General features: G+C 38.4%; 1 protein-coding gene across 4 annotated transcripts; it reads right to left on the reverse strand.

Annotated features, from left to right (window-relative positions):
- Positions 1–20,149: 20,149 nt before the first annotated feature.
- On the reverse strand, positions 20,150–91,522 carry dnajc24 (DnaJ (Hsp40) homolog, subfamily C, member 24). 4 transcript variants are annotated; one of them, XM_051692506.1, is made up of 6 exons: positions 91,393–91,522; positions 90,944–91,055; positions 85,117–85,255; positions 77,551–77,619; positions 77,335–77,459; positions 20,150–20,212 (listed from the first exon to the last, which is right to left on the reverse strand). In XM_051692506.1, the coding sequence occupies exons 2-6, from the start codon at positions 91,049–91,051 to the stop codon at positions 20,186–20,188; spliced, it is 468 nt and encodes a 155-aa protein (XP_051548466.1). In that variant the 5' UTR covers positions 91,052–91,055; positions 91,393–91,522; the 3' UTR covers positions 20,150–20,185. The 4 variants fall into 4 exon arrangements, with proteins under 4 accessions (XP_051548466.1, XP_051548463.1, XP_051548465.1 ...); XM_051692503.1 differs by lacking the exon at positions 20,150–20,212 and adding an exon at positions 48,716–49,660; XM_051692505.1 differs by lacking the exon at positions 20,150–20,212 and adding an exon at positions 66,096–67,066.
- Positions 91,523–144,179: the final 52,657 nt, after the last annotated feature.

The following is a 144,179-nucleotide window of genomic DNA, read 5'->3' on the forward strand; positions in this document are numbered from 1 at the left end:
TAAGCTAATGGGGGCATTGCAGTTTTGTTTCCTTAAACGTCATCTTCTGAATATCGGGGAATGGAATGCATTTATGGTCGGAGATATCAAGTAGGAATATCCCACATCCAACTTGAATGGAACGTAGCTTAACCGTGTACCCTGACGAAACGAAATTTATTGTAAGCAACATTTAAATCACAAATATTATTAGATAGATTTTTCCAGGTATTATAGACCTCCTTGGTAGATTCATATGAAAATGAATGATTTCTGAATGTCTGTTCGGGAGACGTTCATTTCATAAAACAGTCATGCTGCAGTTAAAATTAGGCTTGCTTGAGCATTAAGTGTCGTTTCAAGTTCTGGCTTTCGTGCGTGGACGTGTTTTTAAAATGTCAATTGGTATTACTTGTTAGCTGCGACATAATGTATGAAGCCCAAAGGCATAGGGTGTCTTATTCATTGTGAAACTGTGTTTTCATAATGGCATGAATCACACTGAAGACCTAGACTTAAAATGCACGGCCTGCTAATGCATTTCACCCCACGCTTCCTGTAGCACTTGCCATAGATGTGGCTGTCTTGTTGTGCACTTCTCACGCACCTTACAGTCTAGCTGATCCTACGAAAACTCAATGGGATTAAGATCCATAACACTCTTTTCCAATTATCTGTTGTCCAATGTCTGTGTTTCTTTGCCCACTCTAACCTTTTCTTTTTGTTTTCTGTTTCAAAAGTGGCTTTTTCTTTGCAATGCTTCCCATAAGGCCTGCATCCCCGAGTCTACTCTTTACTGCTGAACATGAAACTGGTGTTGAGCGGGTAGAATTCAACGAAGCTGTCAGCTGAGGACATGTGAGGCATCTATTTCTCAAACTAAAGACTCTGATGTACATCTGGCCTTCCACATCTCTTTCTGTCCTTGTTAGAGCCAGTTGTCCTTTGTCTTTGAAGACTGTAGTGTATACTTTTATATTAAATCTTCAGTTTTTTGGCAATTTCAAGCATTGTATAGCCTTCATTCCTCAAAACAATGATTGACTGACGAGTTTCTAGAGAAAGCCATTTCTTTTTTTGCCATTTTTGACCTAATATTGACCTTAAAACATGCCAGTCTATTGCATACTGTGGCAACTCAAACACAAAGACAATGTTAAGCTTCATTTAATGAACCAAATAGCTTTCAACTGTGTTTGATATAATGGCAAGTGATTTTCTAGTACCAAATTAGCAATTTAGCATGATTACTCAAGGATAAGGTGTTGGAGTGATGGCTGCTGGAAATGTGGCCTGTCTAGATTTGATCAAAAATTACTTTTTTCAAATAGACTATCCTGACTATACTTTGTGATCAGTTGAATGCCACTGTGGTGAATTAAAGTACCAATTTCCTTCTGAAACAGCAAAATATGTACATTATTCCAAATTTTTTGCCACCAGTGTGTGTGTATATATATACAGGTGCATCTCAATAAATTAGAATGTCGTGGAAAAGTTCATTTATTTCTGTAATTCAACTCAAATTGTGAAACTCGTGTATTAGATAAATTCAGTGCACACAGACTGAAGTAGTTTAAGTCTTTGGTTCTTTTAATTGTGATGATTTTGGCTCACATTTAACAAAAACCCACCAATTCACTATCTCAAAAAATTAGAATACATCATAAGACCAATAAAAAAAACATTTTTAGTGAATTGTTGGCCTTCTGGAAAGTATGTTCATTTACTGTATATGTACTCAATACTTGCTAGGGGCTCCTTTTTGCTTTAATTACTGCCTCAATTCGGCGTGGCATGGAGGTGATCAGTTTGTGGCAAGGCTGAGGTGGTATGGAAGCCCAGGTTTCTTTGACAGTGGCCTTCAGCTCATCTGCATTTTTTGGTCTCTTGTTTCTCTTTTTCCTCTTGACAATACCCCATAGATTCTCTATGGGGTTCAGGTCTGGTGAGTTTGCTGGCCAGTCAAGCACACCAACACCATGGTCATTTAACCAACTTTCGGTGCTTTTGGCAGTGTGGGCAGGTGCCAAATCCTGCTGGAAAATGAAATCAGCATCTTTAAAAAGCTGGTCAGCAGAAGGAAGCATGAAGTGCTCCAAAATTTCTTGGTAAACAGATGCAGTGACTTTGGTTTTCAAAAAACACAATGGACCAACACCAGCAGATGACATTGCACCCCAAATCATCACAGACTGTGGAAACTTAACACTGGACTTCAAGCAACTTGGGCTATGAGCTTCTCCACCCTTCCTCCAGACTCTAGGACCTTGGTTTCCAAATGAAATACAAAACTTGCTCTCATCTGAAAAGAGGACTTTGGACCACTGGGCAACAGTCCAGTTCTTCTTCTCCTTAGCCCAGGTAAGACACCTCTGACGTTGTCTGTGGTTCAGGAGTGGCTTAACAAGAGGAATACGACAACTGTAGCCAAATTCCTTGACACGTCTGTGTGTGGTGGCTCTTGATGCCTTGACCCCAGCCTCAGTCCATTCCTTGTGAAGTTCACCCAAATTCTTGAATCGATTTTGCTTGACAATCCTCATAAGACAGTTCTCTCAGTTGGTTGTGCATCTTTTTCTTCCACACTTTTTCCTTCCACTCAACTTTCTGTTAACATGCTTGGATACAGCACTCTGTGAACAGCCAGCTTCTTTGGCAATGAATGTTTGTGGCTTACCCTCCTTGTGAAGGGTGTCAATGATTGTCTTCTGGACAACTTTCAGATCAGCAGTCTTCCCCATGATTGTGTAGCCTAGTGAACCAAACTGAGAGACCATTTTGAAGGCTCAGGAAACCTTTGCAGGTGTTTTGAGTTGATTAGCCGATTGGCATGTCACCATATTCTAATTTTTTGAGATAGTGAATTGGTGGGTTTTTGTTAAATGTGAGCCAAAATCATCACAGTTAAAAGAACCAAAGACTTAAACTACTTCAGTCTGTGTGCATTGAATTTATTTAATACACGAGTTTCACAATTTGAGTTGAATTACTGAAATAAATGAACTTTTCCATGACATTCTAATTTATTGAGATGCACCTGTATATATATATATATATATATATATATATATATATATATATATAGATCAGCAGTTACAGAAATACTCAAACCAGCCCATCTAGCACCAACAATCATCCGACTGAATCATGCGATTATCTAATCAGCCAATCGTGTGGCAGCAGTGCAGTGCATAAAATCATGGAGATATGGGTCAGGAGCTTCAGTTAATGTTCACATCAACCATCAGAATGGGGAAAAAATGTGATCTCGGTGATTTCGACAGTGGCATGATTGTTGGTGCCAGATGGGCTGGTTTGAGTATTTCTGTAACTGCTGATCTCCTGGTATTTTCACACACAACAGTCTCTAGAATTTACTCTGAATGGTGCCAAAAACAAAAAACATCCAGTGAGTGACAGTTCTGTGGATGGAAATACCTTGTTGATGAGAAAGTTCAACAGAGAATGGCCAGACTGGTTCAAACTGATAAAGTCTACGGTTACTCAGATAACCTCTCTGTACAATTGTGGTGAGAAGAATAAATCATACGTCAATACATGAAGTCAAAAGTTTAATTATCACAGCCTTACGTCAGAGAAGCATTTGAGTTAAACTAACGGATGATTGTCTTATTACATTTGAGTCACACACCAAAGGGGCTCCCGCACCCCCCTGAGCAAAAGCCCAAAGCTTCCATCCAACAAAACAGCCTGGACTGCACCATCAGCCCAGCTTTGGATGAGACACAAACTGTGGGAAAGTTATTTTTAAGTCAAATGCCAGCGGACACAAAGCAGAAATTGCTCCTGGCTATGACACGCTATGGCCTGGATCAAAATTCCACCTTTGGACTTCCCCCTCTGAATACAGACAAGAGGATGACGGATGATGTTGATAACAATAAATTCAGTCAGGGCCGCTGTCACATGCCCACCAAACTAACACTATTAGCTATCTTTACGCAACTCTTGAATTGAAACGCACACGTATTCAAGGTTAGAAAATAAGGACTCAGCATCTGTTTTTGCTGTTTGTAATGCTAATAGCTATAGTCACTGGATAAACAAAATTAAGTGTTTGATGATCCCTTCAAAGTCTCTGTGATCCTCTTAAGTGACTAATTATTTTGGTATATGTGAGTGTTGGTGACATGTTTACTCACTGGTAAAAACACCTGTTACACAGGACAAAGAGGAAAAGAATTGTGCGACTGAACTTTTGCAAAGATAATTTTTCTATGCTGAAGAGTTGCAGCAAGGAAAACTGTGCAAAAATGAGAAAATGACAACTGCAGATTTTCAAGAACATTGTCATTTTTTCTTCTTCTTACATGATAATTTTAAAGTTTGCTTCAAAATGAATCAGTTTTGGTTCAGTTTGAAAGCTATCCACTTTGCAAGAAAAGCAAACATACAGTAATTAATCTTACTTTAAATTTTCCAATGTCACCAAACTCCCTTTCACTCTGGTGCAGAGTAACAGAGCTACTTGAAATAAAGCCTTTGCATTATGAATGATTATTTGACATATGTCCTAAACAATTTTATTTGCATAGCCTGCCCAACATGATCATTTGGGAAGTCTGGATCGGTCATTTTTGCATCGGCTCCAGAGTGTTTACCTTCCCCTGCGGCACGACAGGAAGCATGTTGTGTCAGCAGTGTGGGAGATCTGGATTCAGATCCTGTGTTGAAATGTGTTTAATCACATTTGCATAATCAGTGACGGGCGTGATTTGGAGATGGCATTTTACCCTTTAATATTATATTTTTACTCGACTGATGGTATGGTTTAGGTTTGGGGTTTGCGTTGGGGGTTCAGTTTATAAAATATGCATTCCTCTTCACTGTATTACATTCTGTACAGCTGAAAATTATTTGCCTCTCAACTCGCTTTTGGTGTCCCTCCGTGGACATAACACGTGGAAAATGGAGCTCACATTTACGCCCAACAACACCTACCGCTTTGACCACTGGGGGCAGTGTTTCGCATTACGGTAAGCAAAGACCGATTTTAGCTGAAGAGATCAGTCTGGCATAGCATACAGTGTGGAGTCTGTTTGCATGAAATGGGATGACATTACTGCAGGAAATTAACTTTCCTCTGAAATGCACCGAGGTCATAATTTCCAATTAATGTTATGCAATTTTTTTTATAGCGGATATTAGTTAAAGGCCTCGAAGAAACTTTAGATTGGTGGGGAGGTAACACCTGAAGTATAGAATACTTCATATTATAGGAGAGTTGGGATCAAACACCCTTGAATGACAAAGTGATACATTGACTCTAAAACCATTTGATCTAGCTTAGAAGGTCATAAGAGATGCTTGAGACAACATTAAGATCTCATGTAAAACACTTTTAGAAGTTTTTCCATGCTCCCATGAAATATTACACCCACACAAGCACTTGCTTCTTTCTTGACGTTTGTCAACCGAGAACTTAATTGGAAAGAACAAGTAGTTTAAGAGCATAATGCATTGAGAAAAACACTTTCTAACCTGTTCACGCTGTTCCAAATGTGCCTGCTCTTTAATTTGAATCAACCTATATTCATATTAGCAGCCATCTTGCCTTTACCTCTCAAAATAGCTCCTTGCATAACATGGCAAAAAAGTCACCATGTATTCGTTCAACAGCATACATGAGCATGGGAATGTAAGATAGAATGTAAGCTCTGAAATCAGACTCACAAATAAATAAAAATATATAATAAAAACTCTGCCCAGTCCTCAAGGCATTTCTTGTACTTATTCATTTTCTCATCTTTTTCCATTTCCATTCCTCCATCTCTTTCTACTCCAATCTTCCTCCTTCCTCCTCACCCTCATCTGCAGTATGTCTCTCTCTCCTTGCTGTACTGCTGGCAGGCTGATGCCAACATGTTTCAGGTTAGATTTCAGCCAATAGGTGCGTGGATGTCATGACAGCATCTGACAAAACAGCTCTGGAAAGAGCACGATTCCAGATGACAAGGACCTGAACTGGTGACCTAGACTCCAGCAGCTCGGCTTGTAGCTGGAGCTTCCAACAACAGAAACTGCTTCAATTTTAGTAACACAAACACAAAATACTCCATGAACCTTTTATATTACTAAGCATCATATTATGTACAAATAATGTACGACATCATAGCCATCATATTTTGTATTTTAGCACATCTATAATGCTACATTGATCAATCAGCATCCAGGACCTGAACTATCTGTTTAGCCAGATCTGTAAAGCCAGATATAATCCTGAAGATTTTTCAAAATAACAGTCACAAGCATCACAACAATGATACCTCTAAGGAACGCAACACTTGCACACAGCAAATTCCAAACCAAACTGAGTTGATCTCATTTAAAACCAATTGTGGTGTCAGAATTCTCACCACATCAGTGATGAAGCTCTCATTAGCCTCAATCTCCAACTGCTTAAGAACAGTTTTATTATGTGGCTGTTTCACATTCTTAGCCGAGCCTCAGCCCACAGTATGAAAGACAGAGAAGAGAGTAATCCAACGTAGCTCACCTGTCCTGATGAAAGCTTAAGTTAATGCTAGCCTCAGGCTAACGTCCATACATGACTAGTCTGTATGAAAACCTACACCTGCACTGCTTAAATGTGTCTGGGTTGCAGTATTACACAAGGTAAGCATGTAAAGTTTGATAACTTGTAGTGATAAAGTCTAATCTTTGGAGTGTTTACAGCAAATGCATACCTGCATATCGCACTATTTTTCAATTATTTTCCATGTAAACGTGTGCTAGACAGACATCTTTGACCAATGCGATGCATCTCGCTGTTTTTTCAGCGTCTTGTGCAGGAGTGCAACATTTTTTAAATGCGGTGTAAATTAAAAATGAAGTTTAAGTGTTAAAAATGTGTCTCGAAACACCTGTGTTCTGTTCTATTTTTTAAGTTGAATCTAACCTTTTATTTATTTTTTTCTCCCCTTTTCTCCCCAATTTTGTAATGCCCAATTCCCATTACTTAGTAGGTCCTCTTGGTGGCGCAGTTACTCACCTCAATCCAGGTAGTGGAGGACAAGTCTCAGTTGCCTCCGCTTCTGAGAGTCAATCCGTGCATCTTATCATGTGGCTTATTGTGCATGACACCGCGGAGACTCCCAGCATGTGGAGGCTCATGCTACTCTCTGCGATCCACGCACAACTTACCACGCGCCCAACTGAGAGCGAGAACCACTAATCGTGACCACGAGGAGTTTACCCCATGTGACTCTACCCTCCCTAGCAACCGGGCCAATTTGTTTGCTTAGGAGACCTGGCTGGAGTCACTCAGCACACCTTGGATTCGAACTCGCGACTCCAGGGGTGGTAGTGAATCTAACCTTTTTAGCGCAAGAACCATTTTTAGACAGCGAGTCAAATGAAAAAGAACTTGAACTTGTAAAAACGCATCTTGAAGACACCTGCTATATTCTATATTCGCCTAGCTTTTTTAGCACAAAAACATATTTTTTAGATGGAATATCAAATTAAAAGAACTTAAACTTTTAAAAGCACATCTCGAATACATCTGCATTCTGTTCTATTCATTGCATCTATTTTTTATTTTTTTTTTTTGCAAAAGAAATTTTTTTTCAGCCTGGTCTCATGAACATACGTGACCACGCTAACATTTTTGCAAAAAATAACGTAATTTATTACACGTTTGGCTGCAGTTTCCGAGTGAAATGTCCAGCGGGGGCACCAAAGGCGAGTGATTGTAATCAGACAAGGTTTTTAAGGTGAACATTAGATGGAGGTTTTAATGACTACAAAGTACCTCCCTAACCTAAAACTTTAGTCAAAACCTAACCAATGTGATCTAAAATCAAATGAGAGGTAGACACAAAACAGACATCCTTATCCTTAATCAACACCTAAACCTAACTGATAGTATCCAAAACAAAATGAGTAATGAAAAGCAAATTTTTTGAAGCAAACTCATCTCATATCGCTTCTAAGACACTCTCATGTCATGTGTCAGCTTGCATTCTTTACAAATCTTGAACCGTAGTCCAAAGTCCAAAGTCCAACACTCCATCATGTTAGCTACTGCAGAAGCTAATCGCGAATAAGTGTGTAAATGTAGGTGAGTCTGTAATACAAGCATTAAAATGTCTACATGTTCAAATGATAGGTTATAATAAAAGTGTTTTAAAAGTGTGAAAAGTAAGTGTTTATAAAGTCATAATCAGCCGTGGTAGTCATGATTTGTATGAAAGTGAATAAAACGCACAGTTCTTGTAAAGCCTCTAGTGTTAATTTCACCAGGACACTGCGACAAAACAGAATTTGGCGCATAAAAGTCAGTTTGCAAAAATTTTGTTATAGTAACATTTATTCTATAAGATTACGTTGCATTTTTTAGGCAGCCTGTTAAAATAAAAAGAACTTCAACTTTTAAAAACATGCCTCAAAGACATCTGCTTTCTGTTCAATATTTGTATTCTAAATTGTAGCTTTTTTAACGCAAGAACAGGTTTGGCCTGAAAAGACCCTTAATGAGTAGGAAGGTTTTCAGAATATTTTGATGAGCTAGCAAACTCTGTTGCTGTATTTTTGTCAGCATTTTGTGAATTTTTGTGGCAGCCACATGAGCTAGAAGACAGATATGTGCCCTGAGCGTACACTTCTTTGCATTTTGCACTTACAGTATTGATTAGCTTAAAGGTTAACTACAATACTCATGCACCAAAACTCAAAGGAAACACTAAAATGATCAAGAGGAAATTTTTCCCATGACTGGTAAACCCACTCCGAATCACAACCAATTATGTTTCTTGAGACACCTGGCCTAGGCATGGTATACCTGAAATCAGAGATTAAGATTGCAGCCATGGGATGTGAGAACAGATTTGTGCAAATGGATTTTGTTTCCTGCAAACATTGAACATGTTAAGGTTCTTTTTTTATAGATCTCATTGAAATGGCAAATTAATTAATTAATTCAGAAGATCTGTTTACCTACAACCCTTGACCAGGCTCCATTTATGAAGCTTTTTGAGCCATAGCACAAGGGCAATCTTACATATAAGGATCCCACTTCATTCTGCTGGTCAGGGTGCTTCAAGAATTCAACGATTAGCAGTTGTGTTGCATAGCTTTCTTCAGTTGTAATCAGCCATAACCTGAACTCTCTCCTACGTAAGACCTGTCAATCAAGTGTCAGGTTACACACTAATGCTAACACTAATTCTACAGGCAGAAACTAAAATCAGCTAAACCTGTAGTAAAGACTGTAAAGAGAAGGACCAAAGAAGCAGAGCTGGAACTACAAGCCTGCTTTGAATGCACTGATTGGAGTGTGTTTGAGGCTGCAGACACCAATCTGGACGAGCTCACAGATAATGTGACATAATATATCTGGAGTGGTGGTGGCGTAGTGGGCTAAAGTGGGGTAATCAGAAGGTTGCTGGTTCAATCCCCACAGCCATCACCATTGTGTCCTTGAGCAAGGCACTTAACTCCAGGTTGCACCAGTGGGATTGTCCCTGTAATAAGTGGCTTTGGACAAAAGCATCTGCCAAATGCATAAAATGTTAAAAAAATAAATAAATATCAGTTTCTGTGAGGACATGTGCATTCCTACTAGGACTTATTTAACATATAACAATGAGAAACCATGGTTTACAGTAAAACTCAGGCAGCTTCGTCAGGCAAAAGAGGATGCTTACAGAAGTGGGGATAAAATCTTGTACAATCAGGCCAGGAACACACTGAATAAGGAAATCAGAGTGGCTAAAAGAAGCTACTCTGATAAGCTGAAAAACAAGTTTTCAGCTAATGACCCTGCATCAGTTTGGAGTGGCCTGAAAGAATTTACTAACTTCAAGACACCATCCCCCAACACTGTAGGGAACCAACAACTGGCTGAAGACTTGTATATGTTTAACTGTAGATTTGAAAGGCCCAGTCTCACACCCCACACCCGCACTGACCTTTACTTCACACAAGCATCACCTCCTGCAACCCCCCTCCATCCCCCTCCTGCTACTCAACCTGCACTTAAGATCTGTGAAGAGGAGGTGTGCCGTATCTTCCGGAAACAAAAGACAAGGAAAGCACAGGGCCCAGATGGTGTTTCACCCACTTGTCTAAAATCCTGTGCTAACCAGCTGGCCCTCATCTTCACACTGATCTTCAATAGATCATTGGAGCAGTGTGAAGTTCCATGCTGCTTCAAATGCTCCATCATCATTCCTGTCCCAAAGAAACCCAAAATCACAGGACTTAATGACTACAGACCCATCGCTCTGACGTCTGTGGTCATGAAATCATTTGAGAGACTGGTGTTGGCCCACCTGAAGGACATTACTGGACCCTTTCTAGATCCCCTGCAATTTGCTTATCAAGCAAACAGGTCTGTGGACGATGCAGTCAACATGGAATTGCAACATATCCTGTAACATCTGGACAGACCAGGGACATATGCAAGGGTCCTTTTTGTGGACTTCAGTTCGGCTTTCAACACCATCATCCCAGCTATTCTCCGGACTAAATTACACCAACTCTCTGTTCCCACATCTATCTGTCAGCAGCAACTAGTGAGACAGGGGAAATTCACTTCCAGCACATGTACAATCAGCACTGGTGCCCCCCAGGGATGTGCGCTTGACCCCTCTGTCAAGCTCCTGAAGTTTGCAGATGACACTACTGTCAGTATACAGGAGGGAGGTTGAATGGCTGGCTCACTGGTGCAGTCAAAACAACTGTTCTGAGCTGAACACGCTCAAAACAGTGAGATGATTGTGGAATTTAGGAGGAACACACCAACACTGACCCCGCTCACCATTCTAAAAAGCACTGTGTTAGCAGTGGAGTCATTCAGGTTCCTGCACTACCATCTCACAGGGCCTGAAGTGGGAGACCCACATTGACTCCATTGTGAAAAAGGCCCAGCAGAGGTTGTACTTCCTTCGCCAGCTGAGGAAGTTCAACCTGCCACAGGCGCTACTGATACAATTCTACTCAGCGGTCATTGAATCTGTCCTCTGCACTTCAGTAACTGTCTGGTTTGATGCAGCTATGAAATTGGACATCAGAAGTCTATAAAGGACAGTTTGGACTGCTGAGAGGACTATTGGTTGCCCCCTGCCCTACCTTCAAGAACTGTACACTTCCAGAGTTAGGAAAGGGGCTGTAAAAATCACTCTGGACCCCACTCACCCAGCCCACTACTTTTTGAACTGTTGCCTTGTGGACGGTGCTACAGAGCATTGAGCACCAGAACCGTCAGGCACAGGAACAGTTTTTTCCCTCAGGCTATCCTGCCCCATTGAGCAATAATTATGTGCAATACACAGCTTAGTCTATTTATATTTATCCAGCATACCATACCTCTTCAGCCATACATTCCCTTGCATCTGTATATAACAGATTTGTATTTGTATATTATAAATATATATTGTCTTAATGTGTATTTCTATATATACATTTTTTTTTAAATTATTATTATTCTATTTTTTAGAATGTCTAAAAAAAAATTTGTCTTGTTGCTGTATTGTTTGTGCACTGGAATCTTCTTTCACCAAGAAAAAATCCTTGTATGTGTAAGCATACTTGGCAATAAAGCTAACTCTGATTCTGATGAGTTCAAAACTTGAAATTGAGTGATCTAGAATCAAGGACTAACTAATATGACTAATTACACATATTTTGTGGAACTGGTCTGAATTAAAAATAAAACTACCATCAAACCAGGAATACAAATGATTTGCAATTTTTGCAAAAAAAAAATATATATATTTTTTTGCATATATTTGTGGTGGATATCAAGAAAAGTAGTTCTAATCCAAAGTATTTTGTGATCATACAATGTACAAAGAGTTCAGATTTAAATGTAAATGTTAGATGTTTTAGTGGTGAAAATGTATTCACCCCTGCACTTGCCCATATAATCATAGGCATGTCTTAAAAACATATGAAAAGACGTGTGACCATCCTTTTGGTCAGACGATCAAAAAATCAAAGGCAATTGGCATGACTCAAGACCAGCCTTAATACCTCCTGATTGTACAACTGTAAGCTGGTTTTGTGTGAGTACTGGGGAGCACTGTGGCTTTAGCTGCAGGGAGATTAGCGGGCCGGCCAAAATTGGCCTCCTATCCTTTGCACTGCTGATGCCTGGAGGCTCTTTGAAGTAGACTCATCATACCTGGCATTGCAGCAGTGATAACTAGACTGGTGTCAGCTCTAATCAGTTAGCTTGTCTATGGATAGTGAACCCAGGCTTGCACTAATTGGCCCAACTGAGGATTAAACCTTTTTGCTGGAGATTCAGAACAATCATTTAGTCAAATGGAGCTTTTTCCTCTGAATTATTAGGATGCCTTCATCTTTTTCTTTTAACCCTCATGTTGTGTTCTGGTCATTTTGACTCGAAGAGGATTTTCTGTTGCCTGAAAATGCTAGTTAATGTTAGACAAAAACTTGGACTAAAACTTACTGACTTTGCTCACACAGGGTATCACAACTTCCCAATTTTTTTTTGAGAATTCTATTAATTTGGGGCAGGGGTTCACCTTGTTACACTGTGTTCCCAGTCAAAAATGACCGGTCTATAAAAATTGCTTATAAACCTCTCATTATGCTATATTATCACCAAAGATTGGATTAGATCTTTTTGCCAAATTGATTTCTTTCAATTAGCACAGGTTTTGTATTTCTTTTTGGAACTTATTGATCGTAGGCCTCACTGACCTGAGCTTAAGCACCTCCATTTTTGAGTGAAAAAAGCATTATTTGTGGATAATTTTGGCAATATTAAATAAAACAGTCTCACAATATACAATTTATACAAAATATACAATATATTTATTTGATCATAATATGCATAACTATATACTATTTATTAAAAACAGTCTTACATAAAAGAACAGGCTTTTGTGTTGATAAAGAATAAAAAAAATATATACATTATCAGTCCAATATTATATAACAAAGAGAGATAAGCTACTATTCTTCTTTTAAATGGCTTACTCCAAGTAATACTGGATTTAGAGGGTGACAAAGCAGCAGACCCAAAAGGGCAACTATGGCAAATATACAAGGGGACTACATATAAGGCACTTGAAGACCCATAAAAGCATGTGACTTCAAAATACATTGAAATGTCTGAAAAACAATAGAAAATAATCAGATGGCTTCCAGACTCACTAAGATTTCACAATATTATTGTTTTTACTGTATTTTGGATCAAATCGATGCAGGCTTGGTGAGCAGAAGAGACTTTTGAACTTTTGAACAGTAGTGTACATCCAACAGAATAATTCTAGCATTATTTACCAATGTAGTATTTACTACCCTAAAAACAACTGGATGATTGATGTGACACTTTGTGATAATAATGTTTGTGCCAAAAGACTTGTTTAAATGCATGAAACTAGTTTATTAGATATTAAAAATATAAATTGTGACAAGACAGGCTGTCAGTCTGTGTGTTAGTGTTGGTGGGGATTTTTCAACTATTTCAGTGCAGTTACATTGTTACGTCAGTAGGTGGCGGCAAGGGACTGTTATGAGTGAGTCAGTCAGCAGACTATTCAGCCATTTCAGTCAAAAAGGCTGCTTTATTCAGGAACAAACAATGCTATGGTTACCATTATGTCAATCATTGCAATTTCAAGATTGAATCCCGCATTTATATGCGGATGTAATTCCCGAAAATTTGCAGCGTGTACGTGGCCGTTGGTCCTCCTCTTAGCAGCATGAAAAACAAGTTTTATACAAATTCTGAATGGATTATATATATAGCATAGAAAGTGCACAATGAGCGCTCCCTTTATAATCACTAAAAAGCTGTCACTCATCTTCATCATGATCTCTAGCACACCTGTAGAACCAGGCCTATTAATAATGAAAAATGAGTAAGCCTAAATGTTTCCAATTTATGCAAGGAATACAAAAGCCCCGACATGGAGTGGATAGATATAGTAGAAAGATATCGAGAGAGAGAAAATTACCCCTCAAAAAAGTCAGTAAGAAGCTTTCTCTTCCCGACTGCGAGTGGAAGTTTAATATTCTTCATTTTTTAGCTAAAGTTAGCTTCACCGGAGTGGCGCCAAGCAAGCAGTCATGTCAACAATATCATGCGCTTAGCGGTCTTTAGATGTGGGGCGGGGTGTTTACATTTTAAAGAGACGTGACAACTAGCCTATAAACAAACGTAATATAAATTATTGTAAATAATTAATTCACGCAATTTACCGTATCCACTGCATGAATTTAATCAGATTTGTTATTATTATTTTTACTAAAATATAAGTATCTTGGGGACCCCCCTAAGTCTATTTTTTACTTCTTATGGGGGGTCCCTAATGCCTTATGGGGGGTCCCAGATCCCCCCAGCCCCCCCTCAATTCAAGCACTGCATATTAGCAAACTATAGTTTTTGGCAAGTCATTTAGGACATCTACTTTGTGCATGACATGAGTAATTTTTCCAACAATTGTTTACAGACAGATTGTTTCAGTTTTAATTGACTATTTCACAATTCCAGTGAGTCAGAAGTGTACATACACTAAGTTAACTGTGCCATTAAGTAGCTTGGAAAACTCCAGAAAATGTCAAGCCTTTAGACAATTAGCCAATTAGCTTCTGATAGGAGGTGTATTGAATTGGAGGTGTACCTGTGGATGTATTTTAAGGCCTACCGTCAAACTCAGTGCCTCTTTGCTGGACATCATGGGAAAATCAAAAGAAATCAGCCAAGACCTTAAAAAAAACAATTGTGGACCTCCACAAGTCTGGTTCATCCTCGGGAGCAATTTCCAAACACCTGAAGGTACCACATTCATCTTTACAAACAATAGTACGCAAGTTTAAACACCATGGGACCACGCAGCCATCATACCGCTCAGGAAGAAGACACATTCTGTCTTCTAGAGATGAATGTAATTTGGTGCAAAAAGTGCAAATCAATCCCAGAACAAAAGCAAAGGTCCTGGTGAAGATACTGGAGGAAACAGGTGGACAAGTATTTATATCCACAGTAAAATGAGTCCTATATTGACATAACCTGAAAGGCTGCTCAGTAAGGAAGAAGCCACTGCTCCAAAACAACCATAAAAAAGCCAGACTACAGTCTGCAAGTGCACATGAGGACAAAGATCTTACTTTTTGGAGAAACGTCCTCTGGTCTGATGAAACAAAAATCAAACTGTTTGGCCATAATGACCATCGTTATGTTTGGCCATAATGACCATCGTTATGAGGCTTGTAAGCTGAAGAACACAATCCCAACCGTGAAGCATGGGGGTGGCAGCATCATGTTGTGGGGGTGCTGTGCTGCAGGAGTGACTGGTGCAATTCACAAAATAGATGGCATCATGAGGAAGGAAAATTATGTGGATATATTGAAGCAGCATCTCAAGACATCATCCAAGAAGTTAAAGTTTGGTCGCAAATGGGCCTTCCAAATGGACAATGACACCAAGCATACCTCCAAAGTTGTGGAAAAATGACTTAAGGACAGCAAAGTTAAGGTATTGGAGTGGCCATCACAAAGCCCTGACCTCAATCCGATAGACAATTTGTAGGCAGAACTGAAAAAGCATGTGCGAGCAAGGAGGCCTACAAACCTAACCCAGTTACACCAGTTCTGTCTGTAGGAATGGGCCAAAATTCCTGCAACTTATTGTGAGAAGCTTGTGGAAGGCTACCCAAAAGTTTTGACCCAAGTACAAACAATTTAAAGGCAATGCTACCAAATACTAACAAAGGGTATTTAAAATTCTGACCCACTGGGAATGTGATGAAAGAAATAAAAGCTGAAATAAATCATTCTCTCTACTATTATTCTGACATTTCACATTCTTAAAATAAAGTAGTGATCCTAATTGACCTAAGACAGGGAATGTTTTCTACGATTAAATGTCTGGAATTGTGAAAAACTGAGTTTAAATGTATTTGGCTAAGGTGTATGTAAACTTCTGACTTCAACTGTACATGTTCGTGTTCACACATGTGGATGTGTGCTTGCAAACATAAAGACCTCGGATCTGTGCACTTGGTCATACACACACACATGCACACTAACACACACAAACGGTGATGACACGACGGTGGTAGGTCTGATCACTGACAATGATGAAACAGCCTACAGAGAGGAGGTGCACACTCTGACACACTGGCGTCAGGAGCACAACCTCTCCCTCAACGTCAGTAAGACAAAGGAGCTTGTGGTGGACTTCAGAAAAAAGACAGAGAACACAGTCCCATCACCATCAGTGGAGCACCAGTGGAGAGAGTCAGCAACTTCAAGTTCCTGGGTGTCCACATCACTGAGGAACTCACATGGTCCATCCACACTGAAGTTGTTGTGAAGAAGGCTCATCAGCGCCTCTTCTTCCTGAGACGGCTGAGGAAGTTTGGAATGAACCGCCACATCCTCACATGGTTCTACACCTGCACTGTAGAGAGCATCCTGACTGGCTTCATCTCCACCTGGTACGGCAATAGCACAGCCCACAACCGCAAAGCACTGCAAAGGGTGGTGCGAACTGCCAGACACATCATCGGAGGTTAGCTTCCCTCCCTCCAGGACATATATACCAGGCGGTGTGTGAAAAAAGCTCGGAGGATCATCAGAGACTCCAGCCACCCGAGCCATGGGCTGTTCTCACTGCTACCATCAGGCAGGCGGTATCGCAGCATCAGGACCCGCACCAGCCGACTCCATGATAGCTTCTTCCCCCAAGCAATCAGACTTTTGAACTCTTGATCTCCCACGATCAAAATACATCAGCACTGTACTTTATTACTCTTACTCTTATATCTCACACTGGACTGTCATAAATTATATTATTATATTATTATATTCTCTCTTAACAACTTACTATCAACCGACAGCCTGAATGTCAATAAAGTACAATACTGTACATTCTATATATACTACTATATATACTTTTTATTTTTTTATTTTTATTGAATAATGTGTATCTATATTGTGTGTATTGTATACTGTACAGTGTATGTTATTATTTGTATATTGTTGTGTGTAATTATGTGTATATTAGACTTTAAATTGTGCTGTGTTAATTTGATGTTATTGTAAATTGGTATATGTCTCATCACTGTCACGACTGCTATGTTGATCGGAACTGCACCCAAGAATTTCACACACCATTGCACTTGTGTATATGGCTGTGTGACAATAAAAGTGATTTGATTTGATTTGATTTGAAATATGTGCACACATGAACACACACATACTCATGTACATGAACAAACTCTTTGAATATGACATGCTTTCTTACATGTTCGTGTTCACATATGTGCATGTGTGCTTGCAAACAAAGGCCTCGGATCTGTGCAAGCACACATACACACACACACACACACACACACACACACATGTTGGTGCAGCTATCATTATGAGGACTCTCCATAGACATAATGATTTATATACTGTAAGAAATATAGATTCTATCCCCTAACCCTACCCCTAAACCTAACCCTCACAAAAAACTTTTTATTTCTTTCTGCATTTTTACATTTTCAATAAAACATTGTTTAGTATGTTTTTTTAAGCGATTTGAATTATGGGGACACTAGAAATGTCCTCATAAACCACATTTATAGCATAAGACCCTTGTAATTACCAGTTTGTAACCTAAAAAAAAGTCCTAGTAAACCACCTAAAGCCGCCCACATATGCACACACACACACACACACACACACACACACACACATACACATACACACACCAGAACTGTCTTTGCCCAATAGTGACCCCTCTCCAATAGGATCAATAGAATTGTGGTGTTCCCGGGTCAAAGATGACTGGCTATTGAAATGAATGGGGCATATTACAGAAACAGGACTTTTATTTTGAAATGCTTTTATTTTGAAATGCTTTTATTTTCTGAAAAGGGACATAAAGTAACACTTGTGCTGTTCCCTGTCAAATCTGACCATTGTGACAGAGAAAACTGGCCTAAGTCTATTTACACATTAACACTGTCATATAAAGAACATTTCATGGAACAAAAATACCAAAACTGTTCATATTTCTGTTATATTTTCTAATCAACAACAAACCAAATCAACGAACACCTGGTGGTTTTGTGTCCTCATGCACATGACTGAAAATAGCTTTTTGCATGTGCCTTGCAAATGTGTGCTCTGCATTTGAAACACACAATGCTTGATGAAAGAAAGATTATCAAAGAAAGATTCTATTGGAGAGGGGTTACTGTGGGGCAAAGTTCTGGTTTGTGTGGTAATGTTGGATGGATGAATGGATGTTGGATGCAGTTCAGGGTAGGATAAAGTTCATCTCTGTGAAAAAGAAAACATGCAATAAGGGTTTGTGCTTGTACGTGAGCATGTGTGTGTTTGTGTGTGCGTGCGCATGTGTGTGGGTTTTAGTGCGCAAGAGCGAGGCCTTTATATTTGCAAGCACGCATGCACATATCTGAACATGAACATGATAAACATGGTCCGACCGGGAACACCACAAGTGCTATTTTGTAAAAAAATAAATAAAAGCATTTCAAAACAAACTTCCTGCTTAAACATTAAAGCACACTAGTGTGATAAATAGTACAGAATATTTTCATATTTTATTTTATATTGCCAAAATTATCCACAAATTATGCTTTTTTCACTCAAAAACGGAGGTGCATAAGCTCAGGTCAATGAGGCATACGATCAATAAGTTCCAAAAAGAAATACAAAACCTGTGCTAATTGAAAGAAAACAAGTTGGCAAAAAGATCTAATGCAATATTTGGTGTTAATACAGCATAATGAGAAATTTATAAGCAATTTTTATAGGCTGGTCATTTTTGACCGGGAACACCACAAGTGTGACTTTGTGACATTTTGTACAAAATAAAAGCATTTCAAAACAAACTTCCTGGTTAAACAATAAAGCACACAAGTGTGATAAATAGTACAGAATTTTTTCATATTTTATTTAATATTACCAAAATTATTCACAAATGAAAACGGAGGTGCATAAGCTCAGGTCAATGAGGCATACAATCAATAAGTTCCAAACAGAAATACAAAACCTGTGCTAATTGAAAGAAAACAAGTTGGCAAAAAGATCTAATCCAATATTTGGTGATAATATAGCATAACGAGAGATTTATAAGTAATTTTTAATAGACCAAATAACCCTTTGTACATTAGACTTCTTAAGAGGCATCCATGTGTTGCCTATTTAAGGAAAAGTTCATATAAAAATGAAAATTCTGTCTCACCCTCACTAATGGTGCTCCAAACCTGTATGACTTTCTTTCTTTTGTAGAACACAAAATTAGTCATTTTACTTGCCATATATTTAAAGTGAATCCATCAAGCTCCAAAAAAAAAAAAAAAAAAAAAGCAGCTCCATTGATAATACCAAACCTCACTAATTCTTGCAACATGACGTTTGGTCACGAGATGTGATGAGAACCAGTCAAGTCTGAGGTTATCAACAGATCCACCATATTTTATTTTTAGAGCTTTATTAATGATTTGATTTGATAGTGAATAATGACTTACCCCTTCTGTTATGTTTAAAAATAATAACATCTGTGATGTTCGGGTCAAAAATGACCGTGTATAGTACAATAGGTTTTCAGAAGATTTACAGCACACTCATCTATAAATTATAAACATGAAAACAGGCTTACCTACATGTTTTCACAATGAACACAGGATTACATAGTAGCATTTTAACAGGAAAGAGCGTCACCTATATGTCAGTTGTTGTACTGCTCGTGTGCATTACAGTAAATCCTTAGCTTTACTTTAAGGACTTACAGTACTTAAACTAAGCTGATACTTAGATTACTTACAAATGTGATCTATTTGAACGAAAAACAGAATCATGGTTTATATTTCGCAAAATTACAACTATAGGAATATTGCAAAAAAGAGCATTTTTTTATGGTACAACAAATACATTGTCAGCATTGTACAGTTGAACTAGAAATGACTGACTGTGTGTGTGTGTGTGTGTGTGTGTGTGTGTGTGTGTGTGTGTGTGTGTGTGTGTGTAAGACAATAAGTCATATGGGTTTGGAGTGACATTAGGGTGAATTAATAATGACTGAATTTACATTTGTCAATTTCTTACATTTTTATCTGATCAAACAACAGAGACAAAATTTGACCTTTTGCAATATGTATTTTTGTATTTTAGTAAAAGTATAGATAAACATTACTTACTTTTCTATATGTTTTCTTTAATCATTTTCAGTGCAGGTGTTCAGGGTCACATTGGGCAAAATTCTACATAAATCTGAAAAAAAGAACATGGCAAAAGAAAATGACAGAAGAGTGCATTTTCATATATTAGTCTAAAAAGAGAAGTTCCAGAAGTAATGTTATATATAATATTTTAATAATGACATTGAGGGAGTGTTTTAAGGGGACATCGAGAATTAGTTTCTAGGGTGCTCCCCAGAGCAGAAGCTAAGTAGCTCAAAATGGGGGAGTGGGGGGTGGGGGGTGCAGGTGGTGGTGGAGAGGGCTCGCTAGAAGGTGTGGAGGTTTTAATGCACCTCAGGGAACCTAATGAGACAGACTGGCCTCAACCATGCAAGCAAAGTTGCAAAAGGGAATAACACTAGTTAAGTCCATATGCATAGTAATCATTCATTTTATGAGGGAAAACACTCTTAAAACTCTTTTTTGAAGAAGTTTAATTTTTGTTTTAAGTTTACTTTCTGGTCAAAAATGTAATGGCTAATATTACATGACTTTATGAGGGGCGGCCCATGGAGTCTGTGCACGCAGAATTCCGCAGAAAACAGATTTCCGCAAAATACATCAGGTTCAATACATCACTACCCTTGTTTGTTTAAGAAACATTTTGGCTAGTTTAATTATGCTTTCAGCTATCAATTAGAGTGTAGATACATGTTTAAACCTATTGCACAGAATTCCACAAAATAAATGTCCACAGATTCCATCTGGGTCTGATAATAGACCATTCAATATGGTTGATAAGGTCATATTTTGAAATGTACACACATTCAGAGTTACATTTAAGTGAAAACACTTAACATCTGTAGAAATTTCGATTTTGAACAAGTATATTTATTTGACCATAACTTCAACCAATTGTTTTGAATTGATCAACATGTATAGGTTTAAATGAGTAATGGTATAGCCGCATCAGCAAAGCAAATCAGAAGGTGAAATGCGGCAGTCTGACAGGACGCCCAAGTCTCTTAATCAAGTGGTCAGCTAAAGAGGCCATTGGGTCAACACAGGGGCAGATCGGTCATTTGAGGGTGAAGTCCCAAACACCAAAGCGGTGCCAACCCAATAGAGCAGCCAGCCTCTGAAAAGAGGGGAGGAGGACTATGCTAATTATCGACCGAGTATTCTTATGTGAAACAGGGCCAGGCTTAAGCCCCTTTACGGTCTGGGGAGGATCAAATGGGTCCGGGGTTGTCAGTGCTGCCCACTTGTTTCATGTGCACCCATTATCTTGCTCCCTTGCATTGACTGGGACAGATAACTATCACGTCACTATGGACCCTCCTCTGTTTTCGCACATTTGATCTTTCACGCTCGGCTGGTCGAGGCCAGGGGACTTATTCAGAGAGAGGTATGGCATTCAGACACATTCAGAGGTGGTGGCTTTCCAAGAAGATCTGCAAGACCTAAAGAAGAAGCACCGAAGCTCTTTAGATGCTACCACTGGCCACCCACAAGAGCTTAGAAGCCATTATAGGCCCTTAATACTTCAATAAAAGAGAGATTACTGATTGAGAATGAATACAATTGGACAGAGTTACAGCATGAGAAGACCAAGCAAAGAGCCGAGAGAGTTCTCTCTTGAAACGCTAACTAGACCTTTACGACCAATTTAACATAATATCGCAAACATTACTATTACAAATGTTTGATGGGCATTGGAACTGTTCAAGTGTCCTAATTTAGCACAGACCGTGCATGTAATCAGGTTTTTAAGCAGCATCATTCAATCAGTAATTTGATTAAGGAGCTTCAGTAAGTTACCAGTTAAGTTTCTCTTGCCAACAGAGAATCGATAATATTCCACAAAACTCAATCACTGAATGGCTTACGTGTTGCTTTTTTGATACAGATGTTTTTGATTCATAATATTATTGATACAAATTAATAAATCTTTATAGTCATTTAATTATTTATTGACAGTATTAAAATTACCATATTAAAATGATAAAACAAATGTGGTGATGGGATTTATTTATATTTCAACTCAAAATATTGTATTAATATTCTTACCAAGAATCAACATTTTTTATGACAATTTTCACTGAATATTTTTGCGAATAAAGAAGATCGATCGCCATTCGATGAGCTCTCAATTATTTCTCTTCAACGAAAATTCTAACTCAGAATGAGCTAAAACACAATTGCGCCAAGCACCAATAAGTGAGTGAAACAATGCAATATATATACTGTATATATACATCACATCACATTTTAATAACTATACATTAAACATAAAAAATCATGATATTATCATGCTGTGACCCAGACATCGATGTAAAAATCTATGCACATCTAAAAATCTAAATATTTCTTGTCCAATCTAAAATGTAAACATCTAAAATGTAAAAAATCTAAATATATCCTGCTAAAAAATTCTATCCTGAACAAGGTCAGTGCTGGCTATTACAATCTGATGTGCATAAGTGTGAGTGAATGAATAAATTCAACATGTGTTTGTTTTTACGTCAATGCTTGGTTGCACAGTCTTCCTGGGTCAGCTGGCAGCTTGCTTCTTAGCTTAAAATCACCGGTGAGAGCTTCACACACAATCCAGGTAACTAGGCAGAGGTAGGTGTGTGTGTGTATGTGTGGCATGGAGAGGCCTTGCAGGAGGACAAAGAAAATTAGGGACAAGCGAGTACACTTGCCAACCCAGATGGATAAACTTGACTTGCTGATGAGAGACTCAGCGTAACGCTCCCACTCCGAAAGCACCCCTTTGGACTAGCAACACCTCCACGCATGCTCGCACAAACAAACACACGTGCTTCTTTTGTTTGTGGTGCAGTTTCAACACTTGAGGCAATGAAGCAAAATGTTGTGATTATTCTTATGTAATGAGGCAGAACAAGATAAACAGCCATTCTTGTTGAAAAGCAAACAACTAACTGCTCTAAGGTTCTGTGGTCCTTTAAGACGTCTGGAGTTGGTTGTAACAATCACCTCTGCTTGTTTGAGTGTAAGGCAGTGGAGGGGTTTTTTATGCAATATTTACTGTAAGCAGATCTGGCTATCACCTTGCGCTGTGCCTACAGCATGCTTCAGTCCTCTTTATTTTATTAAATGCACCAGTGGGCAGCGAACAAAACAGGGACAAGTGCATGAACAGAGGCAGACAGAGAGAGAGAGAGAGAGAGAGAGAGAGAGTATAATGCAGAATACAAGTTAAAGTTGAGATGTGTAATTTTTTCAATGTTAAAATACTTTCTCCTATACCAGCTTAGACAAGCCCATTTGTAGGTTGATTTCCCCAAAAGTGTAAACAATATGGCCCTGTGGCACTTCAAAACATTTTGCTGTTAGCTTGAGCATCCAATCCTCATGGCTCAATAAATGGCGTGAGTTTGTGGAGGCCTGTCTGTTTGTTAAATCAATGGAAGACGAGAGGAATGTTTGGGAAACCTATTTTAAACCAATCATAATTTTTGTAGTTCCATCTGGTGATGTTGGTGGTGCATATATTACACTCATTACACATTTTTAAGTTACATTACATTATATTGCATTACAGACTGCACATTAATCTGCACATTAATATGTGTGTAATATTACACACATATTACATACAGCTTTAAGCGCTCAGTGCAAGAACAAAACATTTTCGAATTACATCGTCTTCAGTGTCCAAGTAAAAGCAGCGCACATGATTCCATTTAAAGGATCATTCATATCCGTAGCAGAAACGGTGCAGGACGAGTTACATGCCAAAGTTGAATTCTTAGGGTTAGAGGTTTGGTCAAATCCCTAACCCTAAGTATGAGCAATTGCAATAATACATTAACAGTAATACATTTACAATGGAAGTCTATGGAGCAATCATCGTAAATTTGCCCTATAGAATTCAAATGTGAATGCAAATATGTGCTCCCTCTATGTCTCTCAAAGCTGTTGGAAATAGGACACAGTATTCGAAAAGCAGTGGAAGAGGAAACATGTAAGAACTATTGGACTAATCATATGTGACAGGGACTCTGGCATGTAGAATTCAGTCCGGCACTGCTGCAGTTACAGCACACTGACAGAGGCAGGGATGCACTACATATTCAACTGTATGCAAAAAAAAAAAAAAAAAAAAAAAAAACTGCAATATTTGTAACATACTTTGCCCTTCTGAAGGGCAAATTATGGTAAAACTATTTCCTTAGATGCCTTTTTTATTCAGTCTGTCTGATATTTCAAGGAATAGTTCTACCAAAAATGAAAATTCTGTTTTTATTCATCCACATTGTAGTTCTAAACTGATGTTTGTCTTTCTTCAGTGGAACACAAAATGTTTTTTTTTTTTAATTTTTTTTTTTTTTTTTGCAGAATGTATAGATTGCTCTTTTCCTTTTGAAATAGCACCATTTTAGTGTCGTAGGAGAAGATTTTTCAGTATATAATGACTGTGCTTCACACAAAGCTATCATATGGCTTCTGAAGACTTGGATTATACCACACAAGTTGTATGCACTACTTATATGATACTTTAATGGTGCTTTTTTGGTCCTTTACAGAGCATAATAGCCTCTATCCCCATTCATTTCCATTCTATGGAGAACAGCACCTGGGACATGAGGGCGAGTAAATGGTTAAAATTTTCATTTTTAGGTCAACTAACCCTTTAAGAGTGTGAGCAGAACAATAAAGATGTGGAAAGGGGAACAGTATGTATATATGTATGTGTGTTCCACATCAGACAGTTATGGGATAGGCCAAAAAAAAAAATAATAATCCATGTTGGGAGTCCCTGGCCAGTGATGTAATGGGGTCATTTATTTTAGTAAACAAAACAGTGGAACGAGACCCAGGCCTGCTGGTATTTACAGAGAACACTCTCTCTTTCGCTCTCTCTCTCACTCACTCACACACACACACACACACACACACACACACAGACAAACGCCAATAAAGCTTGTGCCTACAACCCAAACTCTTTCTAAAAATATCAACTCTATTATAAAGGTAATTTTATACAAAGTACTTATGCTTTAATGTGCACACATATATGCTACAACACAGCAATGCTTATAAATGTATTAGCACACAATATTTACAAATGTAATAGGATTTTAAACAGAAAATAAATATTGATTGTGTGATTCTATGAACTGGAAGTCATGAGGGCTGATGGAAGAGAAAAATATATGTGTGTGTGTGTGTGTGTGTGTGTGTGCAAGAGCGAGGGTGAGCGTGGGGATCTCGTATGGCATTCTGCAAAATTCCCCCGAGCCTGTCTGCCGAGCTGAACATCTGATTGAGTCGTGTCACACTAATCTGTCTTGACAACACGCGAGCAGTTGCCATGTACCCCTCCCAGTTCCTAATGCACTTTTTTTTGTGTGTGAGAGAACGAGAGAAACTCATCCACCCCTCTGTTTGGAGAGGATGACGTGGTGTGTGTGTGTGTGGTTGGCAGAATACCTCAGGGTTTATGGTTGGGCATGATTTCTAAAGGGGAAAAAATCAATAGTTGGTCCCTAGATGTCCTCTGCAGTTATGTTATTTTCATATCAGATAAGTACATGTCATAACTATGTCAAATTAAAATTACTTGCATACCTTGATGTCTTGTATAAAGTATGTTTCTATTTATAGGATCATGGGAACGATAATACTACAAAAGCAAAAAAATATCCCTCCTTTCACTCATGCAATTGTAAAATGCATAAAGACCATAATTGAGAACTTAACATTTTACAATTAGGTTCTATTTGTTAACATTAATGAATTAGGTTTCATGAACTAACACTGAACAATTTTTTACAGTATTACTTATTCTTGGTTTATGTTAATTTATCACAACAATACTGTTCATTGTTAGTTTATATTAGTTCAACATTAAGCAAGATTAATAAATGCTGTACAATTATTGTCCATCATTTGTTCATATTAACTATTGTGTTAACTGATGTCAATCGTTTGTTCATATTAAAGGTGCAGTATGTACCCATTTTCATGTAATATTTGCCTTTTTCTTTTTGCCAATGTGTGAACGGCTTGTAATGCAACTTAAAAAATGAGTCCTTCCCGGACTTCCTAGGTTGCCTAATAAAGTCTGTAGACTGATTTTCATGCGAAGGGAGCGGGTCGGTTTTGCCGGAAAAATCCAAAGGATGTGACGTTTATGCGCGCTCCCGAGAGCCTTGCCTCAGTGCTTCTCTTCCGCTATTCAACAGCGACAACAAACTGCAACACTAGGTAACGTTATCTTAGAGATGGAATCAAGCAAACGTCCGGCTCCCAGCACAACACCGACTCCTACACAAACTCCGAGTAAGCCAAAAAAAAAAACAACAAAAAAAACATTTATCTACTGGATCCCGTCTGACTAAGCGGGAATGTGATCATGGTCGAGCAACATCATACATTTGATTCCTGGAGGGACCTTCATTCGTTTTTGGGGATCAAAACCGACCCTGAATTGGCATTCTTCTTATTGGACAGGTAAGCTTCCATAACTGCAAAGCATGTGAAATATAGTGCCTTAAGGATTGATCTGTGTAATTTTAGCTAACTTGATCTTGCCTGCACAGTCATAATCAATCTTAATCTGTAATTATTCAGCAAGGTAAACTACAATAACACATGAAATAAATGCTAGACAATGTTCAAGATAATGCAAAAAGACCCATTCATTAGAGTAACGTAACTTGGTTATACAGAAAATATATTCATTCTATTGTTATAAAACAATAGCACATCGATATATCAAAATGACAGTTGTGATGGAATCACATCAATACTGAATTGTGTCAACATATTTATAATGTACAGTCTATTTTATAAACAGCTACTGTCATCATCCACCAAATTTAGCTAACAGCTATTGATAAAGCTGGCTAGCTAGCTAACGCCCACATAGGCTATCGTATAACTGCAGTCAATATACACTATATTGCCAAAAGTATTCGCTCACCCATCCAAATAATTTAATTCAGGTGTTCCAATCACTTCCATGGCCACAGATGTATAAAATGAAGCACATAGGCATGCAGACTGCTTCTACAAACGTTTGTGAAAGAATGGGCTGCTCTCAGGAGCTCAGTGAATTCCAGCATGGTACTGTGATAGGATACCACCTGTGCAACAAGTCCAGTCGTGAAAATTCCTCGCTACTAAATATACCACAGTCAATTGTCAGTGGTATTATAACAAAGTGGAAGCGATTGGGAATGACAGCAACTCAGCCACGAAGTGGTAGGCCACATAAAATGACAGAGCGGGGTCAGCGGATGCTGAGGCGCATAGTGCGCAGAGGTCGCCAACTTTCTGCAGAGTCAATCGCTACAGACCTCCAAAGTTCATGTGGCCTTCAGATTAGCTCAAGAACAGTGCGTAGAGAGCTTCATGGAATGGGTTTCCATGGCCGAGCAGCTGCATCCAAGCCATACATCACCATGTGCAATACAAAGCGTCGGATGCAGTGGTGTAAAGTACGCCGCCACTGGACTCTAGAGCAGTGGAGATGCGTTCTCTAGAGTGACGAGTCACGCTTCTCCATCTGGCAATCTGTTGGACGAGTCTGGGTTTGGCGGTTGCCAGGAGAACGGTACTTGTCTGACTGCATTGTGCCAAATGTGAAGTTTGGTGGAAGGGGGATTATGGTGTGGGGTTGTTTTTCAGGAGCTGGGCTTGGCCCCTTAGTTCCAGTGAAAGGAACTCTGAATGCTTCAGCATACCAAGAGATTTTGGACAATCCATGCTCCCAACTTTGTGGGAACAGTTGGGGATGGCCCCTTCCTGTTCCAACATGACTGCGCACCAGTGCACAAAGCAAGGTCCATAAAGACATGGATGAGCGAGTTTGGTGTGGAAGAACTTGACTGGCCTGCACAGAGTCCTGACCTCAACCCGATAGAGTACCTTTGGGATGAATTAGAGCGAAGACTGCGAGCCAGGCCTTCTCGTCCAACATAAGTGTCTGACCTCACAAATGCGCTTCTGGAAGAATGGTCAAAAATTCCCATAAACACACTCCTAAACCTTGTGGAAAGCCTTCCCAGTAGAGTTGAAGCTGTTATAGCTGCAAAGGGTGGGCCGACGTCATATTAAACCCTATGGATTAAGAATGGGATATCACTTAAGTTCATATGCGTCTAAAGGCAGATGAGCGAATACTTTTGGCAATATAGTGTATATTGCAAAGAAAAGTGATTACTTCAAATTGCAGTCTCGCATATTCAGACCTATATCCACACTTTGTTTTAGCCCTGTTCCAGCACTGGAGAGTCAAATATAATATACAGTCTCAAAGTTTGTAGTAAAACAATCATAACTGTGTAATTTTAATTATGCTACCGCATCTGTCAGCATGATGTCGGTGAATCACGTTCAGTCTCTTTGTACGTTACGTCATTGTTTTGGTCGATGCTCGTGTCCCTAAGGAGTGTGTGCGTGAGCACGAGCAACAGGTATCTGCCTGCAGTTCACTTAATGGCCACAAGTGTCATTAATAACAAGGGGTTCTGAATATTACATACTGCACCTTTAACTATTGTGTTAACTGATGTCAACAAATAAATCCTTACTGTAAAGTGTTATCAGCTTTAAAATACTTTTATATCAAAACAATTAAAAACTTTTACAAAATCAAGGTTTCTCAAACATGTTTTTAATGATTATTTTAAGTTTCACTACTATGTATATTGTGGATTCATAATAGCATCATATTATATGCCATAGCTTACATTTAGCAGACACTTTTATCCAAAGTGAGGAAGTGAGGAAGCATACAACATAAGTGATTCATCTTAAAAAAGACAGCAACATGAAAAGTGCTGCATTACAACATTTCAATTGCTTTAGAAAAGTACTAGCCAAGACAGATTAGAGTGCAAGAAGATTTTTTTTTCCATAGCTACATTTAAATGCATTATTTAGCAGATACTTTTATCCAAACAGAGATAAAAAATGAGGAAATGCACAAATGCAAGCAATTAATTAAAAGAACAGAAAAAGTAGCAGTACCGCAGTACAAAGCTGTCCAGAACTGGACATTCTAGAACATGGGTTTAAGTGCAAAACTGTGGAAAAAAAGTAGTTTGTGTTGAACTTTTTCAATTGCTACTCTTGCACAATTGTCGGGCCTCGCCTCCATTCTGGAGTGGGGCCTAGTCTAATCCTGTCCTCCTCCAGATGGGGTTCAGGCCAGGAGAGAGGACTGTCACCCTGAAGGTGGGTGGGGGATCACTCCCCTTATGCCTCACCTTCTCCTCCCCCCTCTCCCCAAAATCCTGTTTTTAACACATGACCGGATGCCCTGAATTATTCAAACTTTTCAATATTTCACATGGCCCCCTTTTCCATGTTTGTTGCCCTGGCCTTATACAATTTTCATGGAAAAAAATGTTTTTGTCCTACTTTAACACACAAGTGAGGCTGAGCGAAGGTTCGGTATCATTGGCATGGAGACTGTTTTGTATTAAGACTGAGAGGGGTTTGTGATAAAGACATGCCAAAGTTTCTCATGAATTAGAATAACAGGCTCAAGAACAGCAAATATAACGTCAACAGGGTCAGTTCTTTCTCTATTTTCACATACATTTTCTTTAGACTTCTGCAAGTGTAACTATACAGTGGCCCCAAAACGTATTTGGACATTTAAGCTGCGCTATTAAAATAAAACCAAGTGGCATCTGCAAACAAATTCTGCTAGACCTATTCTCAAAGCTAACTTTGCCAAGTAATTTTTGCAATTACTTTTAAATATCAATCTCAAAGACAAGTTGGTTAAAAGTGTGTTTTCGTGAATTTATGTTGGATTCCCTCAAATTCATATAGGTATCCAAGCAGAGTAACCTCAAATGTAGTTTTTCACTTTAATTTGGACATGTTTCACTAAGTTTGAAAACCACATTTAGAATATTCTATATATCATTTGAAGTCTAGCAAATTTCTTTTTGTGAAATATTGAGCTTGAAATGTATGCTTGTGATATTTTCTTCAAAATAATAATAAAAAATATATATTTGTTCAAAACTTTGTTTTCATTGACAAACTATTCAATAATTAATTCAATGATGTTCAGACATTTTTTATGTGTGGCTTAAAGTGAAAAAGGAAAAATTCTCTCATCATTTACTTGCCCTCGTGCAATCCCAGATGTGTATGACATTCTTTCTTCTGCTAAACACAAACAAAGATTTTTACAAGAATATCTCAGCTCTGTAGGTTCATACAATGTAAGTGTATGGTGATCAGACCTTTGTAGCTCCAAAATTACATAAATGAAACATAGAAGTAATCCGTAAGACTCCAGTGGTTAAATCCATATCTACAGAAGCAATAAAATAGGTGTTTGTGAGAAACAGATCAAAAGTCCTTTTACTTTAAATCTCCACTTTCACTTTTACATCTGAAAGTCACATGTGGTGCCTGTTTTGTTTCACTTTCACATCTGAGAGTTAAAGTGGAGATTTAGAGTTAAAAAGGACTTAAATTTTGATCTGTTTTTCAACCACACCTCTCATAACGCTTCTGAAGATATGGGTAATGATGAAGATAATGAAGTTAAAGTGAATGGTGACTGAGACTAATATTATGTCTTACATCTCTTTTTGTATTCTACTAAAGAAAGAAGTCATATAGATGGTGAGTAAATGATGACAGAATTTTCACTTTAGGATGAACCATCACTAAGTGCCCAACTACTTTTTTGGGGCCACTGTACATTTAAGCAACTAAACCTCAAAAACAAAATTATACTATGTAAACAGAACCACAAAATTGTTTTGTTTTGGATAGCACCCCCTGCCACAGATTTGGAGTGTTTGGAGATGGAAAGGCAAGGAAAGCAAACTGGGCATGTTGGCTGGAGTCCAGCGGGCTCAAGCGTCCCATTCTCCCACTGTTTCCGTCAGGGTCCTGGCTGGCGCTGCTTGCCTTCCCCCCCGACCTTCCATACGGCCCTTGCCCAGGACACCACGCCTGCCCTGCCATGTGGTTGGTTGTCCTCCTCTCTCTCATGGATGGGGGGGGGGGGGGGGGGGGGGGGTCAGTTTTTCTGTACAAATACATAAATTCTAAGGGACGCACTGTAGAAATACATAAATATGAGCAAAGACACAATTTTGTACTAAACACACACACACACATAGTCTGACACACTTGCAGCACCTCATGAGCAAGTTATTATTAAACTTTCAGGACAATTGTGTGATAGAGACTCAGCACAAGGCTTTCAGCAGCATAGTGCAGTTGAACTGATAAAGTATTCATGCTCAGAGAGCCATATTTCTTTTTTCCATTTTCCTTATCTGCCATCTATGTTGGTCCGAGTCAAGAACTCCTAATTCACGAGCACCTCGTACAGCTAATCAGCCTGACATGAACTTACATAAATGCTACATGAAAACTATTGATTGTGAGTTTGCTAAATTGAATACCCCAAAAACACATTTTAAAGTTTATGCAATCATTTAAAGCAGGATGTAGCAGGCTTATATTTATTATTAAAACATTTAGAAAATGTACTAACAAAATGAGTGCTCAAAATGCTTTCAGAAACACTTCTGAAACGAGGTGGATGTTAAAGTGACAGTTCACCTAAAAACGAAAATTCTATTATCATTTACTCACCTTCATGTTGTTCCAAACCTGCATAACGTTCTTTCTTCCATGGAACACAAAATTAGATGTTAGACAGAATGTTAGCCTTAGTCACCATTCAATTTAATTGCATCTTTTGTCCACACAATAAAAGTAAATGGTGACTGAGACTAACATTCCACCTAACATCTTTTGTGTTCCACAGAAGAAATAAAGTCCTTTTGAACATCATGAGGGTGAGTGAATGATGACCAAATTTTCACTTTTGAGTAAACTATCCAACTAATATTGAGTATCATTACCCCTCTGAAACGAAATATTGCCTTTATGTAATAAAGGGCTAAATAAAGGGCTTAATCTTGAAATGGAGCAGTGAACTGTGGACGAAAAAAAACAGGCATCTGGTGGGGGCCACAGTCCCAGGTCCTCAGAGTAAGGCCGGTATAGGGGTTGCCCCTGCCTTCTGCCTATAGAACAAATGTGCCCAAGTTTGGATCCAGGGTTGCCCACAGTCTGCCTGTACCAGCAGCCAAGACGTCCATATGCCCACCCAGCTGACACTGTCTCCAGCACGCTGTGAACCCAATGTACATTAAGGCAGACCAACACTTCCAACACATGCCCAGAAAATATACACAAAGTCAGTGCATCAGGATACATACAGTAAATGCACACGCAAGCATGCACTTTACCCACAAGACTTTCTTTCTTCTGTGGAATGCAAAGGGAGATGTTAGGCGGAATTTTAGGAAATTATGGCTTTATACTGTATATATGACATAGGCTATCTATTAGTCAAAATCAATCATAATGCACGCAACACAGGTACACATCCAGAGATCTACAGAAAACCATTAGTCATCATCGAGTCACTAGGGAAGCTGGGAGGAGTTTATCAGTGATAATACATCTGGCTACTGATTTGTGATTAAAAGTAAAAAAAAATTAAAACTTTTGAAGTGTCAGATTGTAAATCATAAACAAAAAATAATTAGGAAAAAAATAATTTCTCACTCAATATTTTCTTGTTTTCTATATACTGTATGTTAAAAATCTTCATTTTGGGGCGAACTAGCCCTTTAAACACAAATGAGTTTACACAACCAAAATCACAGTAGCACAAGCATTTGGACTGTTGTTATGCAGCCCTAATATCACTGCATCCATTAAAAGTCACAGCAAAAGACAAAAGCTTACTGATGTCCGTGCAGCTCTAACACTAAATTTGCACTGCTTCTGATACATTAACACTTATCAGGGGTTATCCTCTCGGAACAGCCACTGCTGATGGCTCCAGATGCATTAATATTTTAGGAGATTAATATTTAAACACATCAAATGGAATATGGAAAATAGCATATTGAACAGAACCTCATTAGCACACGGGAGAGAAGCTAAGTAAGTTTCATTCAAAGTGCCTTTTTATTGTGTGTGAGAGTAAAAGTGGGGGGGGGGGGGGGGGGTGTCAGACAGAACACACACACACACACACACACACACACACACAGGAGAGAGAATCCTGCCAACAAACTTAAGGGATCATACGAGTTCTATTTCTGCTCTGAGGAAAGTATAAAATGTCCATAGCCATTTGAATTTCCACCAAAATGCATATTTTGCATGTCACATCGGCTGATGAAGTAGTCCAATAATTCTCAATAACAATGCATATTCAATGTGAGGCTTCAGTGATAAGCCTCACATTGCCAATGTAATTCTTTCCATTTGTTTACATAACATTTTATCTGCATTACTTTTAAGAAATCTCACAATACAGTTACACAATAAATTCATGTATTTTTGCTACCCACTGCATCTATTAAAGGTAATCTATATATATTAAAACATGTTCCAGAGCTCTCGATGACATTTGGCAATAGCAATCGTCTGCTGTTTAAGAGTGGCCCAATAAAAGAAGCTCAAAACTAATGCAAAGTAACCAATCAACTGTCTAGACTTGCTTTACAAAAGGCTGGATTGCTTTCAAAAGCTAGTCACAACTTTTTTGGCACATCAAGGTTGGGGTCGTGGAGGAGACGTCATGCACACTGAGGAGGACAGAAGCCAAAAAAATGTCACGCAGCAAGATCACAAGACTGTCTTTGGCTGGAATCACAGGCTGGGCTTTAAAGAGCAGGCGATAGCAAACACTGAAATGTATAATATCTTTACTCGTATAAAATGATACGAAAGCTGTTAACTGTGCTATATGCAGGATGTTCTAACAGACCCAATGACCAATTTTTGCATGCAGGACCCTTTTTATAAGTGCACTAAGTCATTTTTGCAGGTCAATACAGAAATGGTCTTAAACTTTATGGCATTTGATGCAGCATCACACATCACATAAGCAAAGTTTTTACCAAAACAATTGGCCAATTCCCTTTAAATTAAGTTTATTTTTCTGACTTCCTCAGCAAACACCTTTTTTATTGGTTTAAATCTCACAAAATTTTTACTGAATTCTCTGAAAACAAGATTTAACATCTTATGTCATTGTGCTTCTGATATACTGTATATTATATATATATATATTACATACTGTATACACATACAGTATATAGAAAACAAGAAAATACTGAGTGAGAAAATATATTTTTAGGGCCCGAGCACCAAGGTGCGAGGACCCTATTGTATCTGCTCCATTGATTAGGGCCCGAGCACCGATGGTGCGATGACCCTATTGTTTTTCTAGGCGTTTATAATTTTTTTCCCAAATGAATTGCATTTTTGAGGGCCTAAACATACTTGAAAACTCATGAAACTTTGCACACGCATCATAAGTGGCGAACATTTACATCTGATATGGGTTTCAGAATTAGGTGCAGCAAAATGGCTCGATAGCGCCACCTACAAACTTTCAACGATGTGCGCTCAACGCTAAGTTTCACCTACACATACGAAAATCGGTACACTTGTGTAACATGCCAATACCAAAAAGTCTCTTGGACCCATGCCCTAAACTCAACAGGAAGTCAGCCATTTTTATTTTTCTCTTCAATTTTTGCTCAGTTTTTGCCATTTCCAGGTCTCGTACTTTAAGAAACTCCTCCTAGAGATTTCATCAGATCTACTTCATATTTGGTTATTCTAATCTAAAGGCCTTGGCGATGCTAAATTGCGAAGCTTTTGAGTTTTCACTGCACGGCGTGGCCGTGACGGTCTGACAAATTTCGATGTTTTGCCATGAAACAGGAAGTTGTTATAACTCATACATACAATGTCCAATCTGCCCCAAACTTCACGTTTGATAATAGTCCCGGCCTGAATACACCTACGTGCCAATATTCAGTTATAGTCATAGCACCACCTACTGGCAACAGCCAATTCCAGGTCTTGTACTTTAACAAACTCCTCCCAGAGATTTAATCAGATCAACATTATATTTAGTTAGTCTTAATCTAAATGCCTTGGTGATGTTAAATTGCGAAGCTTTTCAGTTTTTGTTGAAGGGCGTGTCCGTGGCGCCCTGACAAATTTCGATATGAAACGAGTCACATTTTTGAGGCCTAAACATGCTCGAAAACTCATGAAACTTTGCACACAGCTCAAAAGCGGGGAAAATTTACATCTGATACTGGTTATAGAATTAATTGTGGCAAAATGGCTCGATAGAGCCACTTACAAAATTTCAATGAAACAGCCCTCACTCCAATTTTCACCTACACATAAGAAAACTGGTAGGCATATGTAACATGTCAACACGTACAAAAAAGTCTCTTAGAACCATATCCTAAACCTAACAGGAAGTCAGCCATTGTGATTTTGCTCTTAGATTTTTGCTCAGTTTTTGCCATTTCCGGGCCTCGTACTTTAACTCCTCCTAGAGATTAAATCAGATCAACATCATATTCGGTCAGTCTAATCTAAAGACCTTGGCGATGCTAAATTGCGAAGCTTTTGAGTTTTCTTTGAATGCCGTGTCCGTGGTGGCTTGACAAATTCGATGTTTCGCCATGAAACAGGAAGTTGTTATAACTCAAACATAAAATGTCCAATCTGCTCCAAACTTTACATGTTTTATAAGAGTCCCGGCCTGAACACTTCTATATGCCAATATTCAGTTATAGTCATAGCGCCGCCTACTGGCAACAGGAAATGACATGTTTTACACTGTGATACACTCTTAACAACATTTAAGTGCTAAAAAAATGCTAAAACAATTGGAGTGACATTCCGCTGGCACAGCAGCCCCAATGTGCACCAGGGTGCGAGGGCCCGTTCATCGCTGCTTGCAGCGATAAAAATAAAAAATATTTTTGTTTACAATTTACAATCTGACACTTCAAAAGTTTCTTTTTTTTTAACTTTTACTCTTAATCACAAATTAGTAGCCAGATGTATTATCTCTGTTATATCGAGGCCAAAAAAATTGTCGGAAAGAAAGAAAACTTACCGTAGATGGGAAATGCACTATGTCCTTTAACACATGGCATCAAGCCAGATAATGGTGGAAAAAAAAAAACTTGCACGTTGTCATTTATGACACTCAGCAATACTTGTTTGCCTCTGAGCTGCCTGGAAACAGCTTGCTTGCTGCTGATGATGGCAGACCCTGGAGGCTACCAACTCCCAGAGGTACAGGGAGGAAAACATTAGTAACAAGATAACAGGGGAGGAGAGGGCTCAAAGAGCTTTATCAAGTCTTCTTCAGGTACCCGGGCATGCTCTCAGCTCCTGAACTGTCATCCAAGGTACTGGTGACAACAAGTGCAGGGTGTTAAAACTAAAGGTAGTGGTGCTGGTGGGGGTGGTTATGGTAAGATTTTAATTGTGATGATTAGTCTAATTAATATATTCCATAATTATCATCACTGTCTGCCTTGCTGTCCCTATAATAACACAAAATGTAAACAGATAGTGAATAGTACAGTTATATAGTATAAAGTATGTAAATATTCATTAAGAAAAATGTTTTTATCCAACATGACAATCTCCAAAGTTTTTAACCAAAGGAAATTCCCTTTGGAGTAACCAAGTGTTTTGCTCAAGGGTACAATAGTGATGGCTTCTACGTCGCTACTTGCAGAGTTCAAACCTACAATCTTTCACTTACCAGGCTAGATCTTTTATTTTATTTCTTTTGAGGCCTGTGTCTCTTTTTATTTGGTAGAAACAGAAGATGTTTGGCAAAAGTGAGGGTGAATGGAATCAGGACACAATGCAGGCCAGAATCAAACCAACGCCTCCTGCATGAGCACCACAGCTCAATGTGTTGCGAGCATGTACACTTACCACTGTACGATTTAATATTTTGAAATTTGATCTCCAATTTGGAGCGCAACATCTGTGTTCCGGAAGTAAAAATTCCTTTCACTTTTACATAGGGGGAATTAATTATCAACAATAAGTTACAAACCTTTAAAGATAGACCTACCATGTGCTCCAAAGTTGTTAATCGATGATACAATATATGCCTCTGCTGATGCCATCAGTTTGCATTATTTAAACTTTTTTTTTTTTTTTTAAATCGTGTTTAATTTCAGAATTTATGGTTTGGTTCATGGCTTAGAACTATTTTAAGAAGAACTTTATGAAATCCCCATGGATAAAATGAATGGGAAAAATGCTTCCAGAACCAAGATGGCTGAAAAAGTGGGCGGGCACTGTTGCAATCTATTGTGTGCCTACCACTACAAAAAAGTACTTTAGTGGTAACATGGATCAGTGATGGCATCAGATGGTAATACCATGGTACTGTATGATAACCATATACCACTGTATTTCCATGGCACTTCAGAATAATTAAAGTAAATTTAAATGGTACAAAAATAATAATAATAATACAAAACATTGTAAAACCATTTTAATTGTACAGAAAAACATAGCAATACTATGGTACTTTTGCTACTTTTTTGTTAGTATATATGACATAGGCTATCTAATAGTCAAAATCAATCATAATGCATGCAACACAGGTACACATCCAAAGATCTACGGAAAACCATTGGTCATCATCGAGTCACTAGGGAAGCTGGAAAGAGTTAATCAGCGACTGCCATTCACAGCCTTTGAGAGTCGCTTAACAAGGGGTCAATTCTGCTGAGACTGTGATGGCTTCATTACACTGGCCTCACTTACCGTCTGGAAAAAATTAATGATTTAATGAACAAAGTTAAGAGTTGACACCACCGCAGCACTTCTGTGCTAAATCAGAAATAATGAATGTGCCATTAATGAGGGGCTGGTGTTAAACACCTGATCTACCCCCTTCCCCTCCTCCTCTATCTCTCTATCCCTCCATTTATCTGTCTATCCTTTCCTTTGTGTCTAATAAACAGTCCACAGCTGAATCAGGGCAACTCCTTTGCCTGAGAGACGGGCTGCCTATGCTGAACTGAACCTCTGTCTGTCAAGAAACTCCCACACACACACACACACACACTACGTGACATCTGTTATATGCAGGCATGTGATCGGCTAAGCACAAAAAGCAGAAAAATGTACCGAGCAAAGTGGAGGGCAAATTTAATATTACATGTTCTTAGGAATGTCGACCCCTCTTCATCGTGTGGCTAGTATTATTTCTGGATTGTGCATTTAAATTTTTTGTTTTTACAGAGAATGGTCTGCCAAAAACTCATTTCCATTTTTATTACATCCGTAACCCAAGTTCATTTTCCGATCTAAACAGAGGAAAAATGTGTCTAGACTGAACATTTTCAAATGTCTGCACTGTATCTGCAAGGTTACATGATTATATAGACAAATTGTTCGATAGATCTAAAGATAAATTTCACGATTTCAATGCAAATTTCACGTTAGTAACGCTGGAATTGCAGCTAGCGATTTTTAACCTGTCAGCAACTGTGGCAATGTTTCAAACCTGTTTTATATCCAACCATTTTATTTCTCTTGATGAATTCAAATAAACCTGTCGAAAATAAGGAGCCTCTGTCCCGCACGTTCTCAAGTATGTGCGTGACGTAGAAGCAGCTGTGAAGTTTGAGTGAAGTTGTTCCAAGGGAAGGTTGAATGACACTTTTTTGGATGAAAAATGCTTATCAAGAATGCACCGGATGGGACATTGTCGATAACATGAACCCCCGATTAAATATTAACCCCCCAGCCCCCATTTTATTTATTTTTTTACGCATTCACACAATTCATGTGGGTCACATTTTTAGGTCGGAAAAACTGGAATAACAGATTAATCCAGAAGAATCACATCCCTGAATACTGCACCTCAGTCTGTCACACAACTCCTACGTAGTGTAGTTTATGTACACACTCACATACAGACACCCCTTCACCTTGAAGATGAGCTATCTCTGTTATATTGTCAGTCACAGACAGACCACCCCCAACACACTTGCACTATGTCTCCCGAGAGACAGTCTACCTCTGTCACACCAAACTCCTGTCTATCACACTCATAACCCCAGACACATACATGCACAAGGCACACGGTAAGAGACCACCTGTCAAGAGAAGAATGTTTAATTTGAACAGGCTTGCCATTGTTTGATAAGATAATGACTGGGGTTGGGTGGTATAATCATTTCTCGCTTTCATCTCTTGTATGGAATAACGAAGGTGAGACCAGACAGTTCCCGGGATTCGCTAAACAATCATCAACAAGTTTGGAAGTAAATGTTTTGAAATCAGACAATAAACAAAAACACAACTAAGACGAGAAAGACATTTTGCTTTATCGTGTCAAATAACTGAGAACTATGGAATTATAAGGCACAAGTCTGAATTTGAAAGTAGATTTGACAACCGGTAAATATGTGCTTAAAAATAACGGTTTGTCAATGGTTCTTAGCAGCAGAGAAGGTTCTTAGAGCCCTCTTTTTCACTGTGTTCTAGGGTTGGCTATATCTGGTTCATTAGAGATCTGAAAATGTTGATGCTACAGCAGACCCCGATGGCATCAGTGTGCACAGAACTCTGCAGATTTCTGCAGAATTGCAACATTTGTCATTCACATAAGTTCTCCACATTCCCCACCCCTTGCATGCTTGTTTTATAGTATTTATTTTATAATTCTAATATTTGGGCTAATTTGTACTTTCAGAATCCAATAGTGTGGTTCTCTCAGCTCTGTTTAAAGCATTTTACTAAATCCATTCTAGAATTTTGTTTGCAGAATTTCACTTAAAATCAGTAAAAAAAAAAAAAAGTCTGCTGATTCTTTTAGGGCCTGCTTAGAGGCTATAGGTTCTTTAAATCAGTGTATTAGGCAAAGTCCACACTAATACATTTTCATTTAAAAATGCATTAATTTAGCTATGTCAACACTTATCCACACTAGAACAGTGTTTTCCTTTGAAAACGCTCTCCATTACGCATACCTCGGAAAACAATGACATTATGAAACTAGAAACAAAGTTTTCAAATGAAAACTGATTAGTGTGGAGGTGGCCTTTGTTTCTGGGTGCTTTAAAGCACCAGTAAATTAAGTTTTTTTTTATGTGGAACTTAAACAGGTTATCCTATTCCATAAGACTGTTAAACCAGAGACTATTCATTTATGAGACAAAGGCCACATCTATTAAAATGAATGGGAGAAATTGGAACGTCCAACCAAGGAGCTCTAGTGCCCAACAATCAGCGAATGTAGAAAGGAAGTCCCGCCTTACAGGTAAAAGAGCCAATCACCTTTTAGATACAGACATCGGCTGTCAATCAGCTTGAGAACGCGCATGCACATTAGCTATACAAGTCGGGAAAATTGCACCTTTTAGCGTAATATGAGGAAAAGTAGTACAATTTATGATACGAGTGTTGTCAGATTTTACTGCTGATTTGAAATATGTCCTTTAAATGCAAGCTTGGCAAGCAGTTTTTGAAGTTTTGGTGTTTCCCCATTCAAGTAGATAGGAGCTGCACTGTCATGACTGAAAATTGCCTCCTGGGAGCATTCCAAAGATGGCCGACAGTGGACTGACTTACTAGAAGGACTTTGGTTAAACCCTTTTGGTTCAAATTAAAAAGCTTTTTTCTGAGTGTACGCATATGATATCTACACAACTATATGACATGAATTTTGTGGATTCAAAGCAGGAGATGGACCGGCAGATGACATGTTGAATGTGAAATACATTCCTGAACATATGGGTTGTGGTTTTCCCTGTGGCCTTCATGTTGAGGAACAAATGCAGTAGCATTATCAAATCATGTGAATTTATAGACCTTATTTAAAGTCAATGTGATCTCATGAGAATTCGTATGTATTCTTATGTAAAGTTTGGTTCTAGCAAACGTACATTTTTACGTTTGCATAGACACCGAAACGTACAATATTGACAGCATCTAAACGTCATCATTTTACATATTAACACCTATAGAAATGTACAAATGTTTACATGTACTGTTTGAATTGATTAATATTGAATAATTTATAAAATTAATCAGTTAATTACATTTCATTTATAATCAATGAGATTAGTTAAATCCCATCACATTTAATACAGTCGACTTTATAATATGACATTTTAAATGTGCAATATGTAACAATTTTCATGTAATATTCGCCTTTTTTTGCCAATGTGTGAACGGTTTGTAACACATCTTAAAAATTGAGCCCTTCCCGGACTTCCTAGGTTGCCTATTAAAGTCTGTAGACTGATTTTCATTCGAAGGGAAAATCCAAAGGATGTGACGTTTATGCGTGCATCCCGAGAGCCTTCATTCAGACAATAATAGCTTCTCTTCCGCTATTCAACAGCGACAACAAACTGCAACACTAGGTAACGTTATCTTAGGGGGCTTTCACACTGGGCACGTTTGCTGTGGTCCGATTCCGAGTGCTATTGTTCCCAGTGCCCCCCGCAGCTTTGGTCTGGTTTCACACTCACTTGATTCTATCGAACCCCGGTCCATTTGTGTTCATCTTACGTCATCACAAACACGCATGGAGAACACAACGCGACTCATCATACTTTTTGTTTTTTTGTTATTTTGGTGCCATTATGCACAGCAGAGTGAACGACAACTGCGTATATGTGCGCTTTATGGTGTAACTTATCAGATGTCCAGGGGAAGGTGGCTTGCTGCTGCTCGCAAACTGCGTTTTTTTACATTCACGCGAAGCGCGCTACAGTTCCATTGCAACTGAACTCAGACCACCTCCTACAGGTAGTCTCGGGTTCGGTACCGCGGTGCACTCCCCGGTCCGCATGACAGCTTTCACATTACCAATTTTTCATGCGAACCGTGCTGTGTTTCGAACTAAACTGCCAGTGTGAAAGCACCCTTAGAGATGGAATCCAGCAAATGGCCAGCTCCCAGCACAACACCAACTCCTACACAAACTCTGAGTAAGCAAAAAAAAAAAAACATTTATCTACTGAATCCCATCTGGCTAAGCGGGAACGTGATCGCGGTCGAGCGAAAAATTGAGTGAACATCGGCAGGGCATTTGATTCCTGGAGGGACCTTAGTTCCTACATAACTGCAAAGCATGTGAAATATAGTGCCATAAGGATTGATCTGTGTAATTTTAACTAACTTGATCATGCCTGCTAACGCTGACGAATTGCAAGCTACCTTGCTTCGTAACTTTCAAATAATTTCAACGATCTTCTCTTTATACTAAATGTCAGGTATAAAGGATAAATTTAAGCAAATACGCTGGTTTCTTATTCGTAGTACAACATATGACATACAAAACATACAATAGTGCAACATAACAGTGCAACAGTAAACTGGTACAGTAAACATTGGTAGTATGTAGCTGTATGTGTGTATCAGTATGCTATGTTAGCTGATAAGTAGTTTTAGTTTAATCTCAAAGTTTGTAGTAAAACAATCATAACTGTGTAATTGTAATTATGCTACCTCATCTGACAGCATGATGCCGGTGAATCACATTCAGCCTCTTTGTACGTTACGTCATTGTTTTGGATGCTCCCTCGCTCGCGTCCCTATGGAGTGTGTGTACGAGCGCGAGCATGAGCAACAGTTAGCTGACTGCAGTTCACTTAAAGGCCAAAGGTTTCATTCAGTTCTGTGTGATTTCTGCTGCCCTATACAACATTTTAAAGGATTATATCACTTTAACCAAGATTAAATTTTAAAATGTTAAAATGAATAAAAACTCTATAAAACTGCTATAATCCAAATCTTCAGACTGCTTTCTGTGAAGTACAGACCCATATTCAAGCCTTGTATTCAACGATCTCAGTCTCCATCGCCGCAGCGGTTTTACGGCAGTGATGTCGAATGCTCATTGGCTCTCAAGTGTCTCGTGACCATTTGCGACATGCCGTATTCTGCAATGTATATTTTTGAATGAGATAAGTCAGCGCTCTTCTGGAGTGAATCAGAAGATTTACAGCGAATAATAATTTAAATTCAACTCTTCACTAGGGATGCACAGATGCTCCGATACTTAAGCTTTTAGACGGATCGGGTATCGGTCAGACGAGCCCGATCCAAATCCGATACTGTGTGTTAGTTATGTTCTTTACTGTCAAGCTCCAAAAATGACATAAAAGAACCATAAAAACACCATTAAAGCAGTTCACATGACTCGTGCATTTTATTCAAAGCCACTTGAAGATGTGCGATAGCTCTGTGAATCACAAAAGGCTGTGTTTAGTAAGTAAATATATAGTATGCGCAGCACCAGTGCGTTAGTGAATAGTGCTGCTCTGTTGACACAAACTCATGCCCAGGCTGGTGATGCACTCGCGGCTATTTATTAGCCTTCACAGCAGTGCACAATATTTGAGCGTTACTCAAGAACAACATCTCATATGTAGATGCTCAATAGTTCGGTTCACTTATAATATGCATTTAGAACGGCACCGGAGATGCATTTTACCAGAATTTGAATAAGAAGCTAATTAAACTACTGTGAACTTACAGGACACATACAGGACTACAGACACATACAGGACTTCCTGGAGAGTTTAGGGTTTAAAAAGGTTTAAAAAGTGCACGATTTAAATATATTACTGTTGTATTTAAAATTAAAATTAAAAAAGTCAATAATAATAATATAATAACAATTTATTATTATTGTCATCATTTGTTTACAATCTATAACAATATTTAAGCTGAATGGGTTCCAAAAAATAACTGTGTGAATGAAAATTGGACTGATGTCTTACAACTAAATTAAAAAAAAAAAAAAAAAAAAAAGAGAGAGAGAGATCTGAATCCTTTAAAGTCCAGATGCAAGTTAAAAAAAACAAACAAAAAACAAACAAAAAAAAAAAGGTAAAAAACACTGGTATCTTTTCTACTGAAGATTTGAAGACTGGAATTACTGTTAACTTTGCTGCTACATTATCCAGTATACTAGTTAATAATAAAGTGTTTCTTAATAAGCTATACATTTATATTGAAAAAATGTGTAGTTAGATGTTTGTGTTTCTTTACATATTAAAGAGTACTCCCAATTAGTTCCACACAATAATGTAAAGATATTCTAAACCGATTATGCAAAACAACACTGGTATTGGCATGGGATCGGTGTTGGCAGATACTGAGATTTACGATATCGGAATCGGAAGATAAAAAGTGGTATCGGTGCATCCCTACTCTCCACCTCACACATTGCTATTGTATGCCGTCAGGGAGCAAATTGGATGCAGCGAATCGCTCTTTGGACTACATTTGTACTGAATTTTGCCATTTTTCTGAATAAGTTACTGTGATAAAATGTATCTGCCTGTTACGTGTTTTATATGCTTAATAAATGCTTATAGTTAGGTTTAGGAGTAGGTGTGGGATTAGCAGCTGTAAAATATATATAAATTAGTATATTGTAACAAAACTTATTGCTACTGTACATTAATCTACTTGTTACATGTTTTTATATTGTTGAAATGTGGTTATGTTTAGAGCTTTGGGTAGGGTTAAGGGATCTAAAATATCTATAAAACAGCAAAAATGTACAAATACATTTGTAATCGGTTCATCAATACTTTACGTTTCTAAAGCTGTAAATACGCTAAAAAATGTACGTTTTAGATGCTTTCAAATGTCCATATTGTACGTTTTAGCATCTATCCAACGTACAAACATGTACATTTAAATGTTACAAATATTAACGTACAAATACCTACGTATATTAATGAGATCGGACTGTTAAAGTAGCTCTATGTGTAATTTTTACGGAAATGAAAACGAGACTGTGAGGGATAGACTCACAGTCTCTTCAATGGCATGCACTTACTGTCCTATATCACAGCTAATTTTCACAACTTGTGTTTTCTGGTAGTTTTTTGTTTTGTTTACCAAAACCTTTTTGTAAAGATGCATTTTTCAATGTTTCGTCATCTGAATGATCATTACCAATTTAAACAACAGAACAACCCACTAAACAGACTGTAAAGGCCAAAGTGTACTTTGTTTTTCCACGTATCGGAACGTCTCGCGTACAGTGTGTGACCGCGATGCAAATTTCGTAATACATGTGGTCCGTGCGCAGCCTAGTTTTTCTGGACACAAGGACAATCTTTGTGTTTGTCTTTGTGTTTTGTCAATGCATGTGCATGGCATTGACTGCGCTAAAAAAGTATCACAAAGCAGTCATAGCAGTCAATCAGCATAAACCTCAAATGCACCCATATGGGCTCGCGGTCAAAAGAGAATCCTTTGAAAGGTTGAACGCTCGACAGAAGTTTGCAAGACAGAACGGCACATGGAAAAATCAAGTACCTAGCCTTCAGTCTATCCCTCACAGCCTCATTTTCATTCCCATCAAAAAATAAATATGACACTGGTCTGAATAAGGTCCATTGAGTACTTTTTCGCAGTGATATTCTTACATGTTGGTTATGAGAATTCCTTTTATGATCTTAACCAGGCATATTACACATAAAAAGCACATAATACAAAGGTTAATTTAAGGGCTTTCCATCTTTTCTTGAGCAGACCCATCTATTACGGCAGGCTTTACAATGTGTTCCATTTTGGACACAAATACACCTTTACAATTTAGCATTGGTGGGACCTCTTGGAACCGGCTTTCAAAGGGCTGTCGATGAGGGGCATTTTTAACTTTTGACAAATAAACAATGACACCCTCTGAGCCCGCTGCGCTAAACACCACTAACCAGGCCCAAATTAAATGAGGAGAAAAGTGCTCAGGTCCTTTTCTAATGCACCATGATTTTGAGGAGTGGAAAGCACACATTTCACACAGTTGCCTTAGTGCATAATATATTGAATTATGGCCTTCCTGGTGTGCGTATTTCATATAGATAATGACGAAGGCAATGCGAATATCTACATGAACAAGCGGGTAAGCTAATTAAGATTATAGCTGCCCCAAGAAGTGTCACGGTACAGTTTGCACACAGCAAGGTACTGCCTTCATTGTGGGAAAAGCAGCACCATTTAAACAACAGGTTCCACATCACCTGGAGAGCAATTGATACCAATTATACCATATCATAAAGTAACCCAATTTAATAGTCAGGGAACCAACATGGGGTATCTGGCTAATTTAAAAGAAAACAGAAAAAGGATTCATTTCTAGTCAGTGAGCTGTCATTGTGTCGCAATGATAAAGCCTGCCTAAACTTAAGATTCTGACTGTCACAAATAAGGCAGGAGATGAGAGCAATTAGGCACGACCTGATGCCATAAAAGGGCAGTAATTAAGTGCTTTATTATCTTTAGCCCCACTATTGCTTTTGGGAAAGTATTTTAGTTCAGCTGTAGATGTTTTTGAAAGAAGAACATTTTGGATAATGAATGAATTATCCAAATAAGTAATTTCCAGAAAACAAGCAAATTAAATAATACGCATTCTCATGAAATCTTGTTCATGTTGCATAAAAAATATATATATATATATATATATATATATATATATTTTTTTTTTTTTTACATTTTGCTTTGTGATATTATTAGCAAATTTTATCTTCTAAATTCTCTTTACTGTAATGCATCCGGATGTGATTTTTTTTGTTATTACAGTGAACAGTATTTTTATTTAAAACCATATAAATATAAGCTATTGTGAAAAAGCTATGAAACAAATTAAGCATATTTAAAAGACCATTAATATTATTTTCATGACAATTAAAGGAATAGCTCATTCAAAAATGAAAATTCTCTCATCATTTACTCACCCTCGTGTCATCCCTTTCTTTCATCTGCTGAACACAAACTAAGATTTTTAGAAGAATATTTCAGTTCTGTAGGTCCATACAATGCAAGTGAATGGGTGTCAAAATTTTGAAGTTTCAAAATCCACATAAGAGCAACATAAAGTACTCCAGACAAATGTGGTGGTTAAATCCATATATTCTGACACAAAATGATAGGTGTTGGTGAGAAACAGAACAATATTTAAGTGCTTTTTCAATCACTTTCATCTTCTGTTTATGGTGATTCACATTATTCCTGCATATCACCCCCTACTGGGCAGGAAGGAGAATTTATGATAGAAAATGACTTCAATATTGATCTGTTTCTTGCTCGCACCTATCATTTCGTGTCTGAACACATGGATTTAACCACTGGAGTCATATGGATTGCTATCATGCTTCCTTTATGTGGATTTTGGAGCTTTAAAATTTTGGCACCCATTCACTTGCATTGTGAGGACCTACAAAGCTGAAATATTAGTCTAAAAATCTTCATTTGTGTTCTGCAGAAGAAATTCATACACATCTGGGATGCCAGGAGGGTGAGTAAATCATGAGAGAATTTACATTTTTGGGTGATCTATCCCTTTAAGCTAATTTTACTCCCCAAATTCTTATTACTGTAATGCATCTAGATCAGGGGTCTTCAATCATTTTCAGGCCAAGGACCCCTTGGTATATAGAGAGACGGAGCAGGGACCCCTGTTGCATATTGTCTGAAAATTTAGTGTTGCATTTTATGCCTATAAAAATGTGTATGGCACCATATTATTGTATGTACATATTTGATGATGTTTACATTGCAAAGCCATTCAAATAATCATTAAATTAAGTATAGCAGAGGTCTGCAACCTTTTTGACATGAAGTGCTATTTTTACATTTCCTTTTTAATCACTGTACCACACCCCCTACAAAAAATAAAATAAATTTTACATTTACTCATTTCGCAGACGCTTTTATCCAAAGTGACTTACAAAAGAGGAACACATAAGCGAATCATCTTAAGAAGACAGTGGTACGAAAAAGTGCCATATTACAAAGTTTCACTGGCATCAGAATAGTGGTATTCAAAACAGATTAAAGTGCACAAGAAAGTTTTTTTATTTTTTTTAATGGTTAAGTGCTCATGGAAAAGATGTGATTTTAGATGTTTTTTGAAGACAGAAAGTGAGTCAGCTTCACAGATGGAGTTGGGAAGGACATTCCACCAACGTGGTATGATGAAGCCGAAAGTCCGGGAAAGTGTTTTGGTGCCTCTTTGTGTTGGTACAACAAGGCGACGTTCCTTAGCTGACCGCAGGCTTCTGGTGGGAACGTAGCTCTGCAGAAATGATTTTAGGTATGCTGGAGCAGACCCAGTGACTGTTCTGTATGCCAGCATCAGAGCCTTGAATTTGATACGTGCATCAACCGGCAGCCAGTGGAGAGAGACAAGGAGTGGTGTAACATGTGCTCTCTTTGGTTCATTAAAGACCAGACATGCTGCTGCATTCTGGATCATTTGCAGGGGTCTAATTGCACATGCAGGGAGGCCTGTAATGAGAGCGTTACAGTAGTCCAGTCTAGTTATGACAAGTGACTGAACAAGAAGTTGTGTGGCATGTTCAGAGAGGAAGGGTCTTATCTTCTTATCGAAGAGTGTAAATCTACATGATCTTGTGGTCTTTGAGATGTGGTCTGTGAAATTTAGTTTGTTATCGATGGTTACCCCTAGATTTCTGACCGTTTTGGAAGGTGTTACTGTAGTTGAACCCAGCTGCACGGTGATGTTGTGTTCAACAGCAGGATTGGCTGGAAAGACAAGGAGTTCGGTCTTGGCTGGGTTATGTTGCAGGTGGTATTCCTTAATCCAGGCCGAGATGTCTGCCAAACAGGCAGAGATTCGAGCAGTCACTGTGGTGTCACTGGGCTGGAAAGACAAGTTGAGCTGCGTAAACAGACAGATAAACAGACAGACAAACAGAAAGACAGACTGTCCAAGCAGAATAAAAAAAACTTTTATAAGGTTACTGATAGGCCTATACCTGGAGTCCTCATCTCATGTTAGTGATCGATTTTATACATACGTTTAAAAATTACAGTTAATTTCTGTAGGAGGAAAACATTGTAATGAGGACAAAATTACTGTATGCACCTTTAATTATGTTGATTTGACAGTTACCTTCAGTGTAGCCTATGGCAGCTTAATAATCTCAGTGGTAACTATATATTTGAACATATTACATATACATCGGTCTATACTGTATATTAAGTAAGTATAGGCTATTGTTCTGAAAGCAAAAAGCAACTAATAATACAAGAAACTGTAGGCTGACATTCGCACACCGAAAAAACGCACAGCAGACGCATTTACTTATGCAGCCCTCTACTGCAGCGCCACTTAACATGATATGCAATGCGTTATGAGCGGCTCGTAATGAGAATGGACGATGGGCTAATTTCCTCAAACTTAAACAATGTTCGGCGTTCCATTTAGTTCATAACAAAATAAAACGGGATGCACGAATATGAGGAAGGATTACTGCAAGAGAATGATTTGGCATGCAGGTTCAAGGGGCTTCAGAATGTGTATGGACTAAAATAAATACTCCTCTCTCGGCAGGCACGTGCGAGCGTGAGGATAAAGTGCGAGTGTGAGGCGATCGATTGTGTTCCGCGACTACTACCGGGTCCTTGAATAACGTATAACGTGCGAGTAAGAGCAGCCGGTGAAGTTTCTGGTGCACCCTAGGGAGTTGGTGTCCTACGCAGGCTGTGTAATATGCGTATAAGGAGCGGCGGTACTGCCTTTCACTCGTGTGCAAGTGATTATTACGAGTGCCGATGGTGGATCAAAGAGTAATTTGTGGACCTCCTGCGGCACCACCGCAGACCCCCGTTGAAGACCCTTGATCTAGATGAAATATAAAAAAAAAAAATGGCTTTAATACAGTGCCTAAATCAGCACAACGTAAAAGCATTGGAAGAAATACTATGATATAAAAATGCTCTGCCACTTAACTAATACAGAATACATTTTTCACATTACAATAATGAAGATTGATGAGATTCTTCTAAGCATTCAGGTTAAGGCTTTGTTTAAAATATAATATCTATCTAATAGATAATAGATTATATATAATATAATATACCCAATCCATTATAACACATTTAATGTTTTAGGAATGTTTAAGGAAATACGTGAAACACATAGGAATAAGGAAAATTAAAAAATCAAATGTTTCTTAAAATATTACTGCAGTGTTGCCGTTAGAGAGTTTGAGATGCTGGTAGAAACATGAGGAAATCAATGGGGCTAATTGGGGAACATCACAAAAGAATGGAACCTAAGTTCCAGATTTTTATAATGAAGTATAATGATTTTTTATTATTTTTTTTATTTTAAATCCTAAGGAAAGTTTAGAATAACCTATAAAAACTGAAATATTGAACAAACTTTACTGAATTCTAATAAAACCGGCTTCATTGTGAACGCCATAATCCAGTCTTAAACTAGATTAGGGATTCCAGTGTGTTTTTTTTTTTTTTTTTTACCCCTTTCTTGAGGCAGCAGTTGCCGTTCATCCCTTGCCTTTGTGTACGTGCCGGCCTCCTTAACGTTTTAGCATGGCTTTGACTGACTGAACTTTGATCTGATGTCTTCATTGAGAAGAACTGCAGGTTACCCATTCATGATGCAAATCCTTTACCAGAGCCTATAGGCTGGGGATCTTCTCATAATAAAGCAGTGCAGTATAAAAGCATGCTCTGTGTCAGGGTCTTGTGAATGGGCCTCAATGCAGCCCCATTCCCAGGCCTGGTGGGGAGGCTTGCCAAAGCCTACCTAGGGCCAACTAAGCGTGAGTAATCTGTCCACGCTCAATGGACGGGGTGAGTCCCATTCAACCCTCTAAGAAGTTTAAGAGTTGATCAATTTATTATCTGTGGCGATTAGGGCCGCAAGCCCAGTCACCTTCTTAAAACTGATGGTCCCAGATGAAAAGAATTGAAAGTGTCAGCATAAGCAACGGGTCTCTCGCTTTCTCTCTCTCTTTCTATGTCTAGCCTCCCATGGCCGTGGCCCTCTAATTGCAATACTAATGTGCTTGAAACCTCTCATTTGAAATGAAACAAGGCAGAAAACTGATTTCATGCAGTGACAGTTTATACATTGCCACCGGTAGACAAATGGCCCATTGAATAGGAACTGTACCTTCTAATTTCATTTTCGGGGTAGAAAAAGTAATCGCTTCGTTACATAGGTTGGGAAAATTAGGCATAAAAATCATTCAGTCATTTTTGTATTCTTAAAAGTCTGAGGTGATGTTTTTAAAGGGAAATTCGAATAATTGACTGTTGTTATTATGAGAAAATTGCTTTGTCCCTTTAACGGCTAGTGATGACAACTGAGTTAACAGAACAGTGTGGTGAAATAAACTCGACAAGTCAAACAAGCTTTGTAGGCTAAGAATAACACCCACTCCAACAGCCACAAAGGGTGCGGTGGTTTGGGACAAATCTCAAGTGCTCTCTACACACTTCTTAGCACATGGATAAACAGCTTTATTAGCTCAATTCACAATAGCCATAGTCATCTTTCTTTTTTAATAACGTTAAACGCTTCAAGAAACCAAAAAAACAGAAATGAGTGTTGACTGGGGCGTATAGTTAAGCTATGCCTGATTTCTCAGATCCTCAGATCCAAACCCAATATTCACACCCATTTTTGGCTGCCCAAGAGCAATGACAAGGTAAACAAAGATGGTGAACTTTCAAGCAGGTGTAAAAGTTTTAGGAAAAGGCCAGGCCATAACTTCAGATGCATGGATGCTTAAATGGACAAGGATTAAAAAAAAGATGAAATGAAAGTGAATGGTGAACAAGGAGAAAAATCTGCCCAAGCTCTTTTGTGTTCCACAGAGAAAAGAAAGTTATACAGGTTGGGAGCAATATGATGCTGAATAAATTATGCTGAATTTTTATTTTGGGGGGTAAGTTTCCCATTAACACCAAATGTGTGACCATTTTTCACCTGTGGGGCCCATTTTCATGATCTCTCCTTGGGCCCCACAAACCTACTGTATGCGCCAGCCCTGAGTTTTATCAAGCGAGACATTACTGTTCTCACTTGCAAAGTAGTCAGAGAATGGACCGCCTCGGTTCACGTGCTCCTGCCCCTGTGTTTGACAGAGGTCACTGCCGGCCCAAAACAAGCCACCACCTCATTACCCAAACTAAATATCTTGGTTCTCGCTATTAAAATCATGTGACAAATATGCTACATACTCACATGGACCCTGCGCAAAAGTGAGGCCCTGATGACAGGCCCAGAGCGGAAAGGATATTTCATTGTCATTCTCACAGTCAATTGACTGTGTGTGTTTTGCATGAGTGTGTGTCCTGGAGTCATTATGTGCAATTCAAGCAAGCATGTGGATGGATGTGTGTACAGAGCTTTCAATCATGTATATGAGGGGTGTGTGTGTGTGCGTGTTTGACTCTTAGCGGCTGTTCCCTCTGCAGTCAATTTATCTTAATGTGAATTGAATGTGCTAACAACTCCAGCGCCGTCAGACATCATTTCATATCAATCATCTAGTATCACCCATGCTGATCTAGAATGGCAAGTGCTCAGTGCTTACGACAACAAACAGATTTTCTCGACACTATGGAATTTACATGCGGAATGGCATAGAGGATTGAGGAAAAATACCTTTTTTGAAACAGGACACATATAACATAAAATTACTATTAATTAAGATCAACTTAAATAAATGTACAATCAGCTATTGCACATGGGTGATCAGGACTTTATTTTGCAATAGCTGAATGTACATTATTTGAGCTGAAATTGATTTGATTGAAATTGACAGACAAAGAGACAGGGAAGTGATATGAGAGACATTTAACTAACACAGCTCTGGAGGAAATCGTACGTCAATTGTACCGTTTAGTTAATTGTCATTGTACAAAAATATTTGTCCACAGAATGCTATGATTGACCAATATGAATAAAGTATTCCAGAGAGCTATGTAAGAACTATAAATACTATAATATAAAATACTATTCACAAATTGGGAGTGGCAAATTGCAGTTACAACAAAGTGCTGTAAGGAAGTGCTGTTTTCCAAGATTATAAGTGGCGCATGTGCAGTGATAGGTGTGCAAACATCTGCTATTTTCCAATGACATCAAACGTGTCTCCTTCAATCAGATCTTAGAGTTGGAACTATCCATTTTTTAATTAGTTTTTTAAACAGCAATTAAAGCAATTCATAATGTAATTCCATAAATTACATGATATGCTAAAAGTTTGCCTTAGGTAAATTGGCAAATCATTCCTCGAAAATGAAAAAGATCATAATTCATTGGTCTATACTTTGTAACATGTAGCTCGTTCCTGACTCTCAGTCCCATAATAGGGCATATGTGTGTGAGAAGACGTGTCAAAGCCCCTGGGACAATCACCTTTCTAATGCAATAACAAAACAGGCCATTGTCTCGCAGATAACACCTTAAATTAGCAAAGCCACACTTCTTGACACCAACGCTTTCTAACCTGTGAGAAGCTGGGGGCCAATCAGAGGGTACGACCATGGGGCATTCCTTTGTGACATCATTAAAGTAATTTGTGAGTAAAGGCTGATTTGGAACCCTGGGCTGGTCACTGTTGCAGTTTGCTAGTTAGGAGTGTTTTTTTTTTTTTTCTTTCTGGGTAGGGGAGGTGAGGAAGGTGTGAGTGCTTGTGAGGGGCTGAATTCGCCTGTAGCTTTGGATCCTTTCACAGGCCAAAATCACATTGTTCAGGTCTAATTTGACAAAAGAAAAATTGGGATCCTGCTGTTGAAATGGAGGGCTTTAGTCCATGCAAATATATGCATGCATAAATTACACCTGTAGACAAGCAAAAAAAATAAAATAAAAAATTACCCGTATATTGCCATTCTGTGGTCCATATATACCCCAGTCTTTCTCAAAACCTAAATCATCAAATGGCATTCTTTAGGGTGCACTTGACTGAATTTGATCAAGACAAGTATAATGCAACTTTAGGCCAGAAACATACTTTACACAAATACGTGAACACAATGCAAGTGCTTGACCAAGGCATTGCCGACATGCGGTCCAGTTGAACGTTCTTAACATGCGCTCTTGCATTATTGTGCCTGTGACAGACCTCAGTACTGAAGGGGGCTATAGAGTTACTTTCAAAAGTTTATGCCATAAAACTGAAAATGTTAATATTCAGTTACGTTCCTACTGTATAAAAAACTGACTTTAACTTACTTGCTCCACAATATTCTCTTCAAACTGCTGTTCTGCCATGACAGTAGTTGACTTGAAAGAGAAAACTCCCCATACATGCAGACAGTTCACAGTAATGTCCGCAATCACGTTGTTTTTAATTTCGGTCTAACACATTTTGGAACGCAATTATGCACAAAATCGAACTAGCTTAGCTAGAAGCATTTGCTTTCACCTTAGGGCTGTCAAACATTTAAAAGATTTAATCGCGATTAATTGCAATATCTTTATAAACAAGAGTGGACAAAATATGCTTCATCCAGATGTATTTTTCAGTCATCCACACAAAACCTACCCCACCAACAGAGTTGAATAACAGAAAATGAACACAGCACATCTCGATTCAAATTATGTACAAAATGTGGTAGTCGTAAGTGTATTATGACATGATTTAATTGCTTTTTTTGGAGTTTTGATAGACATGCAAAAAAGTCTGCACTGTCATATACAATTGACAACTCTGTGCAAAATACATCAAAAACTCCTTTTAGACCCCAGTCAGAACTGGAACCGGTGGGATTAAATGGGTTAATGACAGTTTAGATTACCTGCAGTGTTCCAGCAATGTCTCCAACTTCTGCATTGGCTAGTCTAGTGCACTGTCATACAGAGACGCTGTGACAGAACCTTGGAGACAGCAGTAGGGTTTCCGTTAGCCTGTAATCAGTCACGCCGCTCCCTATATGCATATTAAGCAGTCTGTGTAGGGTACCAACTCCCTAGAAACACCAGAAACTCCACCGGCTGCCTTTACTGGGACGTTATACGTTATTCAAGGATCTGGTAGCAGTTGCGGAACACAGATGATCACCTCGTGCTCGCGGTTTCACTTCGAGCTTGCACCACGGCCTGCAACTTTTGCCTCGCACTCGCACCGCGGCTCGCAGTGCGAGGCTGGTGTTCAAATAGCAGCTGTCTTGCTGCTGAAGTGATGTTACAATGTTAGGAGCTCTATCTGTGTTTTGCGGGCACGTTCTACTGCTATGCTACAGTGATCAAATGCTTGGCGCAGGTCTCAGCATAATGTCTCCCACCATCTGTTTTCCTGATGGTAATGCATGTGACATTAGCAGCATTTGCATGAACTGACTCACTTCTCATGAGCTACGGTTTATTCAAAGGGTCATATTACGAGTTAACAGCGTTAAAAAAAATGAGTGCCGTTAAACGAATTTTGCGTTAATGGGTTAATAATTCGTTAACTTCGACAGCACTAGTTCACATACATGTTTTCTGCCTTAATTTAGGCCACGTCCACACTAATATGTTTTCGTTTGAAAATGCATCTTTTTCTCTATGTTTTGGCCTTTCGTCCACACTAAGACAGTGTTTTTGTCAGCGAAAACCGAGCTTTTTGAAAACGCTCTCCGAAGTGGATCAATTTGAAAACGGCATCTTCACGTTGTAGTGTGGTCTGGGAAAACGGATATATCTGAAAACGATATATTTGTTGTTATGTGATGCAGTCGTGTGATCCAGTCAACAAAAACAATCAAGATGGCAGCCCATGTTATAGCAGTGCTGTTGTGTCTGATATTCACTTTGATAGCGTTGTTAAAGATAAATGTTACTCTGTATATCATGCACATTATATTCCTTCAAAGGCGATGGGAATTTGTGTCTGGCGACAGAACACGAGGAAAATTGCACTTCAGACCGTACATGCATAATTTTTCACATGTGCAGTAAGGAGATTTAAGCATTTTCATACGTTTCAGTGTTGACCAGCAATTGTTGGAAAACACTTGAAAACGGCAGTGTGGACGAAAAGCGTTTCAAAAATGAAAAATGTTTCAAACGTATCCGGATTAATGTAGATGTAGCCTTAGACTCAACTACATCAGACTAGCCTACATCAAAGCCTTTCTGATAAGCAGAAGGAGCACTTTACAACAAAAGGTCATGTCAAGATACACAAAATATGTCTACAACATTCTTAAGAGCCTTTAAATCCATGGAAACCTTCACTAAACTTCTCTTCTCCCAGAGTCTCTCCATGCTTGGCATTGCAGCCATGCAAAGGAATGGGAGGCCTATCAAAAACAAGTCAACATCCTGCATAGGATTCCCGCCCTCCCCATTTATATGGAAAATAAAGGTTTACGCCTTGACCCCACCCTCCATCAATCAAAATATTTACAATGGCCTCCCATCTGTCCGCTGAACTGAAGCAGCCCTGGTACTTCTGTTCCCCATCCCATTAATGGAAGGCTTTTCCTGGTGAGTCGTGGGTTTGTATGACCCCCTGGCTGTGGTGAATGCTCAGGGAGGTCATTAAAACCAGCAACATCACCAAGCTCTAATGACAAGCAGAAGATGCACTTCCTCTTTACTGGGACTCACTGACTGGTTGGCAGCTTTTCACAAGACCGACTCTGCATGGCTCAGTAGTTGCACTGTGACTCCAAAGGCTAGACCTGTATTATGCCAATAAAGGGCTCAGGAAATGTTGAAGGACCTTAAAGGTTTAGTTCACCCAAAAATGAAAATTCTCTCATTGTTTACTCACCCTCATGCTATCCCAGGTGTGTATGACTTTCTTTCTTCACCAGAACACATTTGAAGAAAAATAGAAATATCTTTATATTCTTAAAATGCAAGTGGATGGTGCTCCGACTTCTGAAGCTCCAAAAAGAACAGATAGTCAGCATAAACGTCATCCATACGACTCCAGCTGTTAAATAAATGACTTCTAAAGAGACACAATCATTTTTGGTGAAAAAAAGATCAATGTTTATGTACTTTTTAACAGCAGTGGTATGCGCGTGTGACGTAATCGAGTTGGCACATGAGGCACGCAAGACCTGGTGCACATGAGTCACACCTGCAAGAGCAGCACTGTAGATTCAGTGTTCCAAAAGATTATTAAACTTGCACATTTTTTAAATCACCAAACTAGATGCTTTATACATAAGGGGACCATGCCAGCCAGCTGCCAGTGTTTGTTGGATGCATATCCTTGGTGTCACAAAAGTTGCTTAGCAATGAAAACGCAATTCTACGATATGTTTTGTGCTGTATGCGTTAATGACTCTAATACATAACACTGTAAGCCAAACAGACTGGAAATACAGCTATTCCATGTGTACTTCAACATGAAATATGATCAGTTCCACAAGAGCTTGCGTTTTTTGAGAGCAAGCTATTCAAATAACAGAATCGGTTACAAAAAATTATATTTTGATATGCTATGAATGTCTCCTTTCATTTCTAGCTCCAAACCCAATTCAATTCAGCCTAAAAACAAAACACTGTCTGCTGCAACATCACTTTGCCCCCAGATTTGCTGATTGTTCAACTACCTGCCACTCAATGATAAAAGTGCCACCCAAAAGCATGGCTTCCTTGTTTCTCCCTCCATCTCTCCTTTGTCTCCAAAACGGTGAAATTTCAGAGATTGAAGTCTTCGCCGGTGCCTTCATTCCCCTGCTCTGAGAACAATAGGATCCAAGTGCTTTCAGGAATGATGGATAAATTACTAGGTAGTAAAATATTATATCTAAGGTAGGTGATGGGTCCTTTTCTGCAGGGCTTGTCTCCATCAGTCTCATGGCACTGAAGGTAATTATAGTCTTCTGGATTATCTCTCTCTCGGCATGGGAGAAGGCTCTGCTGTTTGTCATGAACTCATCTCGTGAAATGATAGGACAGTAATGTTTTGATTTAACATCTGTTGCCTGGCTGACATTGTGAAAAGCAGTGACGGCTCCACTTTATTAACCTGTTCTGATTATTGACAAAAAAAGCAAACAATTATCTCCCCTACTTCGGGCCAATAACTTAAATTGTTTAATGTTAGTGTAAGACTGTCAGTGAGCTCAGTATGTGGTTTATCGTGCTGTTTCATTGCATTTATTTGGTCATTAAAAGGCATTTGTTAAAACCTGTTATTTGCAGATGGACTGGCAGTATGATGTTGCAGGGTGTTTTTCTAAAGTGAAAACTGTGTGCTTGATGCAACACCTCGTACCAAATCTCAGGTAAAAGAACCACCACGTAAGCAACTTGGCCTTGTGACGACTGAAAAATGACCACAAAGCTAAAGCTTTTCCTCCCCAGTGTGATATTTGATTAATGAACAGTACAGTGGCCAAATATCTTCTGCCTCACCCATAAACTCAAAGCTGAGTAAGGCAAAGACGAGAGATTCCACAGCTCTTCAATTTGTCCTCCCAAGGATTGTCTTTTATTGATGGCTTTCTAGGTCAGCGACCCTCTGTGTTGTTCAAAGGATCTAAGAGGCACCCAGATGGGCCCTCTCAAGATGGAGCCCATTGTAGCCAACTTTCTATAGTGTCTTACAAATGAAATGCATATGAGCCATTAGCCCAGAGTGGATTGTTTTAGTGGGTGGGTGCCCCTCTCATTGGGGGTAATGATGACAGTCTGGGCCACAGATCAGTCACCAAAACAATAGTATTTCTGGGCCTTTTCTTTTGACGAGAGGCTTTCGCTCTACTCTCTCTCATTGCTCTTAACTGAAAATAAACTCCAGATTGGCATGACAATAAAGAGCCGAGAAGTTGTGAGTCAAGAAAGCTGCAATCTGTTGGATTTAAGGGCTGTTCAGATCGAACACATTCTCGTGCAAAAAAAGCTGCACAGTGCAAGGGACAGAACAGAATGCAGGTGTATCGAGCCATGTCGAGGTTATTTTTAACTTGACACAGCATCTAAAAAGGCTTGAGATAATAAAAAGAAGGAAAAAAACAGATGTGGTGCAACGTTCAAAAACATCTATTTACCATATGTTTACATAAAAAAACCTAAAAACATTAAAGACAGAGGCTAGAACACATTCTGTGTGAACAGCCCCTTACAATGTTGGGATCGTGCTTCCAAGTATCAGTTCAAGACAAGTTTGTGCAGCAATGAATGACTGACTTTAGAACTGTTAATACTGTAATAAGACAAAGCAAATATAAAAGAACACTGATAAAACAGGTTAGTTACTTCCCTTAACATGACGAGATTAAATTTTTGCCAGGCCATAACTACAGCAGGTGAGTCATCTACTGTTGTCTTAAGGGACTGGAAAGGCAGGTGTCAGCTTTCTACCTAGCTCAGGCCCGCACCGTTCAAACTCCCAGACACCTTGTGTGATTTCAGCAGATAAGCATTGGCTGACACTGACATCAGCTTATTGAATTAAGCTGTTTGTGCGGGCAGCCACCAGAGCATTCAGCTTCAGCTCTGATTCTCACCTGTTGACAGGTGGAACAGACATGAGATTTACCTCAGAGGAAATTCGACAGGGAATCCAATTTGAATGTCAGCTGTTTTATGCAATAAGAGAGCTCCAATATGCGTTCAATGGAGTTGTCTAACAGGACTTTGGAGAGAAAAGTCAAGCCTGGGGAAGGAAATACTCACAGCTTAAAGAAGAAATGCTTCATGATTTATCAATTAACACTTCATATTTCAGATTAAAACATTTCCTTACTATTCAAATTGATAGTGGTTACTGAAAAAATACTTACATATTTCTAGAGAGCACAAATTAGGTCTCACTGCAAATGGTTCAGCCATTCTTTGCAAGAGAATCCATAATATTTTGGTAATAATGTTGATTGTAAAAATGTGAAGATGTGCATAGAAATCCCAACTGAAAATCTTACAAGAAATCTAATAGAATTTACACTGCATAAAGGGGTAATTCATCCCAAAAATTTACATTCAGTCATCATTCATCACCATCATGTTGTTCAACTAACATTTTGCCTAACATCTCTTTTTGTGTACCATGGAAAATATATGTAAAGTCATATGGGTTGAGTGAATGAATCGAATTTTCATTTTTGAGTGAATTATCCCTTAAAATGGAAGAGAAGTCAAGCAGCTTCTTCACTTTGCAAGGGCTTTCAACCTAAATGTAATAATATACAAAAAGGCAGTCAAACAAAAAGGCCATAATCAACGCTATCACAAAAAAACAAAAACAAAAAAACAAAAAAAAACAAATCAAAATTAGAGTATGCAACCACAGATAACAAGCTAAATTTCACTAAACCCCTGTCATCAAATCCAATTGTGATCGTTTTATTTGATTATCATATCCAATTTGTAAGCTGGGCCGACGGGACCACGGATATCTCTAATCCTCTTTCTCTCTCCCATGCTTTGCTAATTTGTGTCTGTAATGTTTTATGTAGTGACATTGTGTGGTAGTGATTGCTATCAGTGACACAAACCTCCAGGGACGTCTTATCTGACTGGTGGGGCCTTGTAGATTGATCTACAGGCTACATTGATCTAGGCTTATCTTGCTATATTTCCATAAGTGATATGCTGCTTTGATACTGGACAGACAGGTGTCACACAATCTGTGATTGTAGGCTACAATCATGATGGGGGGGTGTTAATATTAACACCATTAACAGATACGTTTTCATTAATCAGCTATAGATCTCTCTAGGGAGGCTCTCTTTTGAGGGATGAACAATGACTGCAAAGCAAATTAAATGCAGTACTATAAACCACTGTCCTTTTTGAAATATGATAGCATATTTAGCCTATTTTAACTGTCCTGAACATTGGTTGGATTTTATTTTAGTCTCAAATAACTTGCCAATCCACAATGGTCCAATTGTTAACATATACAACTTTCCTTTTGTCCAACACTTTGACCCAACACTCAGGTCACTGCTCACAAAATGAAGTGGTCTGTCTGTACTTGATACACTGTGTGTAAGGTATTGTTTAATACTAAAAGGTATGTGTGTCTATTTGGACCCCCCAGCTTTAAGCACTTCCAGTTTCCCAAGTTCCTCACAGTGCCTGACTGCCCAGCACAGCAGACAAGGACTCATACAGTTATATAGGAGAGCAGCGGGTCGATGCTGTGGCCTTGTGCTCATTGATACTATCCAGCCAAAAGGCATGTCCATTTCCCACAGCACGCAGTGGGACAGGAACTAACCTTCCATCAGCTCATAAGCAGTATCAGATTATGCAAGGGATTTTCTCGGAATGCTGCTTTGAAGATGCGGAAATGGGGAGCCATGAATAGCAACATTCTTGTGAGAAATGGAGGAGTCTCTCAGAAGGGGCTGTCACTGTCAAAGTATGGCATCCTAGGTATTCTCTGGACAAAGAAACATTTTTGACCACTTCACACTTCTGTTTCCTTTTTGCATTTTGCTTTTCATCAAGAAGAAATTTATGCTGTAAAGTGGGGAAGATTTATAAAGATCTTCATTGGTCTCATTTACTAACTGTGCATATGCACGTACTTGCACGTAAAACCTGTGTGTGAACGTTTTTATCCAGAAATCATGATATATGAAATATATAAAAAATGTACAATAACATTTAGAACCCACCAAAGCCACACATATGGAAGAAACTCCCTAAACCCTGAAAACATGGAATATGCTAAGCCAAAATGGTTTTATTATGTTTATATTTATTAGAAATAGAATAACAAGCAATCCAACAATAAGCCTTACTTATATTGGAGTAGCAAAATCAAGTGAATCAATATCACAGATTGATCTCAGATTACACTTTTATTTGTAAATGAGAACCCATGTATTTAGTACATGCTTGCAAGCAAGCCATAGAATCAAAACATCCCTGCCAGCTAAAATTTCCTCAGATTTGTAAGATAACACCAGCATGTGTTCCTCATCATACACCTGGGACCAGCGGATACAAATTAGTGTAGAAAGTCCCAGTGGACTGAGACATCTTTGCAGGTCATTGTGGTAATCATACAAAGGACAGCTGATCTAACCTCTCACATTTAAATGTGGGACTATGAGAGATCCAGTAACCGATAACTATGACTGCAAATGGCTAATTCATTTACAATCCAAATCCCATTTGATTTCCAGCAGCTCTCCCAGGCACCTCTCTCCACAAGCTGTACCATCCGCCACTGAACCGGCGATAGACAGCCAGCTTGCCACATATGGATTGTCTCTTGATATCGTTCAGTCAGCGTGTAATCTTATTATGCAAAGTCTTAATCCGCACCTATGTCCCAATACCCAAGGGTGGCAATATTGTGATATCAAGGTTCTAGTAGGTCATGTTGTGTGATCCCTGCTCTATTCTTTGGAGAAGATGAGGGACATAAAAGCCATCCCTGGAGGCCAAAGTAAAGGAGAAAGAGAGCTGGGTCGGGACCAGATGTATGTTTTTTTTTTTTTTTTTCTCTTTTGGAGGACAAGATTGACATGAGGTCTCCAGCTAGGATTAGACTTGATTTGGACCAGTGGGATTTTTTTTCCAGCAGACACATTATTGGACAAGGGAATAAGGGGCCACCAGCATGGCGAAATTGGATCAGGATTGGCATTCGCTGTGAATCAGCAGCAGTAATGGCGACTGCTAAAACAGCAGCTGCCCTGCAGATTTCCCTCCTCCTTTCAGGAAGCCACATTCAGACACTCGGAAAGAGTGCGGATGGAAAGCAAGCAGGGGTGGCTGAGGGAGGGAGACGCAAATAGATACAAAGTTTTGTGGTGGTGGTGTGTGGTGGTGGGGGAGGGGGGTTTGGTAAGATTTAGCACTAGCATAATGGGATTAAGCGAAACACCTTTGTGCCTGGGAAAAAAGCCACCTGGTGCTGTAAAGTGGAGAGAGGGCGAGGGAGAGAGACAGACACAGACAGAGGGAGAGAGGGAGAAGACTAATCTGTTCCCACCTCAGGGATGTCAATCATAAAGCCGAAAGTGATTTTCGCTCTGCTTGGTTCAAGCTAATTCCGTCGCCAGGAGCGGCAGATGACGGGAATAAAGGGGCAGAGCTCATTGTCCCAGCCATGGCCCAAAACATGCAGACATTGCCGTTCCACTTGGAATCTATACCAACTGATGGGCTTCAGGCCTGGAAGTTGTGGAAGAGTAGACAAAGGTGGTCGCACACCGGACGAGAAGTGCCACGCCACGCTGCGGCTAGGATACGGCACAGGTATCAATCACAGGGCACATCGATGCAGTTCACGTGGGCAGACAATACACAAAAAAGTTAGCAAGGTTTTTCCCTTCTTAAAGAATGAACAAGGCTAGAGTAAATAATATATATCCACTGATAATGATTTAGGTCAAATTTAAATGTAAATATTGGAGTTGCACTCCATGGCATGGCAGAAATTTGAGCAGCCTCCGGAGTTGTAGGTGGTGCCGCCGACAGATGCTGCAGCGGTGTGCGTACATTCATAGAAAACAATTGTTTTGAATTATAGAATGCACCATGTCGTCCACCAGACACGTCAGGTGTGCGACCCCGTTGATTGTATAGATCAGGGCGATTCAACTATGGTCAAGGAGGGCCACTGTTCTGCAGAATTTAGTTCCAACACTAATCAAACGCACCTATCTATATTTTTAAAGTAATCCTGAAGAACTTCCTGGTCATGTCTAGAAGGGAACCATCAGGCTGGGAAAGATTTGCGAGAGCTGCATTAGCGGTTTCTAAAGTTAGTTTTAGGTTTAGGGTTAGGTTTACGGGTAGGGATAGGGGTATGCTTTCTGCAGGACTCCAAGAAAACACAAACACAGTGTATGAATATTGCAAGCGACTCTAGCGAGACTTTTCCCAGCTTGATCCCTTCTAGACTCGAATAGCCCTGGAAAAGACTGATCACAGAGCAGCACTTCTGGACATCCTAAAGCAGGGATGAAAAAATAGGCCACTCAAGTGTGGTGGACACTTCATATAACACATATATAGCTACAGTCTGCAACCACCACCTGCTGCCTCTCATTCCAAATTAGCCTCTGTCCCTTGGTGGAGCTAGAAGACCAATAACCAATTAAGAGATTGGCAATGAAGTTGCATCTCCAAACATGCCCTGTACGGCCAAACTAATCCTTGTTTCATATCATATTCAGCTTTCTGTTGTTTCTTAGCAAGCTGTCCTCCTCTGAGACATAGTGTTGCTGTGTCTTAAAGATGGAGCGAGGTCTGCCTTGCTAAACACAGAAAGCATCTGTCTGCCAATCTGTATGACATGCTTTCATTTAAAAACAGGCACATGAATGTGTGTGACTAGCAGCTTGACATACAATAATTATCAGCAAGGGAGGGCAGAGTGTGTCTTTGGGATTATGTGTTAGTGTGTGTGTGTGTGTGTGTGTGTGTGTGTGTGTGTGGGGGGGGGGGGGGTGTTGCTTGATTAACAAGCAGGAGTTATTTTTAAATCCAGGTCCTGACATGTCCAGGCTTGCGATGGTGAGGTGGGGGCACCTTAGGGCCTTGCGGCTTCACGATGCACCCATGCAGTCGCTTGCCGAGTCTACGAGCACATCAGGGACACGATGCCATTGTGACTCCCCTTAACAACTGCTTTCACAACAAATGTGTAAATAGCTTTTGAAAGCAAATCATGACAAAGTCATGACTCAAATACACCAATTCATAAAACTGACTTTAAGCCAGGTACATTCATAATTCAAATGACCTAAAATGGTTCTTTATATGTGATTACTGGATATTTTGGCATACAGGAATGTTCCAGGTACAATACAGGTTAAGCTCAATCGACAGCATTTGTGGTATAATGACGATTGATGATGAAGATAAATACTTTCAACTTGTCACTCTTTTGTTTAAAAAAAATAAAAAATCTAATTTAAAGTTAGGCACTTGAAATGTAAGTGAATAGGGGGCCAGTCCATAAACGTTACAATACGCAACATTTCAAAAGTATAGTCACAAGAAGTAAACATTATGCAGTACGTATACTTTAGAAGAAAGTCCAAGGCATCTTCCGGTCCCAGAAAGTTAAAAAGCCTTCATTCAGATCAAAGTACAAGGTCCTTTCAGCAAGTAGCATTCCAAGAAGCTTTCTTTGATCTAATTATGCAGTACGTTAACAATTTTAGTGCGATACAATCGGCGTTATGGCATTTACCAAATTAAAGGGTCTACTGTTAGGTCTTCATGACAACGAAGTTGTAATATATTGGATATAACTTTACACAGGTATGGTTAACAAGCGATTTTATGATATTTAAATCATGTTAACATGTATAATGTTTACATCTTGTGGCTATAGTTTGGAAACAGTGTGTATTTTAGTGTTCTGGACTGGCCCTATTCACTTCCAATAAAGTGCCTTACTGTTACTGTGATTTTTGCTTTTTGTTTTTAAAGAGCCCATATTATGTTCATTTACAGGTTCATAATTTTATTTTGGGGGTCTACTAGAATAGGTTTACAAGCTTTAATGTTCAAAAAACACATTTTTTTTTTCATACTGTACGTTGCTGCAGCACCTCTTTTCACCCTCTGTCTGAAACTCTCTGTTGTAGCTCCAGCCTCTTTAAAGCCTCCCTTTCCGAAATGCGCAGTCTGCTCTGATTGGTCAACTGGCCCAGTCTGTTCTGACTGGTCAGCTGGCCCAGTCTGTTGTTATTGGTCAACCATTTAAAGCGCGTGTCAGAAATGTAACGCCCCTTACCATAATCGAGTTTCAGCTCCCGAGACTTCCTGAGCAGCGCATTCCTGAGGTGGGCATTATGCAAATGCATTACATAGTGACGTAGCTATATCACGGAAGTAATGGCTGGACTGCAACCAAAAAATGGACTTCCCAAAAGATTTCTGTGGGAGAGAGTAACTCCCTTTGGCGTGGACTTTGTGCTTTGTAACTTTGCAGACCTTTTACATGCACAAACAGCTATATTACACATTAAAGGAAAGGTAAAATCCCAAAAAACAATCTTTAAATAAACTCATTATGCCACAAATGCTCTCATTTGAGTTTAATTTGTATTGAACCCTGGATCATTCCTTTAACTGTCTTTTCTTTTTTTTCTCTCTCTCACACCCTCACACAACCACACAGGTTTAGCATTGCATGAGGGCTGTTAGCATTATTGCCAATTGAATGGATAGGATGATGGGCTAGGCAGTAAACCACTGTCTCTCTAAAAGACTCTGTCAAAAAAAAAAAACAGACAAAGACAACACAAGCATGGAGCCATCAGATCCCAACACACATTCTCAGCTCATTCATCAAAAAAGAGACAAAATAACAGAACCTTAAAGGTGAAGTGTGTGTATTTTTTCAATGTTGACATACTTTCTCCTATCCCAGTTTAATGTGCAGAGGCAAGTAGTAAGCCAAACACAGTTTGACTTCCTGAAGTGTGTAAACTGTGGTGCTTTCAAAAGATTGCTCAAACAGTCCGTTTTTTCAAACTGTTTGTTTGGCTTGAGACTGGGACAGGACTACCTATTTGCACGAACAAAGGAAGACCGAGGTCAGGGCGGAAAGGAGCATTTGGAAAACTTGTTTGGAAAACAATCATTATTTTTTCCATTCCATTTGGCACTTCTTGTGGTTCATAAATTATACATTTCACTATTAAGATACATTGTTGTACTACTTGATGTTACAAATTATCCTCAGTAAAATTGTATGTGAATTATGATTATTGGTGCCACATAATTTGAGAAACTGATATTGGCTGATGGCTCATGATCTTTTCAAAAGTGTTTAAAATATAGTTTCATTGTGATTTGCATTAAGTCATCACATCTATATGAACACAGAATTCTTTGAAATGCCTGCAATAGTAAATGCTGATTGTGACAGGGTGAGCAAAAAGCAGACATAGTGGGTGTGGCATTAGGCTTCAGAGAGGCATTTTTAAAAATAATAAATCAACATAAAATGTTGAAAAATGGGGAAAAGTGTACAAAACGGGGGGGGGGGGTCTGTTAATCTAGCAGTGAATGGGGCTCAGTGTAAGTAAGGGAAGTGTCCAGGATGAGCCGTGGTCCGGTGATCGCACAAGCTCCCCACATAGGTTCCGGGGCGTGAGATGCGGTGGCTTCTGTGGCAGCCTGTCTATCCTGGGGCCACAGTGAGTGTAAGGGGAAGGCGGCCGAGCTTCCTAGTCTGTCAGCCGTAACACATGCTGTCATCCCTGGCGACACATCTAACTTGTGACCGGGGTTCCAGGGGAGCACGTCTGGCGGAGCACCTAATTCAGATGTTACCCTTCCCGCTCAGCTCCTGGACCTGCAAGGATGTCCCGCTTCAGCTTTCCATCTAACCTGCAAACGAGGGGGCGAGTGAAGTTACTGTTGGTGCCCAACTGCACCATCTTCGCTCATAAAAGTGCCCGCATTTTCCACCACTGTAGTGGGGTAAGCAAGAGACAGACACATTTGGTGTGGCGTCAGGCCTCACAGAGTTATTTATTTTAAATAATAACCGGACACCACCCATTATACCAGGACCTTATCTCTCGTCATTCCCCACTTACACATAGCCCTATTCACCATGAGGATCCCCCTTTATTTTGGACACTTTCCTCATGGACACTACATTTTCCCAATTTTTTAAAATTTTATGTTGTTTATTATTTCAAATAAACGGCTCGCCAAGGCCTGACATGGCTGCCACTGTGTCTTTCTCTTGCTCACCTTGCCACATGATGCACATCCATACTGTACATTGGTGGATTTATACAAATTTGCCTTCCAAGGTTTCATCAGATCACAGCCTAACATCTAAGAAAACATAAGAAAAGACGATGTTCTCTACCCTTTAGCTCATGATTTAGATTTACAAAAAGGTAACATGCTGGTCTCTTTGAAAGTTTGGCTGAACAACTTTGAGCTGAGAGGCAAATCCATTGCCTTTCCAAAACAGGGAAGCCATTTTAAAGATTTGAGTTCGGATATAAATCAGGGAGAGGGGTGGGAGTTTTCTCTTTTGTCCAACCAATATTATATCTCAGTTAAAGGAGAGAGTATGAGACGAAAAATGTGATGAAAGTTCATTCAAAGAATTCCTGCTCCTTAGAGTGCAAGCTTCAACTGTGTGTATATTACCACGTGCACCTTTTTTCCACTTGTCAACATCTCGCATTTCGACTGTGTGCATTAATTTCTCCACTGTATTTTACACAGATTATTGCATCAATCTCAAACCTCTGCTGATCAGGAACAACCACAACAACAGCAAAAATTGCATGAGGGATTCACATCGATCTCAAACCCTCGCCGCCCAAGAACAACTATAACAACAACAAAAATAACAGTTGCAGTAAGTAATGGCATCTGTTCATGTTATTGCTTCCTGCATTGCATGCAACATGTTTACTATAGCTTCTCCCATCAGCAGAGAGGGATTTACATGTGATAAATGTAAGGAATTAATCAGGCTGACGGAGAAGGTTAATGAGTTAGAGACATGCATCCAAACGCTAGTGGAGGTCAGTGAGAAAGAGAAGCCGGTAGATACTGTTTCGGATGCGGGTAGAACAACGAGCAACACATACACTTTGTTTCCTGCTGTAGAGCCCCCTGCAGCAGGGCGTTTGGGTGACGTCTCGGCGGCATACTCGCTCAGCAAAGCGACACCACTCTTGGTTCCTTTTAGGGTTTCCAATCGATTCTCCCCACTCAGTGATGCACACACTGAGAATCATGTTGAAAGCGCCCTTGTTATAAGAGATTCTATCGTAAGGAACATAGAAATAGAGACTCCAAGCACTATTGTTAAATGCATTTCAGGGCTTGGGCGTCTGACATCAGATCAATTTTACAACTGCTGGCTAATGCTAAACATAGATTTTCTAAAATTGTTATTCATGTCGGCACTAACGATGTCCGGCTTCGCCAGTCGGAAATCACTAGAGATAATGTTAAAGAGGTGTGTGAACTTGCAAAAATTATGTCAGACACTGTAATATGCTCTGGCCACCTCCCTGCTCGTCATGGTGATGAGGTTTAAAGTAGATTAGTGTCACTGAATGGCTGGATGTCTGAGTGGTGTCCGGAGGATAACATAGGATTTAAAGACAATTGGAGTTTTTGGGGTAGACCTGACCTGCTAAAGAGAGATGGACTTCATTCCTACAGGGAAGATGCCACTCTCCTCTCTAGTAATTTGGCTCATAGTCTTAATAGTGATAGTATTTGATTTAATGGGGCCCAGGTCAGGAAGTAGACAAACTGGTTAATCCAAACGTCTGCTAGCTGCCTTGAGACATCACACAGGTCACGTAAACTACAACACAGAGACTGTATCATCTAGATATCACATAGAGACTGTGTCTGTTCCCAAACTACCAAACACAAACCCCTCACTAAATCATTTAGGAAAAAAAATGTATTACGGTAAAACTTGAAAATCACAAAAACATTTAAGATAAACATCATATTAAAAGTAGGGCTACTAAACATTAGATTTCTTTCAACCAAAGCACTAATTGTACATTTAATTATTACAGATCATAGTTTGGATTCGCTCCGTTTGATTGAAACCTGGCTTAAACCGGATGAATATATTAGTTTAAATTAATCTACTCCCCCAGGTTATTGTTAACATGAGTCGAGGAGGAGGTGTTGCTGCAATTTACAGTGAAGATTTTGGTGTTACTCAGAGGACAAGATATAAGTTTAAGTTTAACTAATAATGCTTAATGTGACACCGTCAGATACAAATAAAAAATCTCTGTCGTCTTTTGCCCTTGCTTCAGTATATAGATCACCCGGGCTGTATTCTGATTTCCTTTTAGCAAAATCAGATCTAATAGTTACTGTGGATAGAGATTTAATTGTTGGTGACTTCATTCACATAGATAATGAAAATGACACATTGGTATTAGCATTTAACGATATTCTCAACTCTCTTGGAATCAGACAAAATGCGACAGGACCAACTCATCACCATAAATCACTAGATTTAATACTGTCGTATGGAGTTGATACTATAGAAATTCTGCCACAGAGCGATGACATCTCAGATCATTACCTCATCTCGTGTATGCTGCAATCAGCTAATGTTACTCAATCTTCACCATGCTATCATTCAGGTAGAACTATTCTTTCAACCACTAAAGATAACTTCACTTGTAATCTTGCAGATTTATCTCATATATTCAGTAAGAACTTGATGTAATAACAGAAAATATAAATACAGTCTTCTCTAGCACTCATGATAGTGTCGCCCCCCTTTTTAAATTAAAATTAAACAAAAAAGCCAGAGTACAATGATCACATTCATGCTCTCAAGAGAGCAGCTCAGAAAAAAATATTAGAGGTATTTCGCAGTGCATGGAAGGATAGTGTCTCTAACTATCCTTAGGACATGTCCCAAGAAACTTTAAAATGGCAGTTATCAAACCGCTTATTAAGAAGTCACAACTTTGGCTGATAATTTGGAGAACTGGCTGGATAATAGACCGATTTCAAATCTCCCATTTATATCGAAAATACTAGAAAAGGTAGTGTCTTCTCAACTATGTTCATTTCTACAGAGAAATAGTATATATGAACAATTTCAGTCAGGATTTAGGCCCCATCACAGTAAAAAGACTGCACTTATCAGAGTTACAAATGACTTGTTCTTATCATCTGATCGCGGCTGCATTTCTCTTCTAGTGCTTTTAGATCTTAGTGCTGCCTTTGACACCATAGATCACGACATTCTCTTGAATAGGCTTGAGAATTATGTTGCCATTTGTGGACTTACATTAGCATGGTTTAGGTCCTATTTAGCAGACCGCTACCACTTTGTCTGTGTAAACGAGGAATTGTAAAATAAAAACAAAGGTATGGAGTTCCACAGGGATCAGTTTTAGGACCTTATAAATGCTTCACCGGGAGATATTATCAGTAATCATGGAACAAGTTTCCACTGTTATGCCGACGATACCCAACTTTACATTTCTTTGAAACCCAACGAAATTTCACAATTCTCCAAATTAGCAGTGTATCAATGAAATCAAAGATTGGATGGCCAAAAATTACCTCCTACTCAATTCCAACAAAACAGAGGTATTAATTATTGTACAAAAAAACCTAAAAAAATAAGCCGCTAAAATATAATTTAACTCTCAATGGATGTACTGTTACATCGTCTTCTACATTGAAGAACTTAGGTGTTATATTTGATACCAATCTGTCCTTTGAAAATAAAATTTCCAATGTTTGTAGAACAGCATTCATCCACCTCAGAAATATTTCTAAGTTACGACACATGCTCTCTGTTGCCGATGCCGAAAAACGAATTAATGCGTTCATGACCTCAAGACTAGATTATTGTAATGCATTACTGGGAGGACGTCCTACAAGTTCAATAAATAAACTTCAATTGGTTCAATATGCAGCATCCAGAGTGCTGACTAGAACCTCTGAATGGTCTAGCTCCGCAATACTTAAGTGACCTTCTACCACACTATATTCCATCACGTTCATTACGATCGCAAAATGCTGGCCTGTTAATAGTTCCTAGATTATCAAAATTCACAAAAGGAGGTAGATAATTTTCCTATTTGGCTCCTAAACTATGGAATAGTCTCCCCAACACTGTTCGAGATGCAGACACACTCAGTTTAAGTCTAGACTAAGGACTCCTCTTTTCAGTGAGGCATACACAATTTATCCATCAACTCACAATTAGGCTGCTTTATTTAGGTCCGCCAGAACCAGAAACATTTATCATAATGTATAACTCTGCAAAATATTTATGGCATCTACACTAATATTTTTCTATTTGTTTCCCTGCCTCAATCTCGGGATTCATATCCCGAGCTTACCAGAGCCAAAAGCTACATTCCTGCTTGGTGTCGAACTCCACTGCTACGTGTCTCTTGAGTGATGACGACTAAATGCAGCCGGTGCCAGCCAGACATCACTCTCTATTACGATGAATATCAGAGGATGAACTGATGCCAGCTCCAACCATAAGACATGGGATACTTCATATGCCACTGCCTGAACCTTGGACTTAGGATAGACCTCACCAAAATGACCTCCTAGTTGAACTGCAATGCACCTCACTGATCTCTGCCTGCATCACCTTGGTCTAATGATGGACTACACTCGTAAAATGGAATACATAGACAACGGCTGCTCGATTATGGCAAACATCTGGTCAATATAATCACGATTATTTAACATGATTACTCATTGACTTTGAAAACATCATGCATTTACTGAACTTTAAAAAATAAACTTGTCTTTTTAGCTAGGTAGGGGAGGAGGCTATTGTCATATGATAATTATTTTATGTCACATATGGTAGTCAAATAAAGGAAAGCCTCCAATGCCATCATTTACAGCAGGGGTGCTCACACTTCTATGGAATGAGACCTACTATTTCATCATGTTATTGCAGCAATATCTACCACGTACAATAAAGGCTATACGTTATCACCAGGGTTGGGGAGTAATGGAATACATGTAACAGGATTATGTATTTCAAATACAAAATATAAGTAACTGTATTCCACTACAGTTACAATTTAAATAATTGGTATTTAGAATACAGTTACATTCAAAAAGTATTTTGATTACTGAAGAGATTACTTTGCATTTTATTGTCATTTGTTTCATTTAATATTTAGTCCTTTCAGATGGAAAAATGTACACATATAAATGATGCGATCCAAAGTGCATTTGAACAGCGGTGAAACACTTTCTTATGATGTGTTACATTCATACGAGCAGACAGAGAAGTTTGAAGTAAGTTTGGAGCAGAAGAAACAGAAATAAACCTTGTGTAAATTGTCAGCTTTACGCTAAGCTAAAATGCTATTTCTAGCCATTTTACATGCACGTTACCAGGCACGATCATATTTTGTTATCAAGAAAATTCACGTTGGATCATAATTTATTTTTTTCTAGTAAGACCTTTGATATTAGGTCAAAAATCAATTTGATCTATCTTGTTTTAGAAACAACACTGCATAAGATACTTTGGTTTTTCAGAGAATGTATTTTTAACATGTATTTTGTCTTACTGTACTGGCAGAGTTTTTATAGTCAAAACAAGTGAAAAAATCTACAAGTGTTGGAAGTAGTAATCCAAAGTACTTCGAATACATTACAAATTACATTTTACAGCATGTATTCTGTAATCTGTACTGGAATACATTTCAAAAGTAACCCTCCCAGCCCTGATTATCACAATACCAACATTTCAGTAGTGAAATTTGATGATTCTCAACACCAGCTTCAAAACCACAACAAATAATAACACTAACTAATATGTTAATTATGGAAGAATAGTTTCAAGTTCTTAAGTACAGTAAATAACTAATATTGGCATTATATTCATGCTGGTTAGCCAGAGGGGAACTGGCCCCACAGTAATCCTGGTTTCTCCATTAACCAACATTTTATTGAGTTTTGTGTTCCTTACCGCAGTCGCCTTCGGCTTACTCACTGTGGTTCTAAATACAATTATTTATTTATTTATTTTTATACACAATTTACAATCATATTTAATCAAACTACACAATGATGACTAAGACTTTATAGACATTACAGTTTAATTTTCTTTTAGTGCATGATTTTCTGTAAAGCTGCTTTGAAACAATGTGTGTTGTGAAAAGTGCTATACAAATAAAAATGACTTGACTATTCAAAGCTACCTGTGAACTAAGACTGAGATCAGAGAAAGTCCTACTTAGTTTGACAGAGGTTTCAGGTTACTTACTATTCACACAGATGTAAACACAACACAATGGGAGCTTCACACCTTCAATAATGGGAGTATAGTCACCAAACAGTGGAGAGTCATGGGTCTGCTTAACTAGTGTGCTATGATTCCATTTCACCCCCTAAGAAAGACCTGTCAGAATCTAAAAATAGAATATGATCCCTTTGTATTGATGGTGAGGTGCCATCAAAATTAGGAATCTTTGAAAGAAATGTTACATATTTGAAAAAGTATTGCATTACCCAATAAAATTGTGTTTCATAAAATTATGTAAAAATAAAAGTAAATGGTTCCTCCATAAGTTTGAGCCTAAAAATGAATACAATAACTTCTGTAAATATTTCTGCCAAAAATAGTTCCAATAATTCTGTTGTTGACTGTCAATGCCAAGGACTGGTCATCAACATACAAATGTCAATTCACTGTCAGTAGTCACAAAACCTTTTACCACGAAACTGTCAAGAAAATGTTCTGGTCGTATTTAAACATTTTGCATAAAGAAAATGAAAATTTTCTAATAAATTCTTATATTCCGATATTACTATTCCCATTGTTTTATATGATTTTAATTACCACAACCATACTTTTTTGTGTTTTTTTATTAAAATCAACAAAAAAGAAAGGCTGTACCAAGGGAATAATAATATGACTTATAAATCCTTTACAATTAAATATTTATTTTTATTTCACATTGCTGTAATGACAATATCATAATGACCATCTTTTTTCGCATTATGGTAATGAAAACTAGGGAAAATATAAACAATCAAAATGGTCCAAGAAAATAACCTTCATTTTCTTCTAATTTTTTCTAAAATCTAATTTCTTAATAGTTTCTTTTGGTTTTGCAGTAAAATACGACCAGGACATTTCATTACCCTAATATCCTAGTAATCAAGCTAATAAAGATGAAAGAAAATACAACATTACCATGCAAAGTATTATGAATTACTGTGATTGGTCCATCGTCATTAACACTCATAGAAGGACACTGATTCAAACTAAGACAGAGGCTCAACTGACTGGCCAAGCCAACAAGTGCACACTAGGTTAAAAGTTAGATCCTCTCAAAAAATAGAATGATGATGTCCATCATTGCACTATAATGTGTTGTTGATCCTGTCTGCACATATAGCGGGAACCGAGGACTTAATTAGAGCTTTGACAAGCCAACTCTCCAAAAGTGATGAGATTATCCGTAATTGATGTCACAATCGATTACAGTCGGTTCATTGCAGGTCCACTGGCAGGTCTAGCCTCAGTTCAGACCTCAGGACATTGATGAAAAGTGCAGTTTTGCCCCGTTCAAGCCGTTTCTACTGTGGGACGACAGATTTTAGCAAACAGCCTAATGATTGTTTGAAGTTTAATAAAGCCATGACCCTATTTCAATGCTGCAGCCTTGCAGATCCCCCCAAAATTGAGTGGACTGGAGAACAATAAGGCAAAGAAAAGCTCATCATTAACCAGAGGGCCTTTTTGACCGGTGATGTTTGGAGGCAGTTTGTGAATTCATTGTCGGAGGAGGAAAAAATGCATTTATTTACATGCAAACATAGTTAATAAGAACTAAGATTACTGAGCCACTTTGTCCACACAAACACAGGGGAGTAGATGAAGGGGGCTGGGTAAGCAGCATGTTTTTTTTTTTTTTTTATCTTTTGGTAAACGTCTGGTCTGTAAAAGAGCACGTCTAGCTCTGAGCAAACAAGCAAAGGGCTTTCTGAGAAACTAAGAGGAGTGTCTGGTGTGACCCAATTCTAGAAACAGTTATTTGGTGATGCGCTTGCTGTAAGGTACATGTGAGTGAAATGAAATAGGTTTTGTCCTGTGTATCCCTTTTGAAAAAAAAGGATAATGGGAAGGTATTTCTGCCATGGCAACATCTTTCATTTTGAGAATCTAAGTGTCTATTCATTAAATATAACATCAAAGAAGCAATGGTTAAAGCACATCTCTGTAATTATTATTTCTTTATGAATAAATATTTAATTTAAAAATGTTTTAATTAAAAGGTATGTTCCGGGTTCAATACAAGATCAGCTCAATCGACAACTTTTGTACCATGATTACCACAAAATACATTTAGACTCATCCCACATTTATATAAAATATAAATAAAGAAAAAAGTAAAGTAAAATTAGGCATTTAAAAATGGAAGTGAATGGGGCCAGTCTGTAAATGCTAAAATACACAGTGTTTCATATGTATAGCCACAAGACATAAACATTATAAGTTAACATGATTTTAGTGTGATAAAATTATGTGTGTTAAGTTATATCCAATGTTACGATGTGTGTTATGATGACTTTTACTGGGTTTACCAGCGTATCTGGTAAATAACATAACAGCAATTTTTTCACACTATAATTATATGAACACGTATAATGTTTATGTCTTTGTAGCTATATTTTTGAAACAGTGTGTATTTTCATGTTTATAGACGTGCCCCATTCGCTTCCATTATAAGTGCCTTATTGTAACCTCGATTTTTACTTTTTAAAATAAACGAGGGATGAGTTGAAATTATGATTTATGATTCTGCCACAAATGCTATTGATTGAGTTTAACTTGTACTGAACCTGGAATATTCCTTTAAACAATAAAGTACAAGAGGCTATGCTTAATTGTGAATATAGTCACAACTAAAAGTTGTTAGGCATGACATGCAACCCCTTCAACCATGACTACATTCAAGTGCTTAATTGCTTTTATAAACAGTCCCTTCATAATAAAAATATTAAATGGCACAAAGGTTCATTAAAAACGTACTGTATTTTACAAAGCAAATTCATTAAGCAAAATCCCTCCACTAGAAGACATTTGTATAGTCCCTGACACATAGGCAATAACAGAATGTGTCCTCTATAGGTTCTGTGCAGAATGCAAAATATGCAATATGCATATACACTACTGGTCAAAAGTTTTGAAACACTTACTCATTCTTTATTATAATTTTTTTTTTTCTTCACATTTTAGAATAATAGTAAAGTCATCAAAACTATGGAATAACATAAATGGAACTATGGAAATTATGTTAATAAATCAAAACTGTGTTATATTTTAGCATCTTCATAGTCACCCTTTGCCTAGAATTTGCAGAAATGTACTCTTGACATTTTCTCAACCAACTTCTTGAGGTATCACCCTGGGATGGTTTTTAAACAGTATTGAAGGAGTTCCCATCTATATGCTGGGCAATTATTGGCTGCTTTTCTTTATTATTTGGTCCAAGTCATCAATTTCAAAAACTATTTTTTTTTATTTTTTATTAAATTTTTGTTTTATAATGAAATAAATTAATATGGTGGCACAATTATATTTTTGTCTACAAAACTAATTTCATACATTTAAGCATACGCCTTCAGATCAAAAGATTTTTAAGATCATGAGAAACATTTCAGTCATGTTTCAAAAGTTTTGACTGGTAGTGTAGGTGATCATGTGTTTCACACCGGGCTGTTACTATATCGTGTATAGTGTGTCTGGAATCCGTTGTTGACCAATCAGCAACCAGGAACTGAATAATCGAATTTATAAAATCTTTAATATTTGATATCTCGAATTTATTGTATACTTTGAAGTTTGAATTTTTGTAATTACAAATTAGGACAATTCCTTATTCCATGCAGAAATGTTTTCGAGGACAACCGCTTAATTCGACATAACATCATCATTGCTCATAGATGCCAGTCTCTTATTCGGTTATGAAATGAATACAAGATTTTGAGGTTGAGGATGGTTTCTTCCTTTTAAAATCTACTATATGTTTTGTCCATAGAAAATCTCCCATTTTAGAATATGCAAGAGTTCAATAATAGTCCAATAAGAACTTTGAAGTAATTATCCAAAAGTATCAAGTAACCTTCTGAACTTCAATGCTGAGAGAACAGGAATCGCAGCACACAACTGTCTCGGCTTCCTGCATCTCTTCCTTATCTAGGATGAATTCTCCACCACAGCGACAGCTGTATGTATAACATTCAGCGTCTGAAAAAGAGAGGAGATGCCTTATATTTAGAATCCAGGGATTCCAATTTACAACCAGTAAACTTAAGGACTAAACGGAGCATTGACTAACCACTGTCCCAGTTCATGTCATTCAGTGTTATATGAGCATCCACTGGCCAGCTCTGTTTCAGTTCACGTGCTGCAAAGAGAGACACAAATTCTGATGTTAATCAAGCACAATCGAAATGGCAGGAATGAGCTAGAACATGTTTTGTTTTGTGGAGACAGAAAAATAGAAAACAATTGCATTTTGATCATGTTGAATGGCAGAAAGCTAATGCAGAATGACAGCCAGAGTCGCTATTAACATTTACTGCATTTTTTCCAAATAATGAAAGTGAAAGGTGACTGAGGCTGATATTCCAAAGAAGGTTTGGAACAAATGACAGAATTTTCATTTTTGTGTGAATTATTCCTTTAACAAAGTACTAAACAGACACCAATATGTACTGTATTACCTTGTATAGACAATACATTACGAGCATTTCCAACAGTAACACTTGCTTTGTCAAGCACCACTTATGTGAAGAAATATGTATCTAAATGTTATCTGAGAGTGATTTATTTCTTGCAGAAATAAAGGTTTCAATTATCACTTTGAATTTCTGTAAAAAAAAACAAAAAACAGGCCGCAACCTCTGAGCTTTGGCAAGATAAAAGAGCGAGTGTGGTATACTCAAATCACCAATAAGAAATTTCCAAAGCAATCCTTACTCATTTAAATATTTAAGCAATAATCATGAAGGAGAGGTGGGCTGCTGTTTCACTTAAGAGATTTAAACTGTTAGAAAAAGGGAATCTGCAAAGTCTTTTGAGGTCATTCAGAGTGTCCTTGCAAAGCCTTAATTTCCCTTCCTGCTGCTATGAATACACGCAAATGAGTAGTCCTAAACTATTCATTGAATATTGAAGCAGGGAATACTTTATCTCAAAAAGGTTTGCTTTAAAAGCTGCTAATAAATGAATTTGAAACTAAAAACAAGCGTGAAAAAGCGCAATATGACAATTAATTGTCAAGAGGCAGAGAATGAAATTAGTTCAATGAATTCAAAATCTGAGATGTAACACTTCCATGTAACGTTTCTTGCCCCTTTCTGGTAGCCTGTCGGAGATCCTGGCAATTAACAGGTTTGAGTGCCACATTTGATCATGGTTTTCTTTAATTAGGTAGGGGAATGTCCTAAGTAGGTGCCATTCAGTTCTGGCAACTAATTTCTCATAACTCATTCCGACAGGTAAAAAAAGAAGCTGATATGACAGTACATAGAGCTTTGCCTTTGAATTTACTAATCTGAATTGTCTCACCCAAAAATTCTGTCATCATTTATTTACCCTTCAAGTCATTCTAAACTCATATGAGTTTCTTTCTTTCATGGAACACACACACCAAAAAATAAAAAAAATAAAAAATAAAAAAATATATATATATATATTTTTTTTTTTTATACAGTTCTGGAAAAAATTAAGAGACCTCTGCAAAATTATACATTTCTCTGGATTTATTATTTATGTGTTTGAGTAAAATGAACATTTTTGTTTTATTCTATAATTCTATAATTGTTTTATACATTTCTCCCAAATTCCAAATAAAAATAGTCATTTATTTGCAGAAAATGAAAACTGGTCAAAAAAAAAAAAAAAGATGCAGTGTTTTCAGACCTCAAATAATGCAAAGAGTTCATATTCATTTTTAAACAATACAGTACTAATGTTTTAACTTAGGAAGAGTTCAGAAATCAATATTTGGTGGAATACCCTGATTTTCAATCACAGCTTTCATGCGTCTTGGTATGCCTTATACCAGTCTTTCACATTGCTGTTGGGTGACTTTATGCCATTCCTGGCACAAAAAATTTAAGCAGCTTGGCTTTGTTTGATGGCTTGTGGCCACCCATCTTCCTCTTGATCACATTCCAGAGGTTTTCAGTGGGGTTCAGGTCTGGAGATTGGGCTGGCCATGACAGGGTCTTGATCCGGTGGTCCTCCATCCACATCTTGATTGACCTGGCTCTGTGGCATGGAGTATTGTCCTGCTGGAAAAACCAATCCTCAGAGTTGAGGAACATTGTCAGAGCAGAAGGAAGCAGGTTTACTTCCAGGATAACCTTGTATGAACTGCCCAATTCCAGGCTTGCTGAAGCACCCCCAGATCATCATCGATCCTCCACCAAATTCCACAGTGGGTGCAAGACACTGTGGCTTGAAGGCCTCTTCAGGTCTCCGTCTAACTATTAGACAACCAGGTGGAGGATCGGTGATGATCTGGGGGTGCTTCAGCAAGGCTGGAATCAGGCAGATTCATCTTTGTGAAGGACGCAAGAATCAAGCCACGTACAAGGTTATCCTGGAAGAAAACTAATCCGAGCTGCTTGAATTTTTGTGCCAGGAGTGGCATAAAGTCACCCAACAGTAATGTGAAAGACTGGCAGAGAGCATGCCAAGAGATTTTCAGCTCTTTTGGTCCATACAATGCAAGTGAATGATGCTCCAAAAATCAGAAGTCAGCATAAAAGTAATCCATAAGACTCCAGTGGTTAAATTAATGTCTCCAGGAGCGATTTGATAGGTGTGGGTGAGAAACAGGTCAATATATAAGTCCATTTTAACTATAAATTCTCCTCCCTGCTTAGTCTCCACTTTAACTTTAATTTTCACATTCGTCATGCATATCGCCCCCTGACTTAAATATTGATCTATTTCTCACCCACACCTATCATATCACTTCTGAAGATATGGATTTAACCACAAGTCATTTGGATTACTTTTATGCTGCCTTCGTGCTTTTTGAAATGTCAAAATGTTGGCACCCATTCACTTGTATTGTATGGACCTGCAGAGCTGAAATATTCTTTTAAAAATCTTAATTTGTGTTCTGCAGAAGAAAGAAAGTCATTCACATCTGGGATGGCATGAGGGTGAGTAAATGATAAGAGAATTTTCATTTTTGGGTTAACTATTCCTTTCAGACTGTACAGAAGAGTTCCCAGATTCCCAGACAGAATCGAAAGCCTAGTCAGTTATAAAAATAAACTAAATGATGAGTAATTACCTGGACCTGGGTAGCAGTTTAAAATGTAACTGACTACTACGATTTAGAACTGAATGTAAGATTTCAGTTGCAACCTAATGCAACCTCACTAAATTAATTATTAAATAAATAAATGTATTAATTACCTTGCAATATACAAATAACCTCAAGTGACAAAGACAAAATTCCTTGACGGATTTCTGCTTTGTCATTAATTCAGAAATACATAAATTATCTGATGATGTACATGTGCATTATAAAGACTTTTCCTGTGAAAGTTCTGTTCATGAATATTAATGATGGAAAGCATTCTTGATGAATATTTATACATATATTCATCAGGAATTTATTTGCATTTATATATATTTCTTAAACCTGTGAAAGATTCAACTAACCAGACGTGGCCTTTCAAATAGAAGTCACAGTATTTTTACTGGTGGGGACCCTTTGGATTTAAATAACTATCACCCTATATCCAAACTTTCTACTCTTGCCAAGATTTTAGAGTAAACTCTCAATTGAAACAGTTCTTGGCTGACAATAATATCTTAAGTGAAATACAGTCTGGTTTTAGATTAGGTCATAGTACCATATCTGAAGCTATGTTGGTAACAAATTATATTATCAATGCCTTGGACAGAAAGCAGCATTGTGCTGCGCTGTTTGTTGATCTGTCTAAGGCATTGGATTATGTTAACCATGAGCTGCTGTTAGGCAGACTCAGTGATATTGGGTTGGGTGTCAAGGCTATAGAGTGGTTCAGGAACTACCTTGCAGATAGAACCCAGTGTGTATATACAGATGGGCATAAGTCAAGCTTTTTGGAAACCTCTAAGGGAGTCCCCCAAGGTTCAATTTTAGCCCCTGTCTTATTTTCTATTTTTATAAATAAAACTGGGAAGGACATTCCAACAGCTAAAGTGCATTTTGATGATACTATAGTCTACTCAGTTGCCTCTTCTGATCAACTGAGCCAGGCAGTAGATGAGCTTCAGATTGCTTTCCAAAAGCTGCAAGTCTCATTGTATGATCTTAAGAAAACCAAATTCATGATCTTCTCCAGAGCACACTCTCAGATCTCAGATAATGTTGGCATTCATACTTTAGGAGGGGACTCAATTGAAAAAGTATCATCCTATAAGTACTTGGGTATCTGGGTGGATATTGTGGATATTTTAGAGTGCATATTGAGCACCTAGTAAAGAAGCTGAAGATTAGGCTGGGTTTTTATTATTGAAATAGGGCCTGCCTTAATTTAGCATTAGGAAAACGCTTGTACAGGCTATATTCTTAAATGCTCTAGACTATGGGGATATTATTTACATGCATGCTGCCTCCTCTATATTTTGCTGCCTAGACTCTGTTTATAATAGTTCTCTACGTTTTATAAACAATTCGTTGTCTTGTACACATCATTGTGTACTTTATGATTTGGTCTCTTGGCCTTCATTAAGCTTAAGGAGACAGCAGTATTGGTATATTTTTATTTACAAAGCCATACTGGGTAAACTCTCTTTTTATCTGTGTAATCTTCTATTACTTATCAACAGCTTTTATGATTCTGACTCCTCTAGATGGCTACTCTACAGGGTACCCAGGATTTGCTAAGAACTTGGTAGAACGGCTTTCTCTTATTTTGCGCCCAGGTCATGGAATAACCTTCAGAACACTTTACAGCTTAATAATTTTGTCTACATGAGAGAGTTCAAAGCTTTGATCAAAAACGGTGTAACTGAAGAGTGCAATTGCTATACATAAGCTGGATTTTGTATTATGTATTTGTAGTCCTTTGTTTGTAATAATGCGTTTTCATTTTTGTCCTATCTGTTTTTGTTGTGCTTGATTTTATAATTTTGTTAATTTGTAATGGTGTGCTTTCTTGGCCAGGACTACCTCGAAAAAGAGATTTAATCTCAAGGGACTTCTAGGTTAAATCATTGTATTATTTGACATCAAGTCAATAATGACACACATTTGGCTGTCTAGTGAATGACTGCAGGGTAGGCTACTCAAGTTGGATGTGGATTAGTGTATCCTTTGCGCTGGCCAGAATCTATCCCAACCTTTAAGCAGACCATGTAGACTTGAGCAGAGAGCTGATCTTATTTTTACATCTCCCATAAAACTAAAATTTTAACTGGAAAATGGACTCAGAAAAAGTTTGGTCTCTTTTTTCCTACAGTTCATAACTGTTGCAAGTGGTAGTGCACCCATTTTAACACTCAAAGAAGTGTGAATTCTCAGCATTTAAAACTAGGGTTGGGAAAGAGAACCATTTTAGAATAAGAGCCTGTTTTTGTTCCCAACCACAGTTATCTTCATGATTTTCAGGACTTTGGTTCTGTTAAGAGTTCTTGAATGTCCATTTTCCATCAACGTGGACGGAACATTAAATACGGTAATTTTCATGACATTGTTTTTTTTTTTTCATGATGGAAGGAACCCTGAGGGTACTGCTAAATCTAATCAAATACAACATTCTGAAATGTTTAATTTATTTTCAAATATTTATATAATTAGGCAAACCTATATATAATCCTTGCTAATAAAGTGTACATAAAGTGCATGTGATGTCGGAAAAAAAAATTTGACTGCTTCCAATTGAGGAGGAAAGCTCCATCACTCCACTGTATGCAGCTGAGACCTGGCTTTTCTGTGGACGCTCTCTAAATGTAAATTCTGTTGCTGTAGCGAGCTAAGTTAGCAAGTAGCTGTGCAAAGTGTTCTCCCCCAAAGGCGATGCCACAGCTCCCCTGTTAATGGCGCAAAGGACCCTGGATGTACACTTATTGAAGGTCCTAATGGAGGGCTAGGGGGAGCTTTTTCCTTAGGCGAGAGAGGAGAGAATCAGACTATCACTTCATGTAAGAATTGGCCATGTGTGACAGACCTGACCTACATTCTCTCTCGCACTCTCTCTCTCTCTCTCCCTCCTCCTCCACTGCAACTACACACAATTCTCGCCTGCTCTTCTGTAAGGAGGCATCTGTCCAGAAAACAGAACTCCTTTCTTAGATATTTTAAATAATGTATTTCAGACAATTTTTATCTTGCCAAAATGCTAATGACCTCTCAAGTTTGTTCCCTTAATTATCTTTAATCAACACTGATTTTCTCAAGTAACTGTGAGTGGTGCTTGACAATGTAAAACTCACCACTCTGATAGTAGGATGTTGTGGGTGATACCAAGTGCATTGCTATGTGGTTGCTAGGGCATTCTGAGTAGTTGCTAGAGCACTGCTAGGATGTTTAAGGTGGTTGATACAATAGGTGATTGTTTACTTGTCAAACGCAAAAGAGACAACGCCAGAGGTTGCGCTAACCGAACATTCTCCGTCATTTACAGATTTTTAGAAACACTGACAGATAATTTTAAATGCTGTCCATCATTTTCACAGATTAACAAATAATAAAAACATTTTAACCTAGAGCGTCAGTTTTGACTTCACTGTCTCTCTCACATGCTCCCACAGTGTGTGCACCGTGTTTATTGCCTGGTAGTATTAAGATGTTTATTAATAGGCGCCATCACCATTAACACCTGGTAATATGCGTCTCTGTGCTCGGAACGGTGTACGAATTTCAAGGAGAGGGTCTCTGAATTAATGCCTGCATGCATCAATCATCACGTTAATGTGTTACTGCATGATTAGTGTGTTTATTATAATAAAGTGCAAAAAGTATAGCAACAAAATGAAAGCACAAAAAAAGCAGTGCATCGTTTCAACCATTTACTTGCATTTAATCTAAGTGCAGACAATTAGAGCAGTACCAGCATTAGAGCTTCAGAGTTGTGTGTGTTTCTCATATGTGACACTTTATTGTGATATCAGCCACACTGAAAAAGTTCTGTGAACTTTTCAAAAATTCTGATCGGACGTTTATTTCCTATAAAAGCTGCACGTAACCGGTAAAGTTTAAAAATCTTGTTTTAGCGCAGCGGTTGATTGAGAGATAGAACTTTTACCCAAGAACTCCTTGGTTTCACCAGACTTGCGTTTGGGGAGTTAAAAAATATGGCATTTCAGCCTATCCACTGTCATATGCCATTTTAATGGATGCTATGCCTCTGAATGTAGTACTTAAAATTAAAACAAGTATGATGGATAAAAATAGACCATAAGTGACATTTTACTAATCAGTCCGTCAGAGTGACGGATAAAGATTTTTTCAAGTGCAACCTCTGACCAACGCCCAAGTTTCTATGATATTCTCATCCTTAGATATGGGTCAGATCAAACCTTCAATTTAAGTCTATGGGATATTTTTTGTCTGTTTTGTCATCTGTCAGCTAAAAATGGTAAGTCTGATCACTAAAAAAGTGATAGCTCACCTCTCCTCCACACAATTTGCGGTTCCAATCATCTCCATAGCACAAATGGTGCAGGATGGCTTAAGGTTAGGGGTTTATTCAAATCCCTAACTATTGCTAAAGTGTGATGTTTAGCAATAGTGATGCAAGCACAACTATGCATTTTCTAAACTAGATACAATGTGGGCCATAATGACTGTACATTACACTAAACCCCAGTACTGTTCAACATGTAGAAGGATGAGACTGTAAATGCACAAAAGGAAAGACTGTTGTAGGATAGGAAGGGAATGCACCCCGTAGTTGGAGGTTGTACTTATTCCTGCTCTCCTCATTACTCAAGATCTTCCAAGCTTGGTCAACATCAATGAATCTCTGCAGGTGCTGCTCTGCCTCCCCTTCTGATACACCAGGCCTCTGCTTGTCTGGATGAAACTACCAATCAGAATGCAGTCAGGCAATTAACAGAAATGATAACCAAAGACACTCATGCAGCTTGATTGAGACAAAAAAATATATCATAGAATACATCATAAAATACTTTTTCCTATCATAACTTATTATGCATAGGTTGATTCCCCTGAAAAATGTAAACATTGTGGCTGTGATACTTTTAAAATACACTCTGTTTGTTTGAGCATCCCAACCATTCCGACATAATCCAATTGCGTGAGTTTGGGATCGGACTGTCTGTTTGTCCAACAAATGTAAGACAGGGGAGAGTTTAGAAATCAGTCATTTTTGCAATTTGTTTGGTGATGCAATTGGAGGAGACATTCACATTTAAGTTCAATTAAAAACAAACACAGCAGAGATCGCCACTCAGAAAAAAATCTGAGATATAGAACATAGACTACAAGATGGAAAACAAGACAATTTCTCAAGCTGTGTTGACGGCAATTCATGGGCAATTTGCTGATGGACTAGCTGTGCTTTTGGACAATTTACCATGGAAGGAAGACTAAAGCAACAAATACAGACAGTATTGTGGGATAAAATGCAAAAAATATATCACTTAGGACAGATATGTCTTCTCAAAGACAGAACTGGACAGGGCACACGGTTAGAAGGGCAGAGTCCGTTTCCATCCTCCAGCCAAAAACACTAATGCGATCTCCACTCCATGTCCTAGAACTCGACAGATCTATGCTTACTGTAACATCACGGCTTCACTAAAATAAACATGGAATCTGTGTTCTTTTTCTGTTTTACCAACTAATGTCTAATGCAATCCTCTAAAGTTAGCTTTAGGGGTAATTTTGAGACCCCCCTCTGGCTTGGATGTAGTATTACAATACTGAGTCATTTCTTTCCTTGAGGATCTACAGAATGTGGGCTGTGGCCATCAATTAGTGGGGGTCAAGGGTCAGATAAGCCACAGGGCTCTTCATTCGCCCACTGGCGAAGAGCAAGGTTGAAAGGTGCAAACGTAAAAACTTAGATCCTTTCAAGCAGGCATTCAACCCAACTCTGATTATGCTCTGGCACTGGCGAGCAGAGCGTTGCGTGTGTTTTTGTATGGTCGCTATAGTTCAGAAGCTGCAGCGCCGCCAAAGTCGGGTAATGATGCATGGGACGACACTTGGCCACAATAACCAACAGTGCAGGGCAAGCCAATTACTGTCCACAGCAATTATATTTTTAATTTTAAGTAACAGGAAGACCAAATTCAACTAATCATTTCAAGCAATTACGTTTAAAACTAATTAAAATTTAAGGGTGCCTGTTCCCCCCCTCCCTTCCTCCCACCTCTCTCTGTTTGTGTTTTTGTTTTCACTTTGTTAATGGGCAGCCAGAATGCGATGAGAAGTGAAACAGAAAAGCAACTGTAGCAACAGGCCAAAAATTAACTTCCTGATTGAGAGAATCATTAACCATTCCTTGTCATTCCAAATCTGAGGCAGCGTTTCTGCAGAGTGGGAGAATGAGGGCAGAGCACAGCACTCAGCCGCCTCGTAACCTCATCTTGAGAAAAGAGGGGCCAAAGAGCTTTAACAGATTGGTAGTTAAACACATTTACTTAAATGATTCATAGTGGCAATCCAAATGATTGAAGCCTTTTGGGAGTGGGTTTTATTTCAGCCCTAGAACTTTCAAACATTGGCATTACATTCCAAGCAATATATTGTGCGTCCAGAGGAAGAAAAGCATTATTTTTTACTCAAAATCTCTGTTTAATTAAAAATACCAGAATAAAAAAAGCATCTAATGGGGCTTTTCCACTGCACGGTACGGCTGGACTCTGCTCGCTTTTTGGGGGTTTTCCACTGTGGATAGTACCTGGTATCTGGTACTTTTTTTAGTACCACCTCGGTTGAGGTTCCAGGTGAGCCGAGCCTAAATGTGACGTCAAAACCCTGCAGATCATGGATTGGTCAGAGAGAATCGTCACTACCAGCGTCACTGGATTTGCGACACAGGACATCAACCCGCTAGTTTTAAAGATAGCAACAGCGATTGCAGTATAATTTGTTCACGTGACTTTCGAATTGTAAAAAGAAATGGCTGTGCACAAAATCACGCTGTGGTTAATAAACGAGGTGCAGACGTTCCTCTTTTAAGTAGCCGAGGAGAGGATCCAATGAGAGCTGGATGGGTCGACGTGAAGAGGCGGCGCAACTATGACGATCAGCCTATAATCCCACCCATGTTGAGGCTGCACTAAACTGCAGAAGAAAAGCAAGCTCAGAAAGTAGAGTCGAACCGTGACGTGCAGTGGAAAAGTGCCATAAGACATTAAGATAAGGAACTGCGCAGGGTACTAGCTAAGAGGAATAAATCGATTTGTGTTTCGGACCTTTCAGATCAGATGACTACAGGATGACAAAAGGTAAATAGCTTAAGTAAAACTTTAGCCATAAGTGAAACTTGAGATCAGCAATCTTTAACACTCTCATGTTAATACAAGATACACCACACAAGTTGCTTCTTACATTTATGAAACTACTAAATTCAATCAATCATATAAATGTAATAAATACAGTTATTATGGTCAGTATAGGAGATTAAAGAGTGTGCCCCAAGAAGTTAAATCCCCAAAAGAAATGAGAAATTTCCAAGTTAATCTAAGCCTTGTTTCAATGCAAACTAAATAACATCTCACACCATGCTAGTGGTCGAGAAAAAAAAAAAAGCTACATAATGATAGCTATTTTTGAACTCCATTTGGGCATTTTCACATCAGTGGATAATATTTAATCTTCCTTATGACTTATGTTTTAAGTGTATTTTAGCATGCATAATGCCAATTTCAATGTGCCAATGCACATTTATCATTTTCAAAAATGTGACATTAAGTTTTAATTTTATCTAAGTGAATGAAGATAAAAAGATTTTCAATACTTTTCATTATTATTAGGATATGTTATCAAATTATTTTACATCTGAAAGAACCATAGAGCACCCCCAGTAGGAGGGGCTGTTCTTTAACCATATGAAACAGCAACACTAGCCTGTTTAAATATCTGAAATACTGTTTATATTTCAGTTGTACAGCCCCACTTTAGTAAAACCCAGTTACCATGCAATTTGAACCTTCAATTTTCCCAAAGCAACTTTACTCTTAGCAAACTTTTTCTCTTTTGTCCAAAAAAAAATAAATCTCAACTCAACTCTAGACTGCTGGAGAATAAGACTCTCTCCCCAGTGCTAGAAATGGGGATGTTTTGCTTTCCTTTACTCTTTGTAGGTGAGCTTGATGAGTAAGGACCACAGGTGTGAAGTGCAGCTTAGCCCTGGCAAGCACATAGTGCTGCTCCACAAACATCTCCCTGGGTAGTCTTTTGTCAAATAGACAGTCCCTGTGAACCGAGTTTAAGCTCTGTCGTTACCGAACGTTTGATTGAGAGTCTGATGGAAAGATGAAAACACGCTGGACTGAATGTGAACCTGTGAGATATATTTTTTTACAAATATATTTATATTTGTAGTGTTCTTTTTATATTTAAGTAGATTTGTAATTTTTGTGGAAAAGACAAAAAGAAATAAAAATAGATCCCATTTACTGTCTTAAAATAAATGTATCTGGTCTTGGAGCTTTAACACTCAGACAGACTAAGATGGTTATCACACATTTCATAGTGTCACTTTACAACTTCAAGTCTGCATAGCTCAGGTACTTGTCATAAATACATAAGACAACGAGCGGCTGGAGCTCCGTTAGAGCAGCCCAACCTCCTTCCCCTCTGGAGTTACACGCTTTAATTGTGGTCTCTTTGCACGCATTGTAAAATATTCATTTACTGGGGCTAATGGAGCTTGGAGAGCAGAAACACAATATAAAAGGCTGGGCAATTTGGAGCACTCGCCAGCTCTAACAATATATCATCTCCCTTCAGAGTCTGTGCAGGGAGCGCTGCCACATCCTCCACTGGCCTCTGCAGCCACTCTCTGAATCAAGGGAAAGGGAAATGAGAAGCATGGGGCACAAAGGCTACTACCATCACACTACTGCCACCTACTGTCAGGATGATCACTGGGTTGAAAGAACACAGGACATTGATTTGACTGCAAAAATGAATCCTCTGTATTACAGTATGGATTGCTTTAAGCCTGAGGTTACAGTGATAATGCAAATGGTAAAGTTGATTCTGGACACAGCAAACTGCCTCCTGTCTAACTATCTGGCTATTATATGGAGAAATGGAGATGTGCTTATAAAGCAGTATCATGAATCAGTGTCATTATAAGACACCGATTCATTTGACTGTCATTTAGCAAAAGAATTTTCATTGTTTAAAGAAAAATCTAACTATGGAAACCATGATCTGAACATTATCAATTTGACTACCAATAACTCCCCTGCTGTGTATTATGCAAGTCATTGTACTGGAGTCTTCACACATTCCTACAAATTACATGGGCACACATCCTGATCGATCAACTGGTGTTATGAGATTGCTGTAATTAAAATGGGTTTGGGATTAAACAAATCAGCTTAAGTATAATTTAGCAGGGATAAGTCAAACCTGCAATCTGTATTAATGAGAAATGCTTATTAATCATGCATACACTTAAGCTCGTGTTTAGCGACAACAATTTGTCCTCGGAGGAAACTTTGATGGGAGTCCCAAAAATCACCAAGTGGTTTCATGATCAAGATTTGCATAATCTTCATATTTGCATAAATTCTATCAGTGCTGAACTGGTCTAAGCCACTCTGAAAGCAGTTACGGCTAAAGTGTGTAATTTCTGTGCCACAGAAACCTCCCACCGTCTTCCACCGGTTGTACAAACAAATAGTCCCACCCCAAACTCACACAATGGTCGAGCCAATGTTATAATGTTGGGCTGGACAGGCCGCTCAAACAATCAGAGGAATGTTTTGAATGTTTTTCAAACTACAAATGACTTACAGTTGACTCTACATATTGCACGGTGATACAGGAAATACATTTTACATTGAAAGATATATAAGGATTTTCACTGAAAGAAATATTCCCTGTTCAATAGAAGTTAAGGTCAATCGACAGCATTTGTGGCATAATGATGATTTCACAACAAATAATTTCGACTCATCCCTCCTTTTCTTTAAAAAAAGCAAAACAATCGAGGTTACAGTGAGGCAATTACAATGGAAGTGAATGGGGCCAATTTTTGGAAGGTTTAAAGTCAGAAAAGTGAAGCTTATAATTTAAAAAAAAAGCACTTGCATTAATTCTTCTGTTAAAACTTGTTATTTGAGCTGTAAATTAGTTGAGCTCGTCATTTTTACATAACGCTTTAGTGTTTGCTGACATTACATCTTCATGGCAACGAAGTTGTCAAATTGACTAACTTTACACAGAAAAGTTTAGTAAGCGATTTTATCACACTAAAATCATGTTAACATGCATACTGTTTGTCTTGTGGCTATAGTTTTGAAACAGTAAGTACTTTAACGTTTACGGATTGGCCCCATTCACTTCCATTGTAAGTCCCTCACTGTAACCAGATTATTATTATTATTATTATTATTTTAAAGGAGGTACGAGTCTAAATTATTTTTTGTGGTAATCAAAAATGTCGAAAATGCTGTCGATTTATCTGAACTTGTATTGAACCCAGCATATTCCTTGAACATGGCGCATAACAGTACAGTCTTTATTTTCTAGCATGTTTGGGGAACAATTGCTGGAAACTTACCATGAGGATCAGTTTCTGATACTTCTGTTTCAGCTCCTGTATGTCATCGGTTGGACTTGCACCTAATATTGAGTACCAGTCTTTCTGTGGACTGTTTGTATTTGCCATTTTACTGCAAAACACAAACGGAGGTCCACGTTACAGCATTAAATCTTTAATTATCTGCGCAAAACATAATCTTTATCACAATGACAAGAAATAAAGTGAAGCACATTTCGTTAGCTAAACACCCTCATATTTACTATCATTATTCTTTAAGTAAATAGTTAAAATTTGATCAGTTTAAAACATTTAAAACAACATTTAACAAGAGTTAAGGGGGCAGTTAATTAGCAGCCATGCAGTATGTCACATATTACTACTGAAACAGCATACTCAGCGATAGAACGTATACTGTAAATACATATTTTAAAATAGCACCGTAAAAGAGAACTGTCGTGTTTCCAAACCTAATATGAAGATGTTTTTCTCTGTTTCTATGCAGCTGTTATGAGCGTTAGCTCCTCCAGTCCATGCTGCTTCCCTCCCGTGTGAGCGTTTGTCTCGCTGTTTTACGCTCGGATAGAAACAAGTGTGATTTAACGCGCTGAACTGTTATATTTTTTTACTTTATAAATGATTAAAATGACAAATGTTTATAATTAATTGTTTTTGTAACTTTAACCATTTAATTTCTATTTTTTGGACATTCCAGTACTCTCGAAACAAGAGATGAATGGAACTCATCGAGCTAAATGTTTCTACCCGGTCCTTTTAGGGTGCACCACCTGAAAGGAAACCTGCATGCCGTTTCTATGGAAACAGAGTCGCGTATTCGGTAGGAGGCAAAGCGGCATTTTGGGACAACAGTAAATTTGTGAATGCATTTTCAAGCAGATATTGTTTTCACTTTATAATTAATAGGGTACAACGGGGCTAAAGGCACACATTAATGAAAATTAACTTTTTTTTTCTGGTCACAGTGTATCAAGATTCAAGAAATAATTAAATACTGAAAGAGCAACATAATTTTTGCTAAAAGAAATAACAGATGATTGTTTTGAATAAATTATTATTTAAAGGGGTGGGGGGTATACTGTTATAGATAACGGGGCAATAGTTATAGGGCACAATTTGTTAACTTATATGCAAATAATTATGACAGAGTAAGATACTACTTTTTTTTTTTTTTTTTTTTTTTTGACTAACAAATTAAGATAATGCTTATTCAAAAGAACCAATTCAGAAAAGGGTGCATAATGTCTTGTTTATTTCAATCACATTTGGCATCATTACACCTCAAGTATTCTATAAACAAATGCATCTCCATTGTAATTGGAACAGCCAATGTGAGTCCACTTTGAAAAGTTTTCATAATAAATCTATTCCCACACATAAGAAAAACAATGTGTTTTCACCCCTGTGACGAGGAGGAGGGCGGGGCCTACACATGCCCGGCCCCCAGTCGGGCTAATCCAAGAAGAGGATCAATGCAGCTGGATGCGGCAGCTGCGTATGGCGCTCTCTCTCCCGAACTGCCGCATCCGGCTGCATTTATCCTCTTCTAGGCTGAGTCGCCGATTGGGGACTGGGCGTGCGTAGTTACGGCCCGGCCCCGCCCTCGTTACAACCCCCAAATACTATCCTTTCACTTATTGGACAGTTCTTTATTTATTTGTTTATATATAATCACCTTCAACAAAATTGAAAATGACAAATAACTATTTTGTCTCAAAATAAATGCGATAATTTCCAGGATATTCATTAGCTACATAAATTTGTAATATTTAAACAAATATTAGATAAAATTGCCTCGAAATCAACCTTTAAAAATTACATGCAATGATCTCAAGGATCAGGAAAAATTTGCAGTGCATAGTGACAAACAGCTGTTTAGGAAAGTACTATGGGAGTTTTTGTTGCTATTAAGTGTTTTGGGAGAACATAAAATCAAAGGAGCCTTTAACCCTGATGTACCTACACTTAAATTGTAAATATGATTATATACATTCTCTAATCAGAATCAGAATGAGCTTTAATGCCAAGTGTCCTCACGTACACAAGGAATTTTTATTTATTTTCTATTAATTTTTGTGGTGATAGGAGTAGTGCACACAGAACATTACAATGAGACATAGAATATAAAACAAGGTAAGAGTATAAATAGACAAAAAAAAAAAAAAAAGTCACATGTCATTGGATTTAAAAGCACAAAATATGTATACTTAGTTGACATGAATTTTGGGAGGTTGACGTACTTATATAGCATCTAAAACTATTTTAAAAAGCATTTTGTTAAACGTTATAATTTGTATGCACACAGATTGTATGACCACATATTCATTTACATTAATTGAGACTGCATGGAATATTTATACTCTAGTATATACTGTAGATCTAGTGAAGGCAAAAGGTTACAAATGGTAAAAATAAATAAAATAAAAACCCTCGTAAGAAATGGTGATGAGTTACAGGACCTGGAATATAAATTTTTCCTAATACATTTATCTAATATCAAGATCTAAATCTTGATGTTGATAGAAAAAAGTAAATGGGCATGTTATGCATATCCTGTAAGCTTAGCCTATGGATAAATATAGTTTGTTTGGAGCTGAGACAGATGACTGTGTATGCAAACAGACAGTTGAACATGCAATAACTTTTTTAATTCATTGCAAAAAAAAAAAAAAAATCATAATGGTTCATGTATTTAACTAAAATTATGTCTGCTAGATCTTTCAAAACAGATTGTTTAAATATAAAACTGCACTTAAGAGGACAGTGATTATTTATGGCAAGGGGAAATTAAATTACTATAAAAATGTCATCAAATACATATTTTAGTTTGGCAAAATTAAGCCCAACGCTTCCATCTGGGATTTATGAGAATTACCTTGTGTGACTTTGACAAGGGTTGCAAAAAAAGTTGGTGGATGTTTGTTAATTGCGCTGGGAATTAGCTAATTCACAAACTACAGAGGGAAAAAAAGGAAAAAAAAAAATAAAAAATCACACCAAGCACATCTCAGCCACTGTTCCTGCTGCTAATTAACAAAGTCTTAATGAGCACTTTGATAGATGCCACATGTAACAGAGGCGAAACTGATTGTTTGCCAATGCATGTTTACTCAATTGAGGTTTATTATGAAGCAATTAATAATTCCATGATGAAATGTACAGATTTTTTTGTTTGACATTTCACATGTATAAAGGACAATAACAGCTGTTTGTTTTCTTTTTAACTGAGGTGAGTAATTCATTTTCAGTTTGTCTTAAGGCAATCAAACTCAAAATAGCAGGAAAAGTTTGTGTGCTAATTCTGTTATTATTTACTCACCCTTACGTCCTCTTTTACTTTTGTGTAACACAAAAAGAGATATTAGGCAGAGTGACAGCCTCAGTCACTATTTACTTTCATTGCACAGCAACAAGATGCAGTGAAAGTGAATGGTGACTGAGGCTGTCAGTCCATAACATTATAGTCATAGGGGTTTCAAACAACATGAAGGTGAGTAAATTATGATAGGATATTCATTTTTGAACAAACTATCCCTTTAAGAATATAAAGGTAGTTTTATGCATTCAACATTTGCAGAATGTCACACGGCAATCGAAAAAATGTTTGTCAAACACTGACTGATGTCTTTAATACTTTTTGATGCGGTTGTTATTTACAGAGAATCTGAAGGTGTTAATAAGAAACACTTTCAACTGGTGCACCGTCTAACAACACTCAAATTTTAATTGCTGCAAGAGAAAAGTGAACTTAAAACAGACAGAACAAACTTTACCATGACTTTGTGCAACAGTGCTGACATATAATTATTTGTGCTAATTACCAATTTAGAAGTTGGGTGGAATTAAGCAAAGTAATTAGCAAATTGCATTCTGATTATTTCAAGCTGTCAGTTGTTCTGCTGTTCTTGTGTGCATGAGTGATGCATACTGCATCCTTAAAGGACTCGATGATCAAACGAGTTTAGATGCATCCCTTTGAATGGTTAAGGTCATTAATAAATTAAACTTGATTACTGGTTTTGTTTACTATAGGGATTCTCTCAAGTTAAACAAAGTAGGCCTACATCTGAACAATCTTATCAGTGATGTCAATTTCATAAAATAATTTACACTGTTTGTGAACACTGCAGAAAAAACTTGAATACTCAAAAAACAAAAAAAAAAAACAACCACAAATATGTGAAGACCTTATAGTTTGTAAAATTGAGTGAAGCTCCATGGCAAGAGCAGAACAGTTGTAAATGTTTTGTATTTTACTCTGAAAAATTAAAATGTATCAACTTATTTCTCAGTCAACAATATAATAGATGTTTGAGCCTGAGATAATGAGTGATCAGAGTGTTCACTGACCCACAGCTAGATTTCACCCTGAAATTTGGCTCAAGGAAACTGGCTGTGCCCATGAATCCAGAGATTAATTTATTAAAGATGGGGGCCAAAGACGACATACGTAATCTACTGAACTTTAATCTATTCAGGTATGTCATCTAAAACCCAATGCTCAAGACAAATTTCAGCTCATGGAAAACAGTGACAAACTTATAAGCATAATAGCATCCTGGCATGCATGGGTAAATCTCAGTTGGCAAAAAGAAAATCAAGCTTTTCTGCAAATAGGAACAAAAAGACTAAGGGCAGGTGTTGTCAGCTCACCAATTGCGTCAAGGTGTGTGATAGGGATATATTCATCTTCGTCAGATAGTGTGTGGATAGCTGGAGTCTCGCGATGCCAAGCCACTAAATAAATAAGATGTGAGGCTATTTAAAAATAAATAAATAAATATTATAATAGCAGGTTAAAAGCAGAGCTTGCTCAAATAGGCACTATTGATCCTTGTGTTGAGGTCAAGTAGTTTGTCCTTAAAGGGATAGTTCACTCAAAAATGAAAATTCTCTCATCATTTGCTCACCCTCATGCCATTACAGATGTGTATGACTTTCTTTCTTCTGCAGAACACAAATGAAGATTTTTAGAAGAATATCTCTCTGTAGGTCCATTCAATGTAAGTGAATGGTGGCCAGAACTTTGAAGCTCCAAAAAGCACATAAAGTCAGCATAAACGTAATCCATACATTTCCAGTGGTTAAATCCTTCAGAAGCGATATGATAGGTGTGAGTGAGAAACGGATCAATATTTAAGTCATTTTTTACTATAAATCTTCTTTTGTTTTATAGCAATTTGCATTATATCGCCACCTTCTGATAGGGGCTGGTCAAAGGTGGAGATTTATAGTAAAAAAAAAAAGGATTTAAATATTGATCTGCTTCTCACCCACATCTGTCATATCACTTCAAAAGATATGGATTTAACCACTGTCTTATGGATTACTTTTATGCTGCCTTTATGTGCTTTTTGGAGCTTCAAAGGTCTGGTCACCATTCACTTGCATTGTATGGACCTAGAGAGCTGAGTTATTCTTCTAAAAATCTTAATATGTGTTCTACAGAAGAAAGAAACTCATGCACATCTGGGATGGCATGAGGGTGAACTATTCCTTTAATTAAAATAATGATACAATGCAATGTACTGAAACTACTATTATTCCTATAGTATCGTCATTATTGTGATCAAAAGTTGTTTTTGAGATCAGTGCTTGGCTTTGAAGCAGATTTTATCAATGCTGGATTTAAAATAGCACTGTTAATTTATTATTATAAAGCATTTTTACATAGAGCCTCTATATTGCTCACAAAAGTTTAAGTATATGCATACAATAGTGTATTAAATGAATAGTCATAAACAGATGTATGAGCTAGTTAACTAATTATTATTTTGATATTATTGGTATTGGCTGATAACCTACTTGGCCAGTTATCAGATTTTTTTCAAAAATTACTGACAGCTTTATCAATAAATAATAAAAATGTATTGGGTTTTTTTGTGATTTGTGGGTAAATATTGTGTAAAATGTGTTAATTTTATTTAATACATTTTATGTGCAACTCATTCACCTTTCATTTGTCATTATATCGACCACTGGCATCCCTGCTCTTACATATCGGCATGTGTATGCAGCGTCGAAAAACCCAGACGGATCTTACAGTGAAATCGGAAACAGTAGGTTGATCTTTCTTTACCTAAAATCGGTATGTGCTCACCGAAATTCGAAACACTACCCCCAGTGGCCAAAGCGGTAAGTGTTGTTGTGCATATAACACATGTGAGCTGCATTTTCCAGGTGAAATGTCCACAGAGGGGCACCAAAAGCGAGTTGCAAAGCGAGTTGTTTTTCAATGTAAAGGACGTAATACAGTGAAGAGGAATGCATGTTTTTTTAAACTGAACCCCCAAACCTAAACCTAACCATCAGTGGAGTAAAAATTTAATCTTAGAACGAATAATGTAACCTCCGAATCTGTTTTTTAATGCAGGATATGCAGGATACGAACCCGGGACCTCTAAAACTCTTACTGCTACTGTGCTATTAACAAGTCAAATCAAATCAACAGCGCTGGACTGAGGACCAATCATTATAAAAATTGCCCTTGTGTTTGTTTGCAAAGCACTTCGGTGGTAATCTGGGAAGTATTGAAGTTTCTTGTGTATGTGTGTGTGCTTGTGTTCATCATTTCCATAGGTGAGGGTCTACGATGCCCCCTGAAGGGTGCATTGAAACCCCCTTTCTTCTCCATGAGTACCAACCACTTGTAATGCAAGTAGAGCGGGCAGCTTTGTCCCCTGGTTCACCAATTGTTCCCAGTTGACATGCATGCCCCCTAAATCAGTCTGAAGGGAGCGCCCCCAACAAACACATGGGCAGGGACGTGAGAAAAGAAAGCAAGGCCAGAAAGGATGGAAGGAAAAAGAAGATCCAGGAGAAGAAAACAGAATTCAGTCTCTATGTCTTGGCCATAACATCCTGGTAGGAGAGAGGAATTTGAGTCCTTGAATGGATGCCAAGCTGAAGGACTGCTGTCTCCATCTACATGGGGGGGCCCTTTGGTTCATCCTGGCTGTTAAATCAAACACGGTTTATTTTCAGGGAGAGAAGTGGTCCCGGATAATGAATGTTGTCCTGGATGCATGTCACACCTGAGATGACATAGAGATACCACGGTGGAACGCGGTGCTGAAAGGGGTTCAAGTGAATGATGACGGATTAAAGAGTTATATCTCAGCACGACACGCACTGTATTCACAAGGCCTCACCGGTTAATGCAAATCTACCACAATGGCTTCCCTCGGCAAAGGGGCTAGGAGCAGGCTTTGACCGACAGCAGTTTGGCAGGGAGCCACAAGCAAGGCAGCACCCCTGCCAACCGTCATTATCCATGAGGTGAATTCCCCACCAGTGGGCCGACCCACCGACTCACTGCTCTGAGCTCTCCTGGAGGAGGTAAACTCAGCCCAGAAGCACTCAGCACTTGTATTTGTTTTTCAATGGGAACGCCGACCACATGGGGAACGCAGTCAAAGTGCTTTAGAAAGTAGAGACATTTGGGAGTATTTGTACTGTTTAGAAACTCAACCAAAGAAAGAGTGTTTTCTATTCAATTAAAAGCAAGTAGAAACCACAAAATCCTTTTCCTCCAACTCGTTTTCACTTAATTGAGTTTGATTCGAGCAAGTAGACAACATTTTTTGTTGATTTTTTTTATTTTATTTTATTTTTTTTTAATTTTTTTATTTTGAAGTATACAATGGATTAAATGTCTGGGTAAGAGTATACATAAATATAAACATTCATTAAAACAATTAGTAATTAATACTAATTAGTAAAACAATTAATATATACTGTAGGTTTTTAAAGGTCTATTCCGGGTTCAATACAAGTTAAGCTCAATCTACAGCATTTGTGAGAAAATGATGATGTTACCACCAAGATTATTTAGACATGTCCCTCCTTTCTTCTTTATAAAAAAAAAAAAAAAAAAAAAACCAAAGGTCAAGGTTACAGTAAGGCACTTAGACAATGGGGGCCGATTTTTGCAGGGTTTAAAGGCAAAAATTATAATTTTATAAAAGCACTTACTATAATTCTTCTGTTAAAATGTGTGTATTATTTGAGCTGTGAAAATTTTATTTTTTACGGTCGTTTTAGTGTTTACGGTGTTGTGTCGTCATGGCAATGAAGTTGTAAAATTGGATATAACTTCAAAAAAAAGGTTAGTAAGCCATTTTATCGCTCTAAAATCATGTTAACATGTATATTGTTTAATTCTTGTGGCCATACTTTAGAAACAGTGAATATTTTAACATCTACCGATTGGCCCCATTCACGTAAGTGCCTCATTGTATCCCAAATTATTATTATTATTTTTTTTTTTAAGAAAATGAGGAACGCTGTGGTGATGCTGTTTCCTGTTTCTGTTGCTGCTAGCGCTCATGTTTGTAGCCTGCTAGCCTGCTTAGCATTGCTTATCTTTCTATTTTCAGCATTGAATCTTTAATCTCTCCCATTTTTTCACACACATTTTTTTCCCACTTTTATACTTTTTAATGCGATACAGTTACGTGCATTTTACCGCACACACACGCCTTTCCACTTTTAGTGCGATTAAACCGCACGCATTTTTTACACGGATCATTGCATCAACCTCAAACCACTGGTGATCAGGAACCACCTCAAGAGCAGCAATTACATGAGGAATTCACATCGATCTCAAACCCCTGCTGATCAAAAACCACCACCACAACAACAACAAACAATTGCGGTAAGTCATGGCATCCACTCATATTATCACTTCGTGCATTGCATGCCACGTGAATCCCTCAGCAGTGAGGGATTCATATGTGATAAATGGAATTAAAAGAAATTAGTCAGGCAGATGTACAAGGTTAATGAGTTAGAGACACACATCCGAACGCTAGTGGAAATCAGTGAGAGAGAAGCCGGTAGATACTGTTTTGGATGCGGGTAGTACAGCGAGCAACACACACACTTTGGTTCCGGCTATAGAGCCCCCGCAGCAGGGCATTTGGGTGACGTCTCAGCAGCATACTCGTAGGGCAAAGCGACACCATTCTCCCGTTCCCGTTAGGATTTCCAATAGATTCTCCACACTCAGTGATGCACCCACTGAGAATCATGTTGAAAGCACCCTTGTTATTGGTGACTCTATTGTAAGGTACATGGAAATAGAGACTCCAGCCACTAGGTTGCTGTGGATAGAGCTTAATCGTTGGTGACTTCAACATCCACATAGATAATGAAAATGATACACTGGGATTAGCATTTATCGATGTTTTCAACTCTGTTGGGGTTAGACAAAATGTGACAGGTCCAACCCATCGCCAAAATCATACACTAGATCTAATTTTGTCATATGGAATTGATGTTGATAATATAGGAATTCTGCTGCAGAGCGATGATATCTCAGATCATTACCTCTTCTCTTGTATGCTGCGCTTAGCAAAGGTAACTCAATCTATGCAATGTTATCATTCAGGCAGAACTATTCTTTCAACTACTAAAGATAGCTTCACTAATAATCTTCCAGACTTGTCTCAAATACTCAGTACACCAAAAAGTAGCACTCTATATAGTGTCACCCCCTTTCGATTAAAGAAAGTTAAAGAGAAAAATCATGCACCATGGTACAATGATCACACTCATGCTCTCAAGAGAGCAGCTCGGAAAATCAAACCATGGAAGAATACAAAATAAGAGGTATTTCACGGTGCATGGAAGGATAGTGTCTCTAACTACAGACAGGCTCTAAAAACTGCCAGGTCTGTATATTTGAGCAAACTCATAGAAAATAAACACAACAATCCTAGGTGTTTATTCAGTACTATGGCTAAATTGGTTAGGAATAAAACTTCTATTGAACCAGATATTCCATTGCAGCATAGAAGTAATGACTTTATGAATTTCTTAATAAATTACTGATAAAATCGAAATAATCAGAAACAAAATTGGAATTACGCATCCATCTGCCAGAGCACCCCAGAAGACTAAAATTATTCCCTACGAGCAACTTCAATCCTTCACTGTTATAGGTCAGGATGAGCTAACAAAAAATGATTAAAACATCAAAATCAACAACATGTACTGTATGTTAGATCCAATACTGACAAAACTCCTAAAAGAGGTGTTTCCTGTAATCTCAGAACCTCTTCTTAATAATATTAACTCCTCGGTATCCTTAGGGCATGTCCCAAGAAACTTTAAACTGACAGTTATCAAACCGCTTACCAAGAAACCACAGGTTGATCCAGGAGAATTGGCTAGTTACAGACTGATTTCAAATCCCCCATTAATGTCAGAAATACTAGTAAAGGTAGTGTCCTCCCAACTATGTTCATTTTTACAGAGAAATGGTATATATGAAGAATGTCAGTCAGGATTTAGGCCCCATCATAGTACAGAGACTATATTTATCAGAATTACAAATGACTTAGGGTGCATCTCAATCAGTTCCCTAGTTCAGTAGTCAGGGCACTGATCAGTGAGTCGGCTATTTTTAGGGCTGTCTCATTTGCAAAATCGTTCCAGGTTTTGGGCCTTGGCCCACTCAAAATGGCAGCAGAGACCGCATGGCCCTTTGTTCTATAATCAAAGGAGAGACATTGAACTCAGTTTGCCAGGATCCTTCACAAATTCACAACTGGATGCGAAGTCCCACCCATGGACCCAGTCTCAAATGCCATTGGTCGAAAGCGGCCTACCACTGATGACGTCATCTTGTCAATAAAACCAGCGGACAGATGTAGTTCGGCCTCTCTGTGCTAAGCTCTGCCTGGCTGTTAAGTGACATCTGTACTGTGCACATACTGAAGGAGTTTTCCCTCCGTGTTGGACTGAGAACAAAGAGACCACGTTTTTATAACCTCACCATTTGGCCACGGGTAGTGTAAGATTAACTTAGCTTTGTTCAAGTCTTATAGTATACTTATAACAACCGGTTCAGTTTCACTGTAAAGCAACATTGAATTTATTTTGAAAAACAAAAAGGCGACCAGTTTCCCTTCTCCCTCTTTTTCATTCAACGTTGACTACTTTCTGCATTCTTCTCCATCGCTGGATCCGAAGAATAAAGCAGAGACGCGTCTTTTCGCTGACGAGCGTAAGACAAGGGACCATCCAGACCGTTTCTCCTGACCGCTTTATGCAACAGGAATTCCAATGGACAACCCTACTGAAATCACACAGGATTTCCCAAGTAAGGCTTGATATCTGGGCAGATTTAGTTTAGAAACTCTGATTTTTTTTTCTTTTTTTTTTTCTTGTGAAACTAAATCTTATTTTTGATTCTAAATGCTGATGTTTTGAGTATATTTGTATGTTAAACTCTGCTTGTTGTTTCGAGTTGGGAGATTTGTATTTAGTTTTCTTTTGGGGTTAAGTTTATTTTGTTGAGTGATCTGAACTAGTAGTTCAGTCCCGCTGTTACAAGCGGTTACACTTAATTAAATTGCATGCACTTTTCCTCTCTCTCTCGCTCTCTCACTGATATTCATTGAGTGAGCGGTGCCGCGTTTTATGTTCAACTCAGGCTGGTGAACAAAATTCTCCCGCCTGTTTCGTCAGTTCCTTTGTGTGTCCGCTCATTTCCACCCTCACGTGGTATCAGCTCCATTTTGATTCCTTTGTTACCGCATCTGGGGACACACACACACACACACACACACTAGCATATAGTAATCGGATAGTATTGGCTGTGTTCACTACTGCTTGATTATAATAAATCTTGTAATATTATAAGTACTCCTGTTTGTTTTTGTTTGAATATTGTGTTGAAGCCAACCTCTGCCACGTGAAGAACTCCCAAGTTACCTCAGAGTACTGTTATTTTATTGGTGTTAGAAACTAACTGTAACTAATTACTATTAGATTTGTATAGCAATAATTTAACTAGTTTTTCCCCTTTTGATTAACAATTAAGATACTCAACCTACAGGGTAGATTTTGTTTTGTGAGACTCAATCAGTAACTTGCTATCATTTTTCTCTTTTCAAAGAGTGGTGCCCAGAGAATAGAATGAGTTAAATTCTATTTAATTATTCCATAATTAATAATTTCCGATAGTAAAACTGATTTAAACACCCAGTAGCACCTACACGGTGCACAGAAACATTCACTCCCTAAAAAAAAAAAAAAAAAAGTCCCACAATGTACCATTAAAACAGGGAGCATTGTTGCTTACTATGTTCCCATACAACAAACATTTTAGTTAAGAGGGTTTAAAATACATGTCAATATATTTTTATTTCTTTATGACATTTAATCGTTTATTATACCGCCGTTCATTTGAATATCTTCAACGAAATGAACAATAGTTCCATTAATACAGCGATGGTGCCGATCAATAACAGCTGCACTTGAATGCGCAACCTTGTTAATGTGTTGCAGGTGATTGAGTCATAAGTGTCCCAATGATCAGTGGATCAGTACCCTTACCAAAGCCCGAATTAATGTTCACGATATACAGACTCTGACACAGGAAGCTGATTGAGACAGTTTTGCTCTCATCGTCTGATCGTGGCTGCATTTCTCTTCTAGTGCTTTTAGATCTTAGTGCTGCCTTTGATATCATAGATCATGACATTCTCTTGGATAGGATTGAGAATTATGTTGGCATTTGTGGACAGGCATTAGCTTGGTTTAGGTCCTATCTCTGACCACTACCACTTTGTGTAAATGAGGAACTGTCAGATCACATTAAAAGTTTAAGTATGGAGTGCCACAGTGTAACACGGCAGGCAAGGATGGAAGATCTAAGTGCAGCTTTTAATAGAAACAAGAGATGAACAAAGTAACTCAAATAACACGGAACCCAGTACAGAACACGATACATGTGAAGACTGACAAAGGAAACAGGGAAAACAAGGGCTTAAATACACAGGGGCAAACAAAGGAACACCTGTGGAAACAATCAGGGGAAAACCAAATCAAAGTGAAACCACAAAAGACTACAAACTAACAGGAAGTAAACAAGAATTAACAAGTCAATTTTTTTTTTTTAAATTCTCCTTGGTGTGGGGGAAAACAGTTCAGGGGGGCACAAAGGGAGCAGAGGAACAAGGCAAAGTCAGGGAGGCTTGAAACCAAGGCGGAGCTGGAGGGATGGAGAGCCAGGGCGACACTGCAGGCTCGAAGGACCAAGGAGACCAGGGCAGATCAGGCGGACGGCCAGGAGACTCTGGGGGCGGAGCCGCGGGAGGAGACTCGAGACAGAGTCCTGGATGAATGGAAATGACCTCCGTGGTCACAAACATGGGAGGAGACTCGGGAACGGAAACTTTTCCTCTGGATGGTCGAAGTTCGCAATGCTGGCTCTGGGACAGGCGAGGCTGGCAACTCGTTGACCGTGGCAGGCGTGGGCGCAGGCAATTTGAGGTGGAGTCTTCATGGACCTACGCACCGACATCAGTTGCAGATCATACAACTTCGAGACAGGGGCCGTGGAAGGCTTCGAGAAGTGAGACGAGGATGCAGGTTTTGGCCTGGGGTTCCCGCCATAATCCACTGTATAAGGGGAACCGCAAAGTTCCATGGCCTTCACCTATTCGCCGAGCATCCAGTGAGAATCAGCCAGAGGCATCAGTTCCCTCAGTGCACTATTCAGACTGCCCAGAAGAAAACCACCAGAAAGCGGTCTGGATAGTGCACTACATTTGCCAGCTCTAAAAACTCACGGACATGATCCTCAACTGGATGGTCCCTGTGTTGAAGGAGCAGAATTCTGACAGCCGCTAGATCCATTTTTTGGTCAGTCTTTCTGTAACACGGCAGGCGAGTATGGAGGATCTAAGTGCAGCTTTTAATAGAAACAAAAAATTAACAAAGTAACTCAGAATAAAAATGAAAACAAAACAAAGAGAACCCAGTACAGAACATGACAATACATGTGAAGACTGAAAAAGGAAATAGGGAAAACAAGGGCTTAAATACACAGGGGCAAACAAGGGAATGAGGAACACCTGTGGAAACAATCAGTGGAAAACCAATCATAAAATGAAACTACAAAAAGACTACAAACTAACAGGAAACAGGAACTAAACAAGAATTTCAACAAAAGTCAATACAAAAAACAGGGAATATGTGAAACACAGGGATCAGTTTTAGGCCTCCGCTTTTCTCCCTATATATGCTCACCCTGGGAGACATTATCAGCAACCATGGAATTCGTTTTCACTGTTATGCCGACAATACACAACGTTATATTTCTTCGAACTTGACAAAATTTCACAATTTTCAAAATTAACAATGTATAAATGATATCAAAGAGTGGATGGCTAGAAATTTCCTTCTACTCAATTGCAATAAAACAGAAGTACTTATTACTGGAACAAAAGCCTCAAAAAATAAGATGCTAAAATATAATCTGACTCTTGATGGATGTACTGTAATGTCAACTTCTACAGCAAAAAATGTAGGTGTTATAATTGTTAGCAAACAAAAACACATGTCTTATTCTTTAACCCTACGTTAATTTTATTCTATTTCTTTCCCTGTCTAAACCTCTGGATTATATCTCAAGGTTACCAGAGCCTGCCAGATCCATCTCCGGTCCTGCCTGATGTCCAATTCCCACTGTGTCACTGAGCGATGATGACCAACTGCAGCATGGGCCAGCCAGACTTCACTTCAGTCTACTAAGACAGACTTTACAGATGATGAATTGATGCAAAGTCAAAGACATAGGATTCTTTATGAGCCACTGTCTGAAGCATGGGCCCAGAATGGAGTTCACCAAAATTACCTGCCATAAGTTTCCAACCGGACTGCTCACTGAATGATACCTATATCAACTTGAACAAAGGAGGGACAACACTCGCTTAAACTACATAGAAAATAAATGAACCACTAACAAAAGCCTTCATCTGTGCAAATCAAAGGATAATGCATCTACATGTACAGTATTTCCTCAGTTAATTACGGATGACTTTAAGGACTTTAAACCTTATAGTTCATATAAAATCGTTGACCCAAAACCATTACTTAGTTTAATCATTTTAACCACTAATATTTCAAAATAGTGGTGCCCCAATCAGGAAATTTGAGGCCGATACCAATCTCCGATTTTTGAACATGAAGATCAGTCAATACAGCTACCGATTTTTTTATTTTTTTTATTTTTTTTTTATTTTTATTTTTTTTTAAAGTGCCTTTTGCCACACATTTGCAAGTTATATACTGCAGTTATATGTTTATGCCTCACACAGTAAAATTACGGTAACACTTTACAAAAAGGTTCCATTTGTTAACATTATTTAACAACATTACTGTAGTTAACATAAACTAATTAACTTAAAGGTGCACTAAGTAATTTTTTCCTCATTAAAAAAGCTGTACTCCTTAAGAAATGAATTGTAATTTTGAGGCATATGTAGGAAAAAATTGGTTTTATTCTACATGGAGAGCACATGTGGGCTGCCATGTTAGATTCACATGACCAGCCAAATACTACTCGCTTAATCTCAGTAACCATCCTGTTATTTGACACTTTCACTCACTGATTAAAGTAATCATGGCTGACTGTGAATTGTGAATTTTTACATTGGCATCAGTAACTGAAAACTATTGCGTTTGAATGATGCTGCATCCAGGCCCCTAGGTGTCAGTGTAAGTCTAAGACAAAATGAACATGAACTTACTTATAGTGCACCTTTAATGTTAGTTATAACATATACTAATACATTTTTAAAATCAAAAGTTGTATTAGTTAACATTAATGCACTATGAACTAACATGAACTAACAATGAACAATTGTATTTTTATTAACTAACATTATGATTAATAAATGCTGTAAAAAATGTATTGTTCATTGTTTGTTAATGATACCTAATGCATTAAATAATGTTAAAGAAATGAAAATTTTTATAAAGTAATACCAAAATTACATTACAATTACATTAATTGTGAATTGCTAACATTTATTTGTATTGAAAACAGTTATGAATAGTTCTGTTGTCAGTATCAAAAGGTCATTGTGACATACTGGCAACCAGTAAAAAACCATGAGAGCATCACACACAGTAGATATATGTCCAAAAATAAGAAAGACATATCCATTACAAGCTCTAAAACTGCTCCAGTGAGAAATCATTAATATCTATGATTTGTTTACTGTCTTTGGCATTTTGCTGTAACATAAATCACTAATTATTAAGCAAATGCGTGAAGACGCAGTGCTGTTAAGGTTAAAATGTAATTGCTGTGATTAGTGGTATTGTGATCAACATTAATCGGATTTAAATTGTGATCCTCACAGAATAGCGCTGGGATGATTGACTGATGATGAGATATTGAGAGCATCAGAGCGCGCATGTTTGATTGACACTGAGAGCACTCATGTTGAAGAGAGTGAAGCTAAAAGCGCTCATGAAGGCTCAAACAGTCTCTGTCGCTCCACACAACATCTGATTGTCACGTGTACTCAGATTTGTATTTGCACGTTTATTTGTTTAATTAGTTTTATACCCGTTAGCAGCCTCTTTATCCTCTTCCTGCTCACTGTGCAGCTAGTCAGAATAACTACATATTGACTCTAGAAAATGGGCAACTTAATATTCATACACGTGCGATTCTTACACATTTTTAAAAATAAAACTGCATATTCATGTGAATTGCATCATGTCTGAAAGTTTAAATTCGTGAATACTTAGAATTGCCAACTTAGAATTTAGAGTGGCAGTGTATGTGTGATTCCCTGCATGCTGCAAAAAAGATCGGCTTAAATCTAGGCACAATCACAGATTTAAGACGAATATCGGTGGATTTCGATCGGTGGCCGATCGATTGGTGCACCCCTGGTTCAAAACATAAAAAACTAAAATTGGCATTTTCTTTTGTAGCATAATTTCATGTACAGCTGCTTTGAAACAACACCTGTTGTGAAAAGCACTATACAAATAAATCTGACTTGACTTGACAAGTCAAAATTAATCAACATTATGCCACAAATGCTGTCGATTATGCTTAACTTGTATACTGAACCCAGAATTTTCCTTTAAACTTTTGGTGATAGAGATGCATTACTTCCACATACAGTACATCATGTTATGATATTGCAGAATATAAAAATGATGAATATCGTTCTATTAAGTAAAATGTTTTTGCAGTCAGATGGTCTTCTTGCTGACTTGATCCCACTAAATTCAAGGTGTTCTCAGTTGAACGCTTCAAAAAACTAACTGAAATGTTTATTGTTGTCTTCTTGCTGCAATATAATTGTCATAGCATTGATGGCTGCAATGCCAACACAATGAACAGTTACTGTAATGTGAAAATATGTTAGCAGTATTACCATGTATATATATCTTTGTTAAAGACAAATTTAAAGGTGAATTTACACTAATTAATATTCCATCAGCTAAGCTTTTAATAGGGGATATGCATGCTTTCATATTCTCTTCCATCAGAGCGCTGTTAAATTAAGTTGTTCCTCTCCAAATGGGTTGTGCATGCGATCATGTGCTATTTATCCTGGCCCAGGAGAAGCCCAAAAAACGGTGCCATCTTACAGCCATGTTTATTTATGAGTCCTTTGCTGGGTGCCAAGTTTTGCGGCCCGGAACTTCTGTGCTGCAGCTGTGTTTCCTTGGCTGGCTTTCATGGCGACACGCACGGCTGTTCTCTGTGCACCCCAACTCGGAGCGCTGTTGGCACGGCCCAGCGTAACTTTGCGCTCTGGCTCTTTGCTGGATCAGCAAGCTTTACCTAGCGAAATCTGCTGCTAGTGCTGTGGGCTTTGACTGATAATCAATCTTGTGTGCCTGCTTGACAGTTGTCACTGGGACAGAAAGGCGGTGCAGGTGGCAGATGGGGCCTGTCTGCTGTGAGAGGAGATGCTAGGTGAGCCCAGGCCTAGCCCAGTGTGGAGAGGTGAACTTACTGCACAGATTTAGTTATTTTCTCCATAGATGTTTAGAGGGGACAAACTGAGATCAGCATAGGTGTAGAGAACAATGGCTTAGAACTAGTGGGGGGAAAAAAGCCATCATGATCTGTTTTTATTTTGGCAATTGGCAATCTGATTGATGATTTCAGTCTTTTTAGAATAAAAAAAAACAACAAAAAAAAAAAAAACTATATGATAAGGGATAATTTCTCATTTCTAAGTATTTAAAAACTAGAAGTCCCCATACCCAAATTATAATTGTTGATATGCCCCTGATTATACTTGTAAATGGGTGCTTTTCTAAATATACACAGCTGGCCATAGCATTTCTGATTTTATATTTCATGTCCCTGCACTTTTAAAAGGTTAAAATGTAGAATTTTTACATTAACTTTGCATTTAACTATTTCAACTATCCCTTGCGCTCTGCCTGCATAATACTTTACGCATTGTTGATGTATTTATAGAGCTTTGTCTATTGATTTGCATGTGTAATAAAAAAAATAAAAAATAAATAATAATAATAATAAAAAAAAAAAAACCATTACGAATAAACGCCAATGTTTTAAGGAAAAAGGAAACTTGAACTTCTGATCAGTTCTAAAAAAAAACAACAGCTGATTCGTCCACATTCTGTTTACAGCACTAATAATAAATACATAAAAACATGTTTAAAAAACATACTTCTTCCCTATCTCATGAACCGTGGAATGAAGGTGTGTGCACTAAGCAAAAACGAGCCAGCCACAGGTGCGAGGTGTGAGAAAAGACCGAGCTGTCAGCCCGAGTTTTCCACTGTTTGCTCACGGAGCTGATGTGTTGTGACAGGCTGTGATTGACACAGGGAGGTGTGATCGGCGCGGGTCTGTTTGTTGGGCGGAAGAGAGCGGCTTTTCGTCTGTTAACTGCTGACTCCTCGCGAGTAGCGACGCTGCGCGGGAAACTTGTTGAGGCAACGACAGGTAGCGTGCGCTAAAACACTACTCCTCGCGACAAGCGCGGGCTCATGTGTAATTGCTCTGTTGTTTTCTCTACTTCAGGCCGAGTCGGGGCAGCTGTTAAATGAAGCACAGGGAAACCGGAATGTTCCCACACGCACAGACCGACATGCCTGTTAGGTGAGCGAGGGCAAAGCTGTCCGCCAAGGCGTGATTAAAACACACATATCCACGCTCAACACGTGTTGAGAAACATGACCTTTTTTTCTTGAAAACAGAAGGTGCTGATGAAAAAACAGATTTTAGTAATAGCCAGATATGTATAAAAATGAGGCATGGCGAACACTTTTGATAGTTTTAGTCATTGAATGCTATGCAGGGTTTCCACTGCCTTGGAAAACCTCTGAAATATCAGGGAATTTTACATTTGTGGTTTTCAGGTCTGGAATAGTCATGAAAATTAGGAAATTCTTTAAGTCATGGTCATTTCTATAATGAGTATATGTAATGGGAGCCAGCTGGTATTTGATTGCTGTGCAGTGTGTAAACCTCACTCCCCTAGCCTTAAGAGGCGCACTAGCGAGTGACACTAGATGTTGTAGCCTTTAGCCTCCTCTTAGCAGGATGGTTACAGTGGTGGCGTGACTCAGATGGGAATGAGGTTTGAGGTGGTGAGTGTAATGAGAGTAGGTCATGCAAGACCGGTTACATATACATTTTTCAATTTTTGCTAGTTTTGCTCTGCTCTGTGATATTTTATTGTGCTTGTGTCAAATGTAATTTATCTAAAATCATTTAATATTGGGGACATATTAACTTAAATGAGTAATTTTTTTAAACTTAATTCCTAAGACTTGTATCTGTCATACAAAAAGTGTTGGAACCTTGGTTTTGGTTAATCTTGTCTTGCTTAAAGGGGTAGTTCACCCAAAAATAAAAAATATTTCATCATTTACTCATCCTCATGCCATCCCATGTGTGTATGACTTTCTTCCTTCACCAGAACACATTTGAAGAAAAATAGAAAAATAGCTCAGTAGGCCCTTAAAATGCAAGTTGATGGTGATCAGACTTTTGAAGCTCCAGCGGTTAAATTAATGCCTTCTAAAGTGACACGATCGCTTTTAGTGCGTTTTATTTATTTTTTATCCCATTTTCTCCCCAATTTGGAATGCCCAATTCCCACTACTTAGTAGGTCCTCGTGGTGGCACGGTTACCTCAATCTGGGTGGTGAAGGATAAGTCTCAGTTGCCTCCGATTCTGAGACCGTCAATCCGCACGTTTTATCATGTGTCTCGCTGTGCATGACACTACGGAGACTCCACACGTGGAGGCTCGTGCTATTCTCTGCGATCAACGCACAACTTACCACACGCCCCATTGAGAGCGAGAACCACTAATCGTGACCACAAGGAGGTTACCCCATGTGACTCTACCCTCCCTAGCAACCGGGCCAATTTGGTTGCTTAGGGGACCTGGCTGGAGTCACTCAGCCCACCCTTGATTCGAACTTGTGACTCCAGGGGTGGTAGTCGGCGTCAACACTCGCTGAGCTACCCAGACCCCAATATTTAAGTACTTTTTAACTAAACCATCGCTTACAGCAGCAGCATACGCATTCACAAGTGTTGAGTTCACGTGGTCTCTCGTGTTTTGATTTCGTGCTGCTATATTACAGACATAATCTCATGTTTTTCTCTTGGTTGAGACATCCAGGATAAGCACACAAACACACCATTGTGAGTAAACAAACAGATACAAATCTAGATCTAAACCAAAACCAACGATGCTGCTCTTCCGGGTGTGGCGCACGTACGTCAGTTCTCACGTGAACATGCCTACGCGATTACATCACGCGCATACTGATGCAGATCGGAAGCGAAGGGGTATAGTTAAAAAGTACTTAAATATTGATCTTTTTCATACCAAAATTGATCGTGTCGCTTTAGAAGACATTAATTTAACCACTGGAGTCGTATTTATGACGTTTATGCTGACTGAAATTTTTGGGTGAACTAACCCTTTAAATACTGTTGGTGTTTTATGCAATATGGAAAATGCTAATAAAAACAAGGAGTGATTTGTAAATTCTATTCACCCTGTGCTATATTGAAAGCACTACAACACATTAGTTGAAGTTTTACCTTTGAATTTAATAGATTTATATATATATACACTATATTGCCAAAAGTATTCGCTCATCTGCCTTTAGACGCATATGAACTTAAGTGACATCCCATTCTTAATCCATAGGGTTTAATATGACGTCGGCCCACCCTTTGCAGCTATAACAGCTTCAACTCTTCTGGGAAGGCTTTCCACAAGGTTTAGGAGTGTGTTTATGGGAATTTTTGACCATTCTTCCAGAAGCGCATTTGTGAGGTCAGATACTGATGTTGGACGAGAAGGCCTGGCTCGCAGTCTTCGCTCTAATTCGTCCCAAAGGTGCTCTGTCAGGTTGAGGTCAGGACTCTGTGCAGGCCAGTCAAGTTCTTCCACACCAAACTCGCTCATCCATGTCTTTATGGACCTTGCTTTGTGCACTGGTGCGCAGTCATGTTGGAACAGGAAGGGGCCATCCCCAAACTGTTCCCACAAAGTTGGGAGCATGGAATTGTCCAAAATCTCTTGGTATGCTGAAGCATTCAGTGTTCCTTTCACTGGAACTAAGGGGCCAAGCCCAGCTCCTGAAAAACAACCCCACACCATAATCCCCCCCTCCACCAAACTTCACAGTTGGCACAATGCAGTCAGACAAGTACCGTTCTCCCGGCAACCGCCAAACCCAGACTCGTCCATCAGATTGCCAGATGGAGAAGCATGATTCGTCACTCCAGAGAACGCGTCTCCACTGCTCTAGAGTCCAGTGGCGGTGTGCTTTACACCACTGCATCCGATGCTTTGCATTGCACTTGGTGATGTATGGCTTGGATGCAGCCGCTCGGCCATGGAAACCCATTCCATGAAGCTCTCTACGCACTGTTCTTGAGCTAATCTGAAGGCCACATGAACTTTGGAGGTCTGTAGCGATTGACTCTGCAGAAAGTTGGCGACCTCTGCGCACTATGCGCCTCGGCATCCGTTGACCCCGCTCTGTCATTTTACGTGGCCTACCACTTCGTGGCTGAGTTGCTGTCATTCCCAATCGCTTCCACTTTGTTATAATACCACTGACAGTTGACTGTGGAATATTTAGTAGCGAGGAAATTTCACGACTGGACTTGTTGCACAGGTGGCATCCTATCACAGTACCACGCTGGAATTCACTGAGCTCCTGAGAGCAGCCCATTCTTTCACAAATGTTTGTAGAAGCAGTCTGCATGCCTAGGTGCTTCATTTTATACACCTGTGGCCATGGAAGTGATTGGAACACCTGAATTCAATTATTTGGATGGGTGAGCGAATACTTTTGGCAATATAGTGTGTATATATATTCACTCATGTCAAATCAGATGATTGCAACATGCTCCAAAAAAGTTGGGACAGATGAGTGTTTACCACTGTGTAACAGAACCATTTCTTCTAATAAAACTTTTTTAGCATTTCTGTCTTCAGTGCCCAAGTTTAAGTTTAGCAAGCAGAATTTTACCCCATTCATCCATTATGCAGGTCTTCAGCTGCGCAGTTGTACAGGGCCTTCATTGCCATATTTTGCTATAATGCGCCACACATTGTCAATTGGAGACAGGTCAGGAATGCAGGCAGGCCAATCTAGCATCCACACTCTGCTTATGCAGCCATGCTCTTGTAATCAGGGCAGTATGTGGTTTGGAGTTGTCCTGCTGGAAAACCACTTCTGAATGTGCATGATCTCTGATCTCTTAGACATCACTGTCTTAAAAACCATCATTTGTCTGTAATTGATGTCATGGCATGGGTTCAGGAATACTTTGGTAAACCTTTGTCATACAACACTCCACAGATGCAAGTTAAAGGGGTCATGACATGCATTTAAAAAAAATAATAATTTTAATAAGTTACTTGAGGTTCACTTACAATATTAGTAAAGTTTTTTGCAAAATATATTTGTAAAAAATTATCATTTTCCACACCCATTCTGACCCTCTGTCAGAAAAGCTTTTTGCAGTGAGGAAGTTTTGAGTTCTGAAACTTACAGTATGTTTTTATAGTACAATTACCTAAACTCAGCAAGAAAAAGAAAAGAAATGTCCTCTCACTTTCAACTGCTTTTATTTTCAGTAAACTTAACGTGTAAATATTTGAATGAACATAAAAAGATTCAACAACTAAGACATAAACTGAACAAGTTTCACAGACATGTGACTAATAGAAATTGAATAATGTGCCCTGAACAAAGGGGGGTCAAAATCAAAAGTAACAGTCAGTATCTGGTGTGGCCACCAGCTGCATTAAGTACTGCAGTGCATCTCCTCCTCATGGACTGCACCAGATTTGCCAGTTCTTGCTGTGAGATGTTGCCCCACTCTTCCACCAAGGCACTTGCAAGTTCCCGGACATTTCTGGGGAGAATGGCCCTAGCCCTCACCATCCGATCCAACAGGTCCCTGACGTGCTCAATGGGATTGAGATCCAGGCTCTTTGCTGGCCATGGCAGAACGCTGACATTCCTGTCTTGCAGGAAATCACACATAGAATGAGCAGTATGGCTGGTGGCATTGTCATGCTGGAGGGTCATGTCAGGATGAGCCTGCAGGAAAGATACCACATGAGGGAGGAGGATGTCTTCCCTGTAACGCACAGTGTTGAGATTGCCTGCAATGACAACAAGCTCAGTCCGATGATGCTGTGACACTGCCCCAGACCATGACGGACCCTCCATCTCCAAATCGATCCTGCTCTAGAGTACAGGCCTCTGTGTAACGCTCATTTCTTTGACGATAAATGCGAGTCCGACCATCAGACCTGGTCAGACAAAACCGCAACTCATCAGTGAAGAGCACTTTTTGCCAGTCCTGTCTGGTCCAGCGAAGGTGGGTTTAAGCCCATAAGCAATACTGTGGCCGGTGATGTCTGGTAAGGACCTGCCTTACAACAGGCCTACAAGCCCTCAGTCCAGCCTCTCTCAGCCTATTGCGGACAGTCTGAGCACTGATGGATTGATTGTGTGTTCCTGGTGTAACTCGGGCAGTTGTTGTTGCCATCCTGTACCTGTCTCGCAGGTGTGATATTTGGATGTACCGATCCTGTGCAGGTGTTGTTACACGTGGTCTGCCACAGCGAGGACGATTAGCTGTCCTTCCTGTCTCCCTGTAGCGCTGTCTTAGGTGTCTTACAGTACGGACATTGCAATTTATTGCCCTGGCCACATCTGCAGTCCTCATGCCTCCATGTAGCATGCCTAAGGCATGTTCACGCAGATGAGCAGGGACCCTAGACATCTTTCTTTTGCTGTTTTTCAGAGTCAGTAGTAAAGTCTCTTTAGTGTCCTAAGTTTTTATAACTGTGACCTTAATTGCCTACCGTCTGTAAGCTATTAGTGTCTTAACGACCATTAAGACCATTAATTGTTTATGGTTCATTGAACAAGCATGGAAAACTTTGTTTAAACCCTTTACAATAAAGATCTGTAAAGTTATTTGGATTTTTACAAAATTCTTTAAAATACAGTGTCCTGAAAAAGGGATGTTTTTTTATTTTATTTTTTTTGTTTGTTTTTTTGCTGAGTTTTTGTCAAAAGATCAACGAATATTTTAAAAAAATTTTCATATATTGCCATCCAGGCACCATCTTTTCCAGGGACGTCCCTCCATTTTTCAGCAGGACAATGCCAAACCACATGCTGCCTGGATTACAAGTGCATGGCTGCTTCAGCAGAGAGTGTGGGTGCGAGATTGGCATGTCTGCAGTCCTGTCTCCAATTGAGAATGTGTGGTGCATTATGAAGCGCAAAATACGGCAACGAAGACCCTGTACAATTGCACAGCTGATGACCAGAATAATGGATGAATGGGGGAAGTTCCACTTGCAATCCTAAACTATAAATCACTCCTTTTTGGTTTTATTAGTAATTTCCATGCTGTCCTAACTTTTTCACAGTTGGGGTTGTATAACTACAGTGGTGTGAAAAAGTGTTTGCCCCCTTCCTGATTTCTTACTTTTTTGCATGTTTGTCACACTTAAATGTTTCAGATCATCAAATAAGTTTAAATATTAGTCAGAGATAACACAAGTAAACACAAAATGCAGTTTTTAAATGAAGGTTGTTATTATTATGGGAAAACAAAATCCAAACCTACTTGGCCCTGTGTGAAAAAGTGATTGCCCCCTAAACCTAATAACTGGTTGGGCCACCCTTAGCAGCAACAACTGCAATCAAACGTTTGCGATAACTTGCAATGAGTCTTTTACAGCGCTGTGGAGGAATTTTGGCCCACTCATCTTTGCAGAATTGTTGTAATTCAGCCACATTGGAGGGTTTTCGAGCATTAACTGCCTTTTTAAGGTCATGCCACAGCATCTCAATAGGATTCAGGTCAGGACTTTGACTAGGCCACTCCAAAGTCTTCATTTTGTTTTTCTTCAGCCATTCAGAGGTGGACTTGCTGGTGTGTTTTGGATCATTGTCCTGCTGCAGAACCCAAGTTCGCTTCAGCTTGAGGTCACAAACAGATGGCCGGACATTCTCCTTCAGGATTTTTGGTAGACAGCAGAATTCATGGTTCCATTTATCACAGCAAGTCTTCCAGATCCTGAAGCAGCAAAACAGCCCCAGACCATCACACTACCACCACCATATTTTACTGTTGGTATGATGTTCTTTTTCTGAAATGCGGTGTTACTTTTACGCCAGATGTAATGGGACACACACCTTCCAAAAAGTTCAACTTTTGTCTCGTCAGTCCACAGAGTATTTTCCCAAAAGTCTTGGGGATCATCAAGATGTTTTCTGGCAAAAATGAGACGAGCCTTAATGTTCTTTTTGCTCAGCAGTGGTTTTCGTCTTGGAACTCTGCCATGCAGGTCATTTTTGCCCAGTCTCTTTCTTATGGTGGAGTCATGAACACTGACCTTAACTGAGGCAAGTGAGGCCTGCAGTTCTTTGGATGTTGTTGTGGGGTCTTTTGTGACCTCTTGGATGAGTCGTTGCTGTGCTCTTGGGGTAATTTTGGTCGGCCGGCCACTCCTGGGAAGGTTCACCACTGTTCCATGTTTTCGCCATTTGTGGATAATGGCTCTCACTGTGGTTCTCTGGAGTCCCAAAGCTTTAGAAATGGCTTTATAACCTTTTCCAGACTGATAGATCTCAATTACTTTCTCATTTGTTCCTGAATTTCTTTGGATCTCGGCATGATGTCTAGCCTTTGAAGATCTTTTGGTCTACTTCACTTTGTCAGGTAGGTCCTATTTAAGTGATTTTTTGATTGAGAACAGGTGTGGCAGTAATCAGGCCTGGGTGTGGCTAGAGAAATTGAACTCAGGTGTGATAAACCACAGTTAAGTTATGTTTTAACAGGTGGGGCAAACACTTTTTCACACAGGGCCATGTAGGTTTGGATTTTGTTTTCCCTTAATAATAACAACCTTCATTTAAAAACTGCATTTTGTGTTTACTTGTGTTATCTTTGACTAATATTTAAACTTGTTTGATGATCTGAAACATTTAAGTGTGACAAACATGCAAAAAAATAAGAAATCAGGAAGGGGGCAAACACTTTTTCACACCACTGTATAAGCAGTGCATTCAGGAGAATTCATTGATTAGAGTGTATAAGCAGGTGTGAGATCTGAGATCGTCTGTGGTCATGAAATCATTTGAGAGACTGGTGTTGGCCCACCTGAAGAACATCACTGGACCCTTTCTAGATCCCCTTCAATTTGCTTATCGAGCAAACAGGTCTGTGGATGATGCAGTCAACATAGGATTGCATTATATCCTGCAACATCTGGACAGACCAGGGACATATGCAAGGATCCTTTTTGTGGACTTCAGTTTGGCTTTTAACACCATCATCCCAGCTATACTCCAGAATAAATTACAGCAACTCTGTTCCCATGACTATCTGTCAGTGGATTACCAGCTTTCTGACAGACAGGCAGCAGCTTGTGAGACAAGGGAAACTCACTTCTAGCATCTGTACAATCAGCACTGGTGCCCCCCAGGGATGTGTGCTCTTTCCACTACTCTTCTCCCTCTACACCAATGACTGCATTGCCAAGGACCCCTCTGTCAAGCTCCTGAAGTTTGCAGATGACACCACTGTCATTGGCCTCATCCGAGATGACGATGAGTCTGCATACAGAAGGGAGGTTGAACAGCTATCTGTCTGATGCAGTCAAAACAACCTTGAGCTGAACACACTCAAAATGGTGGAGATCATTGTGGACTTTAGGAGGAACACCCCAACACTGACCCCCCTCACCATTCTAAACAGCACTGTGTCAGCAGTGGAGTCATTCAGGTTCCTGGGCACTTCCATCTCACAAGACCTGAAGTGGGAGACCCACATTGACTCCATTGTGAAAAAGGCCCAGCAGAGGTTGTACTTCCTTTGCCAGCTGAGGAAATTCAACCTGCCACAGGTGCTGCTGATACAGTTTTACTCAGCAGTCATTGAGCAAACATCAGAAGACTACAAAGGACAGTTCGGACTGCTGAGAGGATTATTGGTTGCCCCTTGCCCCCCCCTTCAAGAACTATACACTTCCAGAGTGAGGAAAAAGGATGGAAAAATCACTCTGGACCCCACTCACCCTGCCCACTACCTTTTTGAACTGTTGCCTTCTGGCCGACGCTTCAGAGCTCTGAGCACCAGACCGTCAGGCACAGGAACAGTTTTTTCCCTCAGGCTATCCATCTCATGAACAGTTAAATTGCCCCATTGAGCAATAACTATGTACAATACACAGTTTAGTCTTTTTATATTTATCCAACACATCCAACCTCTTCTGCCATTTCATTCCTCTGGGAAAAAAAATGAATAGAAATTTGCACTGTACATAACAGATTGTATTAGATTTGCACTACCCATGTGTATGTGTGCGCCTGTACGTATGTGTATAATTATTTTTTTATTTTCTATTATTATCTATGTCTTGCTGCTGTTTTTGTATTGTTGTACACTGGAAGCTCCTGTCACCAAGACAAATTCCTTGTATGTGTAAGCATACTTGGCAATAAAGCTGATTCTGAGATCTAAGAAAAATGCAGGTCTGTTTTGCATGGGACAGGTTGAGCAAAATCTGTTTAGGGGTGTGTGCGTGTGTGTGTGTGATTCACATCTCTGTGGAGCCCTGTCTCTAAGCTCTGACAGGCTGACTGGCACAGCTAATGGACTGATCATAATGTCTATCTGTGGGCACTGTCTGTCACATGACACCAATGCCAAGTCATTAGAAACAACCCTGAGGCCATCAATAACATGTACTGCATTTGAAATGCCTTATGGAATCATATTCATTTTAGGCAGGGATAAAAAAAAATAAAATAAAAAAAAAAGCCAGAGAAAACTTACAAAAATGTGATGCAATTTAATGTTCTAATTTCCTTTTCTCTTATCTGCCATCATTGTGCCTTTTGAACAACACACAAAAATTTCACTTACTTTAAAGTTGCTTCAGTATTACACCAAATATTAAACATTTTGGTGGACCAAAGGTAAAATTTTACAAATTAGTCTTTGGAAAGACCCATATTGATCGACCACTAATGCAGATATTGGGGGTGATGTACAGTACATGCATCAAGGTCTGTGGTGGCCATGGTGCTGCTGTAAAGTCAACATGAAATGCAGTTTGCTATCCATTTTACTCTCGTCATATGATGTATTTCTGAGTGAAACAGGACATTAAATGCAATATATTTTACTGATTTTATCTATCACAAATATATAACATTGTGAAAAGTGGTCGAAAAATAATGAGGGATTCATAATTCTGCTGAAGTAGTCATTTCAGAGGTGGTGCGAAGTTATTACATTTTGATAAAACAATTTACAAAGACATTTTGAATAACATGCACTGAAATTGTGCACAATAAAACCAGGAATGTGCATTAAGAAAGTATATATAATCAATTTTGAATTTATGTTGTCTTTAAAGCCTGGAAAAAAAGGCCTCTCAGTGAATAAATGTTCAAAAAATGTGTTCATCATTACAATGGCCATTATTATATGGCTTCAGAAGACTTGGAATGTATTGCATATTGTCAAATAGATTACTTTTTTCAAATTGTTTTGTGTTCCACAGAAGAGAGAGTCATACAGGTTTGGAGTTACATGGGCTGAGAAAATAATGGTAGAATTAAAATTTTGGGGTGCATACCTACAGCAAGGCACCATCACTGCCACTTCAATACCATTCACACTGTGTAGTATCTAACAGACAGCACTTACATACTGGAGATACTGGCTTGCACTAATTGTTCATCTCACTCATTCTAGTGTGCATATGTGTGTATCACAGGCAGGGCTATGGGAAGCAGGTTGCTTGAGCTGAGAGAGATGATAAATCAGCACTCCTGAAGAGAACAGATGCTGGGAGCGTGAGGGAATAATTTCACATTTTAGGTGTAATTAAAATTCACCTTAGCACCACTCTGCCACTTATCAACTGATTATTTCCTTCTGATTCAATACTGATCTTACGGGGCTCCCGGCATCTGCCCTGCTGACCTTTTCAGCACTAGTTTGTTCAAGGCATTTCACATGAACACACCTTCCCGCCTTTTTACATCACATGAACAGATGATCAACAACACAGCAGGGAGTTAAGTAGTGTATGTGTAATGACTACTGTAGCACCTCCCGATGGACTGTAATAACAAATGCAGCGTATTTATTTCTCTACTTTAAAAAAGTTTGTGACGAACAGACCAAAATTTAAGTTGTCATTTAGCCTACTCTCAAATCAAATCATTGATGAACTCCATTTGTAGCAGCCAAATCAAATATGGGTATGGTGCAGGTTGGACGTCAATAAAATCACATTTTTGTTTTTTGCCTCATGACCAAACATCATGGCGTCAAACCTGCAATTAAGTTGCCACATTTGATTTGGACACTGCAAATGGGAGTTGAACAATGATTTGATTTAAGAGTGAAGAACAGCTTTAATTTTTGTCTATTGATCTCACAAGTGATAATATATTATAACTTCAGAAGACCTGGAATTCAGTGCACAAGACCATCAAAACACCAAATAAAAATAGAAAATAACCCACAGGCATATTTTATTTTGCCACAACTAATGTAGTCACTATTCGCATGCATTTATATGACAAACTAGAGGCCTATAGGCTAATCCTCATATATGATAAATTCTAGGATTTGTTTACAATATGAAATGCTAAGTGCTGCACTGTTATTACATTGTTGGGGGAGAGGTTTCAAAAATGTGCTGAACAGTTTTTGCTCATTTCGTGAGCTTTGGCGTTTGACTTTTTCACACCATCTCCCCGTCCATTGCTAGTCAATTTTCAAGTCCTTTCTGCTGAAATCCTTTGGAGAGCTTCTCCAAACACCTTTTGGGAAGAATCACCAGCACCATGCGTTAAAATTGAGCAGAAAATCCCCCTCCAACACTGTTCCGTTAAACCCTGCTTTATGGCGTGCCACATTCCTTCTGCAAGACTAGATTGTTTTTTTTTTTAATCTAGAATGATGCTTCGGTGGAATGTGATGCACATGGTTTAATATTTTGCCGCTCTCATGATATGCAATTCCCCCCTCGAACCTTAAATTTATTTCCAAAAATAATTTGAAGCGTTCTTTGTATACGCTGATGTGCAAGCTGAATTAGATGTTACAAGAAGTGCAGAGCTTATCAGAAGACAGGGATACTGCTGCTGACATCTTGTCACTTCCATCTCCACTGGGCTTTGAGTGCTGAAGAATCGCACAGCAGAGCCATTGCTAGTTAATAAGAAGAATTATTCAATATTTCAGCCTTTCTCTAGCAACTGTAAATTTCTTATTTCCCTCCTTCTTTGCTCAATATTTAAAAAAAATCTGTCTTATTCTTAATTTGGATTTATTTTTACATGGATCAGTTTCACATCAAAGGGGGCATTTCCACTGGGCCACATGCTTTTTTACTGTTTTGGACAACTATCAGATCATGAAAAGACCAATTGTAAATGACCTCCAACAACATGATCACAGGGGAAATCGACATCGCTTCTAAAAGTTAATGTAAACTGACAAGTGCCATACACAGTCAGCCATTTTTGCATTATTTCATCCATGATCACTTTTCCTAGTTCTACTGATAGCATGATCCACAAGCAAGGGGTTCTGGTCACATAGACTTTATTCACAGTTGGACCATCTTTAATTTTGAAAAGGAATCACAATAAGGGTGTGAGGGAAAGACTTACAGTATGGTCTCTTCAGTGGGCTGTACAGTTGTTTTGGATCGTTTTTGCTGAGAAACACGGTAAAAAGTATCTTTCCAGGAAATTTCAGTAGACAAAGAACTCCAGAAAACATGAGTAGTGAAAAAATAGATCACAGAGCTTTATACATTTTTATACAATGCATGCTATTGAAGAGACTTTAAGTCTTTCCTTCACAGCCTCATTTTCATTCATGTCAAAAATCAAACATGTCGCTACTGTGAATAAGTTCTATGGCAGGGGGTACTCAATTAAAGTTCCAAGAGGTCTGGTCTCTACATTTCCTTCCCAGCAAAGGTCTGATAATAATATGTAGCTTACATGGTGTCAGTAGTTATATGGCTAGGAAATGACAGAGCCCTCCACTGAACATCGAGTCAGTCTGGGATTACATGAAGAGACAGAAGTAATTGAGACAGCCTAAAAAAATAAAAGAACTAATATATATATTACACACACACACACACACACACACACACACACACACACACACACACACACACACACACATACAGTTGATCAGGGCCATTTGGGTGATTTCTGTTACCATTATGATTTAAAAAGGAGCCAAACAACTATGTGATAATAAATGGCTTCCTATGATCACTATCCTTAAATAAAAGACAGTTTTTTTGCATGATCAGTCATATTTTCAAAATCAATGGCAAAATTTCACAATTTCTGCCAGGGTATGCAAACGTTTGAGCACAACTGTATATATATATAATATATACACAGGCCCGGCTTGACAGCTATGCTAGGGTGGGCTGGGGGATATCATAGGTGAGCATTTGAGATGGGGGAGGGGTTACTCAGACTACTAATTTAATGTCTTTAATTGGCATAACATGGCGTAATTGTCCAGATCATAAGACCCAATATAACTATATTTCACACTTTTTCCCCTTATTAAAAAATATATTAAATAAACTGATAAACATTGTATATAATCATACGCACTTACTTAGTTTACTCATTTTAACCACTAATAGTTCCAAACATAACTAATATTAGCATTATTTTCATTCATTTTCTGTTATAGCATAATTCATGTACAGCTGCTTTGAAACAACTGTTTTTTAACTGGCTGTTGTGAAAAGCTCTATACAAATAAATTTGACTTGAATTGACTTGACTCATAAAGTTGAAGTAATGGAGGTAGTATGCAAAATTGAGTTCTGACTGAAACAGGTCTCTTATGATTTGTCCAGAGACAGACAAGATTGTCTCATATGCTGAAATTCAGAGAAACCATTTTGTGAAAATTAAAAAAGAATTCAAGCCATTTTCTCAGTTTCAATGTTAGTTAATGAGTATGGCCTTTGTAGGGTAGCAAAGGGTATTGATATTTTTACCAGTGAAACTTTATGTGTAAAGTAATTTAGGGAACACAGTAATTTGGATGGATGGATGGATGGATGGATGGATGGAAAGTAATGCTATGTAAGCACCAAAGGTTATTTTCATGGCAAAAATAGAACAGTTTAAAAAGCATTGACAAATAATAAACAATGCTTTGAATTTCAGTAAGCACAGACCGATTTCAGCAGCAAAGCTCTTGACCTACTGTCGCCAAATTTACAATGAGAGAAGACATCCAAGATGGATAGCAGTCTAACTAAGGTAGATACATACATGACTCAACTTTCTCCTGTAGCTAAACTGGAAGTGCATGGCGCTAGCAATACCCTGCTCAATTAATTGTACTAGTTTGCATTGGATAAAAGCTTCTGCCAAGTGCATAAATGTTATTGACTCGACCAAGTGTAAATGCATCTGGTTGTTCAGGCCACATACATGAACTGAACTATGTCAGTATTTATAAGTATGGCAATGGAAATGTGGCACATAAAAGTTGTTGCCTTTTGTACCGCAGCTGTCCAAGCAATTTTAGCTGCCTCCTGTTACACTTGTATTTAGCATAAGCATAGTAGATCATAGTATCCGCTTTGTGGAGAGACAGTCATGTGGCCAAGTGCAAATGGAATATGCACACCCAATTGGATTTGATCGAAGGGCAAGAAGTGACTAAGTGAAATCAGGTCAATTTATTTTGTGTTTGTATTTTTAGAGATTATCCTACAGCTACAGTAGACTTGTTGCCTTTAGAGTTTCTTAGCAAATTTGAGCAGTCAAGTTGTAACTTGATTTAGTTTTACTCCTTTAGGCAAACAGTGTGGAAACCAAGGTACAATTTCATCATAACTTTGCTACCAATGTTGTGAAAGTCTCAAATAATGATACCTATGTTAGTATTCATCTATGCTGAGATGAATACAATCTTAGCAGGGTGCAATCAGATCTACTCTTGTCTGATAGGTAAGTTTGTGTGATATGCTGTACTGTAGTGACAGTCAAGGCAGAGGAGAAGACAGGGTAGACAGTTTCCACATGCTAACATGCTCTCCCATGCTTTCCATGTCTCCCATGCTATTTCTTCCCTGCGGGCTGCGTGGGCAGCCTGCTTTCTCTCGGTCCTGGCACCTGGAGTGGATGGCGCTGAAGAGGGAAGACAGGCTTCACCCGCTGGTGCCAGGTCTGCAGAGCTACCGTAATGTGACTTGGCATGAAATAACATGAAGTGATGGACAACCTGTCACTCCTCTTTGCGTTGAAGATGTCAATCTAATCGCTGAGAGATAAGTCTACGATCTATGACTCATGGTGCAGCTTCCTAGAGGTTTCATGTAGCACTAAATGGACGAGTAAGGTAAAATCTACATGTGTTGTAAAAGTGTAATTTGGAGGACTAAATGTTGTGCAAAACTAGATTAAACTTTGGAAAACAAGGTTTTTAGATTGCAGGTCTTTTATCTGACTTCATTATGTCTAGGTCACTATGAAATGTCAATCTATGGAAAAGAGCTACGTAAAAAGATTATTTTTGATTACCAGCGGAAACAAAGAACAGCATACAGGTTATTGAAGGTGACTACATTATGGTAGAATTTTCACTTTTGGTGAACTGTTAATTTAACAAAAGCTTACAATCTTAGAGAGACTGAATTAATAATTGAAATGTTTCATTTAAATTTCATTTCATTCATGCTAATTTCACCATGGCCTCATGAGGGCAGGGCAGTCCCCAGTCGGGGTAACTCATATGCAGAAGATATCCTGTCTGATACCTTTGCAGTGATTGCTCTGAGCACTGGGGACTAGTCTGTCTCTCACTAACCTTTACTGTGGTGAACAACGCTAAAGCCAAGTGTGATTGTGGTTACCAAACCCACACTTGCGAGCGCACACACACATACACACACACACTCACTTCAGCACCTTTTGAACCGCCTTGGCTGACACCTGCTTTGGTCGTACAGTAGATCGCATTCAGTATTTTTTCTCCTTTCTTGTTAGATGTACTTGGTTTCCAAGAAGACAGGTCAAAGGTCTCGACTACTGACAACTGCAAGTACAAAAGGAAAACCAAACATTCTGCTTCACAAAACTTTACTTATCCTGTCTCTTCTGAATAATCATATCTTGGCTGAATCAAACTCAATGCAACTGCGCAGCCTGTTTGTACAGTAGTATACATTATTTATGAGGCAGCCTGTGTTGTGTGCATCCAAAATCAAATAAGCCTCTTGTGTTACAGCTCTGTTCTGTTAACCCTCCACCCACCCTGTCTTTCACCCCATTGCCAGTCAGCGGCATGTGCGTGTGAGTGGATTTGTAAAGAGTAAAGGATATAAATATGTTGGGAAAAGACCCACACATCCCATGCAATTTGGGTCCCATTGGAGCTCAGGGAGCGTGTGATCGGCGGAGTGCCTCTGAATGTCCTCCTTTAAGGGCCCATGCTGCTTGGAGGCTGGGCCCCAACATGTCTTTCCCCCTTTCTCTCTATCTAAACAGCAAAACTCCTTCACTCTCAATTTAACCCGAAATCTGATGAACCCTCGCTGCCTCATCCCCCCACCCATGCACACAGTGACTAACACCAGATTTCATGGAAGAAAGAGTAGATACAGTTGCGAGCTGATCAATCAGCAGGCGTGAACTGAGGCAGAAAGGCATTTACAATTCACATCGTTCTCAGTCCACTCGCTCAAGCAGAAGATTCCGGCAGCATATCTAATGCGCAGCTATCTCGCTTTATATAAAGGCAGGCATGACTCACAAGCTATTCTGTAGAAGTGTGCATTGATTTAGGGGGAGGGAAAGGAACTCACAATTGCTTTGCCACTGTCCATATTAGCATTGCATCTTATCCGGGCAATTAAAACATTGCTCCTGATCTTGGAAATTCCTCTATCCTCCACAGTTTTTTTCTCAGGCCCAGGTGTTGTAGCTATGTCCCAGCAAAGGCTGCTGTGCCATGTAGACTTTGCTGGTCACCCCTCATGTGAGCGCTATCAATTTCATGGGATCACGGACATGCAAAGCAGCTGTGAGAGATTTTGCTTAAAGTTCGTCAGTGGTGCGCTTGTCACTCTCCTCATCATTGTGGTGAACCAAATTCAGATAGGCATTGATATTTAGGAGAAGATCAGAAATCAGGCCCCTGAGAGTGTGCAGGCCTTGCCAGCTGGCCCACTGTCGAAATTTGTAGGGGCAGGTGCCAGATAAGACTAGCTGAAAGTGTGTGTGAGGTGTAGTTAAAAAATGTTCTTGCACTGAAAAATGAATATAAAAGAACACAGATGTCTCGAGAAACGCTTGTAAAAGTTGATGTTCTTTCTAAACTGACAGTGTATTAAAAACACAGCAATCCTGCAAAAGGTGCTGAAAAAACTGAGATGTGGTGCAACAGTCAAGCACATTTTTGCATAGAAAAACAATGGAGGAGTAGCACAGGTAGATGCAAAAACAAATTTGCTTTGAATGATCCCTAAAGGCAGTCATGTTTACTTTGCTTGGCAAAATTCTGCAGGTGAAGAAGACGTGGGCAGTGGTTAAGTGCATGTGAAACCCCCAAAAAAACGACTTGCCAAGCAACCTTTTTAAGAGTAAAGTTATCAAGAAGCTCATCGCTAAAACTATTTCTTCGTCCATTGTGAATATTCAGTTTAGCTATGTATGAAGCACTGCCCACACAGAGTTCACTTCCAAATCAAGCAACTTTCTGTTGGTCAATGATGCATATTTGCTTGTCAAAGTTTACCAAACTTGAATGTCATTCGAGATTCACGTAGGGAAAGTCTTCACCACCGGAAATCCATAAGGTGAAATTCCAGATGGTACTCATTCTGTATTTTTCCAGCAGAATACACTGCGCAAAGGTTAATGTGACCTTGTCTTAACAGTGGTGGGAAGAGTTTTTGCTTCTCTAAACAATTTTAGCATTGCTGATCATTGCACATATTACTGCAACGCTAATGGTTCTCATAACCACAATGTTCTGAAGCAAGATCTGAATCTCATTTACAGCAATGGCACAACCCAAGTATTTTCGTTGCATGGCAAAAAGTGCAAATGGAATCTACGTGTGACTGAGGAGTGTGACAAATCTTCGGTGGAAACACACACTTTTCTTTTTATTGTATTTTTTTTAACACCGACCAAAGCTGTTGTGGATGAGCTTGGCAGGGCGCTAACTTGGCAGAAACATGCTCACTTCACCCTACTGTTGGTTAGTGTGAGGCAATGTTGTTAAGCATCATGATTCACTGTTACCTTTCAGGGAATCTACTCAACTTGTGAGGCTGACATAATCTTGATTTTCACTCACATTCATTCATTACCTCTCTCCCTTTCCTTCTCTCTGTTTTCTTCCTCTCCACTCACCTTTCTACTTCACCCACTCGGGGTTGACAGAAGGCCCCTTGTTCGGATGCACACCGGGCTTCACACATTTTTTCATTCCCCAACAATGAAAGGAGCTTTCAGCAAGGCTGGTTCCAATTCATCTGTGATAAATGAGAAGATAAGGCAATCAGAGCACACCATGACACGGTGTGCAGCTAGTTAGGCATACTTCGAGCCCATTCAGGTGTGCCTGTGAGTCCTGCTGTTGGGGGGGCCCTCTATATATACATACACATCCGTGATGGTGGCCAACACTCGGGCAGGAGCTGGATCTTGGTTCCTTGGTATAACTTCTTTCTGTTGGCAGGTCAGATGTTGTACCAGGACGTTACATGGACCAGAATGCATGGTGTACGGGACAGACTCGATGCTCTTATGCCTTCATGAAGTCTAGCTATTTGAGGAGGTCAGCATCTTCATTCATAAGGCATCTATGGAGGCCTTTGTCCCCTCTGAAATGTGTGTCTATGCAAGGAGCTCAGGAAAGCCCTTTGGAAAGGCAATATTGGAGCAAAAACCAAGAACTCCTGTGACAAGTAAGTGGATGGTGTAGACAGGGGGGTGTTGCCACAGGTTTTTACTTTAAATTTGACAGCCTTGAGGTAATGTCAGTTTCAGTGTGGTTCAGTAAGTTGCATCACTGATATCATTTTTCTTAATTGCCTTCTTGCAATCTCACACAAAGATTATTAACTTTTTCTTCCCACACAAACAGAAAGCAGCTAAATGAATTTCAGATTTGCAGTAACCTAAAGGTATTCTTTTACTTTCAATTGGCATTCCTGCCATTGATTGACATGTCTAAACAATTATCAGCTTTCTCACGTGCTGGAAAGGACCTGGTTCACTCAAAGTTCAGAAGTTACTAATCTGCTATTATGAGCTCTGAATATTTTTTTGCCCCAAATTGAATTTGACTTTCTAAATGAATTGTATGTTAACTGTGATGCCAACATAATTTTCGTTGTATCATGCTGTCTTCCAAAATCAGGCTTTTCCTATTTTTCCTATTTCCTATTTTCCTGTCCTTTAAGCATTCAATTCCCATTCCTGTCAGTTTCTTCACTCACCTTTACTGAGTTGCGTACACATTAGTTGGAGATATCTTCATGCATTTGGGAAGGACATTCAATTCTGTTAACACTCTTTATGACAGGGTTGTACTGTTAAATTAACACTAGCTGTAAGGATGGCGATACAGTGTGTTCACATGTGTGAACGGCCATGTATGTTTGTTTGTGTGTGCTTGACTTCTACAAGTATGTGCTTGATGGGAGGTAGACGGACATAATAGCATTGTGGCAGTTGCTTGTCAGTGTTTGGGGACAAACAGGCCTGCAGCGGGGTGGTGTGAAAGAACTGGGTTTCCAAGGCTGAATGGAGGCGGCCAGCTCTATCAGCTCTCTCAGTCTACGCAACTGTCACTCACCCCATTAAAGAGAGCGAAATGTTACAGTGCTTTGTTTGTCCAGCAAGTCCATGTGTTTATTTACATTTCTTAAGCTCATGAAAAATTATTTAACATATTTCTTTAATTCGGCTGTGGATTGTCTGAAAATGTTAAATTGCAGCAGTCTTTTAAGTATGTCATTTTAATAATTAAACCATATTGTGCTGTTCAAGCTACTGTATAGCAACTAATCAAATTAAAGAATTATACATGGCTCAGGACATGCACACACACACACACACTTATAAAAAAACTACTTTCTGTCTTTGTACAGTTCCGTACTTTTTAATGACACTACGCTTCACCTTCTCTATACTAATTAGAAAGTTTTTGAATGAACTCCTCCATTAAGGATCAGGGTGTGAGATTGACAACGATAGTGCATCTTAAACCTTCTGACAGCTTTAAGTGCTGTAACCCATAGAAGTCCCCACCTTGATTAAATGAAGTGAAAATTGTATTCTCGTCTCGCTTGATATGAAAATGGAATTTGCTATCATGAAATATACACAGTTGTCACTTCTTAAAAAGGTGTCAGCAATTTGCTTCACTGGGTAAGGTGAATATTTGCCATGACAGGAGAAGAAGAAAAGGTTTGAGAAAGAAAGACAGGGAAAAAAGTGTGATGCCTGTGATCAATGAAAGACTTCATTGCCTTGTGCTTCGTTGCTCTTAAAATAAACGACTATAGATCTCTAGAGATTTTGAGGCTTCTCTGGAAGTGTGCCTGTTTTGCCAGTGGCATTACAACACTGCCACCTAGAGACTGAAAACTAGACCTAAGAAATCTGGGTTGTTGTGTGTGGGAGTGTGTGTGGTGGAGACAGATGCATTCATTCCCACCTTTTTTTCACCCCTCTGTGGCCAGGAACACATTTGGATGATGCTCATTTTGACGCTACAACACATGGTGTTTTATTTGAATTCCGAAATAAAAAGGTTTGGATTTAGAGCTCTCAAAACAAAACAACAGCAGTTGTATTGTGTCTGCTTTTCTCATCACCATGAAACAAATTATATGCTTTAAGCCAATTTTCTCCCAAATGTTCAACCAAAAATGTTCCTCTTTGACTTTGATGTTTTGCATGAAAAATTGCAATTACTAGACTAAAGATGATTAAATGAAATTTGTTTGCTTTTTTAATTCTTAAACAATGGCCATAATGTTCTTAAAACACCACTTAGAGTGTTTTGTTTAGTTGCGAAGTTGTTCATCAGAATATTTTAACAATCTAAATTATTGAATTATTATTATTATTATTATTTTTAATCTTGGCAGTGTGGAAATCATTGTAGATATGAGTCATCATAAATGTCATAAAAGGTGTGTTTTTATTAACATTAAACATGGAGAAAAATGTATATTGGTGTAGAATAAAATAAAAATTAAGCCAAAGCCGTTGTTGATGTCACACAAGCCGAATGTCAGGTGTGCCAAACTACTATTGAGCGAGACTGCGCATCCAGCCATCCATCTGCGGAGGGCCTGCTGAACACCCTCAAGCCAGCTGATCCCTTCTCCTGACCCAGGTGAGTTAGGCTGGGAAAGGGTGATGCGAGTGAGCCCCAGATCCCCAGGAAACCTGGTTTCCTGCACAGGAATCAAAGCTCAGTTGGTTCAGGGAAGTGGTCTAGTCTGGTGCTTTGAAGATGGAACAGGAGGGGATCTGGTTGCATTGAAGCCAAGTTGTGGAGCACAAGTTATGGGCAGGGAGGTGGATAGCAACAGGGATGCACGCACACAGGGGTGCTAATGGGATTGGAAGGAGAGAGGGGCAGCACAAGAGCTAAGATTTATAGAGAGAAGTGCGTTTGTGTTTGCATGAGTGTTTTTATATGTGCTTTTATGCACTCTATGATCAGTATTTCCATATGCTGATCTCTAAAAAATAGTCATTCACAAATATCAGATTAGCAATGGTTATTTGCTTATTTATCATTAATAGTACATGCTCTTACTTGGGAAAGGAAAAAAAGGATATTTAGAAAACAAAAGGCACAAAAAATATGTACAGTATATAGTCATAATACTGTATATGAAGGTGTTTGTTCAACTTCGGGCAATTTTAGCACTGTGGACTTATAGAAAGTCTCATTAAAAAATTTTTTTACACTCTCACCAGTTTGTCATTTTTTTCTAAAAGTCATGATAATCCCCACTAGAGTGCCATTTCCAACACATCTCAGATTCTGTACTGTGTTTAACAGAATTCCATGGTTCAAATTATGTTGATGGAAATAAAATTGCCGACTAATTTGTGTTGCTGAGACTAATTTTATAGCTAAACTTTTGTGTATCCTACATACACAATTAAGTAACATTTTAACACTTTTTGCATGATCTGGAATAATTACAGCTTTGAAAATGACACCTAATAAAATAATTCTTACATTTTTTTTCAAGCATGCTCTTCACTGACCACTGACTTTTTTTACTTGGTTGACACTATTACTCTAACTTACAAAAAAAAAAATTTTAACTCCTGGGACTTGAAAGTGGCTGAAGTTGAAGAAACCCCCCAATGTAAAATATGTTTATTTGTATCTTAAATAAACTTGAGTTTTTTATTTTATATGCAATCACTTTCCCCACCTCTAATAAACACAGGATTTTGAGGTGGGTTTTTCTTGCTGAGATGTTGTTGTTTTTTGGCACATACTGTACTCTGCTTTAAGTGTAACCCTGGCCTGCCCTGTCATATTGATTCACTCTATGCAATGGAGGTGCCATTACAACCGGGGTTCAATGTTGAGTCTGCAGCAATACTGTGAAATGTCACTGAACATGAGGCGGGCTGAGGAGTTGATTTTCATACATCTAAAGAGATCAGAGCTATTGCACTTGGGAATATGTCTTAAAGCAGTAGGGTGTTGTTGTAACTCTAATACTCTAATAAAGGTTTTTAAGATGACCCCATCAGCAATGACAGTGGGTTTCTTTATTGTGAATATCACCACCTAATGATTTATGGAAATTATGTAATTATGTTTGTACTGCATTGTGTCAGAATGTCCACAGTAAGTGTCTTGGGAATTCTGGAGTTGGTGTGACTGAATTCTCAACAGGTGGATAGAAAAAGGAAAAACAAGACCGGAATAAGTGTCTGTTGTACAAAGGAGTCAGAATCTTTCATTCACATGACTTGTCTCAAGCATGTTTTGAAACAGGCTCACAATTCTCAAAACAAAATTTGCATTCAGTGTAATGAACGTTGTTTAGATGATTTTGACATTTCTGGGGCATTTGTTTTTTCTGCAAAAGACGGGACAAAAGTTTACAGAATTTAAGTGATTTATACAGTTCTACAGCCTTTTGTTGTCTGGAGTTCTGAAGCCCTGCAGTAATGTCCAGTACACCCACACACAACTCACAGACAATAACACTCTGCAACCTGAGATTGTCCAATTCCAGCAGGCACCTGTCAGAATGCTGCAGCCCTGTCGCCAAATGGGAAATTCCTATTTGATTGCCCCCTCTCTAGAATCAGCTTATATGGAATGTTTCATGCACAGAATGGCAAATAAGAGCTACTACTGTCAGATAAAGATTACTTTCTGCCGTGAACTGCTACCTGCTACATATGCTGTTTAGAAATTGGAGGTAAAGTTTTTTTTATTTTTTATTTTTATTTTTATTATTCTTTCTTCAGTTTTTAGTTATTTAAAAAATTGGTTAGTTCATCCAAAAATGATAATTCTGTCATTATTTACTCACCTTCATGTCATTTCAAACCTTTATGACTTATTTTTTTCTGTGGAACAAAGGAATACATTTTTAAGAATGTACAAGAATGTTTTTTTTTTTTTTTTTTTTTTTTTTCAGACTGTCAGTCTCTAACATTCAGCCTAATATATTTTGTCTTTCACAAGAAAGAAAGTCGGATACGGATTTCAAATGACATGAGAATGATTAAATGATGACAATTTTCATTTTTCATTTTTGGTTGAACTGTTTTGTCCACTTTTGCTTTTTTTTTTAAGAAGTTACTTTTTTGGAGACCAGTGTTTATCTACAAAGTCCTTAACAACATAGATTTTTGACAGTTAAAAATCAGAAGTCCGCTTAAATTAATACAATAAATGTTTCAGTACACCAGGATCTTTATGTTAACATCTTGCATACATGAATGCTAGCCTTTAATTCACCTCATTAGTGTCAGCAAAACATGTATAAAAAGGCGTAAAGCAGTTGTGGTGGGGTTTTAATTGAAGCTCTGGTGTATGGAGTGCCGCTCTATATGATCAATGTCAGGACCTGCAGAGGCCAGGGCATCTTAGTGGTGCTCTCTCACAGGCGCAGGACGGCTGCAGGGGTGACGGGCTCCTAATTGCGCTCCACAGAGAGCGAACACCCCTGTGGACGAAAATGAAAGAGCGCCCAGACTGGCTGCTTCTCTATTGTGTAAAAATAAATACATACAGTCACTGCCCAGGGTGTGAAATAACACACCAGCCATCGGATTTCACTGGTCATTTCACCCCCAGCTGCACAGGCCAAAACAAAAGGATATTGTCTTTAATGGTGAGAATGAAGAGAATATTTTGTTCTTTAAAGTGGGGACCTTGCTAAAGCTTACAATTCAGATTATACTTGAAAATCTCTGCTCAGGACAGCTGAATTAAGAATTGATAATAACATCAATCTGTTTTGTGACTGTAATGTGGAGCGCTTCCATATACAGTGGGGGTTCAAAAGTATGTCAACAGGTGACAATGCTTCTATTTTGTATTTTTAGTTTAATACAGTAGCTGTTTTAACATTTCTAGTGATATTATCATCAAACCACACTGTAAACCCTAATGTTGTCATTACTGGCAAAATACTGGTCTTAATTAAACATTACATGAAATGTTAAGTTTTGGGCTCATATCTCAGATATCTATGTTCCTGAACTAATTTTCCTTAAAAATCCATAGACATAAGATTTTAAGTGTTAACAACTCAAACGATTGAGTACAAAATCAAGGCTATATGGGGTATACCCTTTATTATTTACAGTAATTATGTTTCCTTGGTCAAAGGGAACATATGCAGGCATTTAAATAGTTGTTATTAAGAATTTATAGAGGTTTTAGCTCATTTGTAGTATAATTTGTTGTTTTGTTGCAAATAGTTGCTTCGATGCCACCATTAGGGTCCCCTTTGGTCATATTCGACCCTGTTAACACTATCTCAGTTCTCCTTGTGCATATGCAACTGAAGTACAGGTGCATACAATTATATTGCATGTATCAATGCAATATTTATTGACTGACCTAGACAAATTTACTGTATAATATTTTTTATTTAAGCTGTGTTATTGTATGACCTTAATTTGAGTCATTCAATTAAAATGACTTAGTAACAACAGCATTTAAAAAGCAAATCTGAGTTAGGTCTACTTTCATCTAGTTACCTTAACTTTAATAGTTACGTTCATCCTATATGATCACCAAGTTATGTGAACTTACACAAGTTTTGGAGACACCATTACTCAGTTCAACTGAGGGAATGAGTTTACTCAATCAATTAAGTAGAGTCAACTTATTAGAGATTTCAGTGTAATTTGAGTTAAACTTGAATTTAAATATTTACAGGAAAGTCATAATTTTTAAGTATTTGACATGTCCCCCTTTTGTTATAATGACTCCATGCATTCAAGTTTGCATGGACTCCACAAGCTTGTGCAAATCCTAATGATCCATGTTATGATTTGGGAATGTTCCAAAAAGCATTTTGTGTGCTTCAAGGAAGCAAGAAAATCTGACCTTTTATACAAAGGAGTTAACATGGTCAATTTCACAAATTAGCTTATTTTATTAGAAATCATGTAGAATCTTACATATTTCTTCATTTAACATTTCTTACAGTTTTAAATTGGTCAAAATCCTAAACATTTTCTGTCTAATTTCCAGGTTTAAATTAGATTCTAAAGAACCCCACTGTAAATTCTCTATTACAAATATTACGGACCAGAAAATATCATGGTAATGGTAAAATATGATATTCTCCTTGTTACCATAACATTTCTGATAGACATTGTGACTTTGTTAATCAGTTTATACATCCCTGACTTTGTTAATATTTTTCGAACTCTGACATCTTTTGCTGAAATGTTAAAGAAAATGCTGTTAGCAAGGTAGCCTGATGCCTTTCTTGTGTTCATTTAATAGACAAGTAAAAATATGACATTTCAGATTGATTTGCTCTTTTACCATCAGCAGAGGCAAATTTTGCCTTGGCACACATCTTCTCAGCCTTCTCTAAATAACTAGCTTGTCACCCAAACCTGAGTGTTAATTTGGTTCTTTTGACAACTGTCTGATTTATTGTCCGATTTGCTCATGACGACAATGACAAAAGACTGATGTTTCTTCTCTTTTTCCCTTACACCCAATTTAGCAGACACCCATTTAAGTGGAATTGTCCTGAACAGCGTGGCAAGCAAAGAGATGTGGCCCATCTGCTTCTTGTCACTTCCTTTTATTAAGATGATGCTCTGTGGCACCTGGGGGAATGCCAGTCTCCGTGGCTTCCATCAGAAATCTGCATAACGCTGCCTGATGGCTGTGGCTGCCTAAACGTCCAAACACAACTTGTCATGTCTCATTGTTATTTAGTATGCTGTGAGCAGTATTGGGCCTGGGGACGCTTTGCAGCACTCTAAGACTTGATGTTTCCGTCAGCCACACTATCCAAACTCTACAAATCAGAGAAGTTACCAGGCATATCTTTACCGCCAGTGCAAGCACAACACTCACCTCTATAGCCAGGTTCACAGTTTGAGCAGTGACTCTTGTCTGTTTGCCAAATGTGGAGTGTAAAAGAGCCATGGGAACAATTGAAACACAGCCATTGTAGTGAGCAGGATCAAAAGAGAGCAACAGTGCCTGCCAACTTTTCAGTTATCTTGGTTCTAGAATTATTATTTCCATAATATTTTCCATCGGGATTTCATAAAATCCTTCATAAAAGAGTTCTAAGCCATAAACCAAACCAACCAGCTCTGAGGTAAATCACAACGTTACAAACTCTGATTTTAAGCAAAAAATAAATAAATATCTGAAAATCAGACAAAATAATTTGTATAATTATAATTATATTTATTTATCACACATTATACATTTGCACATATACAGTGAAATTCTTTTTTTCACATATCCCAGCTAAGCTGGGGTCAGAGTGCAGGGTCAGCCATGATACGGCGCCCCTGGAGCAGATAGGGTCAAGGGCCTTGCTCAAGGGCCCAACAGTGGCATCTTGGCGGTGCTGGGGCTTGAACCCCCGATCTTCTGATCAGTAACCCAGAGCCTTAACCGCCACCACTGCCCCAAAAGACTGTGTACTTCTGTATTTGTCATGAGGGAATGAACTACAATCCCAAGAAGCATTGCAAATGGCATAAGCGAATTAAAGGCATAGTTCACCCAAAAATTTTAAGGACCTACTGAGCTAAGAAATGTTTCTATTTTTCTTCAAATGTGTTCTGGTGAAGAAAGTAAGTCATACATGCCTGGGATATTATGAGGGTGAGTAAATGATGAGAGAATTTTCATTTTTGGGTGAACTATCCCTTTAAGTACAACGGAAATATATAAAACAATTGGTTTAAAGTTATTGCAAAATACTTAGATACACAATATAATTTTTTGAGTGTAGGAAGACTGACTCAATTGCGTCATTCACAATATGTCATGGAAGTTGGCGGTTGCTGTTGGTCTCTTTTGGTGTGCTTTGTTGGCCGCGATTCTCTGATTGGTGGATCTTTCTCTGCAGGATTCACGAGTAGAGTAGTTATTCACCACAAATTCAACAAACACATTTTTTTCTTTTTTTTTTCTTTGTTGAAATATCACTGACTGGTAGCTTCAACAGAAGCATACCATCAATTAACCTCAAGGCTCACAGCAGTTCTGTTTTTAAAGGTTTGTAAGTTATTGTTAAAAATCAATTACCCTATGGAAAAATGACTTCCGAACCAGACTTTTATGCTCTATTAGCACTGTGCCAGTGAATATGGAGTGTACAGTTAGATCTATGTAAAGAACAGATATTGCTTAAGGACATTTTACAAGCAGTGCTGTCCACCTTTTACATTGAAATTGTGGGACAAACTTTGCTAAACGAATTCTAATTAACATTGTACTAATAAGATTGTGTATTTTTTTTTTAAATATATTTTATGCTATTATTTTTTGTTGTAGGTACAGAATCAATGAGTGAGCTCATTAATATGACATTTTCTGAGATTTACAAATACAAACTTGAGAATGACATTTTAATCAGAATTTTACCCAAACACAGCCGCTTAACTTGCTTTCCACTGTGATTGTAATAAACTTTTTATAAGAGTTTATATCAATTGTATAAACTCTTACTAACTGGAAAGTGGAAGATCATTTTTCACAGGTGGTAAAAGTTAGATGTTTATGAAACTTATTTTGGATTTCTAGCCTGTCTCTCCCATTTTCTTTCTTGCTTACTCATCTTACTTGGACCTTTTAAATGTCAGACGTCATCTCCTTGACATTTCAACTTCTCAAACTCTCCCTCATACATTTCACTGTAAAAAGTGTGTGTGCAGAAGTGTTCCATACCACTCTTTCACAGTGCACATAGAACATTTTCTGTTTCATAGATTACATCCTGCCAGACTTTTCACAATCCATTAGATCCTGGAGGTACATCAGAGAGAAATGGAGCTGGAGTGGAATTCCAGGCAGACGCAGGTGTCAGGATCAAAAGTCAAAAACATTCTCCAAGCAGCAGGAGGGGTGGCATGCTTGTTAGACCTGAAAAATAACAATTAGCATCCACCATGTGACATTGCTCATCATACCATTGCCTTAGTTTTCTTAAAAGCAAGTTGTTTTTTCTCCAAGGTTCACCAAGATGTTCTATGAGAGCATTCACTGATAAGGAATACTGAGCAAATTCTTTCTGCACAGGTTTCATGAAAAAGACCCAATGACTGTTTCCAAACAGGTTTTCTTAATACCCCCATCTCTTATAGGTCAGAAAAACAGACAATGAAAAAAACGGTATATTTTTCATTGTCCTGAGTTGTGAGCACTGATGGAATATGGAACAAGTGTTTTATATTGTATAATATGTCAGTGCTCTTTGACCAGATGGCTGGTTGTGGCTGTGGGTACTTCAGGTCTGGCTGTCAACCAAGTAGGTCATCAATCGGAACAGAAGAGTTTTAGTACAGTTCATCTAGTCAGGTCAGCTGGATCATCCCTGTCATGTGTTTTCCATATGTCCACTTCATCAACTGTCCACTGAGATCAGTGCCATCTCTTTCATCCTGGTTCAACCATCACTATTAATGTTTTTCTCAGTGCCTCCGGTAATTAGATTGATGTTCATTTAATCTTCAAACGTTTAGCTAAATACTCTGATGAAGAGGTTACTTTTTGATGTTTGAGAGCATATTGTGTGTGACATGTTTCACATATCCACTTTTTAGCTGACATGTGTGATGGGCAATGGAATATGTATGACACAAAGTCATATTTTTGCGGTCTATTCTAAGTCTTCTAAAGACATACATTTTGTTTTGTAGAGAACCCACAATTTAAGTCATTTTCAGCAAAAATATTGACTATTATGAGAGAAGCTCATTCTCAGTGGCATGCATGTTCACACAAAAACATGTGTTGTTTATGCGCTAAACAACGCAAGTTTCTTAGATAAAACTAATGGATGCATTCAGAAGACTTGGAACATGATGCACCAGCCAAATGGACTATTTTATGACACTTTTGGGTCCTTTGCTTTCAAGTGAGTCCCTTTAATTGCCATTGAATTGAAAAGAGGGGTGGCAGTATTCCTTTAAACATCTCCTTTTGTGTTGTGCTTAAGAAATTCATAGGCTACAGGTTTGCAAAAAAACATGATGGTAAGTAAATTGTGACAGAATTAGCTTTTTTGGGTGAACTCATTCATAATAAATTATGTTGTATCAAACCCATAAGACTTTCTTTCTTCTGCAGAACACAAAAAGGCAGAATGTTAGCCTCAGTCACCATTCACATTCATTGTATGAAGAAAAAAAAAAAGATGCACAGAAATGTCATTTGTGGGTGAAATATGCCTTTAAGGAACTCAAAAAACAGCTTGCATTCAAACATGCATATGTTTTTTAACAAGATGTGACAAAAAAAAGCAGTACTAGGATATTGCAAGCGATACAGAAAATTATTATTGTACTTGATTTTTAATTAAACATACGTATACAAATCATTGCATAATTTTTATTTAAAAACGTCTGAAGTCAGGGTTCCAATAAAATAGGGGCCAGATCCAATTCCTGAGGTGCCGGATCTAGCTTGTTATGGCACAAAGAAGACTCTGTTCAAATCGTGTATTGTGACCAGATGTCATGACGCCATGTTGTATGTTTGGTTACAAGCAGTTCTGGGTAGATTACTTCTGAATTGTGATTGGGTACTGATTTCAAATTACATGACAAAAATTGCAATCAGTAACGTAATCTCGCAAATTAAATTTTTGGGCTAATCTAATCTGATTACCTTTGAATTACTTTTGGATTACTTCCAACCTAACTCTTTTATTGATGTCACTTTTATAGGATAATCTTGTACCATTTTAACATAAAAATGCAAAGAGGAAGGAAAATGTATTCCATTCTTTATTGCTAACAAAAAGAGGACACAAAACAGCTCCTTATGACACTGTTAAAAAGTGTATTAAACATTACACTGAAACATCAAGTTCATTTTAAGTGCATAAAACAATTGCAACATTACAAACATTAATGAACATAAAATCAACATGAAATGACCGAAAATTAATGATCATAAAATATATTTTATTTAAGCACTTTTTAAATGATTTGATTTGAGAGCAAACAACAATTTGTGATCATATTTCTTTCAAGGACCTAGAATATAGTGCATAAGTTGTATATAGTGCATGGTTTTATATAGATTGCATGTAACCCTGTGAAGACTTAAAAATTCCCCTTTAGTGTTTATAAGGAAGAAAGTCATTTGGGTTTGGAGCTGCATTAGGGTGTAAATAATGGCAGAATTTTTCATTTTTGCGTATCCCTATACATTTTCAATCTAAACACAGATTTATATATTTTGTTGTGCAAAAGCCAAACGTGTGGCTATTCTAATAATATAGGCTTCTGAGATGTCACAAGAGGTCATAATCTAGTCCCCTCCTGCCTGACCTGCTCCGTGTTGGGCGAACAGTGGCTTTTTTGTGTGTACAAAATAATTAGACTTTCAAGTGTGAATAAGAAAGCTGAATATTTACCCAGAGAGGAGCGCAAATTAAAGGGGGCTCCGCATTAGCCACACCACTTTCTCCCTTTCAACTTACTTCTCAGCCTTAGTTTTTTTAAATCTAAATGCAGTCAGACACATGTTTAATTTGTCACTCGGGGTAGCTATTGAGAATCCAACAATGATAATGAACCTTTTAAATGGCGAGGAAGTTTTATGTTCAATGGTTTCCGTTTTCATCGAACAGGTGTTGTTTCTTAAGCACCTTAATGTGTATTTTGTGAAATTTGTTAGTGGAAGATTGGCATGCAACTCTCTGAATCGAACATTATGATAGAGTTAAATAGATAATTATGGAACACACTGAGCAATGAGGGCCAAAGAGAATTATGGTCATTGTAATACTGTTTGAACATTGCAACATTAATTGTACTTATATTAAAGCAGTTCATAATTGGTGTAATTTCTTTTTATTTATTTTTTTTATTATAGTGCAAAAGTCTTCATGTATTCCCTATTCTACATTAATTTTTTTACATTTATAATGTAAAAATCAATCATTTTTTTCTTTGCTAAAAGTAAAATATTGAATATATCATGTTGACATTCATAGAATAATAATGTGAAACATGTCCCATCCTGGTCACCATTTTAAAAAAAAGAAAAAAAAAGAAGAAATCATGGAATAACACATTTTCTGTAAAAAAAAAAAAAAAAAAATGTAATACTAACTGTTTCAGATGTGACCTTGATGTTTTGGTAGTGACCTTATTTTCATGGAACAGGCTTTATTTGTCTTACACGTTTTTTTGTTTGTTCAACAAATGTTCAGGTTTCAGGTATGTTGTGGTCTGGTGCATGTTCACCTTCAATTGACCTACAAGGTGGAGTTGTTTCCCTGCAGAAGGTCTCTAGATCTTTCTGTGCTTTCCTCCGTGCCCTATGCTGTTTTTGACTTGTGCTCTTCTCTTATACATTCTATAGTCTTATACATTATACATTTAAAAAAAAAATGTCCCTATTGCTTTCGTCTTAAATTTTTATTCTCTTTCTTTTTGTAATTATTTTTGATATCTTATGGGGTCATCCCTGATCTCTTGTGTCTATCTACCTGTATCAGTCTACAAGTAAAAAATACATATATTTACACTCACTGAGCACTTTATTAGGAACATTATGGTCTTAATAAAGTTCCCGACGTGTTCTTTTGCTGTTGTAGCACATCCACCTCAAGGTTCAACGTGTTGTGTATTCTGAGATGCTATTCTGCTCACTACAATTGTACAGAGGGGTTATCTGAGTTACCGTAGCCTTTCTGTCAGCTCAAACCAGTCTGGCCATTCTCCATTGACCTCTGTCATCAACAAGGCATTTCCATCGGCAGAACTGCCACTCACTGGATGTTTTTGGCACCATACTGAGTAAACTCTAGAGATTGTTGTGCGTGAAAATCCCAGGAGATCAACAATTACAGATATACTCAAACCAGCCCGTCTGGCACCAACAATCATGCCACGGTTGAAATCACTGAGATCACATTTTTTATGCATGATTTTATGCATTGCACTGCTGCCACACGATTGACTGATTATAGAATCACATGAAATGCAGGTGTATAGGTGTTCCTAATAAAGTGCTCGGTGAGTGTATGTATTATGTATATGTATAAATAATGTATACTTTTCTAAATAAAATCTGAAAGAACAATTTAATATCACTACCAAAACTAATATGTCAATACCAAAACAACATAGCTTGTTCGGTAATGACAAAACATTTTAAGGTATTGACTGTTTCGGGTTTGACAATTCAAGATAATCTTGCCCTTATATTAAAATGTCAGCACAGTAGAATTCTTGACATCACTCATTTGAACAGAAGAAAGTCACAAAAAACACATGTAATTTTTCAAACATCACATTTTGTGTTTTAGAAGACTAACAACAAGTTTGGTGAGGACACTTTTTAAAAATGCATCCAGGTTTTCTGACTTTACAATACTATTATTTTAAAATGTTAAAATACATCTACTCGCCACATGGTACAGGGAGAGGATATTTCTTAATTTGTCTTTCTGGTCACGTAGTTCAGAGTGTGGCCAAGTTTTGCTTCAGTCCAGAGGGACTTTTTGTGTTTGTCTCAAAATGGAGGACAGTAATTTTTCAGCCTAAATAAATTATTTACAAAATTGTAAAAAGGCAGAAAAACTCATGTCAACTAAATTTCAGTAGGACTTGACAAGGTACATTAGGATTAAGTGTTTAAAAAATATGAAAAAAAACATTTAGGTGTAAATGTATGTATGCGGGGGACAGCATTTTGCACCACTCCTGTAGAATGACCCACATACAATATATATATATATATATATATATTATATATATATATATATATGCAACCAGGTCTCATGACAAGGTGTAAGTTTGAGAAGGCAAAATCACTCATACAAAAACGTACAACCTTTAATTTGTAAAAAAAAAAAATTAAACAAATGATCGATGTTATAACTATTTTTCCTAAGTTTAACCCCTAACCTAACCATAAAGTCTAAAGAGCCATGTCGTACGATATACATGTGCAGGGTACTTTTTTTCCTGTTCAACACTTTATTTTTTTTTTTTACAAAAGACAGACTTAACAGCTTTGTCATGCAAATACACCGACCCCACATCACATTTAAAAACAGCAGCCGACTGTAGTGTCAATGACCCTAATTCCTAACCCTATATTTATCTAATTGAACAAAGAGGGATAAAAAGAACAATGGCTTTCCATCCCGGAACCCGCATTAAAGGCGGAGGTGTGAATGTAACATGTCACTCGGCTACACCTGCCTCTTACATCAGTAAAGCTCAGTGACTGTGGGTTGTGGGCTGGATATCAAAGCCTAGTGGCACTCTGCTAGGTTGGGGGGGAGGGGGCAGGGGGGGGTTCGCTTGGGGGTGAGTTTGGAGCCAGGCCTCCTGAAGGGGATTAGAGTCTCCCAGGGAGAGAGGATGCAGAAGGAGCACCTGCTACGTTGTCAATAGAGTGCCGGAGAATCATGGCAATCATACACAGCACGGTTACTCAGTGTAGGCTAGTGGCTAGGGTTGGGGGAAAGATATATTTCATAGGGCTTTTTAAAAGAGTCCAAAATTCTGTTGAAGTTCTGTTGCCATGTTGAAGAGTGTTGATGCTGCTTTTTATAATACAATAACAGTGAATGGTGACTGAGGTTAACATTCCTCATGTGCTTCCACAGAAGAAATAAGGTCATAAGGTTTGAAACAATATGAGTAAATGAAGACTGAATTTTATTTTCTAGGTGAACAGTTCCCTGTAAAACTTGCTTGTGCATATGTTTTAATGTGGTGCCCATGCCAATATTTAAAATGTTGGAACATGAACTATCCTCAGAGGAACCTCAAGCTATATCATCCAATATTGGTTGTATATAATCAATAAAAGCACTCACTGAACAGTTTCTGGTAGCTCCTGCTAGATGTTTGACAAAAGCCTGATTACTCCGTGTTTGCTTTCATTCAACTCGATCAGCCATTTTAGAGGCCCCTTGCCTTTCAGATAGAAGCCCAATCTGTCATTCACCCTCTTTTCCACTGTGACCTGTATTCTTCGTGCACCTCTTTTCACCCTCCTCTAAATGTTAAGGTGAAGTAGGTGATCAAGAGCCCTTAGCTCAGTCTCAGAAAATTGAGAGATTGTCAGCCGCTAGATTTTGCAAAACGGAGGGGGAAAATGGAAGCGTTGGAG

Source organism: Myxocyprinus asiaticus, chromosome 48 (assembly GCF_019703515.2).
Source record: "Myxocyprinus asiaticus isolate MX2 ecotype Aquarium Trade chromosome 48, UBuf_Myxa_2, whole genome shotgun sequence".
NCBI classification, from domain to species: domain Eukaryota; kingdom Metazoa; phylum Chordata; class Actinopteri; order Cypriniformes; family Catostomidae; genus Myxocyprinus; species Myxocyprinus asiaticus.

What these genes read in the sequence shown, in the direction of transcription:
- dnajc24 (XM_051692503.1), bottom strand. Translation starts at nt 91,051, where the DNA reads ATGGCAAATACAAACAGTCCACAGAAAGACTGGTACTCAATATTAGGT. An exon ending in GTACAACCTCCAACTACGGG is followed by an intron (nt 77,620 to 85,116) that starts GTGCATTCCCTT and finishes CTCTCTTTGCAG; the next exon opens with CACGTGAACTGAAACAGAGC. An exon ending in TCAGCATTGAAGTTCAGAAG is followed by an intron (nt 49,661 to 77,334) that starts GTTACTTGATAC and finishes TATTTCATCTAG; the next exon opens with ATCAAGGGTCTTCAACGGGG.